General features: G+C 37.2%; 4 protein-coding genes, 1 long non-coding RNA gene and 1 other non-coding gene across 16 annotated transcripts in view; 1 reads left to right on the top strand and 5 right to left on the bottom strand.

Annotated features, from left to right (window-relative positions):
• Positions 1-7818, bottom strand: part of LOC117414670 (storkhead-box protein 1-like) — a 31383-nt gene extending 23565 nt beyond the window's left edge. Inside the window, exon 1 of the mRNA XM_034024436.3 lies at positions 7265-7818. Within this exon, the coding sequence (XP_033880327.3) occupies positions 7265-7592 (328 nt within the window). The 5' untranslated portion in view covers positions 7593-7818. The remainder of the gene's footprint in view (positions 1-7264) is intronic.
• Positions 7819-43706: 35888 nt separating this feature from the next.
• On the bottom strand, positions 43707-81327 carry LOC117415737 (cell division cycle and apoptosis regulator protein 1-like). Of its 7 annotated transcripts, none has more exons than XM_034026466.2 (25): positions 81057-81323; positions 80246-80401; positions 78530-78708; positions 76900-76971; positions 76621-76653; positions 75911-76104; positions 75481-75607; positions 75177-75369; positions 71877-72021; positions 71021-71176; positions 68824-69049; positions 65783-65896; positions 61219-61385; positions 60377-60587; positions 59328-59411; positions 58080-58268; positions 54855-55046; positions 53158-53457; positions 52197-52380; positions 51394-51479; positions 50839-50985; positions 50350-50470; positions 49272-49457; positions 48787-48992; positions 43707-44171 (listed from the first exon to the last, which is right to left on the bottom strand). In XM_034026466.2, exons 2-25 carry the CDS (start codon positions 80346-80348, stop codon positions 44112-44114), a joined length of 3675 nt encoding a protein of 1224 aa, XP_033882357.2. In that variant the 5' UTR covers positions 80349-80401; positions 81057-81323; the 3' UTR covers positions 43707-44111. The 7 variants fall into 7 exon arrangements, with proteins under 7 accessions (XP_033882357.2, XP_033882358.2, XP_033882354.2 ...); XM_034026467.2 differs by having other exon boundaries at positions 52197-52326; positions 81057-81320; XM_034026463.2 differs by having other exon boundaries at positions 75177-75607; positions 76900-76968; positions 81057-81327.
• On the bottom strand, positions 61543-61607 carry LOC117416293 (small nucleolar RNA SNORD98). The gene has a single exon (XR_004546535.1). It is a non-coding gene; the product is annotated as a small nucleolar RNA SNORD98 (small nucleolar RNA).
• Positions 81328-84125: 2798 nt separating the features above from the next.
• LOC131737452 (uncharacterized) lies at positions 84126-93053 on the bottom strand. Its single transcript, XR_009329062.1, has 3 exons — positions 92782-93053; positions 86334-86407; positions 84126-84702 (listed from the first exon to the last, which is right to left on the bottom strand). It is a non-coding gene; the product is annotated as an uncharacterized LOC131737452 (long non-coding RNA).
• A 92-nt stretch (positions 93054-93145) lies between these two features.
• Positions 93146-112471, top strand: LOC131737451 (transmembrane protein 150A-like). 2 transcript variants are annotated; one of them, XM_059026539.1, is made up of 7 exons: positions 93146-93506; positions 103004-103051; positions 104312-104383; positions 105717-105799; positions 106915-107045; positions 107731-107908; positions 109139-112471. In XM_059026539.1, exons 1-7 carry the CDS (start codon positions 93442-93444, stop codon positions 109324-109326), a joined length of 765 nt encoding a protein of 254 aa, XP_058882522.1. In that variant the 5' UTR covers positions 93146-93441; the 3' UTR covers positions 109327-112471. The 2 variants fall into 2 exon arrangements, with proteins under 2 accessions (XP_058882522.1, XP_058882523.1); XM_059026540.1 differs by having other exon boundaries at positions 93147-93506; positions 105732-105799.
• Positions 112472-122286: 9815 nt separating this feature from the next.
• Positions 122287-137672, bottom strand: LOC117415912 (eukaryotic translation initiation factor 4E-like). Of its 4 annotated transcripts, none has more exons than XM_034026834.3 (7): positions 137480-137672; positions 136396-136487; positions 132433-132528; positions 131172-131235; positions 130039-130152; positions 125458-125597; positions 122287-122771 (listed from the first exon to the last, which is right to left on the bottom strand). In XM_034026834.3, exons 1-7 carry the CDS (start codon positions 137495-137497, stop codon positions 122657-122659), a joined length of 639 nt encoding a protein of 212 aa, XP_033882725.1. In that variant the 5' UTR covers positions 137498-137672; the 3' UTR covers positions 122287-122656. The 4 variants fall into 4 exon arrangements, with proteins under 4 accessions (XP_033882725.1, XP_033882724.1, XP_033882723.1 ...); XM_034026833.2 differs by having other exon boundaries at positions 136396-136490; positions 137480-137671; XM_034026832.2 differs by having other exon boundaries at positions 137391-137488.
• Positions 137673-144179: the final 6507 nt, after the last annotated feature.

Below are 144179 nucleotides of genomic sequence, written 5' to 3'. Positions count from 1 at the left end.
CACGTCAATGTGACTTGCACTGGTGTAGTAATGTTGATCTCCGCATATGATAATATTCCCCACTGTGTACCGACAAACGAGAGCCACAGATGGTAGCTCCTGATAATGGAGACCCACTGTGAAAATACTAAGCTGGTACCAAAAGGACTTTGCTGGCTGCAAACATCATTACTTACAAATTATAGTTTGGGGAAAACGTTTATAATATGTAATTTATATTGTAGCCAGCAACTTGTACCAAAACATTTTCTTTGTGGTTCTCTTTGTCACCAGTATGAATATTCACTCAGTCTCAGGAAGGATACCTCTATGTTTTGTTCTTTATGATACAACTGAAGTAATTGTTGTCTATAATGACACAGGATACCTCATTACAACATGCTGCAGTTAGCCATAAATGTTTTAACATCTGCACTCTTAAACCTCATTTAAAATACAGCCTGAAGACGTTTATTGGAAAAGACAGAATAGGCAACCAATGAGATGTGTGAAGAACTTTCCAATATGAAACATGTTATTCGGCAGACTTAATAACATGGCTGTGATCCAGCATAGACTTTTATTTGAAGTCATTTTTGGTGTTAAAGCATTACAAGCATGTCTAATTCGACACATCTATTTAGATTCACAGCCATTTTGACAAACTGAACGCCAGGTTCTTTAGATTCCACAAGTAAAAACTGAACTTCATATATCCCCAGATTCTGATACTCTCAATAATTTGGATAAACGGTTCTCTAGATGCATGTAAGAATGTAAGCAATAAATCAGATACCAGCAACCGGACTAGCTCAGGTGAATGGCTTCCTCTTCTTTGTAAATGTTCTTAAGTATGAACTTAAAGACATCCCTAGATTCTCATTAAGTTGTGCCAAAGAATGCCATTAGCTAGCTTTGATGAGCAGGCCTCTAGATGTAAAACACAAATGTGTGATCTAGATCTTCCACTATATTCCTGGGGATAATAAATAATTCACAAAAGCAGTTTTATTTTAAAATGAAAAAACACTGATAAACTGGACAGCATAAAGAAGAAACAGAAGAACAATGGATTTGTTTATTATAAATGTTTTAAGGTCCTTTCTTTATCCACAAGGCAAGTGCTTTTAAATGTCTGCACTGAGCGAGTCATTGAGGCCTTTTCAATTGGGCCCCAGGGAACTGTAGTTGAACAAAAGGATCAGGAATCAAGTGCAACGTTTGCTAAAGGTCAATTTAAATGAATGTTCTAGTAATGTTCAGTGAAGAGCACTGCCAGGCAGAAGGACATTTCATCTCTGTTCTACAGAATGCAGCAGTCAGTACTTGAAATCAAATATGCAGCTCCGCTTTTAGCTGAGGTTTTCCCAGCTGAGTCAACGAAAGGGGGAGGCTGGAACATGTACTAATCATAAGCGGATAAGACACCATTCCAATTCCCAATTAGATTAATCATGGCAACTTCTAAGCTCGTCCAGTTCTACTAGGAACCAGACAAGCTTAGATGGGTCGAATGGCCTCCTCTTATGTAGTTGTTTCCAAGTAACACAATACCATTATGCAGTGTAAGAATATATTGTTATTTATTGTACTTTTAATCATCTACAGTTTTTATTAATGTATACATTTCAGTCCAGTTTTCTGTCAGTCAGTATTAAAGACTGATAAGGTAAAAGGCACTGTCCAAATTCTTTATATGTTTCAAAAGGTCTTAAATATGTATTCACACAGGGGCTGTTACTTAAACAACAGAAAATAGTCAAAACAAATAAATCATTAGTATTGCATGCCATGGTGCAATATTCCATCAAAGCTGTAAACTAAAATGACATTGTTCAAACTTATTTCCTTGTTCACTACAATGGTTCCGGATCTGGTGGGGAGATTAAAGATTGTTATCATGCCGTCTACTCGAGTAACAAGAAACACACAGAACCTCCTACTGTGTTGTCACCCTCATTAGGTTTATGTGTTCCTGTGTAACGTTGCCCCTCTGAATAGAGAAACAGCCAGACCAAATGGCAGCCCGACAAAAAGTCCAACCGCTGTGGAAACGAACATTGTTGGCTAAAATGACCACTTTTAAAGATAGAAATGAAATTTCCATAAGAAAAAAAGAACATAGTTATAATGAATCTGGCTACTTTGTAACTCCTTCATCTAATACACAATTCACATGTTAATGCAAGATTTTAGGAAACATATAAAATCAACTAGCTTAAAAGGTAAAAACATAAAATACAAAAGAGTAATTTCCATGTCCTTGATTCTTATCATTAAAATTATTAAGCATCTGCCTTCTGGAAATACAATGTTTGCAACAAATTAGTTTTTTATTTAATTTCTACTAGAATTCAGAAATGAACTGGACAGTGCTTCGGAGGAGGTTCTGCAATCCATATTCCTGACTAATTATCTTCACAGTTTAACTTGGGGCAAGTTTAAACTATTTAGCCAGTTGCTATGGGTTTCACGCTGAGCCAATAAGACCCAACGTGGCAAAGTTCTGAGATCAATCAACTACTAGGAACCAGATGAGCTAAGATAGGCCAAAAGGCCTCCTCTCGTTCGTAAATTATGAACATTATGTATGTGCTGGTATAATTCACTTTTGACCTAATGAATGAATGAAATATTGAAACAGATATATTTAAGTGAGAAAAGAGCAACACTCTTGCACCATTGCACCTTCTTTGGAGAGAGCTTTGAAGACAGTAATGTTAGTTTTGTGTGAGCCATGAAGTGACGTGATTTAAAAACGTTTATTTAACCAGTTGCAATGTGTTTACACTCTCACACTCTCCAGAGGGCCGGAGATGCTTTTCCTTTTTTGCAAAAGAAAACATCTGCTAAAAAAATGGCCTGCTGACATGCAGTCTTTTCAAGGCAAGCCAAATGGATTGGCTTCTCTACGACAAGCCCTGGATGAATAAAAGGCAGGGTGAATAAAGTTGGTAGTAAATTTGTGACCAAGTGTTGCAAGCCTGCTACCTTTGAAGGATTAACAATCCCCACGATAGCAATATACATAACAGAGAGCTTTGAAAAAGGCATCTTAACTCAGCGGACCTTTGACTTTGAGCAAACATTAGCCTCCTGATTCTGGAAGCTGAGAGGAAATGGCTTCCCAGCAGGTACTCGTGATACCTTATTAAAAACAAGGGTGTGCCTGGCAAACAGATGGCAAGTTCTGAACTCCTTAAAACAGAGCAGAGAAGATGACAGGGTTAACGGAACCTCAAAGATCATCGCAGTCAGGCATTATTGTATGAAACTCAACTAAAATCCAGAGAATTAGTGCTGGCATGTCACCTGTTTTTTTTTTTTTTTTTTTTTTAATTCATGAAGAATGGTATCATTGGGAAATGGAAAAATCAAGTTTCTCTCTCGGCCCAACATTTTACAAGATACAAATTTTTGTTTTTACGGAGATTAGCTCTTTGTGGTGTCTCATGAACCATCTGAGCCTTCAAATCAAAGGCGTCAAAGATTAGATTGAATAAAACTCTTATTGAACTGTATATAAAATGTCATTTATTTGTGGATTTTTTTTAAATAATCCAAAATTGCCTAGTTTGTTAACTCCCTACCCCCTCCCTTTTAGAGGAAAGCTAGGAACAGAACCTTTGACCACCTTAACTATGCAAAGGGTTTTATTATGTTACTTTCTGAAAAAAACCCAACTTATATTAATGGCCTCAGCTTTTAGCAAGGATGATTTTGAGATGGTTTCCAAGTGGGTGGGCTTGTGTGCTTTTTCCCCCTCCAAACACCACTTAATCACTAACTGCTGTAGTCACACAACTGAAAAAAGTCAAGATTGTCTTTCTCCCATTGCTCAACAAAGAAAAGAAAAATGTAATTATGCACTGCTTGGTCTGATATTTGCATTGAAGTCCTCTTTCTCCAGTGTCTAAATATGCATCTATGGGTGGCCACTATCTTTCACCAACCTTGTGGAATGACCTCCCAAAAGACATCAGGGATGCAAATTCTTTATCACAGCTTAAATAATTTTTAGATATTTATTTATTTTACTAGGTTTTTGTACTGTAAATCTGGAAACTTTTAATTCAGGTTTATTGGCATTGACAATGTGTAAATGAGATTCCATCGCCTTTTCTGATTCTTGACTTACAATACAAACTGTTTTGTTTTCATCATTTTTATTTTACTGTGTAGTAATGCAAATCCAATACTCTGCCCCTTCCTTAAAAGAAGAGCAATATTATTATTGCCATTCTGTGTGGGTTTCCAAGAACTTGTAGCTCCATGACCTGTCATACAGACAAACTGCACACACACCCTGTCCTACCTGCTTACGTTGTGTGAACCAACCAGCATCAGGACCATTGATCCAACTGGAATGCAGGGTGAATTTTCCTGTATCTGTGAAGAAAGTACTGCAGAAAGCCTGTACTGGTGTTTTGCATGTTGTGTCCTCATAACTGGAGATTATTGATAACAGCTTGAATAATTTATAGTGGATATGCATTGTGTATTTTCCATTGTGAGTATTTTAAAGGTTTCCTTCTTCATGTCATAGTTAGCAAAAAAAATGTTATGCATGTTATTAAAAAAAATCAAATTTTACAGACTGGCGCTGCATTATAGCCAACGGGCTCTTAGCAGAAGGCTGGGGTTATTTGTTCTTTATTTTAACATCTTGAATAGGTTTCAGCAATTGCAGCAACAGTACTGGTATTTAAATGTGGCACCTTTGCAGAAGCCCATGTTTGAAGGTCAAATCATGAACGGAAACCAGTTATTTTATATTGGTACCATCTCATACTCTCAGTGGAGAACATAAATAATGCTAAATATTTCTGTTGATTTTTCTATCCTCATCTGCAGTAGTAAACTACGGTCTGGCCTTGACTTTCAATACAAAAGACCTCTGTCTCTTCTCTTGAATTTAGATTTCTCCTTTTTTTACTTGCATTAACCTTTCACCTTTCATGTTAAACTATGCAAAGGACCCCATTATGAAAAGTAACTAGAGAAAGAAACTTCAGACACATTCAGTTTGCTGCCAATGTCTTGTGGGACCAAAGTACAATCAGAAAACAATCAAGACTTTACACTTGCTGATGGTTAACAAGTAATGGTTTTTAACACCTCGATCAACACTTGAAAACAAAGGTGGTTCAATGGCTTGTGATCAGTCAGTGTGCCAAATAGCAAACTAATCCCCTTTCAGTTTTATATGCTACTAGTTAGTTATTTTGGTAAGCTCTTGTGGTCAACACATGACCCATTTAATATAAAAATGTTGCACTTGGGGGGGTAGGCAAATATGCATTAAAAGCCCAACTTAAGAAAACTGCATAGAAAAAAACAAAATGGCATAATAAAATATTTAGCAGTCAGAATGTTCAATAAAAACAAGTAAAACATGTGTCATTACATAATTTGAGCTCTATTTAATTGATCTAAACAGTGGTGGATCGAATGAGAAAATATAGACTAAAGTTCATCGAGCTTCTAACAGTACATGCGTGCCCCTTTAGTGCATTTCTGAAAATACTGAAAACCCTTGTGTTCTATGTGTATCTGTTACTAAGAAACAAAAAATTGTGTACCTAAAAAAAATTCACTGACTTTTATCAACATTAATTACACTGTGACCGCCCCCCCCCTCCCTCCCCCCTCCCCCCCCCCTCCCTATTTGTGATGGATGAATAGAAACCACAATACATTGTTTACAAAACACAGAAGGGACATCAAATGGGGACTGTGTGTAAATAAAGACCAAAAACACGAACACAGATGTAAAAACAGAAAGAGCTGGTCTGTTTACATTCTACAAGTCTGGTTAGAAACGTGATGAAAGTATAGAACAGGGAAGAAGGAGAATTTGGGAACCTGGAGAATTGCTTTCCATGTGTGCCAGTTATAGCACAGTTATTTCAGTAAGGCTTTATTTGAATTGGATACTGTAGCATTCATACTAAAAGCTACATAAAGAGCTATGGACTTATGTTTCCTAAGATAAAACCGACATGATATGCATAGGTCTAACTGAGATAAATATCATCTTGTAGCATGATAGTAAAAATGTCATGACAATGTGAATATGCAAGTCATGTCAATGTTCAAAGTGATTAAGACAGGATATGCATGGAATTACACAAGACATGTTTAGGGCTGTTCAAGGCTCCTCCCTTGTTAGCACACCAAATGTCCCCTACTAGAGGGATCTAATTTAATAGGACAGAATCTAGACGTTTTATAAATGTGCCCAGTGTTTTAGATCCTGCTACTTCATCTGGTAGGATATTCAATTTATAACTGTTGAGAAAACACGACTTATTTCATTGTAAACTACTTAGCTTCCATTTATGCCCTCTCTTTTACACTCTCTGCTAAATTTGAAGTAGTGACTTGGGTTAACTTTACATCATTTATGATTCTAAAACTGCAAGTTCCCACTTCCCCCCCCTTCTGCTACACAATGTACAATTCAAATAAAGTGTTACAATAATACATAATTGATGTTCTTTAAACAGCTCTATAAAGCACCTTGAATCATTATTGTAAAATAATGTAAACACTTCCATAATGTCAGATATGTTTAGGGTGACCAAAGACATAGAGCTTTTTGTTTGTTTACGATTATTTGTTCTGTTCTGGATTGCCTTCACTATAGACAGAGCAGGGAACGCACACACAGTGCTAACGTGAGATGGCCTAATCTGTCTTGCACCTCAGTGTGTGGCGGACTAGTTCATTTTCCATGCCCTTCCAAATCTTATCCTTTTTGGTCCCCAGTTTTTTATTAATAGCAAATATCTAGCGATGCTCTTGACTTTACTCACAATCGCATGTAACAACTATTCGATTTAACATGCAAAGTGTATACTGTAGCTAAACGTTTGCTTGATTTTCTAAGAGTTTTGAAAGAAACATGAGTGGACTGACAGGATGCCATCTATCCATGGTTTGGTTTACATTTAACATACTGTATTACTATGAAAAAATAATGCAATTCACTCGTTTTGAATGTGCTAGAATGTGCTAGAATGTGCCTAGTAATAGTATACAGAACAGAAAAACATATTTAAAGCCCACTCTGCTGTTTATCCAAACCTACTGGAGTGCACCTTTTACAACACAGTAAGGGAGATTCTGAAATTACTTGTGTTACTCTTTATAACACTGTATATTTTAATCTGTCTACTACATACCCATGGGTAAAACGCACTAAAGTCTAAACAATAAAAAGCTTCTTTTTCACATGATGAACGTAATGCCACACGAGATCGTGTATTTCGTGTTGACTTACCCATTGCTCGGATGATGAATCTTTTCGGGGACCTCAGTGCCCTTCTCATCCAAGATTCTCTCAGTACTTCCAGACTGTTGCTTTTCCCGTGGACCAGAAGCACAAAATTCTCCATCCATCCCTGGAAATAAACCTCAGACACGGCTTTTACTAGCCTTTTATTCCAAAAACTCTTCAGATTCTGCGATTTAAAATCCGCGAATACATCATAGCCGTTCGGGTTAGAAAATTTGCCAACGCCGCTGCTCAAACTCTCTTCATCCCTGCACAGGACGATCGCAAGAGACGCTGTAGAAAGCTGAACCCGTTGCAGCTGCTGCTGGGACATCTTTTTCACTTATTTAATTATTGAATTATATTAACATTATTGGATGAATATTGCAGGCAAGTTAAACCTCTGTTTCAGCTACACAAACATGTTCGGTCTATTCGATCTCCGTTTATATTATAACTTGGACCATATAACAATTCACATGCAGACCACCCCGCACAGACTAACCTGCATTAAAGAGCTTTCTTTGCTTCCAAGGTAACGAGGCGCTGCTGTCGCAAGAAAGGCGGTGTCTCATTCAGGAAGCCAATACCCTAGCCGTCCATGGGCGTGCTCATTTCGTGAATATTAACATAATCTGCAGGTGTAAAAGTGTGTGTCTTGTATTACATGTTTGACTTGCCACGCGTCACTTACTGAACAAAAACAACGTTTTTAAAATACATTTTGCAGGGAAGGTTGTGTATCATTATTGACGGGAGTTTCGTGCATCAAAATACGGTAATTTACAATTTAGAAAAAGGCTCCCTTTATTTGTTTTTCTTCCTACAGTAAAAAGAGTTGTACCTATAACCTCCAACTTCTGAAGCGACAGTAACATTTAGTTCTATGCGATACACTGGTTTCAAGGAAGAAGTAAGCGTCCCTTATAATAGTTTACTGTAGTGAATTGCATGGTAATTATGCAGTGTATTTGACATAGTTTACCGTGGGTTGCCGTTTGTTTTTAATATCTCCCCGGGCTTAACTATGCGTGCCCTATGTTTTATTACCCTTTGCTATGCTTTTTTATTATTATTATTATTATTTATTTCTTAGCAGACGCCCTTATCCAGGGCGACTTACAATCGCAAGCAAATACAAATACATTCAAGTGTTACAATATAAGTCATACAATAAGAACAAGAAATACAATAATTCTCAAGTGTGACAAACCACAATTCAATAATACAGCAGATAATAGTGAAAGTTACATCAGGATATGATTAAGTAGTGATAGTTACATCAGGATATGATTAAGTACAAAATACTACAGATTAAACACTTGGGAGATTACAATATTCTGAGGTACAGGATTAAATGCAGTAAAATAGGGGGCAGATAAGAGCAAAATAAAGCATATTTAAATGAAGGGTGATAGTGTCCCAGGATACAACAGAGGAGTTCTACAGGTGCTGTTTGAAGAGGTGAGTCTTAAGGAGGCGCCGGAATGTGGTCAGGGACTGGGCAGTCCTGACATCTGTAGGAAGGTCGTTCCTTTACTATTGGAAACTTGTATAAGGGTTATCCATACAGCTTGAACTACTGGATGATGTAAACAAACTGGATTGTAAACCAGAGCTTGGCTTGCACAGAGGCTGGGGGAAACAGAATGGTAAACTGTATAAGAATGTAAACAGAATGTTATTACACTTATTGTGACTTCACAATATGGTTATTGGTTAACTATATCTAGGAAAACTGTTCAATTTTAATGAAAACAGCATTTGCACCTATAAGAATTGTGTGGTTAATCTGTCTGTTATATCATTGCAGAATCTCTAAGGAACCCCTAAGCTGTCCCTGCTTGATTCCTGAACTGTAGCAAGCTGAGAGCAAGCTGTTTGGCTCACGTAGTGACACAATGGCAAATCCTAAAAATATTTGCGCGGAATGAAAACAAACTGCACTGTCAACAAAGTTGTCTTTTTGTGGCGTGCACTAAAGACTAAATGAAAGATTGTGGTAAACAGACACCAAATACTTGAATTATTATTATGTGGTATAGGTCAAATTAGTTTTGGTCACAGTAAAAAGGCCATGAGGAGTGAGACAGACTCATTCTCACTGGGGTTTACATCAAAGAAGCCATGAGCATTCCATAATTATCAAATGCTCTTCCGCGTGGCCAGCACGAAGTGAAGCTGCTAACCAAGTTAGAATGATGTAAATGCAATTCACAGCCAAAAGTTTGAAGATTAAGTTGTATATGTTTGTGTTTGATGCCAGCTCTGTGACACATATGGAAGGATGCTTAATGGATGAAACCATATAACCACAGGGGGCAAGAGGGCTACCACTACAAGGCAATCTGTAGTGCAGCACAGACCTACGAAAGATGCGGTTAACAGACTGAGGTATATTTGTGTACTAGTAGATTATTTTACCCTTCTATAAAACTAGAGTGTTGAACTATGCATCAGCAGCAGAGTCACTTACAACTACGTCTCACCCGAAAGACGGAGCACAAGGAGGTTAAGTAACTTGCTCAGGGTCACACAATGAGTCAGTGGCCATCTTTTAAACATTTGTCTAAATCTGATGATATGTTCCATGGACATTCCTTGAAGTTGTTATTCCACATACTGGAAATGTAAGCCATGCTGACCATTTCTGGGTGCTTCCAAGGTATCTCCCTGTAAGGGATACAAATAACTCCTACGGAAAGATGGTTCCATCTTAAAGTTCCATCAAATCATGACTTTTCATGGGACAGCGGCTCTGTGGGACATAGTGGTTTCAGAGTGAATTTCACAGCTTCTGACCAGTCTAAAAACAGCATGCAGAAAGAGCTGCAGACAGGAGGGGATAGATGCCAAAGCAGCTTTGTGGTCTTTCACCCTGCTGGAAATTCCAGCTTAAACTGGCCACGCTTGTTCAAAAGAATAGATGCTGTTTAAGAAATGCTTTTGCAAGTGTAAAAGTCAGTTACAGTTGTCTATAATTGTCCTACTTTCCATCCATTTTTTAATGTGAGCGTCATCTTTAAACAGCTGATTGATCTCAGAACTTTGTCAAGCTGGGTCTGAAAGAATCCAAATGATTCTGTCTCAGCAACATGACTAGGTAGCCCATTCCACACCCTCACCATTCTCTCTGTGAAGAAGGGTCTCGTTCCCTCTGTCCTACTCTGCTTAATGTCCAACTGTGTCCTCTGGTCCTGGTTTCTATACTGCATTTAAAGTATTGGTTAGAGATAACTATGTCAACTCCTTCTAATATTTTAAAGACTTCAATCACGCCCCCCTGTGGCAAAGTGGTAACAGTATGCAGGTGCATGTGATCAATAAACAGACAGACAATTATAATCCAGGTGCAATGTTGTTTAATGGTTGTATTTTGTAATCCAAATGCCTGATGGCGAACAACAGTAAATAATAACAATGTCAATGAGAAGAAATACAGCGGCGTGTATTGCTTATCTGTAATCCACAGGTTGGCCCCGAAATAATAACAGTCCCGTTTTAATTCACCCACACGTAACACATAAACAAAGACAAACACCAGTCCACAGTGCGTGCTCTAGTGCTCGTGGTGAAAATACAGTACTTTAGTGTAAACAAAGTGATGTCCAGCTTCGTGCTGGCCTTTAGCGACAGCTCCTGGATCATGTTTAGCCGTCTAAATAATCACACAAGTAGAATTCAGACATGACAATAAACAAACAAAACACTCACGATTTTCTCCACACAAAACACAGGTCTTTCCAGTTTGTTCTCTAACCAAAACAAAGGAACAGATTACGTTGCTTCTGCCCCTTTTTGTACCGTCATATATGACCCCTTGGTAAACGATTCTAGCTGCTCCATCGTTTCCCTTCCGGGGCGATGCATTAGTGCACCGAAACTCCGCCTCCTTTCTAGATGACGACTTCCTTTTAACCCGGGGAATAAATTGTAAGGCCAAACAGTCCAGGGTACTCTGTTCCCGTTACTTAGCACCCTCACAGGTCGGGAGGGAGATTTACCACCATGAATCATTGTCTTTCTGTCACCCCTCCCTAATTCTTCTTTGTTCTAGGCTAAATAGATGCAGTTCTTTCAGCCTATTTTCACAGATCATTCCTTTAAACCCCAGAGATAAAGCTATTTGTTAAATCTGTATTTTAATTCATTTAATTTTGGAAGTCACTGTAGTTAAATGTCAGGAGAGAAAAATGATCCTGCCCTTGACATTATGAATAATACACACATGTGCCTGTGGTTTAAATATGCTGACGAGCACTACTCTAAATGCTCTGTTTGTGGTAGAAGTGTTGATTTCCATTTCATTTTCTATATGCTTAAAGTTTAGATTAAATACTGGAATGCACTGGAATGTTTATCCATTCTGAATCCAAGCTATATAAATTACTATATTTCTGTGTATGGAAAACACACTGAAATAATTATATATATATATATATATATATATATATATATATATATATATATATATATACATACACCATTATGCTATATATAAATACAAACAAATGATGTTTATTCACTGTTAGGCCATGTTAACAGTAAATTACTAGACATTATAGTATAGGTGCCTGAAACATTTTTCTGATTTCTTTTTATTGTAATTCACATTTTTGATTCAGCTGGTTGACCATAACTTTCTTTAACTCTTTTTAATGAATGAGAAATACAAATTATACCTAAAATAATGTGATGCACTGTATTGAATTTCTTAAACTGTAATTTATTACCTAAAATAACCAATTTAACCACTAATTTAATTAAATAAATGAACAAGATAAGTTTATTTATTTGACAGGAAGTATGTTTAGGCCTCACCTGTTAAAGAAGGTGAGGGGCTCCTGAGTGGCGCATCCAGTAAAGGCGCTCTGTGTGGAGTGCAGGATGCGCCCTATAGCCTGGAGATCTCAGGTTCGAATCCAGGCTATGTCATTGCCGACCGTGACCGGGGTTCCTAGGGGGCGGCGCACAATTGGCCAAGCACCGCCCAGGTATCGAGGGATTAGGTCGGCAGGGGAATCCACGGTTCACCATGCACCAGTGACCCCTGTGTCTGATAGGTCGCTTGCGGGTCTGCAGTGGAGCCATCCAGATCTGTGTTGTCCTCCAGCACTATAGGTCTGGTGGCTTCACTATGGATCCGCAGTGTGAAAAATGACGGATTGGCAGGAACACGTTTCGGAGGATGCATGTATCAGCCTCCATTTCCAGAGTCGCCGGGGGGTTGCAGTGGTGAACCGGGATAAAAACAATAGTTGGGCATTCCAAATTGGGGAGAAAACCGGCGTAAAAACCATTGGTGATGACTAAATTTTTTTTAGAGAAATGACATACTCTTAATATACAATATACAATAGTAACCCAAAAATCCCTTAACGACCTACTAAGTACTCTGTTTGAAAGGCACACGTGTTGCACTTCGTGTTTTCTAACTATTGTCTTGAAAAGGATATCAATGTGTTCATTTCAAGCAGTTTCTCTGGGTGGTGGACAAAGAGGCTAGGTGGGAAGTAATTATGCTGTCATGAAACCCAGCCTACACAAACCATGCTAACTTAAAACATTCTTCATTTAGAAAACCTCTCAAGTTTCTGCAAAATGCAAAACAACCTTAATCCCTGTGATTACACAATAATGGACAGGGACATGCTAGTTTTTTTGGTAAATCAAATCAGCATTGTTCCAGGGTTTCGCTAAAGTTTAATTTGAACCCGCGAACAGACTATTGAATAAAATAAGTTTACTGTAAATGTAAGTGTAGTAGGACGTGAAGTTGGTTATTGTCTCTAAAGCAGATCTCAAAAGGTGCATATGTAACGGACAGTGTTGTATGATGCACTGCAGTCACAGACCCCAGTTGATGAGATTAGTTTCAAAACTCTATAACCACACTTGCAGAAGAGTCTGGTCCTTTTGCATAGTGGTAAAGACTGAGTGTACATGGTCACCATTTGGAGCCCATTCTCCACCCTAATATGCCTACAGATTATTAGTATGACATCAAAAGGAGACAGTGCCCTAGATAGATCCTTCCACCGTTGTATTACTATTTAATATTCTCACCCCAAAACCCTGCAATATCGAATCTAAATGTTTTACCATGCTTTCACTATGCTTTGTTACACTCTGACATGTTTTTACTATGGGAAACTTTTATAAGGGAGGGCGGTGGCTGGGTGCTATTCTGCGACACACACAGCACATGTGTTTTACCGCTATGCAAAAGAGCTAGGCTCATTTGCAGTAGCGGTTATAGAGCTTTTAATCTTGTCTCACCGACAGGTGTCAGAATCAGAAGGTGCCTCAACTAAAAGTCAACTTTACCTAAATGATATGGCAATAGAGCATTATTAGATTAGTAATGACTATCTTCTTTCTCTTAGTCATTTGCCTAGACCACAAAATCATACTGCTTTCCAACAAGCCATTTATGACATCCATAGGTATGTTACTTCAAGCCACTTATCTACAATGTACCTAACCCTAACCCTAACCCTAACCCACTCTTATCTAAAATGTACCTAACCCTAACTCTATCCCTAACCAACTCTTATCTACAATGTACCTGGCTTGCATATTATTTACTCTGGCCTGACCTTACTACACTGCTGTAACTGTATGTAATAGTGACAAAGCAAAGCTGTCTGAACTAAAGAACTTATGTGTAAAAAGCGTATTGTATACTCCAACAAATTATTTTATTATTTTTTATATTTTTTATTTTGTGGCAGATGACAAACAAATATTGCAGCTCACATGGTTGGGTAAAATTAAGTCTTTTTTTAAAACTGATATTAAAGGATTTATATTTATTTTATATTTCAAGGGATCAACGGATACTGTTACCATTTATCTAGTGCTCTGGTATAATCAACCTTAGAAACACATGGGTTTGGGATTTTAGAAACGTCAAACAAAGACGTCTTGTTATTCCAAAAATCAATACCGTATGTGGAATCAATTACATAGAATTCCTTGCCACTCATTTTGAAAAGCATACATAAGGGTTTTTAAAAGCTGGGCTCTTAATGTTTGTGAGGTCCATTAAAGGTTAATTCCTCCTATTTCTGACTCATGTAGCCTTACTTTAACGTAGCTTTCCAAGAAACAATTTTAGCCATATGATGCCATGTTTCCATTTGCACTATTAAACCAGTCTGTAAAATTCAAACTTGCCGGCACCTGGTGTGTACAAGCCAATACTCTACTTGATGTTATGCAAAGGTCACTGATTGCTTGAACTCTGCACTCTAACAATTAAATCCCAATATAGCCAAATACTTGATGGAGGGTAGAGTATGCATTCTCATTTGTAAACTCACATTTTTCTAACAGTATAAATAGGCTCGCTACTTTTCGATATTAATCGGTAAAGCTCGTTAAACGTCGAATTCCCTAAAAATTCGACTGAAATAAATGTATATATGATAAATGTATATATGATAAATGTATATATGATAAATGTATATATGATAAATGTCGGTAAAACCACTCGCAATTTTTTTATTTTCTTACCAGAAATAATCATTTAGAAATCATCTGTAGTCTATGTAGTTTTTATACTTGCTGTCTGTCCCATCTCCGTTCCGATCTGAATGGCTAGGGGTCGCTGTCAGTCATCTCAGTGGTCAGTTAGTACTGTAGTTTCACCCTGTTCTGACAGATCTTGTTGACTGAAGGCAGCGTAAAGGAATATCCTCTAGAAAGTGTCCTGAGGACATCAGATGATTCTAGGGCATTTGCGAAGCACTCCCACCTTTCATTTCCAGAGTTCGGCAACTCTACTAAATTAACCCACTCTGACCCTAACACTAAGCAGCCCCAGCCCTAAAACCTAACCCTAAACGAATACCTAACCCTAAACCTAACTATTAAAAATCATCTGATGCCCTCAGGACACTTTCTAGCAGATATTCCTTTGTGCTGCTGACTGAAGTAGTCCTAGAATGCTCTCATTTACAGCTACATCGACTGTCAGCCTACTTTGAAATTAGCGGGTTAAGGTGTACGTAAGCTTTTGCTTTAGGTATACAGTGAAAGTTACTAGTTTGATTTGAAAATGGGGCACAAGAGAAAAACACTTAATGAATATTGTGCACAATACCCTGGCCGATGGCTGAAGTCTCCGTGGCAGGATGAGTCCTTGCCTTCCAGGGACTCTGAGTCCGGCTGTGATGAAGTAGGAGAGGGGTGGAGCTCAGAATAATAAGTGCAAGTTAGTTCTATTCAACTATCTAATGTTTTGTTCTGTACATATTATTTTTACTCGTAAATGTATGCTATAAAGATCTGTGTAATACTCTTTTATATGCTGCATTTACTATGGTTTATTTGAGACAATTTTTAAATGTATAGCTCAGCTGTGACCAAACGTTATTTGAATGATAAAGGGGTTTCGCTAAATGAGCCATTTTTTAATGGCATAAAAAGTCTTTTTTTTTTTAAAGCATAAAGGTCGATTTCACCCATTCTCTGCTTGAATTGAATTTAATTGAAAAAAAAATAAACTGTACATTTTTTCTAAAATTTCCGTTGATTTGGCAAAAAAAATGAAATCGAATAGTAGTATAAATAAATAATTTGTGTTTATTCTTTCTAGTCTATCACCCATAACTATAAAACACTAAATGGTATAATATGTAATAATCAAGGTTCTTTATTCTCAGTTTTTTCAGATTTGAACCCAAAATGTGGCCCAATCAAGCATGTGAAAATAATGATTTACACCAAGAAAATGTATTACTCGGTCCCAGAGTGGCTCACCTGTTAAAAACACGGGTGTTTCATGCGGTCATGGGAGCACAGGTTTGTGTCCTGGCTAAGCAAAGTCAGTGGTCTTTGCTATTTATTTCAGACTGAGCATCTCTTTGAGTCTAGTGCTCTTAGGTTCTGTTATGTGACGTGTTTCGGAAGGTAGATGGTCATAACCACTACCTAGTTTTTTAGGGGGTAATTGCATTTTAGAACTATGGAAGAACAGTTGCCTTTAGTGCTACCACATTGAAGTGGACCAGTAAGCAGCCTTATATTCCTCAAAAATTTATATTTTGTGTTGTCTTTTGGATTTTGAAAAACAAAAATGGAAATAACAAGTTCAGTTCAAGGCAGTTCAACTTTAAACTACTTGGATATTATTGAATGGCCACTACACTAAAAACTCATTCACTACCTGGTTTCAGACTGTTCAGCAGTCAAGCAGATGCAGTAGTGCTTAGAATAAGTGCCTAATGAACTTTAAATGGCTACTGGCTTTAAAATTACAGTAATTATATAGCAGTGATACCATGCTTGACTGTGCCTTAGTATCCTTTTAGCATGTTTTAGTACACTTTGTTATGCTTTTGCCTTGGCATACTGCTGTAAACTTTTAAAAGGGGTGGCACCCATTCTTCCCCTTTGGAGTTGTTCTTTTTCAATCTATTGTTTGTTTACATTCTGAAAAGGTAGTGTTAGATGTTGGGGCACAATCTTGCACCCTGTTTTAAACGGCTTGCCTTGATTGCTATGCTATTGAAACTACTTGCATTAGTGAAAGAGTATGTCATTCTCATGTATAAATAACCTGTGGCATTTCCTGTCTTTTCCAGTCCGTGACCTTGTTCCAATCAGTTTCTGAATTACTCTCCCCCACTCGAGACGGTCATATGTACATATATCTCACTTCACACATTTTTCCATATATCTGGACAACCGCTTATCCAATTTAAATTAAACTAGGTATTAACATTAATTATCATAGGTTATTGAGAATAGCATATACTGGGGGTATATGGGAATGTCTGTCTGTCCATACATCTGTCCAACTTTATGTCACACTTTTGCATATACAGTCAAACCTGCTCATGTGACCACCTTTATTTAGCGACCACCTGGTCTAAGTGACCACTTTAAATTCCTACCAATGACATCTGTGCTTTTATTTAACTGTCTAATGCGACCAGTGACCACAATTCTCTTACCCAACAACGGAGTCAAACCTGTATTAAGTAACCATTTTAGCTGGCTTTTATCTGTAACCAATAAACATACTGTAGCGTTTTAGGCAGGAGGCAGAAAACACAGAGACACGCTTGGTTCTTGGTTCCAGTAATCGTTTATGTTGAACGCTCTCTCGCACCCGCCAGAGATGACCGCTCTGCCAGCTTCATAGCTTACGCACACAGGATGCAGCAATACAGGAACACAAGAACCATGGCAACCAGGACAGCAACAACAACAGTGTTATGCTAACAGCAATGAAACTTAGAAAGTGATTCTAGCAGATATACAGTATGTACATTTTGTCATATGCCTTCAACAAGTGTGCTAGTTTAATGATGCAGAAAATTATTTTTGGTTATTTAATATGTTGTTATTTATTCATTTGTTTCTGTAGTGTTTATCTTTTTGTTCATAATTACTGTATGTTGTAACTGGAAACAGATAAGGGGACGTTGGGTTAATTGTGAGCTCAGTTATATAACTTAACTTATTTTTTATGTGGAATTACATTTTGAACTTTCATTTGAAACTTTTTGTGTGACATGTGGACAGGCAAGCATATTCATTGCTTTCACAAAATAATTTGCTTTGTAAATGCATTATCTAAATGAATGTAATTACATTACAGTACTTCCTTTTGCTTCTTATTCCATCTTCTAGTCTTTTATAGTGTATTTAAAACAGTCACACATACATAATTACAGGAAGGCATGTCAGAGACAAATAGAACATTCGTAAGTTATGGGCCCTCTTTTAAGAGACCACCTGTGCTAAGAGGCCACTATTAGACTGTCCCTTCAGTGGTCTCTTAATACAGGTTTGACTGTATATGAAGAACCGCTTATCCATTTGTCATGGAATTGGTATTAACAATATTTAGCATACGTTATTGAGAGTGTCAGATTCGTGAGATATACAGGAGTGTCTGTATGTCCGTCAATCCATCCATCTATGCCACACTTTTTGCATCTATCTGGAGAATTGGTTATCAAATTGGGATTAAACATTTCATTGATAGTTCTTAATCTATGCTATTCTGTATATACTATTGATAATTCTCATTGTCATTAACTATTTCATCATAATGAGAGCTCTAATTCAGAATTTACAGCTGTGGCAGGGGATGTATGTTATTGACGTACTTGTTTAATTTTACTTTAAAAGTTCCATTCAATAATCAGTTGGAACAAGATAAAAAGCAGAAATAGTAAAGCAATTATCAAAACAAGAAATGTTGTGAGAACATAAAGGTTTCCAAGGGAACAGTACACAAATCCCTGCGACTGTTTGGTGTATTGACTTTAAACTTGGAAGGTAACAACCACCAATTTATTGTGTGCACTATTTCATTTTTTTTTTAGCACCTTTATTGCTCCAAAATGGCTGCATGCATTTATTTTAAATTGTGTACAGAGATGTAAATGTCTATTGAATAGATTTTGTAGATAATGTAACCAAAAGTGCCTGGCTTGTGGTCATCTTTGGCTTATTTTAAAGTATTGGGACAGTATTGGGACACTTGTCCACTTTTCCAATATAGGGTACACATTTTGAGTTACACTATAGTTCAAATACAGGCTAAAGATTTTAATGAATAGACTTCTTACTCGTTCAAAATGTTATCATATTACTCCTGTCTTGCACGCCTTACAATAACTTCCTATTACATTTTAGCACTGCTGTGTAAGTGTCTCCTCTTTTGGTGCTTACAGTACAAACCCATTCCAGCTGGGATTGCTGGCTGTTCCTCTCTCTATATTGGGTCTTTAGGTGACCAAGCACCTAAACTGTGGAATGTACTTCCAAAGCCCATCAAGGAATTAGGGTCCCTACTGGTGTTCAGGGAGCTGTGATGAAAATGGAAAGGCAACAGCTTGACGTGAACCACAAACCATGTGGTCCAAAGACAAACCATATGTGCCTCACAACACATACAATTCTTGAACTGCTTCCCGTAATTTTAAATATATATATTTTTTTACTATTTCTGTTGTTGTTTTTATCTTAAATGTTTGAAGTGCTTTAAGATGCATTGGCATACAGTAATATATACAGTAATCCGTTGTGTATCCGCCCTAACGGTTTATCCGTCATAATCAATCTCTTCGGCAACATTAGTTTATTATTGAACAGAGAAGATTAGTTCAAAGATTGTAGATCCTACCAAAGTTTTCGTACACGGTGTTGTACGTGCTCCGTGCGGAACCATTTCTTGTAGTTTCATGTGAGCTGTCAATGTGTTGATATGTAAATAAATCATGTTTGCTTTATTTGTGGGCGTATCAACTTCAACCTCCGTCTCGATCTCCTGCCTGTCACTCAGCAGCGAATGCACGCACCCACAAGGGATTTAGGGGAGCTCCCTAATAAAAGCTGAATGTCAAAACAGTCATTGTGTGAATATAGTAATTGCAACAGCTGTGTATAATGGTATTTAAAACAGGATTCATTTATCCACCTTTTTACATTTCCACCCTTACTCTGGTTCCACCGCAGTTGGATATGCGACAGATTACTGTATATATATATATATATATATATATATATATATATATATATATATATATATGGACTGGATGTGACATTTGTTCTTCATTCTGTCCTCAGCAATTTGTTTCTGATGGCTGCCAAGACTGCAACAACACCTCCATCCACATCCGTCCACCCCACCCCCACCTCCACCCCCAATCATTCTGCCATTACTCACTTTTCAATCTGTCAATACCATTTTTGCATATATTGTATTTTTAGGCCTCCCACATAGTTAGTCTAATTATTTAAATAAGTACTGGTATTTTTAGCAATAATAACCAACTGCAAACACAACATCACATTCAATCAGTTCAAAACTAATACAATTCAGTTAAAATTCAGAAGAATGCTGCAAGACCAGTCAAAAATGATTGCAGTATTATGATAATTTTAAGGGCACAGAGGTAACATGGTGCTGTTGTTGAAACTTCCTTCATCACAGTTCATTCAGTACTGTCAAACAACAAAAAAAGATAAATGAATTTGGCATATTGCACATGCCATGTTTGAAAGCATAGTTCATGACCAAACAGCTATGGAATGCCATTTATTTAAAATGTTTTTTTTATTGTATTTATTTTTTTTAAAACTCATTCTAAGATTTCCTGGCTTAAATTTCAGGGAAGGAAGGGAGGTTGAATTTTGTATCTGTATTTTCTTGTATTTTAGAGTTAAGACAACTTCCATCAGAGAGGAGTTTGAAAACACTATTGGGATATAAGAACATAAGAACATTTATGAACGAGAGGAGGCCATTCAACCCATTTATGCGAGCCTAGTTCCTAGTAGCTGATTGATCTCAAATCTTTGTCAAGTGATTCAGCCTTAACAATATGATTAGGTAACCCCATTTTATGCCCTCACCGCTCTCTGTGTGAAGAAGTGTCTTCTTCCCTCTTTCCACTTAAATCCACTTAATCTCCATTTAATTTCCAACTGTGTCCTCTGGTCCTGGTTTCTGTATTGCACTTAAAGTATGGGTTAGGCCTGCAATCCTTCACTCACCTGAATCTACAGCAGCTCTGCTCCAGGCAGCAGGAAAGTTCCAGGCTCTCAAAGGCCTGCAACTTAGTGGCTCTGCAACTGGATTACCTGACAGTCCAGTTTGTTTTTATTTTAGTAAATAGCTTTTTTGCCCTGTAATAAAATGGGATGTGAAATGCGCTATGGCCTGCTGTCCTGTCCTGTGAAATGTTTTCAGTAGTTAATGCTTGCTTCTTAAGGAATTTAATGTATCTGTATTTCTATTCAGACTTTAACAGGAAAAACATTTCCTCTCTGAAAAAAAAAATTGACACACTTAGAAGCATAAATATAAATAAGCGGGTTAATGATAATAGTTTCAGTCAGTGTAATAATGCATAGTTAGTTGTGGATTCAGTCGGGGAAACTACTAGTGAGAATACTATCTCATACTATGAGAATGTTATGCATAAAGAAGAGGTTGGCCTTGTTCACCCAGGGGAGAGGACGCGATCGACAATAAACAGGTGTAATGGAACCGGGTAACTGTTAGCAGGGTGCGATTTGATGGGGGGGGGGGGGGGGGTGTGAGGGATTTCCCAGACTCTGCACTTTCAGTTGTCATCCCGGGGGGGGGATAAATTTATCTCCCCTGATAAAAGATTTTGAATTAACAATGATTTCTTCGGGATATTTTAAACATATTTAAAATGATAAATGTATGCTGCATCATTTTTACGCAAACTGACTTAAAAAAAATGTCGGTTTTAGCACTTCAGACCGCAAGATCAGTAGAAAATTGTATTAACTTTAAAAAAAAAAAAAAAAAGGAATGGAGTTTAGTTTCACTGGAGCATAAAGTTTGGCTGTATAAAGTGGATCAGGCTCGGATTCCGTCATTGTTATCCAACAGTAGTACTGTATGCATCATAGCAAGGCAAATTGACCAATGAAAATCAACTACGTCAACGTCATTCAGCTGCTGTATTTCAAACTGTTATTTTTTATTATCATTGGAAGTGTATACTATACTAAAGAAAAAAGAAATGAAGACAGGACACTAAAAATCCATAGTAGCTTTTTTTAAACAGCCCCAGAGGCAAAGACTGGAACTTTTACCTGCTGAGTCACCCGCTGAGCAGAGTGGAAAAAAGGCCAAGATTAACAACAATTAACTCCTGCAGATTAAGCTGTTAAACTTTATTGTTGTTACACTCTGTGTAGTTATCAGTGAGGTTATGTGCAACAATGCAAGTACTTGTCATGAATGCGTTTTAACATTATTTGAGTTGCTGTAACGTAGGTAGTTTTTGGTATTGCTATTTGATACCGTACATACATGCAAACAGTCCCTATATGTTCGGTACAGTCCCGATTTCCTAGCAGTCCTGATATTTACCCATAGAAAAAAAAAAAGAATTTATTCTGCACAACAGAGTTAGTGAAAACCACACGCTGTGCTCTTCGTGTGGCTGACACATCTGCTGATCACTAACTGATACAAAGGTAAGAATGCTTCATTATGTCTATTTTTATTGTCATGATGGTCGTGTGGTGTTGACTTGGGGGGATACGTCTATTATATGATAATATATATGATCAGCGTCCCGCTGAACAGTTTCCAAATGTTGGCAGGTATGACCGTATCCATAAAAACAACTGCATTTATCCTGAATGATGGCAGATTTGGCAGATGTGTGATTCCTAAAGTTTATTTAGCAGTTGATTCGGTATAATAAATGAGTAGCTTAGTGATTTTCTTAACTGTTTAAATAGTGTTCTACAGATCTATCAAGGCTTGCCGTGATGTTTTGTTGTTAGTCTATTTTATCCTCCCCCCCCCCCCCCCCCCGGAAATTTGACAGACCGCACCCTGACTGTTAGGAGCAATATGAAGGCAAGAACAAATCAAAATGGTACTGCAGAAATTAGCTATTTAAAACATTTGTAGGTGACTCCATTGTGCGCTTTGTAGACAGGGGGTTTAGTCGCTTAAACCCTCTTAACAGGACAGTTACCTATCTCCCTGGTGTGTCTGTCAAGTCACTACCTCTTATTGGCAAGGGGATGAAACCTTCAGCAGAATAAGAGCCATAAACAAGTGTTTAGCTGGCTGATGTGTGCAAGAAGATCTTGAGTTTATAAACAACTGTGATATTTTTTTGTGAAACCCTGGATTCTGTTCAAAAGACAGGCTGCCCCTAAATAAGATGGGGGCAAGTAAGCTTGCAGAACATATTGCAAATCATCTAGTTAATAATTTAAACTTGTAGTGGGGGAGGGAGGGGATAATGAGGTGTAGACTAGCTTGTTTAGGAAAAACATAGAAGTTACTGAATCAAATCTTTCCCAACGCTCTGTGGAAGGTAGTAAACATCTTGGGGTCTGCTTTAACAATCTTATAAATATTCCCATCAACGCTGTTCAACCTTTTTCAGATGATTGTGCTAACTTATGTCTAGCTTTATTCAATATTAGGTCCCTGCGACAAGCTGGCTTTAGTGGTAACGTCAGGCCAGAAAGAATCACACAGACAGGCAGTGAAACTGAGATGCTGCGGTGCTCAGTGTTTTATTAAACAAACACAAATAAAAGGTTGAACAAAAAACAGGACACGGCACTTGAGGCCAAAATAAATAGACAAACAAAATGGATTAACACTAAACAAAAAGTGGACGAACAGACAAACAAACAAGGTGAGTCTAAACAACTTATATTTACTTTATTTTACTTTTAATTTCTCCTTCTCCACACCCATTCTCCATTCACAACCTGAGTGAGTAAAACGTGCATTTGTATATACTGTTGTGCCGGGATTCAATTACTAATTAATTATTCACTTGAATCCTAGCACGTGAACTAATTCTGTGCAACTCCGTGCTCACATATTATTACATACTTTAAATGCACGTGATGTGAAGTGCAATCCCCGTGCCTAAATACAGTGGCTCTCAAAAGTATTCACCCTCTTTGGACTTTTCCACATTTTATTGTGTTACAACATGGAATCAAAATGGATTTAATTAGGAGTTTTTGCCACTGATCAACACAAAAAAAGTCCATAATGTCAAAGTGAAAAATAAAATCTACAAATTGTTCGAAATTAATTACAAATATAAAACATAAAATAATTGATTAAGGTGTTTCACATGATTTCAGGTTAAATACACCTGTCTCTGGGAGGTCCCACAGTTGGTTAGTACATTTCCTAACAAAAACTACATCATGAAGATAAAGGAACATTCAAAGCAAATCTGGAATAAGGTTCTTCAAAAGCACCAATCAGGGGTAGGATACAAGAACATTTCCAAGGCATTGAATATCCCCCGGAGCACAGTAAAGTCCATTATAAAGAAATGGAGCGGCACATATGGCACAACTGTGAATCTGTCTAGAACAGGCCATCCTCAAAAACGGAGTATCCAGGCGAGAATGGCACTAGTCAGGGAAGCCACCAAAAGGCCTATGGCAACTCTAAAGGAGTTACAGTCTTCCACGGCTGAGCTGGGAGACACTGTGCATACGGCAACAATAGCCCGGGTGCTTCACAAAACTGGCCTTTATGGGAGAGTGGCAAAAAGAAAACCATTGTTGAAAAAAACTCACATCAAATCTCGCATAGAGTTTGCCAGAAGGCATGTGGGAGACTCTGAGACCAAGTGGAAGAAGATTCTATGGTCTGATGAGACCAAAATAGAGCTTTTTGGCCTCAACGCTAAGCGCTATGTTTGGCGCAAGCCTAACACCGCACATCATCCTGAGAACACCATCCCTACCGTGAAGCATGGTGGTGGCAGCATCATGCTATGGGGATGCTTCTCTGCGTCAGGGCCTGGAAAGCTCGTGACGATAGAGGGCAAAATGGATGCAGCAAAGTACAGAGAAATCCTGGAGGAAAACCTGCTGAAGTCTGCAAGAGACCTGGGACTTGGGAGAAGATTCATCTTCCAGCAGGACAATGACCCCAAACATACAGCCAAAGTCACACTGGAGTGGCTTAAAAACAAAAAGGTCAATGCCCTGGAGTGGCCCAGTCAAAGCCCGGACCTCAATCCAATTGAGAATATGTGGAAAGAGTTGAAAATTGCTGTTCACCAAAGGCCCCCATCCAACTTGACGGAGCTTGAGCAATTTTGCAAAGAAGAATGGGCAAAAATTGCAGTGTCCAGATGTGCAAAGCTGGTAGAGACTTATCCAAATAGACTCATGGCTGTAATTGCTGCCAAAGGTGCCTCTACCAAATATTGACTCAAGGGGGTGAATACTTATGCAATCAATTATTTTCTGTTTTATATTTGTAATTAATTTCGAACAATTTGTAGATTTTATTTTTCACTTTGACATTATGGACTTTTTTTGTGTTGATCAGTGGCAAAAACTCCTAATTAAATCCATTTTGATTCCATGTTGTAACACAATAAAATGTGGAAAAGTCCAAGGGGGGTGAATACTTTTGAGAGCCACTGTACAATTATACATTTTAAACACTTGTGCTCATTACCCGCATTATATCCCATGTACCAACTTCAATACACCAACAATAACACACTACATGCAACATATAACACACAAAGGCACACAGGGGCGGAGCACATCCCCTATCAAATAAAGCTTTTTAATTAGTGATTTTATTGTAGAAAGCAGCCTTGATTTTGTGTTCTTATTTGAAACCTAGCTCAATGTTGATGATAATATTTCTCTGATTGACGCGTCTCCCTCCAAATATACTTTTTTTCGGATAGCATGCCCGCTACTATTTTTTCTGCAAATAACATTTGTAAACATGGAATTGTTGACAAGTACTCTTCATTTGAATCCTAATCTTTAATGTTTAATAATCAACTAGCTGTTCTTATTGTAGTTACTTATTGCCCGTCCAAATACAGTCTTTCTTTTCTGTCAGAATTGGCTGATTTCCGGTCTACATTATCTGCTAAACAGGATACCATTCTATTACTTGGAGGTTTTAATATATATGTTGACATTGAATCTGATCCAAAGACTAGAATTTTTAATGGTTTTAGATTCTCTTGATTATATTCAGAATGTTACACTGACTTACTCATAATCATGGTCATACTTAGAACATTTTGTTTTAGCATATGTCAACTCCTTTTAAGATTTTACGTCCCCCCTTAATTATTTTTTGTTCTAGGTTAAATCTTCGTAGCTCATTCCTTTAAGCTCTGTGATTAGTCTGGTTGCTCTTCAATGGACTCTCTCCAGGACCACAATGTCCCTTTGGTGCTGTGGTGACCGGTATTGGTCCAGAGCTGTACTCTACACATTGGTTATATACCCAAGCATTCTGTTTGTCTTTTTGATTGCTTTCCTACACTGTCTAGTTCCTGACAATGATAAGTTATAAAGGGTAATAGCAGTGTATTACCCTGACGGAATTAGACAGCGGAATCAATCCCAACAACAGCAACACAAATATTTTGCACATATATTGTGCACTGGAACTGGCATGGCACCATGAGACCAGTGGAAAAACCCAGTGTGTATCTGTTCATACTATGGTGATAGAATATGAAAATATTAGCATTGTGCTGTCATTGCATACAGGTCATAATCCCAATGATGTGCTGATTGATCACCTCTGGTGTTTAGAGAGAGGTGGGTGATTGAGAAGGCAGTGATTAATTAGTGTTTTATCCTGGGTTGAGCCTGGGAATGGCACTGTACTCACCAGGGCACAGCAGTTGTGCTCATATGTTTCAGTTGAACAGACACTTCACAGCGACCCTAGAATGGCAATGACTTTCCCAGCAGACTGGTAAATGAATCTGGCTACATATTAAACGTGGGTTTAAAGTGAGCAACAGAAATTTTGCCAGCTGGCGTTAGACAAGAGCTTCACCTGTTCTACTACAATCGTCAGCCAGTCGCTAAACTCAACATAGCAAAGTGTAGTAAAGCATAGCGAAAGCATGATAAAGTACAAAGTAGAGAATTAAGGTAAATGTACAGTATAACCATGGTAGAAGCATGGGAAAACTGACCAAAAAAAATAGAGTGGTTCTGCACTAAGGGGTATTGGAAAAACAACAGATACTGCAATGTACAATGGTATGAGTGATTGGTTAATGCTACCATTTAGAAACATTTTAATATTTTTACATATCAGTAACAATAGTATCACAGTAGTATATATTCCTATTTCAAATACAGCCATCACCATTAGTACAAATGAGCATCTTTACAGGCAAGTTTAATTCTGCGATATCAAGGACACTAACCTCCCCCTAGCCCTTCTTCACAAATGACCATATTCAACCATTCCAACAGTTCTGTAATTGACAGCAATTTAATCTTTCTCAACTGGCCTAAAAATTGTGCCGGGACACTATTGAACACTGTTTTTCAAATAAAAGTACATACATTAGTATTCATTTATTGAAAGAAAAAGTTAAATACATCTGTGTGTTTTCTTTCAGTTCAATATGAAAGCTCACTGTTGTTAGTGCCTATCAGTGCAAACAGAAACCCCCTCCCCACAGCGGCCTATCGGTTTGGATGGCTGGTTTGCCTTGAGGCATCACCGAGGAGAGTGCCCACCTCCCTTAAACAAATGAGGCCCAGAAACTCTGCATGACTGAACTTGACAAGTACAAAGTCTGAATTGCTTCTCCAGGCTATGGGGCAAACACTGACATCTTGACACTGGTAAAAATTAAATATCAAAACTTTTCCTGGGGTCTTCTGTAGATTAAGCATTGGGCACAGTGTACATGGTAGCGCATATAAATAAGAATGGGAATGCAATGTATGTTATATAATTAGGTCTGTTATTTATTATGAATTGTTAAATATAATATTTGATTTGAATTCAGGATGAAAGACATGTTTATGTGGAATTATATTGTGCTGAAGATATTTGGGTTCTAGCCTTGTTTTAAAATAAACTATTTCTCAAATTTACAAAGCTAGAGATACAACTTTATATTGCTGCTTCCTGGTACTTAATCAGTAACTACAAGCTGAAAGTATCATTTTGGTTTCTTTCTAATCATTTTCGTTGGCAATTCTCTCAAAACAATAAGCTTCTTTGTGTAAAAATCTGGAAGTAATTTGTGGTATCAAATAAAATGAAAGTTATTCAGCTCCAGAGTTATTTTAACTACCTTTGCAAGCTTGAATGACATTGACCTATGAGGTCATACAGGTGTATTTATTTAAGCACATTTGAAATACTCACCACAGAAAAAATAAACCAATACTTGACTCATTATTTTTTAAAATATATTCTTAAAGGTGGAATTGCTTGTATATTCAGCTTTAGCTCTTCTGTGAAATGTATTTAAATTGTTGCATATGGGGTACAATAGTGGCTCTTCTGGCAAAGGGATGACCATGTGGTGTGCAGGGTCAGTCATACAGTCAGCAGAGTGCAGGTTTGCGTTCTGGCTGTGAGAATTTGCTGGTCTTCACTGGGGATTCCATAGGGAACGTTGCAATCATGCTGACGTTCCCGCGGTAGGAAGGACTTCAGGAGCTGTTTCTCCTCATCGCTACAGCAGACGACCAGTGAACTCAAGTGGACACCTGCAGGGCCTCCAGAGGCTGGTAGCTCACCATCATCCGCTCTGTAGTTCCTGGTTGTAAAGTGACAATTGGCTTGGTCGCTGGATCGGAGGACACCCACTACCTTCAGTCCTGCTCAACTGTTGTGGGGAATTGCTGCAGTGAGGGAGTACAATTGCACATTCTAAACTGGAGAAAATCTGGGTTAAAGTAATTAGGCACATGAAGACATGAAGTCCTCACAATGCTCGTAACTATTAATAAAACAGTATTCCTCGGTTTGAAAACTACTGATACAGAATTATTTAACTTTGCTCCAATGTTAAGATTGTGATTGAAATAGTAAATCTACACCCATCAGAATCATTAAGACCCCACAAAGGATGGGCTACAGACATGTGCTTACACCTCAGAAACAGCAGACCAGCCTGCTCTTTGTTATGTACAGTGTTGGCAGTACAATAGGTACTGTAAATAATGGTGTTAAACCATCAACATAAAAATGGAAACTTCAGTTCCACAGTGATGAGGGTCTACCTTTCAGAAAATGTTCACTGTGGCAAAGGCAATAGTCAGCCCCTGTTACAAAAGGTCTGTACAAACAAGTGTGTAATGAAATGAACAAATGTTATTAGAGAAAATAAAAACTAACCTTTACTCTCACCTAAGTCACCCTTTGCCTTTTTGTAGAAGTATATGTGGAGTAGAGTTTCAAATTCAGTGAGTAGCAAAGTTTCAAAAAAATTAGTTGAGCGGACCATTTAATGACACCAGTAGCTTAAACATCAAAGAAACGAAGGGCACTGCTGAAACGTCTGAACGCACTTTCTTCATTTTCTAACGCACTATTCATACACATATGCAATAAGGTACACATGTCCACCACTCCCACTTCTTTATCTGCTAAAGAAAGTGAACATGGAGATGTCTAGAAAACACTGCTAATTGGGGGAAACAGTGATTTCAGTGTTACAAGACTAATGGAAACAGTAACATTTTAAAAATTAACACATTCTTAAAGATTAGCGGACTGGTTTATTGTGTTTAAAGCAAATCAGCCATGGACATTTCTTTCAGCATCGGCCCTCTGCTATGGTTTAACTACTTTTATAAGCTATTTTACTTGAAGTAAGAGAACCACAATAGACGCATTGCATGTGAGAGCTATAGAAAGCTACATGGCATTCCTTGTCCACGGATTTGGGCAAAGTGCATTCCAGGTGAGCTGAAATAATACATAATAGTGTTAATTTATATAATCCACTCACAGCATATATTTACCTTATCCTTGCAGTCTGTTTTATTTGAGTTGTTTCTTAAAAACTGTATTTGGTGTCTACAGTATTTACTGTGCTGCAGCAGTAGCCACAGCATTTACCGGCAGTGACTTTAGTATGATTTATATAAAAGGACTGAGCTACGAAGATAGGTTTAAAGAACTGGATTTATATTGCCTGGAACACAGAAGAATTAGGAGGGACATGATTGAAGTCTTTAAAATTGTAGAAGGAGTTACTTTAAACACAGCACAAAACCAGCTCCACGGGAGACAGCTAGAAATCAAGTGAAGATAGATTTAGGAAAGACAGGGACACACAGAGAGTGGTGATGGTATGGAATGAGTTACTTAATCATGCTGTTGATTTAAGACCCAACTTGACAAAGTTCTGAGATCAATCAGCTACTAGAAACTGGATGAGCTTCGATGAGCCAAATAGCCTCCTCTTGTTCATACATTTTCAGAAACACTCAATAACTTGTGCTAAAGAATGTCCAAATATAGTTTCATCATAAGTACATAAGCAGACAATCTAGACATAAAAAAGTGTGCAAAATGATGACTGGACAGACAGACACTCCCTGTTTACCAGCAGATTATTATATATTCAAGCAAAGCGTAATATAGCATAGTGAAAGAATGGTAAAGCATAGGCATACATTGTAAAACCCATAGTATAACCATGGGGAAAATCATGGGAAAACTGCAACATTTAAATGCAGATTTGCTGTGGTAAACTTTTATAGAGGTCCTTAGCAAGTTTCATTACAGTAGAACAAGTGATTCTCTAGATATGCAAGATATGTAATGTATAATGTAAAAGAAATTCGCAATGAAAAAAAAACTACACAAGGAAGTAACAATACAAAATAAGGCAGATTTATTAATTATACAGAACTAGTATCACACAATTAAGGTTTTAACTTCAAATGCTTGTACTAGTCTGAAAAGGGACTCAATACTAGACCATAACAAACTGGCCCAATGTTCAGGATAGCTTTAAACTCTAGTAAATTGAGTTTTAGATCTTACTTATCTTGTTGTAACAATGCTTAGTTATGGAAATTGGTAAACTGAACTGTTAGGTTTGTAAGGTAACAGCGAAACAAGATGGTTAGCAGCTTTGAGTTTGGGGGGCTGGGCACAGACAGGGGTCGTTTTGATTAACAAATAAGGGGAGAAAGGGGGATGGATTACACTGAAAGAAGATCTGATGGGAGGCCCAGGCTGCTGATAAATATAGACAAAGGACAGGCCTCAGAAATGGAAAGAGATTAACACCTCCCAATTGAAATGTATCCCCACTTACAGACCTGGGGGCATCCCAAGAACAAAAAGAATGTTTAAGAAAAAAATGAGAAAAGAAACAGGTTAATTAAAAGATTAAATCGTACAATGTGTTAATTTGGCGGAGAGCTGACTTAACATAAATCAGCAAATTCTTGTGAAAGTCAAGACGGGGTTATGTAAAAGTCAAAACCCTGAAGCTTTTAAGGCTTTAAATTTCATTCCTCTCTGAATACTATACTAGGAGTGGACATTCTACGTCAAGTATGTATTTCACTTTAAAGAGGCTGTAGCTAAAAAAAACAATTCCATACATTTTCTCCACCAAAAACATCCATTTACTATTTTAGCAAACATGTGTTTTGATTTTAAAACAGGAAATCTGATAAATACACTAGCTTAAAGAAATCTGTTTCAAAACCATTTCAAACCAACTGTCTTGCACTTCCTGGGCTTTCACTTGGAGGATGACATTGTCCCCGCCCCTTCACCGGCGCCTTTCCTGTCAATAACCAATTAGCTATTTCCCCTATTGACTGACATGCTCTTAGCCAGTAACACTCATTGACCCAGAAGACACTACTGAGATGAAATGACCCAGGACGTAAAGCAGTTACAGACTTCCTGTATGGCAAGGCAAGCAAACTGGGATTTTTCTTTAACACAAACTGGGTAAGATTTATGGAATTCTTTTGTAAGTTACAAGATAAAAACCCTATTGGAATCAATAGTGGTAAACAAACATCACCATAAAGGGGGATTGATTTTAACATTTAGAAGCTCAGCATTTACTCTAGTCCTTATATGGGACAATTTATATAAAAAAAGAATGTGTGTGTATATATATATATATATATATATATATATATATATATATATATATATATACACTACCAGTCAAAAGTTTTAGAACACCCCCATTTTTCCAGTTTTTATTGAAATTTAAGCAGTTCAAGTCCAGTGAATAACCTGAAATGGTACAAAGGTAAGCGGTAAACTGCCAGAGGTTAAAAAAAAAAGTTTAGGTTACCAAAAACTGAAAAATAATGTACATTTCAGAGTTATACAAAAAGGCCTTTTTCAGGGAACAAGTAATGGGTTAACAACTTACAGCTGTTCTGCAGCAATGGAAGTAAATTAAGCCTTGAAAGTTGATGCTAACAATTCCTACAGGTGTCCCAACTTTTGTTGATTACTTACAAACCCTCTGTCTGTATAAAAGCAGTGTTGGAACAGACTGTGTTACTACACCCTCTTAAGCATTATTTGGACAGTATTGTACTGCAGGAAGTAGTATATTGCTCTCATAATGGTGAGAAAAAGGCAATTAACAAAGGAAGACAGACAGACCATTATAACCCTTAAAAGTGTAGGTCTTTCCTTTAGAGAAATTGCAAAGAAAGCCAAGGTGTCAGTGAGTACCGTTTCCTACACCATCAAAAGGCACTTGGAAACTGGAGGAAACTCTGACAGGAAGAGGTCTGGCAGACCCAAAGCCACAACAGAATCAGAAGACAAGTTTCTGAGAGTCAACAGCTTGCGTGATAGGCGGCTCACAGGACAACAGCTTCAAGCACAGCTTAACACTGGTCGAAGTAAGCAAGTCTCAGTTTCAACTGTGAAGAGAAGACTTCGAGCTGCAGGTTTGACAGGTCGAGTGGCAGTAAGAAAGCCATTGCTAAGATGGCAAAATAAGAAAAAGAGGCTTGCCTGGGCCATGAAGCACCGCCAGTGGACCACTGAAGACTGGAAGAAGGTCTTATGGACCGATGACTCAAAATTTGAAATCTTCGGTTCATCACGCAGGGTTTTTGTACGCCGTCGAGTAGGCGAAAGGATGGTTCCTCGGTGTGTGACACCAACTGTCAAACATGGAGGAGGAAGCGTGATGGTCTGGGGCTCTTTTGCTGGATCCAGAGTCGGCGACTTGCACAGAGTGAGTGGCACCCTGAACCAAAACTGCTACCACAGCATTTTGCAGCGCCATGCAATACCCTCTGGTATACGCCTAGTTGGTCAGGGGTTCATCCTACAGCAAGATAATGACCCAAAACATACCTCCAGGCTATGTCAGAACTACCTTAGAAGAAAAGAACAAGACGGTAGGCTTCAAATCATGGAATGGCCAGCACAGTCTCCAGACTTAAACCCCATCGAGCTGGTTTGGGATGAACTGGACAGAAGGGTGAAAGCAAAGCAACCTACAAGTGCAACACATTTGTAGGAACTTCTGCAACAGTGTTGGGAAGAACTTTCCAAACAATATTTGATTTCCATTGTAGAAAGAATGCCACGAGTGTGTTCGGCTGTTATATCTGCATAAGGTGGCTACTTTGATGAGTCAAAAATTTAGATTAAATTTTGTTAAACAAAACGATTCCATGATTTCTTTTTTATCTCCAATTGTTTATTTGTTCTATGCTTTAATTTCAGAGTACATTGAGACATTAAACTGCGTAAATTTCAATAAAAACTGGAAAAATTGAGGTGTTCTAAAACTTTTGACCGGCAGTGTGTGTGTATGAGACATAATGTAAAAAAATTAAAAATAAAATATGAACATAATTTAGATATTTCATTCACAAGTGTTATTTAATCTGTAGTATTTTGTATTTAATTATATCCTGATTTAACTATCACTGACACTGTTATCTGCTCCGTTATTGAATCATATTTTGTCATACTTGTACTTGCTAGAACCGAAGTCATTGTATTTTATCTTACTCTTAATTGTATTAATACTTGTACTGTGATTCTTGAAATGTATTTTTGTTTACGACTGTAAGTCGCCCTGGATAAGGGCATCTGCTAAGAAATAAATAATAATAATAATAATAATAATAATAATAATAATAATGTGTAGTAAGGGAAATGTTATGAAGTCATGAAAAGTATGTCATAAATTCATGCTTGTGACTTTTGAATTCAATAGGAAATTAATTTGAAATCAGTAGGAAATCATGTGTTAGTTACATTGGAATTACAGACACTTAAAATGTTACCCATTGTACCATATGAGTCTCAGGCTTCCAAATCAGCGACTATTGTGCTTGTATTTGTTCCAACTCTATTGTGTTACTGTTTGTCTGCTAATTACATGGTAATCTGTGGTTTAATGGTATCCTCATGGTATATTTTGCACTTGTATTATTTCAGTATTAAAGCTGTATTGATGTTCAGTTTTTTATTCCTGGGTGACCGTTGACTGTATTATGCCACTGCTGGCTTTCCAATTTAGTTCTTTCCGCCTGGAAGCTGTTTGCCAGTCAGGTTAGCAAAACAAAAATGTAAATGAAAGGACAAAAGAGATCTCCTTTTCTAAACAGGGTCTTTGTCATACAGATACACCTGCAACGGATAACTGATTATTCTGACATTGGCTGTAAGTTTAAAACCTTAGTGTATACCCTTATAAAGGTTTCCCGCTTCATACTGGGGTAAAAGGGTAGTAAAGTGTAGTCACACATGGTCAAAATGTATTGGAGGCAGGGTGATATACAGGTAACTATAGAAAAGCTGGGTAAAAAAACAATTAATATACAGTGTCTCTTAGTAGTTCATTATTAGGGGCAGCAGTGTGGAGTAGTGGTTAGGGCTCTGGACTTTTGATCGGAGGGTTGTGTGTTCAATCCCCAGTGGGGGACACTGCTGTTGTACCCTTGAACAAGGTACTTTACCTACATTGCTCCAGTAAAAACCCAACTGTATAAATGGGTAATTTTATGTAAAAATAATGTGATATCTGAATAATGTATAATGTGATATCTTGTAACAATTGTAAGTCGCCCTGGATAAGGGCGTCTGCTAAGAAATAAATAATAATAATTAGGTCATTCACAGATTTTGTTCATTCACTGTTAAGCCAGGTTGACAATAAATTGTACAAGTAGTACAGTATATTAAGAGATGATGTTATTGCTGTAACGCGTTGCAAAGTAATATGGAACTCAGTTTTACTGGAACCAGTTGCATTACCAGTGAGGAGCACACCTCAGCAATGCCATTATCATTATTATTCTATCTGTTTGTCTGAAATAATCACTGTAGTGCACGGAAAGATTTTTTAAGAGCAGGGCTCGAGAGCGTCCCTGTTAAGCGTTGTGGTTAAGCCGTGGTTTTAGAGCAAGTGTCAGTAATTAGAGTCATCTTTTCCTTTATTGAGTTATATAACAAAACATGTGACTGACATAGGAAACAATGGGAGAACAGTGTCCGCTTGTATCATTTACTTTGCAAGGGCCTTGCACTAATTCATAGTTTTCAGTACATCATGTTTTTTTTGATTAATAGGAAATAAAGAGGAAGCACTGTTATATCGTTCAGTAGTTTAGAAAATCACTGCACTGGTACACCTTCTTTCAGGGGATACATTTCCCATTTTGTTTTCCTTTAAAAATACTAAGTCTGAACCAGTTATATGCAGAAACACATGATTTAAAAGGTTTAGGTGGCTAGTGGTCGCTAACAGCCCTAAAGACTGCCACCTGGGTTCTGTCAAGATATAAAATGAAACAGATGGAATACAAGGGAAAAAGTTACTTCATTACCTGTAGCCATGTACATACTGATTTAAACCACCAGACTATATCTATAACATGCAAAAGAATACAATAATGCTCTGTTGAGCATTTCTGGTAGTAAGAAAGCAAATGTCATTCAATCTGTCTATTATATGAAATGCAACCCAACTCCCCTCAATAGCAACTTCAGTATATGCAATCAATGGGAATAGCTAACATTACTCAAACTACATTTTCTGTTCTAATTTCTTGAAAGGGGGAACAAAGGCCTTCTGTTTTAAAAGGGAATCAGATTTACCTGCAGAGCTTGTTTTGGTTGTGTCACTGCTTTGCTTTTCCCATAATAAGTGAGCTGGCTGGTTTAGTATTTACAGCTCTGAGTAATTCCTTTGCACCCCGTTTTTTTTTTCTTTGATCAATGCAGGAGTTTTCTTAATCTGATCTAAGTAATCAGGAGGTAAGAACATATAAAAAAGTTAGACATCCAGTTCCAAGTACCTGATTGAAGACACAGACTATGTAATCTGTTACCAATTAAACAATTATCCATAACTATTAAACAAACTACAGTATTAAACAAACGAGATATACTGTATATTATCAGGTAAAGTAGGTTGTAATTTGTGGATATCCCCAATATTAGTTTTGCTAAATCTCTGGATCACAATTCAATTATTATTTCAAGGTGTAGATCCACTGAGATGCAACATGTCATTTACATGGGGGAAGGGGAAGAGAAGTCTTATTTGAGAGATGTAGCCATGATATGATGAATTTAGCCAGGAGAGCATATTGACCTGGGATACCTTAATCTATTTAGCCTGGAACACAGAAGAATTAGAGGGGACATGATTGAAGTCTTTAAAATATTAAAATTAGTTGATATAGTTAACCCTAACCAATACTTTAAGCGCAGTACAGAAACCATTACCAGAGGACACGGTAGGAAAGTGGAGCTAGACTTAGGGCAGAGGGAAGGAGACACCTTCACACAGAGTATGGTGAGTTTGTTGAATGGCCTACTGTGGCAAAGTGGTTTGCAGTGCGCAGGTGTAGAGGTGATGCGGTGCACAAGTAACGACAAACAAGTGATTTCAATGTCCAACAATGTTTTATTTGGAGTGAACATGATAGCAAATAATAATCCCAGGCAAGTATTGCACTGTTTAACTTCGGGTTAGTCCCGAAATAATAAACACAGTCATTAAACGCACACATGATCACAAGTCCACATTGAGTGCTAACGTGCAAGTGGTGAATATACAATGAATCTGTGAACAATGGTGCAGTGTTGTCCGGGTTTGTGCTGGCCTTAAGTGACAGCTCCGGATCGTGTTAGCCATCTAATAAATAACAAACAGTACAATTAGACTCGACAAAACAAACAAACACTAAGCACTCACGATTATATTTCGCTCGTCCTTTAGCATTCTCTTAACCATAAACAAAGGAACAGATCACCTAGCCACGTCCCCTATTTGTACTTTCAATCACACCCCCTTGGTTAGCAACTGTAATCATTTTTCCTCCAGTCTGCAGTTCCCACATCGCTTTCCCTCTGTAGCGATGACTTAATGTACCGCAGCTGTGCCCCCTTTCTAGATGGCTGACTTCCACCTAACCCTGGGAATTCATTGTCAGGCCATCCAGTCCAGAGCACTCTGTTCCCTTTACACTGCAACTTCACAGGTCGGGAGGGAGATTTATCACTAAGAATCATTCTGTCTCTGTCACAGCTCCCTAGTCATGTTGTTGAGGCAGAATCACGTAGATCCTCTGATCTCAGAACTTTGTCAAGTTGGTTCTTAATCAGCTACTGGGAACCGGACGAGCACTGATGGGCTGAATGGCCTCCACTTGTACATAAATTGTCCTATGTTCATATAAGGTGACCAGACGTCCCGATAAAATCGGGATCGTCCCGATATTAGGGGCTTTGTCCCGCGTCCCGATCGAGGTACTGCCGGGACGCCACTTGTCCCGATTTTTAGAGTAAACGTTGAAAACCCAGGCGTAAAACGTGACATTTTTATTTTCTCGTTAGGAAATTTCATATATGTGGCTGCTGTACTGTCTCGCAGTGCAACAGCATATTCTACTGGTTTAGGGCGTGTTGTTTGAATGAGTTGTATGCATTGCATCTATGAGTCTATCCAACCACGTTAACCTGCAGTCATATGATGCGGTATACGTCATGTGTTTTACTTGGTGCGTGCGCCTGTGCGTCCGGTTTTACTGGCGAAGTGTCATGATGGCTGGTGGTGTTGACGAGCCTGTCACTAAAAAGCAAAAAAGAAAGTATTAGTACCGAACGCAGTGGGAAAAAAATGGATTCAATCATATGCCCATGGTGAAGTCATCCAATTACGATTAGGATTATAATTAGGATTTCACTGACATTTCGCAGACCTGTTTAAACATTAAATACATCTAATATTTCAGAGGACTATAAAAGCCTAAAAATGGTGTACTTGCTTCCTTACTAAAACAGAGTGCTGTCATTTGTTAAAAGGCAAGCATGCAACATCTCCCAACAGTTGCTGCCGACATTCTCTGTCTGGTGTGGATTTGCCCATACATTGAGACTGCACGTCTGAATCCACTGAATTGGTTGGAAGTGTAAGGCAAAGCTTTGCCAAGTTATACAGATGTGGAAATCGATTAGAAACAGTCCCAAAACTTGGTTACCCAAAGATATCTGGCATTCTTTCATAAAGTCCATATATGCAGCACATTTGCTGTCATGTTACTTGTGCCATCCAGGAATTTATTTTATCAGTACCGAGTCAAAACAAAGAAAACGTGCTTGTTTGGGTCTACAATTCTAACTGCGTTCAAAAAGTAAACAGCAGGTTGTTTGAACCGAGGTAGCTGTGCTTGATTGTACCTGTTGTGCTGATTTAACTTGGGTACAACCAACACAGGAATACTTTTTTTGTCTGCGCTGACTTTCCAGTTTATTTTCTGAAAGCTGCTGTTTGTTTTACGTTCTGTTCAGCAGCCTCTGTAGTAGCCTTTTGTTTAATGTGTGATTCTGAAGTTATAGCGATCGATTGTATTTTCTTTAAGTCACGTTACAAGATGTGCAAAACAATTACCTCCATCTGCATGTACAGTTTCTTTGGGAAATGTCTTTACATGATCCTCAGCCGAAATATACTTTGCTTGTTTTGCTATGTCGTCTATTTTTGGTATTTTACGGCTAATGCTGAAAACTAGATTTCAGCAACCTAAATCAAAACAATGCAGCACTGACTTTGTCCCACCTGCTACGCACAGTACAGCAGGTCACAGAAAAGCCAGTACAGATGCACTGATAGGCTGATTAAAACATCGTTGTCATCTGAACAGTAAACAAGAAAGTTAACCGCTTTGGAGTATTTTTTTATTATTATATTTCTATAAGTTTTTATTTTTGCCTAAGTGAAATGCTCACAAGGCGGCGAAGGAATAAAAAAAGCCTGTCTACAGAAGAAAGATACGTAGTTTGCGTCGTTGCGTTGTGCAGTAAGTAGTTCACAAGGTTTCTTTCCTCCCCTCACCAACTGAAAGTGTCCCGATTTTTCACTCTTGCTATCTGGTCACCCTATGTTCATATGATTTGGAAATCCAGGACCTTCTTTGAAAGTCTGCCCTGGACAGGACCGTGATTAAACATTCAAATACAGGCACCTCCTACAGTAGCACTGCAAACTTTCTGCTGGTGCTGTTGGTTGAGTTCATGGGCATTGAGATGTGTCCTTTTGTTGAGCTGTCAGCACAACCTCTAACACCACACCACCACTGACCAGGTCAAAGCATGCGTAGTTTCTGAGAGAACCCAAGTTTGCTGTGTTTTACGGGCAGAATGCAGAATGACCCAAATCCATTTTGTGTGAAGGATACAATAATAAGCACCCACCCTGCAGTATTTGTGTGGATAGAGCCATTAAAATGTCACGACAGGAAATCCCTTTAAGGGAAGCAACAAAAAAATAAATAAAGTCCTTTCAAAATTTAAAAACAGCAATTCAGAGTGTGGCATCTGTGCAGGATGAGCAAGCTAGCAGGAAGAGTTGGGCTTCCTTTGAAGGCCTGGATTATAAAACCCACCCTCTATGTGTGAGAGCTTCCGTACTGAGTGTTATCCTGATGCTGTTGGCCGTCCCAAGACAAAAAGACATTCAGCGTCAAGACCCCCAACTATGGAATTCTCTGGAATGCAGAAACATACACCATTGAGGCAACTGAACAAGCATTTGACTTATTTAATGATAACAATGGAGAGCGACTGTGAATTTTTAGATTTTTTTTTTTTAACTATCGTGCTCAGAATCTAGCACCGAATTTGATCAGACATTAGCATCTGACAACCAGGAATCTGAGGCAGGTGTTTTGCAGCCCTATAGAATCGAGCATTACCAAACATCTGGTGAGGAAAGTTCAGGCTCCGATTCATTTGACAACCAAGACAGAAATGTCCCCAGAGTCATTGAGTGGTTGCAAAATAAGGAATGGTTGGTCCTTTTTAGGAAAATGTTTATTAAAGGAAATGAGGCTGGTTTCGTTCAAATTATTAAAATAGTTAATGTGCAGATGCAAGTTTGACTGTCACTGACAGTGTCAGTGGGAAAACACATACTATCTGCAGCTCTAAACCTTGGCATGTGATCAGAAATTAGGGGTGAAAGCTTGTAAAGGGACTATGCGGGACATTTACTGTTAAAATTATTATTTTTGATAAAGATGATACTTACTGCTTTTACTGTTCATTTTAAAACAACATTTTTGAAGTTATTATTATTATTATTATTATATTAACAATTCTCCGTAAAATGTGCACTACAAAGTACCGAGTGCTGAGTTGAATTTATAAAATTATAGCAAGTTCGCCTTACTTGCTCTTAACCAATTCAGCCCGAAATTTCACGCCTGGTGGAAATTTGAAGAGGCTTATACCGTCAGTGGCTATATTAGAACACCCTGCCGCAATACAACGTTTAGGCACAGCTGAACTTGACTTTTAAATCTTTTAAAATTGTACAGTGAGATTCCACTACCTCCGATGACGTCACGCGTTCGACGGTCATATAGTTTCTTACATAGCTTCTTATAGTTTTACCAAAGCCACGTTATTTGCTGTGATTAGTTGTTTGCTTGAGTCTCGGGATGTTTTTTTTAAAAAATGTATATGGTATGGTATGGTATTATAAACAAACTCTGCAGGCAGGTACTGGTACAATCATTCATACAGTCTGGGTAACTCTATGGAATACATATTTCTTTACCATTAGGCAAAATAGTTCTAATGTGGGCAGCTGCAACTCTGACACAGCAAAGCCGAACAGACCAAACAGCAGTCACTACCCTACAAATAACTAATTCAAGACAGCTGGAAAACACAGGCATAAAACATCAACTTTGCCTTTGAATTGAGGTATGCGTCAACATAAATTTAAAACAAGTTAAATTACATTCTCAGCTAAATTGATTTGGTAGCTTGACTGCAGTGTTGTGGACAGGTCACTTCAAAACACAGTAAAAATGATGGAACATTATAAAATGTAACGATCACTTCTAAACCAATCACTGTTAAGTATTTGTCAAAACTCCAGTATATCATGTCACCTTATGCCACCTTGTGGCACCCAAGTGCTGAATTACTAAAAGCATCAGTGCAGGAGTTCCCAAACTGTTTTAACTGAAGCCTGGGACAATCAATGTAAAAACAACTTTATTTTTTTACACAATAAAGTGTTAAAACATGTATTTGGGGAAAGAAAAGCAGAATGTGAAGTGTTCATTAAATAGAGCTTTTTTTTTCTGTGCCCATCCATCTGAAGTATGTCAGTGCCACACATTCACAGCAACAGCTTTCAATACAAAGTTGGGAGTTATCACTATTATGAAAAATGAGATCACCGTGTCCTAAAAATATAAGTGTGCAGACAGACATTTATCCCAGCCCAAGGGCAAGAGCACCTAACAACCCCCCAGGGGTGTAAGGTTCCCTTATAAAAGTTTACCATAGTAAAACAATAGCAAAGTGTAATACAGAAGAGTGAAAGCAGGGTAAAGCATAGGAAAGTATTACAAAGCATAGACAGGTATGGCACTTGGCTTAGTAAAGGCATTTTATAACCATGGGAAAAGCATGAGAAAAATGCAAATTTACAGTGGGAAACATTTATAAGGGATACCTGCAAGATTCTGAAACAAATAATCCATTGTGCACACGATGCAACTTGTCATTTTAAATATAAACTTCATACAGAGACATACAGTGCCTTGCATAAGTATTCACCCCCCTTGGACTTTTCCACATTTTGTAGTGTTACAACCTGGAATTAAAACGGATTTAATTGGGATTTTTACCATTTGATTTACACAACATACTTAACACTTTGAAGGTGCAAAATATTTTTTTATAGTGACACAAAAGTTAATAAAACAAAAAAAAAAAAAGACATTTGTTGGTTGCATAAGTATTCACCCCCGAGTCAATACTTGTTAGAAGCACCTTTGGCAGCAATTACAGCTGTGAGTCTTTTTGGGTAAGTCTCTACCAGCTTTGCACATCTGGATCCTGCAATTTTTGCCCATTCTTCTTGGCAAAATTGCTCAAGCTCTGTCAAGTTAGATGGGGACCATTGGTAAACAGCAATTTTCAAGTCTTGCCACAGATTCTCAATCGGATTGAGGTCTGGGCATTGACTGGGCCATTCTAAGACATTCAGGTTCTTGTTTTTAAACCACTCCAGTGTAGCTTTGGCTGTGTGCTTAGGGTCATTGTCCTGCTGGAAGGTGAACCTCCGCCCCAGTCCCAGGTCTCTTGCAGACAAACAGGTTTTCCTCTAGAATTTCCCTGGATTTGGCTCCATCCATCTTGCCCTCAATCCTGACCAGTTTCCCAGTCCCTGCCGATGAAAAGCATCCCCATAACATGATGCTGCCACCACCATGCTTCACCGTGGGTATGGTGTTCTCAGGGTGATGAGCAGTGTTGGCTTTGCGCTAAGGCCAAAAAGTTCAATTTTGGTCTCATCAGACCAGAGAACCTTTTTCCACGTTTGCTGTGTCTCCCATATGCCTTTTGGCAAAATCCAAACAGAACATGGTTTTTTTTCAGCAATGGCTTTCTTCTCGCCACTCTTCCATAAAGCCCAGCCTTGTGGAGTGTCCGGGTTATAGTTGTCCCATGGACGGTTTTTCCCATCTCAACTGTGGATCTCTCCAGCTCCTTCAGTTACCATTGGCCTTTTGGTTGCTTCTCTGACTAATGACCTCCTGACCTGGTCACTGCGTTTTGGTGGACAGCCTTCTCTAGGCAGTGTCACGGTTGTGCCATATTCTTTTCATTTTTTAATAATGGATTTAACGGTGCTCCGGGGGATGTTCAAAGTTTGGGATATTTTTTTTATAACCCAACCCTGATTGGTGCTTTATCCCGGAATTGTTTTGATAGCTCCTTGGTCTTCATGATGCTGTTTGTTTAGATATTCTCTCTAACATACTCTGTGGCCTTCCCGAAACAGGTGTATTTAATCTGAGATCATGTGACACTAATTGCACACAGGTGGACTCCATTCAACTAATTATGTGACTTCTGAAGGCAATTGGTTGCACCAGAGCTTATTTAGGGGTGTCACAGCAAAGGGGGTGAATACTTATGCAATCAAGACTTTTCAGTTTTTCATTTGTAAATAATTTTGAAAAATATGTAGATTTTTTTTCCCCACTTCAACATTATGGACTATTTTGTGTAGATCAGTGACAAAAAATCCTATTTAAATCCATTTTAATTCCAGGTTGTAACACTACAAAATGTGGAAGTCCAAGGGGGGTGCATACTTATGCAAGGCACTGTATCATAAGGGTCTGTCCAAAATTATCAAACATGTACAGTGAGAAACACAAAATCAAATCCAAGAGATAGAAAGGTCCAGTATGACCTATGAGGTCAAGGAAACTGAACCTTAAATCAGCCTAGAAAAAAAGAAGGGATAGGTGAGACTTCAATGAAGTCTAAAAGGACACAGTGAGTAGCGAGTGTATGGGATGGTTCATTGGGATACTACTAGATAAAGTACTAGGATCAATCAGCTACTAAAAGCTATTAACCTCCTCCCCCTAGATGGAACACAACAACTTTTAATGTGAATTCTGAATTTGAAATACCTCAATGAAATGAGGTAACAAATTGAATTCTAGTAGTTCATTAAACATATTTTACATTTCATATAAAACCAACACATTAAAAACAGTTTTGGTTATGCAATACAAACATGTGTAAGTGTATACTTTGCCTTCCCCACTTCACACATTAAATTGTAATAAATCAATGTTGATGCCACAAAGAAAACAGTTTAGAAGGAGATCATCACTGCACTACTTTTTATTTTTGTTTGGTGAAAACTGGAGATTTAGTTTCAGAAATTCAATGATATTGTTGTTGGCACACAATTAAAACAGGTTTCAAATTAGACAAAACTATTGAATTACACCTTCGTAATAAAAACTTAGATTCAAATTAGTTTTAATAACATTAAAATATTACAGCTGAACCTTAAACCTTCTGCAACGAAAATTATTTAATGGTATTAGCAATTCAATTGGCATGAATCTCAAGCAGTTTTCTGTGTTAACATTCGTCCCTAAAATTCTGTACACAGCAACAACAGAAAAGCACTAAAAATAAAACATGTTGATTCACTTTCAGATCTTTAGTTTTCTTATTTACAGCATTATCTAGCACAATCTTTCCAAAGAAAAGGCAGCAACATCATTCGTCAGATCCATTCTCTTTTGATTTTTGGTCATTCTCTTCAGATTGAGAATTATCCTGGGAAAACAAAACAAAATCACATTTTATGCTCATCCTGTTCTGGTGGGTGATTGATCCCTTCATCAGTAACATGACCCATGCCATACCCACACCTCTGTAAGGAAGTATGTCCTACCCTGTCCTGTATATCTCCACTTCATTTCTAACTGCGCTTCAAGTACTTGTTAGGGTTAACTTTGTCAACACCTTTTAGGATTTTAAAGACTTCTATCAAGTCCCCAATAATTATTCTCTGCTGTAGGCTAAATAAATGCAGTTCCTGTAACCTATCTTCACTGCTCATTCCTTAAAGGCTAATATTATGGTAACATGGGTGAAAGTGCACCGTCTATTTCTTAGCAGAGGCGACTTACAATTGTTACAAGATATCATTATTTTAACATACAATTACATTATTTTTTTTACACGTTATTTTTACATACAATTACCCATTTATACAGTTGGGTTTTTACTGGAGCAATCTAGGTAAAATACCTTGCTCAAGGGTACAGCAGCAGTGTCCCCCACCTGGGATTGAGCCCACGACCCTCCAGTCAGAGTCCAGAGCCTTAACCACTACTCCACACTGCTGCCCCTAGATGGAATTCTGTTAAAATGGCCTCTCCCAGGTCCATTCCTATGATTCATGTAGAAATGCCAAGAAAAAATCTGTGTGGGGGGGGGGGGTTGTAAAACTAATGTTTTCACATGTACTTGATGACTTGTGACCTTTTAGTATATTTTTCTCCTGTCACACCTAACCCATAGAGCACAGGGGAGGCAAAATAAATATTTTGCCACTCTACTTTTTTTGCTCCATGTAAACACACTATAATTCTATGTTTTGTTATTGTTTTGCCTATGAAAAAAAAAAAAAGAGGTCATAAGACACCATAAGTCCAACATTAAAAATTAATAAATAACCCACAATAAAACGACCCCTACAGAACATTGGTTTGACCCACCATACACTGCTCTGCATTCTTTACAAAAGCTAACGTTAACAGCAGTGTGACTGCAACAGAAGATGCTGGGCAGTTTGGAGAATACAAAAAATGATTAATTAAATATAGGCTAGGTAACTGTTAGTTTAGTTTGTTTTATTCTCTATTAAATTATATTCAGACAGTTATTTGTGTATTTTTTTTTTAAATAAGGAAGTTAGTAGGTTTGTGTTGCTACGGGGCCATGAACTCTAAATAAAATGTTACTGCTATTAAGCACTGGTAATAATCTGAAGCAGTGGTATTGCAAAATAACAGAATCACGTTTTTTTTTTTTTCCATTAAAAACTTGTCGTTCTTTATTAAAATTAATTTTCAGCTTTCATATTGAAGCTTGTTGCGTACTACTCATTCAAGCAAACCAAGTAGGAATTTGCTTAAGATGTTTCTCAGGTCAAGTAATCTTATTTGTGCATAAATAATGACAATAGTTTAATCTTACTTTAGAGGCATACACCTGAATCGTAAGGTAATTAAACTGTTTGCTTATACTCTCCCCGCCATTCTGCTCACTGTCAGCCCTGGTTACAGATATAAATAACGTACCAGATCCGAAGCAAGTGCAAAACTTGCCTGAATATTAAAGTAAAAAAATATGAATATTTTGAAACTAGCAAGAAATGATTTGTTGCACTAGCAGCAGTTACATTATTGTTTTGCCTTTTTAATGGTATGAAACAAGAAACAACTCTTGTCTGTCCTTCCTGCAACAAAGTTTATACTGTTGAATTTTTTTTTTTTTTTTTTTTTGCTGAGTGAAGTTTTTTTTTTTTTTTTTATATAGTAACTGCCTTACTTGGGGAATAATTACTTTCTAAAGAACAGTACTTGCTTTTCTTTGTTTGTTTAACACTTTCCTTTAATAAACTACATGTGGGAATTCTAGGTGCAGCATTGTGCAAAGACTTGCACGTATTTGTATTTAATGCGTGCTCAGTAAGTACATATTGTACATTTTATGTGGAAACATCTGCCCAATTTTGTAGGTTTACAATTACTGAAACCATAACTTCACAACAGCAATGTTTGCTTGGTTTCTTAGAGCTTATTTGTAAAAAAAAATAAAACAAAAACATTTGCTTCTCTACGCTCAGCAGTTAGTCCTTCAGTTTGCCCCCTGCTGTTTAACAAAGTTAGGCGCCTATGATCGAGACACAAAATTATTTGACCATTGCTTCTGACATTACTTAACTTCCTACTAACTTCCACTGAATTGTTGTACAGCTTTTAGAATGAAACACTCACCTATAGATAACAAAACTGACTCGTGTTACTGAATAAGAAAGGTTACTGGTCCAGAGCTTATCTACAAAAGCGAGTATATTTAGATTTGTTATTATACAGTTAAACTGTTAATGCAAAAAACTATTTTTTACATTTAGTTATTAGTTATCAACATAGAAAATTATGAAACTCAGAAAAACTGTATGAACCCTGCATTTATGATATCTGATTGAGTTAAGCATAGATTGTATATGATTTCTGAGGCTGAGGTTTTATAAAAATTATTATGTGAACTGGGCATACATGTACAAGGTTTGATCAGTAACATTTCAAAAACTGTTTGTTAACTAGCCTCATGTGAGATTTATCAGGTTGATCCATCTGGTAAAATGACAAGTTTAAGTGAAGTCATTTCTGAATTTTTCTACAAAAGTTCAAATTTGCTTCTGAAAGTGGTCCAAAATGGCTGAGAATGCATCTGAGAGCATGTGGTTTTGCCCCAGGAGTTTCAGTCAAAATGATCATTGGGCACTTTCACCCATGTGGTAATGTGGTGACCCGAATTTAATGCAATATTCCTGTGGTCTCACCAGTGTGTTATACAGCCCCACCATAACCTCTTTTGATTTGTATTCTACACTTCTGACTATATAACCAAGCATGAAATACAGTGCCTTGAAAAAGTCTTCACACCCTTGAACATTTTTCACATTCTACTGCCTAAAAAATAAAATTCAAAATGCATTAAAGTAGGAGCCTGTTTCACTGATCTACACAACATCATCTACACTTTCAACATGAAAGAACAATTATAGAAATATTCAAAAAGTAATTAAATAAAAACAAACAAAAAGTCTTGATTGCATAAGTCTTCACACCCCTTGAGTCAATACTTGGTGCAAGCCCCTTTTGCAGCAATAACAGCCATGAGTCGTTTTGGTTAAGTGTATACCAACTTAGCACAGCGGGATGGTGCAGTTTTTGCCCATTCTTCTTGGCAGAATAGCTCAAGCTCTTTCAAGTTGGCTGGGGATCGTCTATAGACTGCAGTCTTCAAGTCTTGCCACAGATTTTCTATAGGATTTAGGTCTGGGCTTTGACTAAGCCACTCCATGACATTCACTTTCTTCTTGCTGAGCCACTCCATTGTTGCTTTTGCTTTGTGCTCAGGATCATTGTCCTGCTGAAAGGTGAATCTTCTCCCCAGTCCCAGGTCTCTGGCAGACTGGAACAGGTTTTCCTCCAGGATCTGCCTGTACTTTGCACCATCCATCTTTCCCTCGATCTTCACAAGCCTCCCTGTCCCCGCTGCTGCAAAGCATCCCCAAAACATAATGCTGCCACCACCATGCTTTACTGTAGGGATGGTGTTAGCAGGGTGATGTGCCGTGTTTGGTTTACACCACACATATCGCTTAGCATTGAGACCAAAAAGTTCCACTTTGGTCTCATCAGCCCACAAAACCTTCTCCCACATGCGTGCAGTGCCCCCAAATGTTTCTTTGCAAAAGTTATGCAGCACATCATATTTTTTTCTGCAGTGGCTTCCTTCTTGCCACCCTCTCATACAGGCCATCTTTGTGGAGTACTATTGAAATTGCTGAACAGTCAATATTTTCCCCCAATCTCAGCCAGAGACCTCTCTTTTTCTTTTATAGTAATCTTAGGCCTCACAGTGACATCCCTCAGCAGTTTCCTTAAGCCACGGCTACTGACTTTGGAGGGACGGCCTGATCGAGGCAGTGTCTTGGTGTTGCCAAACTGTTTCCACTTTACAATGATTTGCCCCAAGGGATATTCAAAGACACTGAAAGTTTCTTATAGCCTTCCCCCAATCTGTACATTTCAATAACTTTATTCTAGAGTTCTTTTGGCAGCTCCTTGTTCGGCATGTTTTGCCATTTGCTTCAAATTCACTTCATACAACAGAAACAGCTTGATTCTTCATCCAGGAGGATTCAAATCAGTTGAACTACTGTGATTGGACACAGGTGGGCTCTACTTAACTCATTATGTGCCTTGTTAAGGCAATTAATTGTACCTGAGCTAATTTGGGTTTGCTATGACAAAGTGTGTGAAGACTTATGCAATCAAGACTTTTCGGTTTTTTATTTGTAATTACTTTTTGAATATTTTTATAATTGTTCTTTCACGTTGAGTGTAGATAATGTTGTGTAGAAAGTGAAACAAACTCCTACTTTAATGCATTTTGAATTGTATTTTTTAAGCAGTAGAATATGAAAAATGTTCAAGGGTGTGAAGACTTTTTCAAGGCACTGTATGAGTGAATAAATACAGCATGTTCTTGCAGATACAATTTCCAAGTTTTTTAGATAATGTAACTATATCTGAGGCATACAAGGAAAAAAAAATGCTGCTGCAGAACAGTCTCAAAAGTTACTAACCTTTCTTAAAACACTTTCCAGTTCATTCAGAACTATACTCAAACTTGTGGCAGTTTTATGTAGATGCTCTTCAAAACAGGATCTCTTCTCTTTTGAATCTTTCAAATTCTCTTCTGTTTGGCCAAGGCAATTTTTGACATCTTCAAGCTCTGTAGAGAAGCTCTTCTTGGCAGTCTCCAGTTGCAATATGCTATTTGCATCTTCCTCTGCAATTAAAAAATAAATGTACTCCTAACAAATTAAAATGTAAACACACAAATGCAGCATGATTGTCTCTCCCATTAAGGCTGTTCCACTGACACAAATTGCTCCAGACTACAGCGTTATGAAGGGGAGCACTGCAATTGTTTAGCCATTCCCTTAACATTTAAACTATTGACAAAAGTCACTACAACCATGAAATCAAGTTATTTGCTATTTTGTCAGTCAAGTTTGATGTTATTACAATAGGCATGTAATGCTTCAGCTGCTTGCTGCTTGCATACCTATCTTTGCCTCCTGAGACTGAAGCTTCTGCTCAATCCCTTCCCTGTCCTTCTCACTCTTCTCCAGTTTCTGAATCAGGCTCCCCACATCCACCATGGCACCATTGTAAACTATGAGACTGCCTGCTTCTTGCGACTCATATTGTTCCTGTTGTACATTATGGCAGGGCAGTAGGGCTTTGTTTCCTGAAACAAGTTATTGATCAATGCAGGGTTTCAGCAGCATAATAAAAATGACACACACATTATTTTGTATTCAGTAAGAGACTAACAAAGATTTATAAATATTTTTCTGCAGACCAACTTCATGTTATTCCTGACTAGGGGTGTTTGTAATCCACACAGATAAACCATAACCAACAGAGTTTAAAATAAAGGACTAAAATATTAAATGTGCATAAGACTACATGTGCAGAACACTAATGTGTATGTAGACTAGACTATGAATAAAGATGCAGAAGTCTGCAGAGGGTGTCAGTTTGCTATACCAACCAGCTGTAATAAAGACTATAGTATAATGTATTAGGATTCAAAAATGCTCTAAGGAAATTTTGCATAGAAGGTCATTTAATTTTTTTTACTCGTCCCTCACAAATGTTGAGCTACCTCGAAGAAGTTTTGAAAACGCACTAAAAAAGAGATGAGGAATTAAAACAATCAATAAGCCAGGTTTTTTAAAAAGTATGGGATCAATGGAAATAAGGAAATCTCCAACCTTTTAAAACAAAGCTGTGAATATTATTATTATTATTTATTTCTTAGCAGACGCCCTTATCCAGGTCGACTTACAGTCGTAAACAAAAGTACATTTCAAGAATCACAGTACAAGTATTAATACAATTAAGAGCAAGATAAAATACAATTACTTCGGTTCTAGCAAGAATACATTAATAAGTATAATACATAACAATCAACTGACACATTAATAAGTATAATTGATAACAATCAAATAGGTAAAGGCCATACAACCTAGGAAAAATATGTAAAGTTCTTGTACAGAATATACTTTACTTTGACACAATGAAGCAGTTTGCACCTGCATGTTTGATCAATCAAACCGAATTATAGTAGTGCTTACCAAGAAGCAACTCCTGTGGTGCTTCAGGTATTTCTGGGATTGCTTCATCTTTCGCACGATCAGTCAGCTTCCGGTAAAAGCAGGATTCCCGTACAGCGGTTTTATTTAGCAATTTCTTAACCTGATGAACAGAAAATAAGGTTTAAATCCCAGCTCCCAGCACTTTAAAATATCTTGGTGGAAAACCCAACCTGTACGTTAAGAATCTTAATTATGTAAACAAAACAGAAAAAAGTTAAATTTTATATTTTTTAGGCTGTTCTGTAAGCACATTTAACAGTACTGTTTTGTTTATTTTTTATTTATTGATCCTAGTGTTATACATGGCAAACCATTCCTATTTAACTGCTGACAATCTTCTATTCTAACTGCATTTGTGTTTTCTAGTTTAGCTCATCCGATTTACTGCTTTTACTGCATTCAAGTAGATCATGTTTATTTAAAACAGGGTATAGAGCAGGCATAACAAATTCCTAATCCATGTTCTACCTGGGCACGAGACAGATGCAGCCCAATAGTATACATTATTTCTTCCAGGTCTTTTTCAAGGAGATATCCACAGTGACTTTGATCAAAATAAACAAATGCCATCAGAAGATCTTTATTGTAAGTAGTCATCTGCTTCTTTTCTTTCTCCTGAAGAAACAAACAAACAAAAAAGATAAAATGTGTTTGTACTTTATACATGCAATTAATTAAGCTTACTGATTTTTGGTTAATTCAAAACTAGAAATATATCACCTTTGTAGAAACCAAATCAAGTTGTTGTACAATTTAAATATACAAAAGCAATTTCAAAACGGGCTCAACTTAATGAACAGAAAAACCTGACTATTAAGATGTATTATCAAAGATCCAGAATCGCTTGTAGTCCAGGGTTAAAAAAGGGAACATATAACAAAATATCCTGCAACACACACTAATGCTCTCTTACACAAACAGATTGAAATCCAGGAGGTTTGGTTACATGAGAATCACACCCCTTTGGGTTAACAAACATCCCGTAGTGATTAAATTATTTTAAATAATATGTACAATTCATACCTTGTCTTTCGAAGACCTCTCTTTTGACTTCTTTTCTTCTTTTTTCTCATCCTTTTTGTCCTTATCGCTCGTTTCTTCTTCTTTTTCTAAATACATAATGTAAACAAATAATTCAAGCCCAAAATAAAGATGAGAAACTGTTTTGCTTTTTATTTCATTCATAGCAAGTAGGCTTCTATTGCTGAATGTTCCAACAAAATAATCGATTGTCACAGGAACAGATAAACCTGCACCAACAAAAGTATTACACTCCTCCCTCCCCCATGGACATGACATTTTTTTTGTTTTTTTCATAGTGGTTGAGATGTAAGCATGTAAGACAGTGTACAAATAAATTCAGTATGAAAAGTTTTAAAATAGCCAGTTGTGTCAATGAAGAATGAAGGGGGGAAAGCAGATTCCAGATTCTGCAAAATATTCATAGTGACACTTTTCACACCATCTTGAGGATGTTGTAATTCATTTGAAATTGTAAGCATGACATACATAGACAGATGGACATATCCGCATATTCTGACACTTGGGATACCTAATGTGTACTAATCAAAACTCAATCAGTGAGGGGTCCCCATGGCTCACCTACTAAAAAGCACCAACGCGTGCAGTTCAGGGTAAGGCATGGGTCAAATCCTGTTTGTGATAAGATGTCGATGTTAGTTGGGGAAGTAGAATCAGCTGGGGCTTGCATCCAGTACAAGTAGCCTTGCAACTTTTGTTGCTTAGGTTCGACGGATGAAAAGAGAATTTGACTTTTCAACTGAAAGAACTGTGCAACTCCTCACAACCGCACATATATGCCATACCTTCTTCGTCATCATCTTCTGCCTCCTCAGCTTCCATGGGGTCGTACTCATCCAGATTAGGATTACTACTCCCCTCTTCATTTTCCTCATCCTCTTTAGATTCCTCTTTTTTCTCCTCCTTTTCCTTCTCCTGGAAAGAAGATTTGGTGAAAGACCTTGTTACTCTGCGAGTCAATGCTGAAACCTAAAAGCATGAAAGTGTTTTAGTTTTTAAACTTTTTTGTACAATCTAGGCTATTCTGCAAGTGAGGCTTTTCTCCATTTACAAAACCTTCCTCGTGGCTACTGTAAAACTAGAATTAGTGTTTTAAATAAATGGCTAGTGTCACTACCTGCCATGAATGTACAGTGTCAATTCTGGGTATTTTTTATTTTATATAATAAAGAAAAGTGCTCCCTGGTGGTTCTTCTGGGGAAATTTCACAAAATGTAGTTGATGCATTTCTATAAAGAAAATAAAAACTCAACTGTAACTTGCAGTTCAATGGGACCCATTCCAATTATAAAACAAAAAAAGTTGATCACTATGAAAGAAGTGAGAAGGTCAAAAAGTAAAGGCCATTGTGGGCAGGCAGAAACAGGGCTTAAGAAAATCAATGTACTCGACAGCTCCTGCAGAGTCTACATAAATCAGATTTGACCTGAAATAAGACAGAATAAGGAAAAATGCCTGCCCACAAATACGAAGGTAAATGGTAATGAAGGGGAACTTGTGCACTAGCACAGTCTAGCAAATATATAAAAGACAGAGCGATTCATAATTTGCACAACATTGTCGGAGCATTGCAAAATCTGGAGGGTAATCTGAAAAGAAAATGTCTGACAGACACCGACGCACCAGCCACCAGTTGTTCAATAATGTAAAATTTAAACAGAATTGAAAACAATGTTGCATGAATTATGAATTGCCCTGTATACTCACACACACACACACACACACACACACACACACACACACTACCTTTTTCTCTTCCTTTTCATCTGGGATCTTTATTTTTTTTGCAGCTGGCTCTCCACTGTCTTCCTCTTTTTCTTCCTTGACCCCCTTTATGGCTTCCTCCTTCTTAACAGCTTCCTTTTTATCACAATCTTTCTTCTCTGCTTCCTTTTTTTCTGCCTCTTTTTTCTCCACTTCCTTTTTTGCCTTTTCCTTCTTCTCCTTCTTTTCATCCTTCAGAGGAATAGCAGCCAGTGCTTTGTATATCCTGTAGCCAAAGTCTCTCTGAAGCATTTCATTGAACAACTCTGCAAACAAGGAGACCTGCAAAGAACAATGCATTATTTAAACACAGTAGTCAGCGGTTCCCAAACTTTTGCTTGTCACGTACCCCTTCCAGATCTATCAAGTGTCTGCATACCCTTAGCATACAGGTGTATATTTTAATGTTATTTTTAATATATGTTTTCATAACAAACGTATACACATACATATAATACATACCATTTAAATGACTATAATAATATAAGTGGGGCTGTTGCTTTTCGGTTTTAACTGACAAACTGATAAACGTGGATACCAAAAAGAAAAAAAATTTAAATCAGTGTAAATAGCCAATAAACACTGGAAAAACATTGTAAATGGTTACTCAATTCACGGTGACTTCAATCACTACTTTCCCATTAAAAAAAAAAACAAAAAAAAACACAAACAATATCAAAACTACCTTTCCCAGTGCTGCTGGGCAACGTCCCTCCTTCCTGACTTGTATTTATCATGGATTCGTTCTGAATACATTAAACCCAAATGGAGGCTTGTTCACAGGATTTAAAGCTGTATTACAGTTAAGATACGAAGGATTTAAAAAAATAATTGCGAAATTGTAAAAAATGCCTAGACACACAAAAACCCCAGGAGAATGTGCCTGTGACCATAAGGATGGCATTGTGGAAGACAGCAAAGGAAAGAAGGTACAAGTAACTTAAGTGTGCAAGTATTGTCGCGTTACTATAAGTTACTGACAGATAAACGCCCAAACATTTTGGAAAGTAACCGAAAACTATACAGTACATAAAAAGCAAAAGGCCCCGAAAATACTGATTTACACAAAACCCGAAAAAAAAAAAAAAAATGTAATTAATAAAAAAACGAAGTCCTAAATATAATCCATATAATTTGCGCTGTACAGTGATTGGTGGTGAGAGCTCTGTATGTCATTGTCTGTGTATCTTTGTTCTCATTGGCACCTCTTGGAGGTTTGCAACAAACGTACGCACCAGAGTGGTGAACCCAAGTGTCCCGCAGCTGCGCGATTACCTTGCACTGCACAGCCTGTCTGCTTCTGAAACAAGCTAGCGTCACGCGCCACTTCACGCCAGAAATTTAAAAGGAATTCCCATTGCGTTTTAAAGCTTTGTCTGAGTATGACAAAGTATTATGAAAATGCAAAAAAAAATAAAAATGTTTGCTACTTCCCCATTTTTTCCCCAATATAACCTGAAATGCACCTGCTTAAGCAAGTGACAATGCACAACATCATTAGAGACATTTACTTCTCAGCGCGGGTAACCTCAACTCTGATCCCCTCTTTAAAAACCTTTGGCATTGGCCACCAATTTAACTGCAACAATTTAAATTAATTTTCCGGTATGTAGATATGCATTCATCACCATTTTGTAAGACAAGTAGAAAATGAATGAACGGTTACAGCTAAAACTTACTTCAAAAGAGTGTTCTTTGTTGTCTTCTAGTCTGTAGTCCAGCAAGACACTTAGTGACATGACGCTGCAGTCGAATTTGCCGTTCTTGGCTGTCCAGTTGGGGTGTACGATGATGGTGGGTTCATCAGGAAGAATATAGTGTCTTTCTCGGCGCTGACGCTCTGCTTCCTCCTGACGCTTCCTCTCCTCTTCCTGAAACGATTAAAAAGAAAAAAAAAAAAAAGAGATTATATTATATATATATATATATATATATATATATATATATATATATATATATATATATATATATATATATATATATATATATATATATATACACACACACACACACATACACACACACACACACACACACATATGGTGGCAGCATCATGCTGTGGGGATGCTTCTCATCAGCAGGGACTTGGCATCTTGTTAAAATTGAAGGAAGAATGGATGGATGGAGCAAAATACAGGGAAATACTGCAAGAGAACCTGCTTCAGTCCGCTAAAAAACTGAAGCTTGGGAGGAAATTCACCTTTCAGCAGGACAATGATCCCAAGCACAAGGCCAAAGCAACATTGGAGTGGCTCAAGAACAAAAAGGTGAATGTCCTACAGTGGCCCAGTCAAAGTCCTGATCTCAATCCCATTGAGAATCTGTGGCACTATTTGAAAATTGCGGTCCACAAGCGTCGTCCAACCAACCTGAACAACCTGGAGCAAATCTGCCAAGAATGGGCCAAAATCACTCCAACACTGTGTGCAAAGCTGGTACATACTTACCCCAAAAGACTTAAAGCTGTTATTGCAGTGAAAGGTGGCTCTACCAAATATTAATGTGTGGGGGTCGAATACTTATGCAAGCAAGATATTTCAGTTTTTTATTTTTTTTCTTAAAAATATTTCCCAACATAAAACCAATGTCACCTTACAATAATTGATTTTGAGTTTTAGTGTTTTAAAATAAAATATCAAACAGAACGAAATTTCAATGTACCATTTGTAATTCAGTAATATGAGAGAATTGGTCAGGGGTCTGAATACTTTTGCAAGGCACTGTATATATATATATATATATATATATATATATATATATATATATATATATATATACACACACACACACACACACTGCCGGTCAAAAGTTTTAGAACACCTCCATTTTTCCAGTTTTTATTGAAATTTACGCAGTTTAATGTCTCAATGTACTCTGAAATTAAAACATAGAACAAATAAACAATTGGAGATAAAAAAAGAAATCATGGAATCGTTTTGTTTAACAAAATTTAATCTAAATTTTTGACTCATCAAAGTAGCCACCTTATGCAGATATAACAGCCGAACACACTCGTGGCATTCTTTCTACAATGGAAATCAAATATTGTTTGGAAAGTTCTTCCCAACACTGTTGCAGAAGTTCCTACAAATGTGTTGCACTTGTAGGTTGCTTTGCTTTCACCCTTCTGTCCAGTTCATCCCAAACCAGCTCGATGGGGTTTAAGTCTGGAGACTGTGCTGGCCATTCCATGATTTGAAGCCTACCGTCTTGTTCTTTTCTTCTAAGGTAGTTCTGACATAGCCTGGAGGTATGTTTTGGGTCATTATCTTGCTGTAGGATGAACCCCTGACCAACTAGGCGTATACCAGAGGGTATTGCATGGCGCTGCAAAATGCTGTGGTAGCAGTTTTGGTTCAGGGTGCCACTCACTCTGTGCAAGTTGCCGACTCTGGATCCAGCAAAAGAGCCCCAGACCATCACGCTTCCTCCTCCATGTTTGACAGTTGGTGTCACACACGAGGAACCATCCTTTCGCCTACTCGACGGCATACAAAAACCCTGCGTGATGAACCAAAGATTTCAAATTTTGAGTCATCGGTCCATAAGACCTTCTTCCAGTCTTCAGTAGTCCACTGGCGGTGCTTCATGGCCCAGGCAAGCCTCTTTCTTATTTTGCCATCTTAGCAATGGCTTTCTTACTGCCACTCGACCTGTCAAACCTGCAGCTCGAAGTCTTCTCTTCACAGTTGAAACTGAGACTTGCTTACTTCGACCAGTGTTAAGCTGTGCTTGAAGCTGTTGTCCTGTGAGCCGCCTATCACGCAAGCTGTTGACTCTCAGAAACGTGTCTTCTGATTCTGTTGTGGCTTTGGGTCTGCCAGACCTCTTCCTGTCAGAGTTTCCTCCAGTTTCCAAGTGCCTTTTGATGGTGTAGGAAACGGTACTCACTGACACCTTGGCTTTCTTTGCAATTTCTCTAAAGGAAAGACCTACACTTTTAAGGGTTATAATGGTCTGTCTGTCTTCCTTTGTTAATTGCCTTTTTCTCACCATTATGAGAGCAATATACTACTTCCTGCAGTACAATACTGTCCAAATAATGCTTAAGAGGGTGTAGTAACACAGTCTGTTCCAACACTGCTTTTATACAGACAGAGGGTTTGTAAGTAATCAACAAAAGTTGGGACACCTGTAGGAATTGTTAGCATCAACTTTCAAGGCTTAATTTACTTCCATTGCTGCAGAACAGCTGTAAGTTGTTAACCCATTACTTGTTCCCTGAAAAAGGCCTTTTTGTATAACTCTGAAATGTACATTATTTTTCAGTTTTTGGTAACCTAAACTTTTTTTTTTAACCTCTGGCAGTTTACTGCTTACCTTTGTACCATTTCAGGTTATTCACTGGACTTGAACTGCTTAAATTTCAATAAAAACTGGAAAAATGGGGGTGTTCTAAAACTTTTGACCGGTAGTATGTGTGTATGTATGTATATATATATATATATATATATATATATATATATATATATATATATATATATATATATATAATCACACACACTGCAAAATCCCCAAAAAGTAAGCACTCAACTTTGTTTAAAAAAATCCACAGGTGTAGGTCGAGTGGATTACGATGTGAATTAAATCAATACATTGTGTTGTTTATAAATAAGGAAAAATAATCTCCTGCAAAACAGGCTTTAATTTGTGACTTTTCCCATATATTGGTATTATGTATGTGTTTTTTTTCTGTAGTGAACTCCAAGGCCCCCCCCCCCCTTTTCTCTTTAATAACATACGTGACCCATAAGAATTCAAAGGGTTGTGAGATATTTATTTTCAACACATCTGGGTTAAGAAATGTAAAAACTCATTACGTGACTGGTTTAATAAGCCATTATTTCTATTATTATAGCAAGCCCATGCAGAGACCAATTTATTTTTTCTAAAACACAACCTACCTCTTTGTCTTCTTCGACCTTCAGCTGTTCTTCCTCTTCCTCCTCCACCTTCACTGGTTTCTCAGGCTCTTTAATTTCATCCGTTTGTTCCTCCACTTTCAGCTGTTTTGTCAGCCTGGCTATCAGCTGTGACTTTAAGCCCTTGGAACTAAGACTCCGACTTTCCAGTTCCTTACGAAGGTCATTTACCTAAGAAAGGAGACTTTTTTCATCTTTGTGATGATACTACCAGTTATACTTGCATCATTTATTTTATCGTCAAAGGATGTATAAGTTTCCTACATCAATCAAGCACACAACAAGTGACTACTGTGATCTGAGATGCAAATAAAATATCCATGCTAGAAAAAAAAAAGATACAACATTGTGACAAGCAGGCTGTAGTGGTGACGTCAGACCTGGAAGAAACACACAGTACTGCGAGGTGAAATATTAATTGCACTGTTGCGCGTTTAATAAAGACCAAAATAAAAGGTTTTAAACAAAAAAACAGCACACGGCACTTTGGGCCAAAATAAATAGACGAACAAAACGACAAAACAGTAAACAGACAGTGAAAGAACAGACAAACAAACAGCGAGTCAAAGAAACTTTTCTTTTCTTGTCTTTACTTTTTCTCCTTCCTCACACCCGGTCTCCACTTAACAAACACACAACCCTGAGTGAGTGCTTTGTGCATCTATACTGTTGTACCGGGATTCAATTACTAATTAATTATTCACTTGAATCCCAGCACGTGAACTAATTCTGTGCAACCCCGTGCTCACATATTATTAAATACTTTATATGCACGTGAAGTGAAGTGCAATCCCTGTGCTTAAATACAATTATACATTTTAAATAACTTGTGCTACACACACCCATTTATATCCCGTGCAGCAATTTCTATACACCAACATTAACACACCACACGCAACATATTACACAGAAATGCACACAGGGGCAGGGCACATTGCCAAACATTTACAAAAAGGGTCTGCCAAAATAGAAGATTGATTATAAAAATGCCAAATTAAACAAGACACAATTGAAGCAGCATGCACTTCATCACCAACATAAAAATAACATGATTCCAAAAACTAGAATGTCAGTTGTCTAGTTATTCTGTAAGCTTTGGTCTTGAACACCTGTATAATTACAGTAGTATTTCTCCACTACCTATATTATTATTATTTCTATTTGTAACTGTTGTCAAATAAAATTAACTTTATTTCAAAATTCAGTGTGTAGGGAAGGATGAAAATGTACCTTCATGGACTTCGGATCAAGTTTTGACCAGTGTGTAGGAGTGGAGATCTCTTTCAATTCCCCTTCATCTTTTTCTTCCTCCTCCTAAATAAAAGAAAAGTAACAAAAAAATCACAGTCATACATCAAGAGATGTCAGACTGTCAGATCATGTGTTCAATCAGAAACAAAGTGGATCCGTGCAAGTAGCAAGGTCACAACTGTCTCTCAGATTGATTAGGGACAATCCACTGCTATGTAAAATAGAAATTCTAATCCGTTTAAAAAAAAAAAAAAACTGATCAAATGCCACTCATCAGCCAATCAAAGCCATATCTGTGGAACACAAGAGAGTGATCAATGACAATAACTCCAGGAGATGCATGACAGGTACACGCACTGCTGGCATCCATCAGCCAAAAAAGTGTGTGTTCCCCCTTTCTTAGATGCACTGCACCAAAAGCTTTATTTGACCCTATTTCACACCTTTCATTTAAACAAAATAAATAAATAAATAAATAAATAAATAAATAAATAAATAAATAAACACACAACACTGTCGCTCAACCAACTGGCCTGGAAATCAAATCCTTTAAAATGATCTATACAGTATTCAGGAGTACCATAACTAGAGTGAAAGGGACAGACAAGAGACAGAATTTAGGAAGATGGCAGGTGTTTGTATAGTAAATGGCTAAACAGGATTTTCCCCAACTCAACAACTGGTTCCCAGATTCCAGCAGTTTTGGGCTCGGATTTTCTCTTAAAACAGCTTAAAAGATAGCATTCAACCCCCCCTCCTCCTCCCCTCCTCCTCCTCCCCTCCTTGATAAAATGTACTAAACAAAGAGGAATAGAAGCCATTTTTATGTTTAAAAAAAGGACAGAGATTAAAAGCTGTGGCACCAGAAGGCTGGAAGCTGTTTAACCAGTCGCTGTAGTTTAGTATGTTAACTATGTTCCTCCCAATGCATATAGTTTTGCTGTGTAGTGTGTGGGTGTGCATTTTGTGCCTGTGTTTCCTGTGCCTGCGAGAAGCGGAAATAAGAAAAAGGGATTAGCGTTCAGTGCCTGTTCTCCATCAGCCTCCTTTCGTTCAGCCTGAAGCGTCTCGGACAGCTGCTGCTTGTATCCACGGGAGAGGGTCTCCCACTCTGAGCGGGTAGGAAGACAATGCCAAACATCCGGGAGAAATAAAACCACTGTCTCCACATGAGCTGGAACTGTACGCCCCTTGTGGGTCTCCTCGGGGCGGTGATAGCGAATCTCTGCAAAACGGTACCTGTCGCAAGGGAAGAAGCGTATTGGAAAGAAAAATTCTATCAGACATCTTACAGAGCCTACTATATATTTACAGTTAACTAAACCTTTTCTTCTAAACATTTGACAACTTCTACTCTCCAAAAATAAAAATCCCTAAAGATGTGCTTCCAGACCGCAAATACTAACAAGTTCACCATCAAGATAAAACAACCAAGCTAACAAAAACCTTGTGTTAAAGTCCCTTCTGTAAGATAACAGACTTATTCACCCATAATCAAAGACTTCTCAAAAAGGACAGTGTGAATCAAAGACGTAGTAAATGAATGTTATACAAACAAAACAAAAAAAAGAAACAAATGATGATGCCATGGACGATTTCTTCTTCAGCACAGTTCTTCGAGCAACACAGTTGATGCATTCACCATATTCAAATTAGAAGTCAAGTTTTCTATTGCTTAGTATATCCAGCAAATAGATTTTAGACACAATCAGAATATACAAATAAAAATATAAAACATGCAATATCTTTCATACAACATTTCAAATTTATTCTTGTGGATTTTACCTAGTCTCCAAATAAAACAATGCAACAACAAAAAACATGCCTTAATAAAATATGAAATAATCTACCATTCATGGCAAGTACTTACCACTGTGTGCATAAACTCAGATCAATGCCTGTGAGAGCCTTACAAGAACGGATAGCAGTCTTTATCAGCACAGAAGGGTCTTTCTCTGGGTTGGCTCCATCAAGAGATGGGGACCAGTGTCCACCAATAGCCATGGCCTCATCCTTTCCTTTCATGCCGACTAAGAACTAAAAGGAAACAAATTTGTATGTTTTGAGTTAGAGATTGCGCACATCTGTACAAAGAAATTCTTCACCACTTCATATTTAGAAATATTTACCAGGAAAACATAAGTCCCTATTTGCCATAACAAATGAGATTCAGATATACTACGATTAAAGAACTGTGTCAGTATAGTTTATTCCACATTTTAGTTTCAGAAATGGAATAGGATTTTTAACATCATCCACAGTTTTCCTTCTGTATGGCTTTTTATATTGCATGTACTTGATAGATGCCAGTGTAAAAGCAAGAACTAATATATATATATATATATATATATATATAATTATATATATATATATATATATATATACACACACACACACACACACACACAGTGCCTTGCAAAAGTATTCAGACCCCTGACCAATTCTCTCATATTACTTAATTACAAATCGTACATTGAAATTTCATTCTGTTTGATATTTTATTTTAAAACACTGAAACTCAAAATCAATTATTGTAAGGTGACATTGGTTTTATGTTGGGAAATATTTAAGAAATAAAAAACTGAAATATCTTGCTTGCATAAGTATTCAACCCCTGTGCTGTGGAAGCTCCCAGTTTACACCGATGAAAGAAATTGCCCTAACGAGGACACAATTACCTTACCATTGGCCTCCACCTGTGAACCATTAAAGTTGCTGTCACATTTTCTGGATAAAAACCCCACTGTTGAAGGATCATTGGTCAGGCTGTGAATCTGAAGGAAAATGAAGACCAAAGAGCATTCTACAGAAGTTAGAGATAAAGTAATACAAATGCATAGATTAGGGAAAAGGTACAAAATAATACCCAAGTGTTTGGATATCCCAGTGAGCAAAGTTGGATCAATAATCAGGAAGTGGAAGCTGCATCACACCACCCAGGCACTGCCAAGAAAACGCCGTCCCTCAAAACTCAAACAAGAAGGAGACTTGTGAGAGAAGCCAAAAATCACTTTGAAGGAGCTACAGAGTTCAGTGGCTGGGAGTGGAGTAATGGTGCACCAGTCAACCATATCAAGAGCTCTGCATAACACTGGCCTGTATGTGAGGGTGGCAAGAAAAGAAGCCGTTACTCAAAAAGCACCATCTGAAAGCACGTCTGGAGTTTGCCAGAAAGCATGAGAGTGACCCAGCTGCGATGTGGGAAAAGGTTTTGTGGTCAGATGAGACCAAGATAGAGCTTTTTGGCCAAAACTCAAAGCCCTATGTGTGGCGCAAACCTAACACTGCCCATGCCTCAAGACACACCATCCCTACAGTGAAGTATGGTGGTGGCAGCATCATGCTGTGGGGATGCTTCTCATCAGCAGGGACTTGGCATCTTGTTAAAATTGAAGGAAGAATGGATGGAGCAAAATACAGGGAAATACTGCAAGAGAACCTGCTTCAGTCCGCTAAAAAACTGAAGCTTGGGAGGAAATTCACCTTTCAGCAGGACAATGATCCCAAGCACAAGACCAAAGCAACATTGGAGTGGCTCAAGAACAAAAAGGTGAATGTCCTACAGTGGCCCAGTCAAAGTCCTGATCTCAATCCCATTGAGAATCTGAAGCACTATTTGAAAATTGCGGTCCACAAGTGTCGTCCAACCAACCTGAACAACCTGGAGCAAATCTGCCAAGAAGAATGGGCCAAAATCACTCCGACACTGTGTGCAAAGCTGGTACATACTTACCCCAAAAGACTTAAAGCTGTTATTGCAGTGAAAGGTGGCTCTACCAAATATTAATGTGTGGGGGTCGAATACTTATGCAAGCAAGATATTTCAGTTTTTTATTTTTCTTAAAAATATTTCCCAACATAAAACCAATGTCACCTTACAATAATTGATTTTGAGTTTTAGTGTTTTAAAATAAAATATCAAACAGAACGAAATTTCAATGTACCATTTGTAATTCAGTAATATGAGAGAATTGGTCAGGGGTCTGAATACTTTTGCAAGGCAATATACAGTATATATATGAAATGTTGTAAATCGAACCCTGATGTTGACATTAATTATTGTCCAAATTCTAACAGATTATCGAGTTAAAATGCTTTTAAAAAAAAAAAAAAAATAAATATCCTTCAAGTAACAGTTTAAAGTAACAATAACTCCTCATTCATTCAAACAAATCCCGATGTTTTAAGTCACATTTGATAAATATATTGGCATTTAAACAAAGCACTTTTTCATATTCCTGCCGTCACTAGCCTTTGCCTTGTTTTGTGTAAAATCTGATAAATTTCCAGTGTAACATAACAGTAAATTAAGAAGGGAAAAAAAAAGGTTTGAGAACTACATTAATATTATGGCCTATTCACATTGAAACAATTCAATCTTTTTTTGTTTTTAATTTGCTGTTGGTTACAACTTATGAATTATGTGGTGCAGGTTCTGGTAGCGGAAGCAGCAGTCCCTTCCAGTGTGCTGCGGCTGCAGAGATGCATTTCACTTTTTGTTGTGATATTTTAATCAAAACTTTACAAGACTTTGCATAGCCACTTAGATTTGCATTATCTTCAGCGAATACAACTATATCATCATTTTTCCAAACAATACATTAGAGGTAGCCTACTCTTTACTGCAACGGAAACTGTCTATTGTGTACTTTCACCCTGCACTTAAATCCAATTAAGTTATGTGTATCGGTCCAGGTTCCTGATGTGATTATAAGCGTGTTTCAATTTGAAAAAGAAAACTGGACCACTGTCCAGGGGCGGGTTAAGTACGCTAGGAGATCAACTGATATTGTTAAGTGAGTGAACAATTTTGCAAGTGTCCAAACTGAATTAAAAAACAAACAAAAAAAAAACCTACAGTAATTACTGCAGCAGATCATACACAATAATTTTGCATTCTACTGGTGGCAAACTATTTTGTACAACCTGCAATGTTTAATTCTATCACATACATCAAGCTACGATCCAGGGGCATTTAGACTGAGACAGCAATCAAAAACGAAAAAGGTTGCAAATAGTGCATTGCACTTGTCGGTATCACATCTTGCTCAAAGGCATCTCCCAAACCTTTCATCCAGCACTTTGATTGATTCTGCTCTTAAACGACCCCAGCATTCAGCAGCAATGTACACAAGATCCTTTACTGTTAGCAATTTGATGGCTTCTTGCAGAGTAACCCATTCATCGACAAGAAGTTCGCAAAGCAGTTCACGGCGGTAGTGTGCTTTAAAAATTGAAATTACCCCTTGGTCCATTGGCTGGATCTTACTGGTTGTGTTTTTTGGCAAGTACACAACCTTGATTTTGCTATCATTTGTAGTAAGTGCACTTGTACAAGGATGTGCAGAACAGTTATCCAACAGAAGAATAGCTTTTTCTTCGAGATTTCTACGTTGCAAAAGCAAATTAATTAAAAAACCCATGACTTGAATATTTGGCTGGTCAACCAGGCATTCTTACTTGCTTCGTATACCACACGCAGATTAAGCATATTCACATGGTGAAAGCATCGTGGTTTTTTACTCTTTCCAATGAGAAGTGGCAATTTGTGCTCCCGTTTTATTAGCTGTAAACAGCAGGGTGACACAGTCTGCCCGTTGTTTGTAGCCTTCTTTTTGAGAACCTTCCCTTTCACACTGTGACTTGCTGGGCAGCAATTTCTAATAAACACCACCTTCATCTGCGTTATAGATCAGTTGTTCATTGTATCCAGCAGCTTGTATGATCTCCTTCAATTCTGCTGGATAATTCACAGCCGCTTGCTCATCTGCAGATCGTTGCTCACCTTTTAGAGTGCCTTCGCGGATGTCATGTCTTTTTTGCACCTAAAAATGGCGTTGTAAAACGAAGGGAAAAAACCTCACCGTTGTGGTTCTCGTTTATTACATTCCACATAAAAGAAAGTTGCATAATGTGGTTTGTTAACTTTTGCTGTCTAAAACTTTGAAATAGAGGCTCAAGCTGCTGTGTTGATCCTGTGTGCTTTTTTTATTATATATTAAACAGCGCGTCTAAAATAAACTGTGCGTGTGAAAATAAATTGGACCTGACGTGCCTAAGACGCGCTGAATAAATGGACCGCTAAGGGTTAAATCTTACATATCACACAGAGCTCTTTTTCATTTGCCATTTTTTAAACTGTAGCACATCTTCCGGTGAGGCGGTAAGTGCAAGGTATTTTTGTCATTTCTAGCGAATATGAACGTCTGATTTTTGTATCAGAATACATGTCAAAAAAATAAATATTCATTATAACATTTGTCCCAGCACCAAAATGAGTGTTCATGATAAGAGCAGTCCCAGTAATGCAGCACTTCCTTGTACAGAGGAATGGACTAAACTAAATAATATAAACTGCCATTAAAGTCTTGATCACTTGACAGAGCTTCCAAAATGCTAGTTTTCCAGTATTATATAACTGTACTGTACTGTACCTTGATTAGTCTAGCAGGATGCTGGAATGCCTCGCGAAGCTCCTGAGGATCATCAGCAAGAGCACATGACTTGTGGTAGAGCTCTTCCAAACTGGGGTTTGCTAGAAGCATCACCTGGGTTACAACAGATGCTATTGCAGTTAGAAGGCTAACTCCATACAACAGGGCAGGCCAAAGCCATATAACACAAGAAGCCAGATTTACCAGGCTGCGATATCGTTTTAAGAAATGAAACTCAAACAAACAGTTAAATCTTCTGGTTTCACAGACCTCGATTAGGACTAATTGAGGACCACCTTCCAGGATTATTGCTGAACAGGATCTGTGAATGTTTAAAAACTAGCAAACAATAGAAGCATTGTTCTGAGTAATTTGCTTGTTGGTTAATTTAAATGTTACAGAATCCTCTGCAGTGTTGTATGTCCAAACCATGTTCCTTCCCGCAGCAATGCTGGTGAACAGAAAACCAGCTCAGGGACCAATCTATAAAATAACCGGTATATGTGTAGATTTACCAGCTCAGCTGTCATGTATAAAATAACTGAGGAGATGGTAGTAAATTATATCTTTTACTTACATCCATGATCACTGTCTGGCAACAACAATTCACAATACAAAATAATGTTTTGCCGGCAAAATGACGTAGCATACTGAATGATTCTCACTGAAATGCAAAACACGTGTGCACTTAGGTTATGCTTTTTTCTAAATTAGTTCAACTGAATAATACTAAATCACATTTAGCAGAGGCATGAGTTTTGCTTAAGAGATGTCATTATTACCATACCTAATATATGCATTTATTATTATTATTATTATTTTTTTTTTACATAATGCGAAAGACAAGGGGGATAAAATTGTTAGAAATAAAACCAGAAATCTGTCTCTAATCATGTCTGTTTATAGGACAAAACTTTATTCCATGGTCACTGATAAATACATACAGTGCTGTGAAAAAGTATTTGCCCCCTGTCTGATTTTCAGCATTTTTGCACATTTTTCACATTATATTTGGTCAGATTTTTTTGTGGGTTGTAGTAGTACATAGAGGGAGTCTGAGAGAAAAAATGACACCAAAGTTTGGTGCTTCTTTCATTTGTTTGGTCTGCAAGGTAATCAAACATGCAATCTTCAGGTGTGAAAAAGTTATTGCCCCCCCCCTAGTTAACTCAACCCAATTAAAAGGATCATTAGGGTCAGCTGTTTGAGTACTTTGGTTAACAACCAGGCCTGATTTGGGCCAGCCCAATATAAATCTGACTAACTTTGACCCTTACCATCAGAGTGAAGTTGTCAGCACACAGGTTCTAGAGGCACATCATGTCACGAACAAAAGAAATTCCTGAAGACCTCCAGAAAAAAGTTGTTGATGCCTATCAGTCTGGAAAGGCTTACAAAGCCATTTCTATGGCTCTGTGGCTCCACCGAACCACAGTCAGAGCCATATTGTCCAAATGGAGAAAGTTTGGGACAGTAGTGAATCTTCCCAGGAGTGGCCATCCTGCCAAAATCTCTCCAAGAGCAAGGCGTAAAATCGTCCATGAAGTCACAAAGAACCCTAGAAAAACATCCAGGGATCTGCAGGCCTCTCTCGCCTCGTCTAAGGTCAGTGTTCATGACTCCACCATCAGAAAGACACTGGGCAAAAATGGGATTCATGGCAGAGTAGCAAGGCAGAAACCATTGCCTTGCTACTCTGCCATGAATGCTCATCTCAAGTTTGCCAAAAAACACCTGGATGATCCTCAAGAGTTCTGGAACAATGTTCTATGGACAGATGAGTCAAAAGTGGAACTTTTTGGCCGACATGGGCCCCGTTATGTCTGGCGAAAACCAAACACTGCATTCCACAGCAAGAACCTCATACCAACAGTCAAGCATGGTGGTGGTAGTGTCATGGTTTGGGGATGCTTTGCTGCATTAGGACGCCTTGCCATCATTAAAGGAACCATGAATTCTGCTCTGTATCAGAGAATTCTACAGGAGAATGTCAGGCCATCCGTCCGTGAGCTGAAGCTGAAGCGCAGCTGGGTCATGCAGCAAGACAATGATCCGAAACACACAAGCAAGTCTACATCAGAATGGTTGAAGAACAAGAAATGTAAAGTTTTGGAATGGCCTAGTCAAAATCCAGACCTAAACCCCATTGAGATGTTGTGGCAGGACCTGAAACGAGCAGTTCATGCTCGAAAACCCACAAATGTCACTGAGCTGAAGCAGTTCTGTATGGAGGAGTGGGCACTGTGAGAGACTAATCAATAACTACAGTAAGCGTTTGGTTGCAGTTATTGCTGCTAAAAGGAGGCGTAACCAGTTATTGAGTCTAAGGGGGCGATTACTTTTTAGCGCAGGGGCATTGGGTGTTGCATAACTTTCTTTAATAAATAAATGAAATATGTATCAAATGTTTGTGTTATTTGTTCACTCAGGGTCCCTTTTATCTAATATTAGGTTTTGGTTGAAGATCTGATAACATTCAGTGTCAAAAATATGCAAAAGTGCAGAAAATCAGACAGGGGGCAAATACTTTCACGGCACTGTACTTTATAATTGATTATTATTTTTTTATTATTATTATTGTTATTAATAAATAATAATAATAATAATAATAATAATAATAATAATAATAATAATAATAATAATGCAAGAGAGATGCAATAAAGTTTAGAATTCATATATTCACTGTATTCACCTCAAATGCTGTAGCATTATAATTACCATCTCCTCAGTTATTTTATACCTTTACTGGTTAATCTATAGAGTTACCGATTTTACACATGAACCATAACATATAAATATTGTGACCACAGAAGTTAAGTTTAAATTGGACGTTACTCAAAGGGACAGAGAATCATAGCCGTGTCCCAAATATGCGGAAGAGACCTTTAAGTCACTCGTCTATCAATGAAGTATGAACAAAGATTTAAATAATCTGTTAATCTTTAAAATAGTTCATTTTAATTTAAGTTTAACAAGAACATGGACAAGATATATATCAACCATATATTTGTTGAATTAATACAAGTCACACGGTAGCTTACCTTTGCACTATACAAGTGGTTTGCATCTGGAGGGTCCAGAACAGATGTGTTCTTTACCAATGAATCTACCTCTCTGTGCATTATGTGGAAATTGCAATAGTTTCCAAACTGAAAGGGTCGAGATGCCGGGAAAGCATCTACCCAAGTGAACTCAGCGTCAAAAAAATCACTAGGGATGTAGAGATTCTGGTAACGCCTTCTGAGCTCCATCATGTCACAATTAAAGCTGTAAAATAAAAAGTAGATCATACATCCTTAATAAATGTATTTATATATATATATATATATATATATATATACACACATACACATACACACACACACACACATACAGTGCCTTGCAAAAGTATTCAGACCCCTGACCAATTCTCTCATATTACTGAATTACAAATGGTACACTGAAATTTCGTTCTGTTTAATATTTTATTTTAAAACACTGAAACTCAAAATCAATTATTGTAAGGTGACATTGGTTTTATGTTGGGAAATATTGAAATATCTTGCTTGCATAAGTATTCAACCCCTGTGCTGTGGAAGCTCCCAGTTTACATCAATGAAAGAAATTGCCCTAACGAGGACACAATTACCTTACCATTGGCCTCCACCTGTGAACCATTAAAGTTGCTGTCACATTTTCTGGATAAAAACCCCACTGTTGAAGGATCATTGGTCAGGCTGTGAATCTGAAGGAAAATGAAGACCAAAGAGCATTCTACAGAAGTTAGAGATAAAGTAATACAAATGCATAGATTAGGGAAAGGGTACAAAATAATACCCAAGTGTTTGGATATCCCAGTGAGCAAAGTTGGATCAATAATCAGGAAGTGGAAGCTGCATCACACCACCCAGGCACTGCCAAGAAAAGGCCGTCCCTCAAAACTCAGCGCTCAAACAAGAAGGAGACTTGTGAGAGAAGCCAAAAATCACTTTGAAGGAGCTACAGAGTTCAGTGGCTGGGAGTGGAGTAATGGTGCACCAGTCAACCATATCAAGAGCTCTGCATAACACTGGCCTGTATGGGAGGGTGGCAAGAAAAGAAGCCGTTACTCAAAAAGTACCATCTGAAAGCACGTCTGGAGTTTGCCAGAAAGCATGAGAGTGACCCAGCTGCGATGTGGGAAAAGGTTTTGTGGTCAGATGAGACCAAGATAGAGCTTTTTGGCCAAAACTCAAAGCCCTATGTGTGGTGCAAACCGAACACTGCCCATGCCTCAAGACACACCATCCCTACAGTGAAGTATGGTGGTGGCAGCATCATGCTGTGGGGATGCTTCTCATCAGCAGGGACTGGGCATCTTGTTAAAATTGAAGGAAGAATGGATGGAGCAAAATACAGGGAAATACTGCAAAAGAACCAGCTTCAGTCCGCTAAAAAACTGAGGCTTGGGAGAAAATTCACTTTTCAGCAGGACAATGATCCCAAGCACAAGGCCAAAGCAACATTGGAGTGGCTCAAGAACAAAAATGTGAATGTCCTACAGTGGCCCAGTCAAAGTCCTGATCTCAATCCCATTGGGAAACTGTGGCACTATTTGAAAATTGCGGTCCACAAGCGTCGTCCAACCAACCTGAACAACCTGGAGCAAATCTGCCAAGAAGAATGGGCCAAAATCACTACGACACTGTGTGCAAAGCTGGTACATACTTACCCCAAAAGACTTAAAGCTGTTATTGCAGCGAAAGGTGGCTCTACCAAATATTAATGTGTGGGGGTTGAATACTTATGCAAGCAAGATATTTCAGTTTTTTATTTTTCTTAAAAATATTTCCCAACATAAAACCAGTGTCACCTTACAATAATTGATTTTGAGTTTCAGTGTTTTAAAATAAAATATCAAACAGAACAAAATTTCAATGTACCATTTGTAATTCAGTAATATGAGAGAATTGGTCAGGGGTCTGAATACTTTTGCAAGGCACTGTATATAAAATGGTTTGCACAGTTAAAATCAAACTAATATGGCCCACTGTACTGTTCATAATTATGAAAAAAGGGACATCTCTTTAGGGTATTTGTATTTTCATATGAGTTGCAGGTAACCAAATAAATACTGCTTTAATTTTCACATTTGCTAGCACATTCCCACCCAAGACATATTAACAAGCTTATTAATATCTATTTGCTCCCAAATAATTTAATAAAATAAATACAAACAAATAAATACACATTTTAAAAAAGCACCCGATTATTGCTCACCAGTCCAGGGAGAATTTTGAGAACTGTACAGTGTATCGAGGGACGACTCTACGAGTTCTCCTGGGGGACCTCTCTCTGCGGGGGGACCTGTCTCGAGAGCGTTTCCGCTGGGGAGAGCGCTCCCGGGACCGCCTCCTCTCCCGCTCCCGTTCACGGCTAACAGCAGAGAAAAAAATAACTATTTACAACACTGCATGCAGATTAACATTCCCTGCAAACAAGCTGAAGTTATTGCAGTCAACAGAACTTCTGAACAGGGGAAGATAAGAGTACCAGAGAACATGCTGGATATTACACAATAGACTGCTGGGTCATTCCATGCATTTTGTGTTACATTCTAAACATGTCTAAGTAATAAGGTTGTACAGCATCTAGTTTAAACAAATATTTAATCAACTGTACAACTGTAGACATTATTATTGAATCCTGTTATCAAGCAAAGTGGATGAACACATTTTAATCAATCTTTGAATTCCTAAAACAGGCCTACGTCTTAAACTTGAGTATACTGATGCGTGGAATAAAAGTCACCAACAAAAGACGTTACTGCCCAAGTACACAAACAGGAATGTGAATGACTGCCTGTGAAAAGACTAACAAAAACTTTACTGCCTGATCTCGAATCATCCATAGCATACAGGCAGCCATTTTCAAAGCAGAAGTCATTGCCTGGGAGATGTCAAGTAATAAAAGAGGACTCCTCCATCTCAGAGGATGACTAGGAAAGATTCAGATATGTCGGTCTTCAAAAATGGTGTCCTTGCTATTATTAGTACAAGAATATAACAGGCTTGGTGCTATTTTAAAAGCATCAATAATGTGTTCATCAGAACACTATATTGCCAAACAGACACACCTTCTGTCGTCCTTCCTGTTGACCATTAGATCGACTCTGTCATTTCGAACTGGAAACCTTGGTACTGGGTCTAACCTCCGTGCTGGCTGGGGCTGAGGCATCATTCGCACAGGAGGCTGGAGCAGGCCTCCTGAAAAGACACAATCTACAAAAAACACACTGGAGTTACACAGAAGTTAAATATATTATGCTTCTCCTACTGCAACAGATACTAATATACTCTTAAGATAACTCTTAATATAAGCACAATGACAGACATCTGCTTTCCATGAATAGTGCCCTACTTTGCTGGCTACACACGTTGGGTTTGGACAATATTTACATTTTCAGTTATTGATTATCAGCTGAAAATTATCACGATAATTAGGTTATCCGCTGAATAAATAAAATGTCTTGGAATTGATCAAATTTAAAGCTATATATACTTCAGCAACATGAAAACTGCTTCTACAAGTCACCGAGTAGAAGAAATGAAACTAGTTTTCAAAGACAAGTACTCTTAATAAAAGCTAGGAAACAATGGTTTGTTACAAGAAAGCAAAAATAATACAACCAAATGTGCGGTAGCTTTTTAGATTTCAAAATGTAGGCTACCGATTAAAAAACAGTGTTTCAAAAAAATGCTTTCCAGTTTATACAAATTCTAAATTGCAATTTAAAAATATCAGCTGTTGCACACCAAGCACAGTAGATTACTTTGAGGGGTCACTATCAATCCACATCCACTGAACAGCCTTAAGTTTAGACGGTAACGATACTGGGAAGCTAAAAGTGTTTCTATTTTTGATAATTATCTAATTAGAGATTACAGAAAAAAAGTAAGTTTAGGCTAATATTAAACGTTTGCCATGTTTTTTTTGTTTTTTTTTCTGTGATGTGTTAGTATGTACACTGAAATAAACGTAAAACACAATGGTTTAAAAGTTTTAAAATGTAAACACACGTATTGCATACAAGTAGCATTGACTAGACTACACTTCCCATGAGTCATGTAAACACATTCAGCTTGTTTCCAGCAGAGGGAAAAGCCAGTTTCAAAAGGAAGAGAAGGATAGTCAGCGGAGGGGAGGGTGTATGAGAGGAGTAAACGAGTTATGCGAGTGTGTCTATGGAGACTTGCTGCATTGGTAAAGCTGTGTGCTGAACCCTGTGTGGATACGGAGATCCAATTCAGAAACCAAAGGAAGTACAAAGCTGTGTGAGGTACTTTCTACTTGACAGTCTAATGCAAGAGGAAAATAAACAAACCCTCTTTGGAACCTGAATTAACTGATGGACATTTTGAGTACAAATTACCTGCGACTGTGTGTCTGACCCAGCTTACTTCTTAAAATGTGTTGAGATTAGAGGGACTCTCTGTACTCCAGAGGATTTTATATTAAGTAGTCTGTGTGACCACACCAAACATAACGTTTATTTTATCTTATGGGACTCTTGTTGTGTGTGGTGAGCTGTGTGCCGACAAGAGAATTAAAAATCACGAACAGTGTGTAAAAGAAAGAAACAAAAAAGACTGCACATACAAGATTTTAAAAGGAAGAGTTTATTGTCACTGCTGGACAAAGCAAGGTGGAGACGCAATACCGGAATCAGCCAGCAGGAACCGCCAAATCCTACACAGAAAAAAATTACTTGCCTGCAAAATCCTGTTGACAGAGAAACAAAGATTATTATAAACGGTTGCAAAGACTAAAGCAATGTAAAGACAATATTGGAATAGCAGAACTTACCTGCTCTTGCTCTTCTATGTGAAGAATAAAAACTGGAAATGTTCTTCGTTTTCATATTTCTTTAACTTTGGATTCTTTGTTTTTGAACTTTGTTAATTTTTTATTGTGTTTGGTTTAGCCAAACAATTGGTTAGTCAGGGAAATAAAGTAAGTCAGTGCCCTGAAACACGGGTTAGTCTTTTTTATTTTCATTTAATTGTAAATCAAATAAATACGCTCTCTGCTGCCGAACTACAATTACTGCTTGGAATTGGTCTTGATACTGTCAGCCAAACATCCTGTTACATAAAAATAGTAAAAAACTATCAAAATGATATAGGCAAAAGGTCCACTTTTCTACAGCAATTTACAGTGAGCTACATACTTTTATTTTACAAGTACCAATAATTGTTTGTTAGAAAACCAATCATGCTTTGCCAGTACAAAATTTAGGATAAAAATTAAGCCATGATGTAAAGTTAAGCCGGCATACAGTTTAAAATCTATAATTACATACAAACTTACATTATCAACTTATGGCTACATATCCTTGCACATAAAACAAGCAATGGCATTTGTAATTTCATGATGTTTCGGGTGATCCTTGCTAGATTTTGATTTACGTTTCAGAAACTCTGTTAATGTTATGTTAACGGATCAACTTCTCTGCTCAGACTTAGATTTTCCTCTGCCTCTGTCATATTCTGGTCTCGCAGAAACACATGAATATGAATCTGGATGGTGATCTTTAGATGGGTGAAGAGATTAGTGGCATTCCCTTTGCATGGTATTGTCTCCAAAAAAAAAAAGAAAAAAACTCCCTACACTGGACACTTTTTTATAATCTTTTCAGCTGGTTCAGGGTTTTCTGCAGTTGCCATCGCCAACTCAGTTACAAATTCCCACTACACAGTGCGCACAGATCACGTTACGCCTCACGCAGGCAGTGCAGTGTAGCTTACTGCTTCAATGCAGAGTTACTGATACACACAAGCGTATCATATTGGGCAACGCAATAAAATTATCGATAGTATCACAATTGATTATTGTTCCAACCCTAACACAAGTATGTATTTATATCTGGCCCATCTAATTTAGGGTGACTGGGGATGGGACATTTGCAATCCCACTTGCTTACCAAGAATGTAGTTATTGTAGAGTATATAATCATCCCCTCTTCAAAAAAATAGCCAGAAGACTGATGTGCAAGACTTCTCTCAAGTGCAGTACCTTATTTTATACATTTACTACCAATGCAGAACAGTTGGATGGGAGGTTTGTTCTTCATGTTAACACAAAAGAGTTTCTGAAAGTGTGACTGGCAAGTCTGGCAATGTTGAACCATGCTTTCCAGTTGTTCTGCATTGGTACTTCTGCTTATTAATATCAAATTGGAAAATGTATTCCAGGAATACCAAGATATTGGTTTGATTGTGATGGTTAATTGGGAATTAAATGCTCTACCCCATGTCTTTTGTATTTTTTTGAAAATGGATACATTTCGGTTTACTACTGGACTGACTTATCAGATGGTTAGAACAGTGTGCTAATGAAACAATATTGTGTAAGGATCAAGTGAAGAGATCCTTACCTTTCTGAGGTGGCTGGGGCAGAAGAGGCTGTGGTGGGTTCTGCAGCAGAGGGGCCAGGGAGGCAGCCGATAACTGAGCCTGTAATAGACAGGGGGGCGGAGCCTGGGCCTGGAGGCTGAAGGAAGGCGGTGGAGGAAGGGACTGCATCATAGCAGGGTTGGCCTTAAGCAGAGGTGGACCTTGTGGCTGGTTCTGTAAATAGAATACATTGTAACAACTGGAAAAACAACAACAAAAATAGCGATTATCTACGACACTACTAAAGATTAGAAAGAAGTTGACGACACCAGAAATTATACTTGCCATTTGTGGAGACATATGAGGCAGGGTCTGTATCCTCTGTGCATTCCATTTGAACGGCATATTTGGGTTATATGCAGCTTCTACCAGCACCCGGTCTCCTACTTGTGGTGTCTTGCCTTTAACGGCACTAGAAAAAAATAAGGGGTCAACACTTAGTTTTACCCCAAAGCAAAAAGAACCCTTTCCTAAAAATCTTCAATTTTTGATAATGCACATCTTCTGATCTTGTCATATTTTGCAAATAAGCTAGAAATTATACTTCTGCATCCAGTTAAAGAAAAACAAAGGTTTTTAAAAGATACCAAAATGTTATGCTCGCAGATTCACAGAGACAATGTATTACACTTTAATTTTACATTCTGGGATAAAGCCATGGTGAGCTGGGTTTACCCCTTTGTTTTCACATTGGGCCAAAATGGGTTAAACAAACCTTATCTGGAAGAAGACATCTTCATCTACAAATCCAAATGTGTCGTGCAGCTTGGTAACTACCCCAGTAAACACTCGCTGTTTCTGTGGCTGGGTTTGCTGCTGGCTTGACCTCGGTGCTGGGTAGGAGACAGTGATCTGTGCTGTTTGCTGGGGGTTAGTGAGGCTAAGGCTGGTAGGCAAGGCGACAGATGGCTGCAAAATTTTGAACTAGCCAGTTAGACATTTCTGAATACACAGTACATGCATTGAAAAAAGAGCAATCCTTGAACAAGATGTTTCATAACACTGTCGAATCAAAACACAGTCATTACATCATATCAGCCTTGCAAAACAAATGTTGACTAAGGGCTAGAAATCCCCACTAGTCCTGAACCTAGAACTACACTCAAATAACTATTTTTTATATGATCAGGACCCAGAAGTTTGAGCAATCAGGCTCCTGTTAACAGATGGTTTCTCCTCTATAGCTGGATGAATAACTCCTGATACACAAGTACGTGACTGATGGCCAATAGTCCTGACACCTGGTCATTTTAATAATATACCTAAGCAGAGGGAGCTCTTAAAGCCAGGAGTGACTGCAGGACAAGTGTAAGTTTCTGACCTTGGTATTAAACTAAACTATTGTATTTCAGGTTATACATTTCTAAAAAATCATTACACCAATAATGTATTAAAAAAAAGAGGAACTTGGGAGTGAAACATTACCTGAGAAAGCAAGGCTTGATGGGGCGGCTGTAACTAAATTAAAAATACAATCATCAGTTAGGCCATGTTCATGGTACATGTATAGTGTATAAGGGTTCTTCACAAATTCAAGACCATACAGCAAAATAACAAAGGATCACGAAATTTAAATGTTATATACAATATATTTTACATCATTTGAAGCGACCCTAAATAAGGGAATTTGAAGCTACTCAAAATAATTTACAATTCACATGAAGGCAAAATTATACAAACCAGGCCTTGAAGTGTTAGACATACCTGCTGTTGGACGCTGTACATGGTCTGCTGTGGCGGCGGCTGCTGTTGCTGCTGCTGTTGTTGCTGATACTGCTGCAATAAACAAATGATACATGGATTCAACTGTAAAACAGCAAGCATCAATAAAATGTTTGCATCTGTTAACTTTGCCCAATATATTTTTATAGTTGAATTATAATGCTATTTATGTCGTTTAATTAGGACGTCACTTTAAGAACATAAGAAAGTTTACAAACGAGAGGAGGCCATTCAGCCCATCTTGCTCGTATGGTTGTTAGTAGCTTATTGATCCCAGAATCTCATCAAGCAGCTTCTTGAAGGATCCCAGCGTGTTAGCTTCAACAACATTACTGGGGAGTTGGTTCCAGACCCTCAATTCTCTGTGTAAAAAAGAGCCTCCTATTTTCTGTTCTGAATGCCCTTTTATCTAATCTCCATTTGTGACCCCTGGTCCTTGTTTCTTTTTTCAGGTCAAAAAAGTCCCCTGGGTCGACATTGTCTATAACTTTTTGAATCAGATCACCGCGTAGTCTTCTTTATTCAAGACTGAATAGATTCAATTCTTTTAGCCTGTCTGCATACGACATGCCTTTTAAACCCAGGATAATTCTGGTTCCTCTTCTTTGCACTCTTTCTAGAGCAGCAATATCCTTTTTTTAATCGGGATGCAGTATTTTCAAATCATGATCGAAGACAGGTTGTGTAGCAGAGTACAGGGAGTACGTGACTGTGCTGTTACTTGCATAAATTGCGTAAACCACGTTGAACTCAAAGTAGGAGTCTCCTGTGGATACTCAGGCTGCTGTTGCAAAGAAATTTGCCATGTCAGCATCACAGGTGCCTCACCTTGTGATAAGATACGATTTCATTCTTTCATTTCATGTAGAAATAAAATAACAGCGATTAATTTTGTTTATGAATAAAAAAAACAAACTTTTGACTCGTATTTTAAATGATGTATTTAACATTTAATCATAATAGGACATGATTTCATTATTTTTCTTTTCATTAAGAATCAAAAAAGTGTGACTACGGTCATCTCAACTACCCTCTCGTTTAATTGGGACAGCTGCTTATCCGGGATATTTTTCCTTCTCCTGAGGCGTCCCAATAAAGCGGCACTGACTGTACACTTTAAAATTCTGCATATTTATCAATTAATATCATCAACCTTATCCACAGATTTTACTTTGCCCACATTGAATGAGGTGTTAACACTGTGATACACTGGGGGACTGGTGCACACTTGACATTTTTCCTCAACCATTCCTCATTTGGTTTGCATATGCTAGAAGAACAAGAAACAACTCCAGGATTGGTTGAGAAATGGGGTATGACCCTGTTGTCATGGTAGCTGCTCTACTCCAGAAGATGTTAGAAGTCAAATATTTTCAGACTTAGTTATCACTATAGAGAACCAACTTCTCTTACTTTCTTCTTGTAGTACTCGACTAAGAATTTGATCAACTCTGTCTTGTTTTCATTCTTACATTAGAAAGCATCTTTAAAGTTATTTAATACAATCTACAAAATGTATTAAACAATGAACAACACTTCAAAACAGTTACCCCAGTTCTGTGACTGCCATAGGGTAAGATATGAAGATCATATTTTGCTTGGAATGGCTCACCTGTTGCAGGGCTGCGGCAGCTGCAGCGGCAGCTTGCTGCTGCAGGGCAGCTGTTTGTTGGGACAGCTGGTAGTTTGCTGCAGCAGACTGGGAGTTGAGGCTGGCTGCTGCCATGGCAGACTGCTGGGAGTACATTGCTGGGGAGGCTCCAAGCAGAGAGGGCGGCTGAACCCCTAATGCTACCAGGAAACAACACCAGTTATAAAATCTACACAAAGATGATTACTTACTAGTGTAAATAGATCAAAGGCAGATACATACACTACAAGGGTTTGACAAACAGGAACACCTGCCACATTAGCCACCATAGGTTGCACCGATACAAAATGGAGAGCCTGCCTACAGTATTACTTAAATTGTTCTGGAGGGACATTCCTCAAGGGAAGCCTATCAGCTCTCACGCAATGGAAAACAGAGTCCCTGCTTTTGACATTTTCCTTTGAGAAGCATCAGTAATTTGTGCAGCTTTGAACACAGCATACCTTCAGTCAAACACCTATCTGCCCTCTACAATCAGCTCTCTTGCTCACTGTTACCAAAACTAATTTAAAAAAAAAAGGAGATGCAACATTCATTACTGAAATGCATTTAACAAAGATTTTCTGTGGTACTTATTTGGGGTGCAATGATATACTCATGTCACAATACAGCCCCTTTCACACTAGCATGATCTATCTGGGTCAGAACCTACCCGGGCAGGACACGGTGTCACACGGGTCGGGTATGTGATTCACGCTGCTTTTGAGAAAGCAGGGTTGACCTTGTTGACGGATGCAAGTAAACAATGCCCTGGAAGCAGCTGGACTGAACCGTCGGCCCAAATGCCGATTAGAGCAAATGTTTCTACATCCCTGCTGCAATCTGGCTCATGCTGTGTCTCAAGCAACCAAAATATGGCTAAACAGAAACATTCCTTGCGGAAGTGAAACTTTCACCACAGGTGTGGCTGTTTGTTATTAAGTCGGCTCATCAACGGCTATCAAGCATTTTGTCTCGTGTCTCGGTCAAGCCGGGTCAAAGCATGTCAACCCACATCCTGAGGTGGAACCAGATACGTGGTTTCACACCACGCAGGATTGTGACCCGGGTAGGAGTGCCAGTGTGAAAGGGGCTTACGATACACCTCATGACATGCAGGTTGTGATACGATATGTATCAGGATACATGCGATGGTCCTGATGAGCCACTTGTGTGATGCAGAATAACATCAAATGGTAATTTAATGACAGACTATTTTGTTAAAAGACAAACATTAAACAAGTTAGTAAGTTTATGTATTAATATATAAAAACACTCACTGTTCATTCAATAATCTCCTGGTGAACTACAATAAACTATGTTGTGCTTTTGGTCATTGAGCATGATACAAACTATCATGTAAAGAACACATCACTATTAAATTGATACATGGTGAATTGTTACACCTGACATATTTAACTTTTACAAGTAAAACTGACTCACTACTTCAGTTACAGGCAGAATCAGGTTAATGTTGCAATTACTTGCAGTAACATCATCAACCCAGCGTTACAGCTCAAGCAAAATTAATGTAAGTTACAATTTACAGTGAGCACCAACAGAAAGTTGGTTCTCAACATGGACGAATAGGGCAACAATCCTCTTAAATATGTAAAAGAAATATTTCTGGTTGAAAACTTTGTTTTTTTATATGTCATTTAAAAACAGAACAAAACAAAAAAACAGTAGTCTACTCACAGTGCAGGCTGTTCATGTCAAGAGACTGACCCTGCTGGGAGACTGCCGAGCCTGCAAACTGAGCAGCCCACGGCGGATTCTTCTGTCCCCCAAACTGAGCCATAATGGACAGGCCCCGGTTTGTCTAAATAACCCTTCAAGTTGTGCTAAAACCTGCTGAAATGTACAAGAACCACATAATGCCCAGTAAATCAGGGGTCAACGGAACAAGTCACACATTTTAATTTTTAACATAAAAAATAAAAGACATGCAATAAGTACAAATAATATACACAAGCCATGATGAACACCAAACACTAACGTGTGCTATATTTTAAATATTATTAATTTACATACAAGATATTTAAAACCATCACAAAAACACTATTTTTGACAGCCTACGCATTGTCGTCTGCGCTTGGTACACACTTTGCTCAACAACTAAAAGTTATACGGTGCAATACAAATATTAGTTTCGCAGAACTAAACGTTTTCGTCATAATATACACATTTCTGCCCTAAATCTATTACAAACAATGTTTGTCTGTAAATCTTAGAAAATAAGACTTAATGGGTGTCCTGGGAGATGCTCAGCAAGCTCACCACGGCAATGATGTTTTGTTTCCCAGCGTATGCAAACAGAATGGTTTTTGGGCCTGTATGTGTCATACAAACTGCACTTGGATAACGATAGAAATGATCTACTCGCACATAAAATGCAAAATCATGCGTTTTAAAATATACAAATGAAGCAATCGCTTACAACAATTCTATTGCAACCTTTGTGTTTTTACTTTAATGTTATACATTTTAAAACTCTTTTGTTGCTTACCCCGTCCTCTGTGTACATTCACGCTGCACCGGTTTAGGATCGATGCAGTTCTTTGCGGATACAAATCAACACAGCGCATGCGCACTAGTATACTGTTGCGCAGTCGCATTGGTCATCTCACTGCCCCTCAGTTCTAAAATAATACCATAATTTGAATTAAATTGTACGACTTGCAAGGTAACTCGAGAATTCTGCAAGGAGATAACTCTCCCTGCTTGAGGAGTGCAACGTCGTCACTGACTCGAGAAAGGGCGCCATTGGGTCAGAGTAGATGGTACAGAAGCACTGGGTAAGCGTTTTAGAGTGCAACAACCAGGATGAAGTTGTTGGTATTGGGCATTAGCAGTCCGTCGTACTACAATTACAGTGCCAGCTTCAACCGCTCCTACCCAAAAAAACTAAATGCAGGAATGGTTTGTCATTTACAGGCTATGCAAGGTAAATTGCCAGGGTGCAATTAACACTTTAGCCTCTGTGTGGCTCACAGTGATATACTCCATACTGTATAATTGTATAAGACTACAATTACAGTGCCAACTTCAACTGCTCCTACCGAAAAAACTAAACGCAGGACTTCGTTCACATTTCAAATCCACATTTGTTCAATGAAACAAGTTTCAGCACGTGGTGTTGCTGGGAAGGAGGGTCAGAAATGTATTTTATAATAGAAGCGCGGACTGGCAGCCAGTGTTCTATGAAGTAGAGTGTTGTTTAGTGAGCTTGTGTGTAATTATTATTATTATTATTATTATTATTATTATTATTATTATTATTATTATTATTTCTTTCTTTCTTTCTTTCTTTCTTTCTTTCTTAGCAGACGCCCTTATCCAGGGCGACTTACATCGTAAACAAAAATACATTTAAAAAATCCAAGTTGAATACAAGTGCACGTCTGGTGCTTTATTCTAATTTGCAAACCAGCTAGTTGAGCCTTGGAAGGAACCGCATTTGCTAGATCTGAGGGCTGCCTTTTCAAAGGTGGCAAATAGAATTAATAAACCGGCATTGTTCGATTCCCGAACGTCCATTCCATTTTAAAAGTCAATTACAGTATGCTTTCTATAGTTTATTTATTTATTTATTATTTAAGTTTGAAAAAAAAATGTCAAAACAAAAGTTTCATGAAATAAAAAAAATCATTAAATTAATACGTACTTGTTTAAGTCTGAAAAAACATTTGTCATAAGTATTTATTGTATAACGTGACATGCATTGCAAAACCTTCAAGAAAATGCAGGTGAGTATCTAGATATGTTAAGAGTTTAATGTTAATCAAAGGAACGTGTAAGGTTTATAAGAATGTGTTAATACTGTGATGGACTTATTTTTAATGGTAAGCCCTACCTTCAACACTACTTAAAACAAAATACACAGGTGCTGAGGGTGTGCAGCTGGTCTACCTCATTAGTGCTGATTGATTGATTGATTGATTGATGGAGACTATAAAGGAGGTTTATATAAAGGAGGTGTTGTGTTGGAGCTGAGCTGTGTGCTATCATTGTGTGCCACCCAGAGGCTAAAAGGTTAATTGTACCATGGCAATTTGTTCCTTATTTTGTTTAGCAAGGTACAAAGCGTATACCTTGTAAATGACAAACCATTCCTGCATTTATTTTTTTTGGGTAGGAGCCGTTGAAGCCGGCACTGTAATTGTAGTATTATATGCTGTACTGTGAATGTCCAATATCAAAGCAACTTCAGCTTGGTAGTGCACCATTTACATTTTTGTTTCTTCTTACGGGGAAAAAAAAAACCAAAAAAACGTGGAAAATAAGGGTAACCAATGAGTTTTTATGAACCGGCTCTTCAGCTGTTATATATCATAAATAAGTGTGTAACACTGGTACATTTCACCATCACTTGACCCGTGATCTGCCAGCAGGTGCTTCACAATGAGTGTGTGTTGGACATGGAGAGAAGACCAATAAGTACATTTAGATCAGGATCTCGGTATACGAAGACTCTGTCTTTAATTTACCATAGGTAACTTATGTTTCAATGATCAATACATATAGATCTGGGGTCTCCAATCCTGGTCCTGGAGGGCTGGTGTCCCTCCTATTTTTGTTCCAGCTGTACCCTAATTACTTAATTGGACCAATTAAGCTTCTAATAAGCACTTGATTCATCCAATTAAGTAATTATGGTACAGTTGGAACAAAAACCAGGAAGGACACCGCCCCTCTAGGACCAGGATTGGAAACCCCCGATATAGATGATTTTAAAATATGTTTAGGGTTTTAAAAGCTAAAAAAGGGGCAACACTAAAGAAATAACATTTCAGTGCCCTGTTAAATCCCTGTCCTTATTTTTAGACTCTGCACAATGCAAATTAATTTAGAAAACAGGTAATAGAGTACTGGCTCTAACAAGTATTTAGCAATTCCATTTTTACAATGTTGGGATATCACAGGGAAAAATTACCTACAAACATATAACTTAATCAGTTATCTGAAAAAGCACACAAGTCAACAATTTACTGATTCAATTGACAGACAGTCCATGGTTTGCAGCATAATACCAAGCTCTTGAAAGAATGGTTTAAGGTTAAGCAACAACAAGCAAGGTTCTGTAAGTTTTTAGATAATTGGTTGGCGTGGTTACAATCCATTTCCTGTTAGCCAAGGCAAGTATGCTCATAATATACGCATACAGATATTCCGTACCACAGCTGTAAAAAACAACACTGAAAAAGCAAAGCACCATGTCCTTTAGCTACTGTACAGTATGTATGTGTGTGTATATATATATATATATATATATATATATATATATATATATATATATATATATATATATATATATATAATATATGTGTGTGTTTGTGGCATACTTATAGATATATGGCAAAGCATGCCCTTACCAAGTTTCATTGGAAAGCTGGATCAAGTGTGACAACGCAAATGCAGGAACGGATTACCCCTTTTTTGTTTAGTTTTAATGTGGGCATTTCATTTAGAAAGTACGCAAAAAACTGCAATTGTTTGAATGATTTATTGTGCACATATATATTACACACAATGTATGTTTTTTTTAATACACACAGTTAAGTTGGCATATATTTAATATGGTAAAACTTAAGAAACTAAGAGGTTGATTTGATCAACCTAATAACCGCTTGGGATAATGCGGCTTATCCTGGCTGGGTGCCAGTTGGTCAAATGAACCCTTAGTCAAGTAGACAGACTATTACAGACAATATAAATTTTTGATATAAATGTTTTGATATGTTCAATTATATTTTGACCTTTCTAAATACAAAATACATCTCTGACACCAGGCAACATATTTCTTTGAAGGCTCTGACTGGTAGAAATGCTGCCGTAAGGTTATATTTGTTTGAGTCAAGAAGGGCAAGTTGAGAACTGTTACAAATGCTTTTTTAAATTAACAGTAGAATGAAATACATTAAAACCAAGGTCTGGTGACAGAAAAAACAGCAACAGACACTCACAAATGCTATAGATAAGTTACACCTGTTCTTTAATAAAATAAAGGCCACACATTATACCTAGTATCTATATTGTCATCAGGTAAAAGGGAGATGTATTGCTCATGGGTGAAATATATTTCTACTGGTCCTTTAGTTTTTTTCAAGATCTAAATACACTTGCAGGTTAATTTCATTCACCTCATCTTGCACCTGTACAAAAAAAAAAAAAAAAATTGTTTAGTGGACTCCTGATTCTCTGTGTTCCCTTAACATAGCATCTCCCCACAACAGCTCAGGAGAACTGAAGGTCAGTGGGTGTCCTCCAAATCCACCAGTAAGACAATCGCCAATGCGACACTCTCTGTGGGATCCCCAGCCAAGATGGACAACTCAAAGTATTCTGTCTCTATACCTCAGAAACTTCAGTCACATTAACTTAATATGGCAAACATAGTAAGTCTGAAGTCAGTGTTATGGTCACTAATACATTTAGCACACAGTATTTCTATTTATTATTATTATTATTTATTTCTTAGCAGACGCCCTTATCCAGGGCGACTTACAATTGTTACAAGATATCACATTATACATTATTTCACATTATACAGATATCACATTATACATTATTTTTACATACAATTACCCATTTATACAGTTGGGTTTTTACTGGAGCAATCTAGGTAAAGTACCTTGCTCAAGGGTACAACAGCAGTGTCCCCCATCCTGGGATTGAACCCACAACCCTCCGGTCAAGAGTCCAAAGCCCTAACCACTACTCCACACTGCTGCCCTCTATAACCTTGCAAATATGACGTCACTACTTGAAATGGTCTCAGATACGAGGCTTCGGCAGCTGAATATTTGTTTTACTAAATGAAAGTCTATAGTTTTTTAAAATACTGTATATATACAACCATTAACACAAAAGGTTTAAAACAAATATTTTCAGTGTAGATTTACAGCTTTAGTTCTGATAAAAGGGAGTTTAACCACCAGAATTTAAGTTTATTTAAGTTACATTTGACAGTTTTCACTTGCATGCACAGCTTTAAAAAAAAAAGTAAACCCCAGTAATGTTATTACTTCATGAAAATGTGTCATTTGCCACTTTGTTTATTGCGAAGAAACTACAATAGCAGGGGTAAAAAAAATAAAGAAAAAAAGCGATATCTGTACTGTTTCTGCTTGAAATACACACATGAAAAGTGTATCATTTTAAGTTTGAGATCCTCTACTTTATAGTTAATTCAGTGGCGCAAAGTAAAGCCTTCACAACCTATTCTGGAATATTACAGTTTTACATATTATTTTAGGATAAATAGTATTGGAAATTGCTTTAATTGTGTAAGATTTTGTGCAGCATGTGATTGGAACAGGAAAGTGAAAGTAGTTTTGAATTAATTTAACTTAAATATGTTAGTAATGTACTTTAGCTTAGGTATTGTATTAAGTTATATGATTGATTAACCTGTTACGTTTGACCTGTTGTCAAAGCAATAACATTTTTTTCTTTAATCTTCCAAAACACCAGATGTTTGTCTCCAGTTTATTGTAGAAAGTCTTGGGAAGTTGAGTGGGGCTGCTGTATGTTTTAAAATGAGAAACAGTTTGGTTGTATTATAGAAATACATGAAAAAAACTGCAGTGCAGTGTTGCAACATTTTGTTACTGTATGTAAAGTCTGATTGGATAGTCAGATTTTCATGACCATTTAAACAACCCCCCACCACTACACACATCTTAAGCACCCTGTGGCACCCCCAAGGTTTGGAAATTTTCTTATCTGGCCCGCCAGAGAATGTAATTGAGTATCACTGGTCTCGATAATGTATTGGTATTACCTAATTTTTGTGTCCAGTAGTTCTTTAATCGTTGCTAACTATTTCATCATCCTCTTCATCACCTCCGTAATGGTCTGAAACAAACACAAAACAAAACAAACACAAACACAAACACTAATACTAATATATATATATATATATATATATATATATATATATATATATATATATATATATATATATATATATAATTTTTGTTTGTTTTCTGTTTGTTTGTATATATATATACACTTAAATCGAAAGATTCCATGCATTCTAAATACTGTTGAGCTAGAGGGATATAATCCCTGATGGGGATTGGTTTGTGTTTCCTGATCCGTGATGTCACCGCAGCATCCACTCTGCCACAAAGTACAATAAGTTTTATAATTTTGAATTAAGTGCTTATTTGTTTCGTGGAGACAATGGCATTTAGTAAACCCTCCACGAGTAATAAGCGAAAGTATGAGGATGAAAACCGAGGCTTTAGCCAGAATGGGAGGAAGAGTTTGCTTTCGCAGAAAACAGAGGTAAACCTCGTCTCCTCTGCAAAAAATCGCTTACACATTACAAGGCGAGCAACCTGAAACGTCATTATGAAACAAACCACCAAAAAATTTCATTTGAATATCCTTCTGGATCAGACTTGAGGAGAAACGAGCTGGCCTCTTTAAAAGCATGTCTCAGCAGTCAGCAGATGCTCTTTTCAGCATTAAGTAAAGAAGCGGATGTAATGAATGAAGCCAGTTTTGTTGTGGCATCGAATATCGCTCGTGCCAAGTGTCCTTATTCAGATAGAGAATTTGTTAAAAAAGACCATTGCAAAAGTGGTGACAATTTTGAATCCAGATATCAAGAAACTTCAATGACTAGTAAGCCCGATTCCATCTTCAAGGCACACTACGGAGAGGTGCATCTTCGAGATCAGTGCTGATGTTGCAACGAAGATGCAAAATGGTTAAAAAACCAAGCTGGTGTTCAGCTTAGCACTTTACGAGTCTACAGACATCCAAGACAAACCACAACTAGCAATATTTGCTCGCTATGTTTCAGCCGATATGAATGTGAAAGAAGAAATGCTGGACTTTGGAAGAAACAACCCACGATGTTGGCATTAAGAACGCACTGGATAGCGCACTGGAGAATGCTGGTGTACCCCTGGACAAACTTGTCAGTGTTGCAACAGACAGAGCTCCGGCAATGTTGGGAATGCATCATACATTGTGAACCGCTCACGGGCAAATATTTCAAATATGAAAATGTCATGACGACGATCCTGCACATTGTCAATTTCATCGTGACGAACGGGAAGACTCACAAACAGTTCAAAAATGTCATCAAAGAGCTTGATCTTGAAGATAAATCCGACGACGTCTCCTTCTTCTGTGTTGTCACGAGTGACCCTAAAACCCATCTTCCCTTGCACAAGGTGCAAGCACCTTTTTTAAGTGAAAGGTGTATGCGGCAGAGATGGATGGCTCTTTGATAGAAACAGCTTCATTTATTTGAAGTTTTCCCACTGATGATGGGAATGTGATGAGCCCAGCTAACAAGATTTAAGTTTTTTGCACGTATCAGGCTTTTAAAGACCATCACCCACACCTGTGAGCAGTAACTGACCCAAGACTGTCACAGCTACTGAATGCAGACTGATCTTTAGGATACAAATTGAACATTTGTTAAACGGCAACAAATATTGTAATGACTGTAATGTATTTTAAAGAATATAAAGTCAGCAGAAATATTAAACAAATTGTTAAAACACACTATTCAGAAAAAAATGTTATAATGTACTCTGTATTAGTCTATGAGAATATTGTAGGATCCTATATTCCTGTTTATTCTAGTATAACAGAAGACAAATGTTATTAGTGAATGTGTAATGTCAGGCCAACCTGCTGAAAGTTCCAAACCTCCCTTATCAGCCAAAAGCATATTTTTTAATCAGACACAGAGCCTTAAAACATTGTGATCCAGCGAGAACAGAATGGCACAGAACAGAACTCTGGAGCACAGTTAATATGCCAGGAACAATTGAACTAAAATAGGTTTGTGGTTCTACTATAGTAAGAAAAAATAAAAGTATTTAAATAAATAAGAAAACTGAGATTTTCAAAATAAGAAACCTAATATAATAACCTTAAGTAAATGCATGAAAATGCATGTATAGCAGTCCTAAGTTTTAATATTCAAGGTTACATTTGCTGCCAAGCAGGTGCCTAATTAAAAATTAACCTCTTGCCTTTTGTGTATAACAATGAAGTAAAATAAAATTGCAATTTATAAAAGAGACTGCTATATTGATCTGAATTAGAAATATATTCTATAAAATCATTTAAAGTTAAACTGTTATACAAATACAATAATTATTGTTGAAAGAACATACTACAGTTAAAAAAGAAGTTCAGTACTAACCGACACTGCCAGAATATTGTAATAATTGTACTGTGTTTAAAGAATATAAAACCAGCATAAACAATATTGCAGCAAATTATGAACAGGTTACAAGGATTTGAACTAAGAAAACTGAACAAGTGTTAATGTTAGAAAAAAAAGCTTTGTCTGTGTGCCGTTGTTATTAGCATGCATATAAACTCTTGGAAGCTGGTCAGACTTAAAAATAGGGCCTCCTCTATCTTTAAATTAATAAGCACTATCGTGCGAGGAAGCCTGTGTTAACCTGGCAGAAGCAGGCATCTGGTTTTTTTTAGCTTGAAAATTAAGTCATAGTTTTCGGGGAACTAAACACAGAGGCTAGGTATTGCAAATTAACAAAAAGAAAAAGTAACCCTTTCTAGACAACAATGTTTAAAACTAAAAAAGCTATATCTATTTGAGTTTTATTGTAACAAGTAAAAACTGAAGAAAGGAACCGAGTATCTACTTTGCTTGAGAGTGTATTCATAGTCAAGTTTCTTATTTAGAAAAGAAGTAAGCTTGAGTCTTTAAGCTAAACACAGGTATTCTATAATAATTCAAACAGACTATAAGTGTAAATGTTTTATTATAACAGAAGAACTGTTAAGTTTGAATATAAGACAATAAAGTGTAAACTGGACTTTAGTAACTTTATGTATACAGTACTGAAGAAAATATAATTAAATTGGTGACCTCGCCTTTACCTGCTTGTAGCAGAGCAGTGCTAGGCATAGTTAAAAATAGATTTTGACAGTTGAAGCAAGACTCGCTGGTCGTCAACAGTTTTGAATCCAAGGTCTTTCTATAATGAGCAAAATTAACTAACGAAATACCTTTTGGTACCGAATAAGAGTGTATTATGGTGTAATGTCCATTCTCTTCATTCTATTATAGAAATTAATGAAAACTTGGCAGCCAAAGCAAGCATTTCATTTAAATTAGAAAAGTTGTCTACAGTATCAGTTCTTGTCAGGAAGGTAGCGACACTAATGTTTGTGAGCCAATAATACAGAGGCTTTTGTATTACAAAAGAAAAAGCAACTGTTGGACAAAATTACATTTAAAACTAAAAAAAACATAGTGTTGCATTTATTTAAGTTTTACCTCAGTAATAAACAGAGGTATTTATTTACAGGGAAACTGTAGAGTTTAAAAGTGAAAGAATTAAAAGTCTGTCTCAGACGCACAGTAGAATTCTGTAAGGGCATTAGACCTTCAAAAGATAAGGCTTATTCTTTGGCACCTCAAGGCAGGGTTTTGCTGTTGGCTTTTAAAAGCGGGATTTGTCAACCCTGAATGATAACCAACAGAAGGTGCTTTAAGAAAGACAGGAGTATGTACCTCTTTATATTAAGAAAATAATGAGAGCTTAGTTATAAAAAATTAGGATGTAAGCTTTTTATTTTTTTCCGAAAAGATACTGTTTCGAGGCCCTCTTGAATCCGGCCAAAAAATGACTTCATGCGATGAATTTGGAAAGTAGAGTTTCATATTGACCCTTTGAGTAGTGAGTTCTAAAATGCACTGCTGGTCCTACGGGAGTGAGTTTTTTTTTCTGTCTTCTGCATGCGCTTGATATGAGTACAGCGTACAAACAAGCTGAAAGCTATATGCTTGTATGTATGTAATGAATACTGACGAAATACAGACAAATCATTTTGATCGTAAATAAATGGGGTGGAACAACCACAACGACACGTCCTAACAAAAAAAAGGATGAGAGAAAGAGAGCGACATGAATAAATCATATCCGGGTAAACAGGAGGTGGGGGCGGAGGGAGTGGGAGATTCTAATGCTTCAGTGTATGATACTCCTGAAGCGTGGAGCAACGCACAGAGCTTAGCTGTCACTTGATGTTGATGATAAATATTCTTTGCTTATGTCTTCACTGACACACTCGCTGACATCTGATTCAGTGGAAAAATTGTATGTATTTGAATTTAAATTGGAATCTGAATTCAGTATTATTACTAATACTTCTTTCTCACAGCGATTTTTGACGGTATACAAACACTGTTGACATTTTCGTGAATGGGTTTATTATATGCGCTTGGCCAATTGTGCGCCGCCCCCTGGGAGCTCCAGTCCACTGTCGGCAGTGGAATAGCCTGGACTCGAACCAGCAACCTCCAGGCTATAGGGCGCATCCTGCACTCCACGCGGAGCATCTTTACCGGATGCACCACTTGGGAGCCCCTAGGGTAAGTTAATTTCTGACCTTACTCAGACAGTCTTCAGTTTCCAGAACAAGCTGAAGCTTCTTCAGAGGGACTTAAAGTCGAGAGACTTCAACCACTTTCCTCGGCTCAACAATATGGAAAAAATATGCCCTGAAACCAAAGTAGAAGAGCAGAAACTTGAGGAATATAACAGCAAATTGCAAGGTCTGCTGGATGACTTTTGTTGCAGATTTGAAGACTTGCAGAAGTTGAAACCCTGCTTTGCCTTTCTAGTGAATCCATTCATGGTTGATGTGATCGACGACGGTTGTCTGATCCCCAAACCTTTGGTGACAAATAAATACATCTGCTGTGGAAATGGAACTACTGGAACTCCAGGAGGACGAGGGTCTAAAGATGGTGCGTAAATCAGAGTCTACAATCGAGTTGTGGAAACACTGTTCTGTCCTTACTGACCAGCACCTCACAGAACCCCTCCGTACCGCCCTGACAACATATCAGCCCGACTTCAAGCAGCTCACGTCCAGGATGGAGACCCACAAGGTGTCCAGCAGCAACTAGCAGTGTTACAGTGAGTAGTATGTTAATCTTTTTATAACATTGCAGTGTTTACACTAGACTGAAGAATGCATGTTTAAATGTTATATTGCAGGTCTAAAATTATTTTATTTATGTATCTTACGTCTCGTCATGAGCAGGTACTGTACTGCATTTGTCATCCACAAAGCTCTCAAAAGTATTTAATACACTTAGCAGTCATACAAAACAAAAAGCTTATTTTAAAAAAAAAAAAGCAATTATTTCAGGACAGTTATCGTATTTTGTTTCATAATAACTGAATATATTTTATATTAAAGTCGTAATTCATATAGTAAAAATGGAAACAATGGAAACACTGTAGTTTTTCTTTTTATATTAAAATTGAAAAATTACACAAAAACTGTTAGGCTCTCCAATGTTCTCCCTTGTTCTTGTGTGCTTTGCTGCCATCTAGTGTCAAGAGATACCACTACAGAGTAATGCAAAATTCCGTTGGAGAGAATTAAAAAAAATGTTTAAAACAATTGCTTGCAAACACATTTTACAGTATGTGTCGTGCGGCTCTCGCCAATATGAAGATTTTGGTTTGCGGCTTGTAGGGTCAGGAAGTTTGGCCATCCCTGGTATAATCACTCGTCAGTATAGAAGTCAATGGGAATAAAAATGGGATCGGATCCATGACCACTAGAGCCGGATCATGAAATGGTGTTTTACTACGAGGATTTTACTACGTAATGTTGATCCAATCCTGGAGCTGCACACACCTTAACTAGGGAAACTGACCAATGAGAAGTGACCATACGTGGCACATATTTTAATGGCCCCAGCTGACAAATTTGTATACAGCTTGAGATCACAGTAATGTTGGGGAAAATGGCAAACTGATGGAAAAAGACAGGAGGATGCACTACGTTGCTGTATCCAAAACACAGGAACATGCTTTAAGTTTGTAATTCACCATAGCTCGTGTTATTTACTAATGTTACCACACTGAGGTCTCTGTCTACTTACAGTTTAACTTTCCATTTTAAATTGAAACGGTAAACTTAAAACAGCAAAATGACCTTTGTTTCTTGTGCAAATAAATATAACTTAGACATCAATAAAAACTAAATGCATTACCAAATTATTTGCATGTTCAAATACATCGAACAGACTCTTGCATCTCCATTTAATAATGTTCCAAAAACTCACTCTTGGTCTCATTTTACTAAACATTTTTAAAACTAATAAATAAACAATTACCATAATGAACATTATTGTATTTATCATAGTCAAGTTGAGTTCTTTAAATAAAACAAAAATATGTTTTAAAGATAAGAACACTTACGAACAGCTTGTCCGGTTCCAAGTAGCTGATTGATCTCAAAACTTCAAGTTGGGTCTTAAAGGATCCTGAGGCTGCCCACTTCATACCCTCATCACTCTCTGTGTATAGAAGTGTCTCCCACCCTCTGTCTGAAGTCAATCCCCACTTAATGTCTAACTGTGTAGTCGAGTCCTGCTTTCACTTGAAGTATTGGTTTGGATTATTTTTGTCACCTACATTTTTAAAACTTCAGCCAGGTCCTACTTCTTTGTTCTAGGCCTCAGCCTAATGGAAACAAGTTTAAATCCAGTCCTGGTTTTCCTGTGCTTAATAAGCTGTGTGGCTTCGAGGAGGGTGTGGCTAAACATGTATGTTTTGGTGGAGGTTTACAGGAATTAATGTTGCAGCTGCAAGGTAGGAATACAGTGCACAGTGAAATGTCATCCTCCACCAGGAGAGTAGCTGTGAAATACAGGGCCACCAGGACTTTCAGTTACTGCTCAGAAACTATGTAGAGGTGTGGTTTGAAAGTGGTGTGAATCACCTCCATTTTTTGTCTTCTGTGTGGAAGAAACGTTCTTGAGACTTTTTCTTCTAGCTCAAACCCCTCTTTTTGGACAAATTGCCTTTTTTTTTTAAATACTCAAGGCTTCTCTGGAAGTTCCCTTGGATAATATAGAAATGAACTTTTGGTTTTTGCTTCCAGCAGTACTTTCCTTAATATCCTTCTTCGGAACATGGACAGTGTAAGTTATTTTATTTCTTGCTCTTGCTTTAATATAAGATTAGTGTTGGTAAAGTGTGTTTGGAGTGCATTCTGTGAGTTAAAAGTTTGTGAATAGTAAAATTAAGTTTATTAAACAATATTAAAATCTAGCAGAAATCCTACAGTTAAAGTTTTTACACTTTTTTTACCACAGTGGTTATTACACTTGGGTCTGCAGATGCTGCCAGTGTGTACCAAGCAAATTCTGCAGACTCCTCTTTTGTAAAAACAACGTATCTGGTTAATGTAGTAAAACTGGTCTCTCACAGTTGCGGTAAGCGTAAGACCTTGTACATGACACATTTACTTTCCCTTAAGTACAGCTTTTGCGATTAATCTTTCCCTCAGTTTCAGTTAGAACTTAAGAACAATTAGAAATGAAAGGAGGCCATTCTGCGCTCATCCGGTTCCTATTAGCTGATTGATCTAAAAACTTGGGAGCCCCTTCTTAAAACCATTTTAAAAACGGGTCCCCCAAACAAAGTGAACCCCTACTTTATCATACTTCCTTTATAGTTTCTGAATTTGTTTACCATGGTTTTACTATGCTTGATCTGGAGTTCTTGAAGATTAGATTTTTTGAGTATATGATTTTTTAATTCATCCAGAGGATATGAGAGAAAAGGGACAAAGTAACAGCAGAAAGGGGTAACCTCAGGGCATGACCCGGATAGAAACACACACAATCTGCTTTATTTCCACACACCTCCGCCAAGGTAGACAAGCATGCTATTTTGGTATTACTAAATTACCCATTATTATTTATTTATTTATTTATTTATTTATTTCTTAGCAGACGCCCTTATCCAGGGCGACTTAAAATTGTTACAAGATATCACTTTATTTTTATATACAATTACATTATTTTTTACACATTATTTTTACGTACAATTACCCATTTATACAGTTGGGTTTTTACTGGAGCAATCTAGGTAAAGTACCTTGCTGAAGGGTGCAGCAGCAGTGTCCCCCACCTGGGATTGAACCCATGACCCTCTGGTCAAGAGTCCAAAGCCCTAACCACTACTCCACACTGCTGCCCCTATTGATTGTTTATTAGTTATGGATAAAGAGTTACATACATACAGAGAGTTGGACAGATGTAGACAACCTCTACGCACCCTGAGATTATTCAGTAACATGTTTTGTGACAATTGGACAAAAGATTCTCTAGATACAGAATATGCAAAAGTGTGACATACATAGAGAACGCCCTTCTCCACTATAAAATCCAGTTGGACAATGCACCACCAACGGAGGGTAGTTAATGCACCTAGATCGACTGGATGGGGCATTTGCTGCCCCATCCAGTTTCCCAAATTGCTAAGCCTTTTTGAGGCTGCAAAATGAGAAGCAAAAGATAACTTGGGCAGGCTTGATGATGGCTCACAGCGCCATGTGGGGAAGCCAGCTTTTCAATGCTACCTTTTAAATAGACAGGACTTCAATTCCCAGTTCTGCGAATCCAGCCCTTACGTATACCCCCATGATTTACTCAACTATAAATGTTTCTGACTCCAATATGCCATTTGTCACCCTAAGCATAATACGACTTTTTAATTATTTCTTTAGAGTGTCCAGGTATTTTATTCCCCTGATTTGCTCCCCAATTTAAAATGTCCCGTTGCATTCCCTCACTGCAGCAATTCTCCACACAGAGAAGTGCAGGTCTGTGAGTGTCCTACGATCAGTAGGGCCAGTAGGGTCCACTGTAGCGTGACAAGGAGAAGCAGTCCTTGTCGGTTTTGCTTGCTTAACCTGTGACTTAGCACAGCCAGGATGCAAACCTACACTTCCCTGACTCACCCAGCACACCACGTGGCCATGCTTTTTCTAGGTAGGACCAATATCATGAATATAAAACTTAATTTAATTCATCTAAACAGATTTGAAATATAATTATGATTATGGGTTTTCTTAAATCGCGGAGAATTTACATATTTTTCCTGGGTAGGTTATATAATAAAATTAAGATTTCACTGACCTGTTTAAACATGAAATAAACCTAACTAGATAATATTTCAGAGCACTATAAAAGCCTAAAAACAGTGGTAGTAAAATGGAGTGCTGTGTCATTTGTTAAAGGCAAGCATGCAACATCCCACTGCAGTGGTGTGAAGACTTGCCCATATGAGGTTGCACGTTTGCATCCACTGAATTGGTTGGTATTGTGAGCAATACAGATGTGGAAATTGATTAAAACAGTCCCAAAACTCGGTTACCCAAGGGCATCAGTCGTTCTATATGCAGCATGTTGGTTGTACAGTCCTGGAATTTATTTTATTAGTCCAGGGTCAAAAGAAAGAAAACCCAGAGTCGGGTCTAAAATTCTAATTATGTTTAAAAAGTGAGCAGCCAGTTGTTTGAACCGAGGTGGCTGTGCTAGATCGTACTTTGTAGTACTGATTTAACTACAGCGGACAGGAATACTTTTTGTCTGCACTGATATTCAAGTTGGTTTTCTGAAAGCTGATGTCTGTTTTATGTTCTGTTTAGCAGCCTCTGTAGTAGCCTTTCATTTATGTGTGATTCTGGTATTTTTTCTCAAGAAAAAATCCAGTCACATTACAAGATGTGCAAAACAAATTAAATCATCTGCATTTAAAGTTTCTTTGTGAAATTTCTTGACATGATCCTCAGCTGACACGTAGTTTTCTTTTTTTGATTTGTCGTCCATTTTTGTTATTTTACCGCCAGTGCTGAAAACTAGATTTTAGCAACCTAAATCAAAATAACAATGTAACACTGACTTTGTCCCACCACCTAATGTAAAGTACAGGCCAGAGAAAAGCCGGTACAGATGCACTGGTAGGCTGATTTAAACATCGTTGTCATGTGAACAGTAAACAAGGAAGTTAACTGCTTTGGAATATTTTTTTTAATGTATTTGCCCGAGGGCCTTTTTTCTTTTTATTTGCCTAAGTGTAATACACACAGGACGGCGTAGCGATGTGCCTATTTATAGAATTAAGATATAGTTTGCATCGCTTGCAGTGTGCAGTAGTTAATTTCAATCAATAGTTTTTTTTTTGTTTTTTCTTTAATTTTATTTAGTATCTCCATACTAGTCTTATGAATTGGCCACCGTCGAGGTGAATCTCCCTATTTGTGATATCTGAATAGGGTTTTCATCGACACCGAACACCCAGTGAAGCTAGTTCCCATACCAGTTGGATACCTGATATTTAACTGTAAATACTAACTTGAAAATGAGAGTGGAGAGAATGTAGTTGCTTATCTGGTTTTTTTTTTTTTTTAGAAGCAGCTGTGTAAATTGAGTCAGCTTACTTGGCAACCAGGAAGATGAGAAAGTATCCTATAACACTGCAGCTGTGTTTCTGCAAATTTTGCTGAGCCGAAGAGTGCAATCATTTAGTTGAAAAGAGAGAGAAACTAACTGGGTCTGAAGCCAGTCATTAGTGGAAAGTGGTAGCATACCAGAGTGTAATGGGCAGTGTAGTTTATTTATGTAACTAGATTTCATTTCTTGTACAATAATGTACTGTATATGAAAAATTTAGGCTTATGAGGCTGGATTTAAAAAATAAAGCATTGTATCAATCACTTAATGCAATACAAAACTTTAGCATAAATATTAGTAGACAACAGCATTTGACAAAATGACAACAGAATGGATTTGGACCTATCTCGCACAGTGTACGTTATACAGTAGCACTGTGGCACTGATATAATAATAACAAAGGTGTTTAGTGTTAATTAGTTAAGCACTACCATCCTACCAAGGGACATGCCATTGTAACTGCCCTTGAGGTACTATAGCCTGTTTATACACAGCCCTTCATTGTTATTGCTTTTGAATTAATCTGATAAGAGCATATCCATACTCTGGATCTTAAATATGATTGGTATGTTTTTCAGCTGCATATGTGCATAACTTTATTTATGTTGTTTGTATAACCTGACCTTTGGGATTAGTAAAAGATTTTTTGTTATTTATTCGAATGGATATTGGAATTGTCCTTTTAAATCAATTTCCCCCATGAGGTTTAGGGGTAGAACGCCTACTGATTTGGTAAAAAATAGTCGACTAGTATTTGTAAAAAAAATATATATATTATAGAGTCAACAGTCATATTTTCAAGTGTCACACAGGTGACCATAGTACACAGTTGTAAATGGAGTGGAGACAGACTTACGACAGAGGGTAGGAGCCATTTTACACTGAAGTGAGGGTATGGAATGGGTTACAAAGTCAAGCTGTTGCTGCTGAAAACTTTTTTCCACAAATTGCTGTCTCAGTCTAAATGCCCCTGGATCGTAGCTTGACGTATGTGATAGAATTAAACATTGCAGGTTGTACAAAATAGTTTGCCACCAGTAGAATGCAAAATTATTGTGTATGATCTGCTGCAGTAATTACTGTAGGTTTTTTTTTTTGTTTGTTTTTTAATTCAGTTTGGACACTTGCAAAATTGTTCACTCGCTTAACAATATCAGTTGATCTCCTAGCGTACTTAACCCGCCCCTGGACAGTGGTCCAGTTTTCTTTTTCAAATTGAAACACGCTTATAATCACATCAGGAACCTGGACCGATACACATAACTTAATTGGATTTAAGTGCAGGGTGAAAGTACACAATAGACAGTTTCCGTTGCAGTAAAGAGTAGGCTACCTCTAATGTATTGTTTGGAAAAATGATGATATAGTTGTATTCGCTGAAGATAATGCAAATCTAAGTGGCTATGCAAAGTCTTGTAAAGTTTTGATTAAAATATCACAACAAAAAGTGAAATGCATCTCTGCAGCCGCGGCACACTGGAAGGGACTGCTGCTTCCGCTACCAGAACCTGGGCCACATAATTCATAAGTTGTAACCAACAGCAAATTAAAAACAAAAAAAGATTGAATTGTTTCAATGTGAATAGGCCATAATATTAATGTAGTTCTCAAACCTTTTTTTTCCCCTTCTTAATTTACACTGTTACACTGGAAATTTGTCAGATTTTACACAAAACAAGGCAAAGGCTAGTGACGGCAGGAATATGAAAAGTGCTTTGTTTAAATGCCAATATATTTATCAAATGTGACTTAAAACATCGGGATTTGTTTGAATGAATGAGGAGTTATTGTTACTTTAAACTGTTACTTGAGGGATTTTTTTTTTTTTTTTTTTTTTTTTTTAAAAAAGCATTTTAACTCGATAATCTGTTAGAATTTGGACAATAATCAATGTCAACGTCCGGGTTCGATTTACAACATTTCATATACAGTGCCTTGCGAAAGTATTCGGCCCCCTTGAACTTTGCGACCTTTTGCCACATTTCAGGCTTCAAACATAAAGATATGAAACTGTAATTTTTTGTGAAGAATCAACAACAAGTGAGACACAATCATGAAGTGGAACGAAATTTATTGGATATTTCAAACTTTTTTAACAAATAAAAAACTGAAAAATTGGGCGTGCAAAATTATTCAGCCCCCTTAAGTTAATACTTTGTAGCGCCACCTTTTGCTGCGATTACTGCTGTAAGTCGCTTGGGGTATGTCTCTATCAGTTTTGCACATCGAGAGACTGAAATTTTTGCCCATTCCTCCTTGCAAAACAGCTCAAGCTCAGTGAGGTTGGATGGAGAGCATTTGTGAACAGCAGTTTTCAGTTCTTTCCACAGATTCTCGATTGGATTCAGGTCTGGACTTTGACTTGGCCATTCTAACACCTGGATATGTTTATTTGTGAATCATTCCATTGTAGATTTTGCTTTATGTTTTGGATCATTGTCTTGTTGGAAGACAAATCTCCGTCCCAGTCTCAGGTCTTTTGCAGACTCCATCAGGTTTTCTTCCAGAATGGTCCTGTATTTGGCTCCATCCATCTTCCCATCAATTTTAACCATCTTCCCTGTCCCTGCTGAAGAAAAGCAGGCCCAAACCATGATGCTGCCACCACCATGTTTGACAGTGGGGATGGTGTGTTCAGGGTGATGAGCTGTGTTGCTTTTACGCCAAACATAACGTTTTGCATTGTTGCCAAAAAGTTCGATTTTGGTTTCATCTGACCAGAGCACCTTCTTCCACATGTTTGGTGTGTCTCCCAGGTGGCTTGTGGCAAACTGTAAACGACACTTTTTATGGATATCTTTAAGAAATGGCTTTCTTCTTGCCACTCTTCCATAAAGGCCAGATTTGTGCAGTATACGACTGATTGTTGTCCTATGGACAGAGTCTCCCACCTCAGCTGTAGATCTCTGCAGTTCATCCAGAGTGATCATGGGCCTCTTGGCTGCATCTCTGATCAGTCTTCTCCTTGTATGAGCTGAAAGTTTAGAGGGACGGCCAGGTCTTGGTAGATTTGCAGTGGTCTGATACTCCTTCCATTTCAATATTGTCGCTTGCACAGTGCTCCTTGGGATGTTTAAAGCTTGGGAAATCTTTTTGTATCCAAATCCGGCTTTAAACTTCTCCACAACAGTATCTCGGACCTGCCTGGTGTGTTCCTTGTTCTTCATGATGCTCTCTGCGCTTTAAACGGACCTCTGAGACTATCACAGTGCAGGTGCATTTATACGGAGACTTGATTACACACAGGTGGATTCTATTTATCATCATTAGTCATTTAGGTCAACATTGGATCATTCAGAGATCCTCACTGAACTTCTGGAGAGAGTTTGCTGCACTGAAAGTAAAGGGGCTGAATAATTTTGCACGTCCAATTTTTCAGTTTTTTATTTGTTAAAAAAGTTTGAAATATCCAATAAATTTCGTTCCACTTCATGATTGTGTCCCACTTGTTGTTGATTCTTCACAAAAAATTACAGTTTCGTATCTTTATGTTTGAAGCCTGAAATGTGGCAAAAGGTCGCAAAGTTCAAGGGGGCCGAATACTTTCGCAAGGCACTGTATATATATATAATTGTAAATGACCTTCACCACTCACGGTTCTTTGCCCCTTTAAAAGCACAGACCCAGGACACAGGAATGGAGTTTTTTAAAGCGCGGATGCGCTATTTTTAATTCACAAAATAAAACACAAAATAAATAAAACAAACACCTAGCTCTACTGAGCACTAACTGAACCCACAGGAACCTCAACTAAACGGCAGGATGGCTAAGCCGTTTACCTGCTAAACACCACGAAACACTCTCTTCTTCAAACTTACCTTTCGTCCTTTTCACGACTGCTAGGAAGCAGAGCACCCCTTCTGCCTCCTTCTCCTCAGCAGCCCTGAGCAGACTGACTGCTTCTCTTTTATACCCTGCACCTGGTCCTAATTTACAATTACTATCCAGATGCAGGGGATAATTAACAATCAAACAATTAACAAATTAAATTAAACAATAAAGCAAAACAATTAAATTAAAACAAATGTGCATTCGCACATGTTTTTTTTCACGCAGGGAGGATTAACCCCCTCCCTGCTGTGTTACACCCCCCCCCCCCCCCCCCCTTGTCTTTTCAAGACACCGGCCATTCGACGGCCACCCTCCACCCTTAAAAGACCACCCACACCCAAGTCCAAAGATGTCTATTTTCGCCCTCTTCCATGGGCGGGCTTGAGGGTGGGTTGGTCCCTCCGGCGTTTCCAGCAGTGTGGAGTAGTGGTTAGGGCTCTGGACTCTTGACCGGAGGGTCGTGGGTTCAATCCCTGGTAGGGGACACTGCTGCTGTACCCTTGAGCAAGGTACTTTACCTAGATTGCTCCAGTAAAAACCGAACTGTATAAATGGGTAATTGTATGTAAAAATAATGTGATATCTTGTAACAATTGTAAGTTGCCCTGGATAAGGGCGTCTGCTAAGAAATAAATAATAATAATAATAATAATAATAATATTGATCCTCTCAATTAAATCTTTAAAATCCATGTCTATTTTAAATTTCTGGGTCTTTAGGGGCACCTACTCTTGCTGCCACCATATGTAACAACTGCTTGGAAGCAGAGCACCCCTTCTGCCTCCTTCTCCTCAGGCCTAAGCATACCGACTGCTTCTCTTTTATACCCTAATTTACAATTACTATCCAGAGGCTCAATGAGAAATACTAGAGTGAAAAGGTTGTGCCAAAATGAAAAAGCGAAATAAATAAATAAATACATGAAATGTATTTCGATTTTTATTTATTTATTTATTTTGGCACAAATTATCCTCCATAAATTTAAAGCGCACAGACTGTAAACTGAAACTCTGCAATTGACTGCAGGTCCCAGAATAAATCAAACCCCAATCGCTCTTGTGAAAGAGTGCTTATGTGATAATATCGCTGGTTTCCATGTCGCATTTTCTTTATCCCGAAACCAAAACTAGCTATTTCCAATCCGTGAAAAGGGCGGAGAGGAGTTTCGCAGGAGTAGGAGGGACCACTGAAAGCAACATGAAAACAGCTGTTGACCAATCCCCAGCTGATGCACTGGGCAGGCAAAATAAGCTGATCCCTGGAGCCAGAATTACACTTCAGCCATCAACACCAGCTAGAAGGATATCTACATCATCAGATGGAAGGAAACACAAATGGATGGAGACGCAGACGGATCACATTAATTTACTGTAAAGCTACGTCTTAGTTGGTGCTTATCTTGGCAAGAGCCGAGTTCAAATCAGCATGAAGTTTTAACATTTACTCTCATGTAATGGAAATCACTTTCCATTAGCCTTTCATTTGTTACAACAGGGCACACTAAAGTCTTCCTTCGCCATCAGCCCGGGTGGCTGTGGGCAGTTGATGAACTGCCCGGGCAGATGCCGAAATGACATAAAATTCGAAGCTAATTCGGCATCTGCCCGCTGCAGCTGGGCACTTTGCCAACTGTCCAATTTCGGCAATGGTCCATAACACATACATATATAGGACAAAACTTTTAGGAATCTAGTGTATTGCCCTGGCAGAGAAAGTAAGAATTCCATCATTGTATCTGGCACATTAAAAATGGTTTAACGAATAAATGTTACCTTTGTTGAAATTGGGCATCTAAAATATCAAAAAAAAAGTTGGTAGAAGAAACTGACACTGGTAGAGTTCTTGTCTAAACATTTTGTTTAAAATTTGATTTATGTTTTTATTTTTTATTGTTGTATATGATTAGAATACATTTTCCATGATACTGATAACTAATGTGTTTTTGTTATCCCAGGTATGTATGTGTCAGACCCATAGCATTATTTCATATAAATGATGACAAGATATGGATCAGTTTCACCTGTGGAACAAATATTACAGCTTCCTGATTCTATCTGTAGGATTTTTATGATTATTGGATAAGAAGTTCACAGGGACCTACTTATACATGCTTTCTGACTTGTTATTGAGCTAAAGGCCATGTCTTTGGAATTTGATTAAACTTCACACGGACGTTTGTTGCAATCTGTTATTGAACACAGTATACATATGGAAGCAAATATAGTTTACTGTTTTTTTTTTTTTTTTAATAATCTAGGTGAGTGTTATTTATATATAAGTTGCAGGCAAGTCTGTAATTATTTGTACTGTATAAAGTAAGCATATGTATTTCTCTTGTTTTACAGGTATGGCCTAGCTCTGGCAAATCGCCATGTGTGCCCACTTGACAACTGGTATGTACATCTTAAAATGTCTTGAATGAGAAAATGGAGATAGACATAAACTGCAGATTCATTTTGGGTGATTTTTAAAGTAAAATGTAGTCTTCATGGTGAACCAAAACAAACAACAACAAAACATGCTGGTCTGCCTTTTCTAGTTCAAGACTACAACACCTAAAGTGTTTCAGATATATAAATAAAAATATTACCCAAAAAAACATATTCAGAGTTTTCATTGATATATAAGTGCATTAACACTACACCTTGATTTACTGGAGATTACAGACAGGCTTAGTATATGTTGGCTGTTCTTTATCAAACCACACTTTCTGTCTCTGGTAACTTCACAAGTTTTGAGGTTTTGTTGCATAAGTAATAACGTAATTGGAAAAACAAAAGTTAACAATCACTTTGACGTCAAACAAGTACTGACCAAGCAAAACCACAGGCAGAGCCCCACCTATGAAAAAGCATGTCACTGTAGGGCAGGTGCTGTCACAGAAGATTGCATTGTGTTGAACTGTGGGAGGAAAAATGTCAGACGTTTTGACATTTTGAATGTTTGAGTTTTTTTGGTTTTCTTAAGAGGAAGATTACAAAAATATTATTGTTTGCCAAGAATGTATTTTTACTATGGCAACACAGCAAGAGCTAGATAAACAAGATTTCTCAGTATGCTTGCCAGAAAATGTGTTGCGGCTTCTCTTCCTAGGTCATTTCACCTCAGCAGTGTTTTGTTGGCTGCAAAACATGGCAGTCAATAGGGCACACATGATACTGATACATATAATGCATTTATAGAAGTGCTTATGTAAAGAGGTCAGTCTTATTTCTGAAAGCAGCCAGGACTTGTAATGTATTAAAGCCCATTACTCGGTGACAGTAGTGTAACAGGAGGAACAGCAAGAGAAAGTGAGAGTGTGTAATAATCTGCAATTTCATGTTCTATAAATTTGACCTCTAAATACAGTGGTGTCTGCACCCTGGCTCACTTTTTCCAAAATGTTCGTCTTCATTTTCAATTACTGTGGTAAACATTTATAAGCAAAAGGTCCCTAAGAATGGGGGTTGCTTATTGGGGTTACCTGACAACTTCCTGTAATAGCAACTTTCTGCTTCCTGCTTCAGTGAAAATACGATTATTTCTGAAAGTGAACTAAAACACTTAAAACTCTATATGAATGGGAAATGAATAGCAGTTATGATGTATTATGGAATATTGTATATTATGCATGTTTCTTTTCAATTATAAATCATTTCTTGTCATTGTAGGCAATACACAAATTCCTGTTCTCTGAACAGTACAGAAAGATGCTGCACGATACGACATATTCCATTCATAAGGTATGAGCTGCTCTTAGCATTTTTCAGACAAGACACTTTGGTTATGTTTGTTAATGTATGGATTTATTTAGAGCATTTTACAGTACCTAGCAATCCCAAGCAATCCACTTGGATTGCATCAACCACTCATCTTTATGAATGGATCAAACTGCTATGCAATGTGAGTTATTTCCATCCCTGGATAACCACAGATAGGTGGTTGATGTAATCAACCTCCCAGTGCTGTAAAATGATGTAACAGTATGTGAATAACTAAAAAAATAAATGTTCTTTAGTAAACTTTTTGAAACTTCAGAGCTGCTTATGGTAGTTTGAGAGAATTCAGAATAAGTTTACCCAGCTCATTACCCTTCATTCAAGACCATTGATGTGTTCTTGATGAAGAGAAAACACTCACAATAAAGTTACTAAACCAGAAATAAACCAGCCAGATGTTTCATTTTGGAGATGGAAGGAGTCTCAATTTGTAGTAAAGTGGAGAAAATTGTTGACCCAATTCTGATGAAACTAGCCAAATACTTTCTCAAGTTATTAATTAATCAGAAAGAGGGGCTATGGAGGTTGTCTGATGGTATGTCTAACCACCTGTCTGAGGCAAAAGGGCATGCTATATTTTATCTATTTTCTTCAAAATAATAAATAAAATGGCATCAAAATACAAATGTATCAAATGGCCCAAAAGCAGAGATTGAGAGCAAGTATTGTGTCTTATGGGCCCAATGATGCCCATCCGCACAGCTGAGAGGATCACTGCTCTAGAGTTATGAAACGCCACAATTGTTGTTTTTCCCTTTTAGTAAAATAAAATGCAAGTAACAATTTGAAGTAAAAAAATCTTCACACAAAAAACTATCAGTATGTGAACCAGAGTAAAGAGTGTGCTCCTGGAAGGTTGATGAAAACAAATTGAACATTTGTGACCAGTGAGACAAATGGTAGAGTTTGGATCTTTGATTTGAAAGGGAATTGTGATGGAAAATAATGGTATAGTACCAGTATGGTATGAGGGTGAACAATTTTGAAACACACAGTTTATTCAGAAATTAATGATAGTCATGAGACTGTACAGTGAAGTTTCAGTCAAAAATATATTATTAATATGCAACAAAAAGAAGTGTGTATGTATGTGATCTATATTTTAAAATTGGTGTGAACTACATATACATTTTTGAGGAAACATTTGACAATTTTTCCAAAATTATGAAAAAGCTAAGATAATTTGATTACAATTGTTTAAGAACAACATTGCAAAAGGTAACAGAAATATAACTTTTACTAGTATATTTATTTAAACTCTATTAAATATAAAGTGCAACATATTACTCGGTAACAGTGTTTCTTTTTACAGCACCTGTGGAATGAATGCTCCTGAAAATGCCTTGTTCAGTGCAACTTTAAACTCTGGGGCAATTTTATGTACGTACATGATATATATATATATATATATATATATATATATATATATATATATATATATATATATTTTTTTTTACAGTTCTGAAGTATTATAGGCTAATGTAAATCCAAGCTATTTAACTAATGGGGGCTTGGTGGTCCAGTGGTTGGAGAAAGGGGCTTGTTACCAGGTCAGTTCAATCCCAGCTCAGCCACGGATTCACTGTGTGTGACCGTGAGGAAGTCACTTTACTTCCTTGTGCTCTGTCCTTCGGATGAGACATAAAACCAAGGTCCTATTGTAAGTGACTCTGCAGCAGCAGTTGTGATGCATAGTTCACCCCCTAGTCCTTTGGATAAAAGCATCTGCTAAATGACTAATTAATAATAATAATAATAATAATAATAATAATAATAATAATAATAATAATAATAATAATAATAATAATAATAATAATAGAACAGTCATTGTCATAAGTACTGGGCAGCAGTGTGGAGTAGTAGTTAGGGCTTAGGACTCTTGACCGAAGGGGTGTGGGTTCAATCCCAGGTGGGGTACACTGTTGCTGTACCCTTGAGCAAGGTACTTTACCTTGATTGCTCCAGTAAAAACCCAACTGTATAAATGGGTAATTGTATGTAAAAATAATGTGTAAAAAAATAATGTAATTGTATATAAAAAATAATGTGATATCTTGTAACAATTGTAAGTCGCCCTGGATAAGGGCGTCTGCTAAGAAATAAATACTAATAATACAATAATAATACTGCAATGCAAATGTTAACCAGTGCTTTAAAAAAATATTCTCTCATTAGCAAGTCTGAAAAACCAGAAGACAATAAAACCAGAAGTCATTAAAAATGACGTTCTAGTCATAACGTTTGTCATTCGGTTTATTAAGTTTCTTTTAGTATTTATACATTTGAGTGTTTAATAATTATGGATGATAACAAGAAGGGACTGTTATGCTTCTGAGAGGTAACAAAATGTTTAATGGCTTGGTTAAAACCTGCAGTAGCTAACATGAAACAGTGTATGCATGGCGATGTGTGTTAAGCCCTGGATTTTGATAACAGTCTTAACCGCATGGCAGTTCCAAAGCAGTTCTTGATGCGTGTCTGTCTTTCTGTTTCAGTACTTGTGTTCTGCATCTTTCAACACGCTCACATAATCAAGAAGAACAATGACAACGTCACGCTCAGCAGAATTGGACTGGCAGTCGGATGTCTGTCTTCGTTTGGAGCCTTTATTACTGGAAACTGCAATGTAAGACAGGAGTAGACATGTTTACATTGAAATGAAAGGCAGTTCAAGCATTTAATTACATATTTTTTATTCTTGTTTTGTTGTTGTAGTAGCTTTAAAATAAAATGATGTCTGATGGGCAGGCTCATACTTGCCTTTTATTCTTTTTAGCTCTGGAGGTCAATCAGAAAAATAGTTTGGTGGTATCTAGCTCCCTGTGGTAATTAAGGCACAGTACCAAATCTTAAAAGACGTTGACATAGTTAGCCCTTACCCTTTAAGCGCAGTACAGAAACCAGGACCAGAAGACACAGTTGGAAATTGAGTGGAGATAGACTTAGGACAGAGGGAAGGAGACTCATCTTCACAGAGAGAGTGGTGAGGTATGGAATGGGCTACCTAGTCATGTTGTTGAGGCAGAATCACTTGGATCCTTAAACCTAACTTGTCAAAGTTCTGAGATCAATCAGCTACTAGGAACCAGATGAGCTTAGATGGGTCTGAATGGCCTCCTCTCGTTCGTAAATGTTCTTATGTAAATACTTACTCCTATTAAATTAAACCCCCCTCATAAGGTAAAATGGTATGCTAACAAGTTATGAGCCTTGAACTTTTCTTCTGTTCTTATCAGACAGTTGTAGTGCAAGCACTGCACTGCACCCTCACATTTACTAATTTGATTTTTTATAGTCTTTGTGTTTTACAGCCTGGGACTCTCATGGTACTTCATTACGTGGGTGCTGCATTGTGCTTTGTGAGCACCTGTCTTTATACTCTAATCATGAGTATTTTGACATACCGCTGCTTTGTAACAGGACTGGAGTATATTCTTGCTCCAATAAGGACTATATCGACCGCCATTCAAATTACAGCCACCATCTTCTGTATCCTTGGACATATAAAGTTGGTTTTAATGCTTCTCTATGTATGTGTATATATATTTAACTATCTAGTATACAGTATATCATTACTAAAGTTATAATACATTTCAGATTGTGTTTAGGTATAGGTATATGAATCATTAAAAACTATAAAACGGCTACCAGGTAAAAGCATGGCTACGTGTTATGGAAGGTGAGTCATTATTATTATTATTTATTTCTTAGCAGACGCCCTTATCCAGGGCGACTTACAATTGTTACAAGATATCACATTATTTTTACATACAATTACATTATTTTTTAACACATTATTTTTTACATACAATTGCCCATTTATACAGTTGGGTTTTTACTGGAGCAATCTAGGCAAAGTACCTTGCTCAAGGGTAAAGCAACAGTGTCCCCAACCGGGGATTGAACCCACGACCCTACGGTCAAGAGTCCAGAGCCCTAACCACTACTCCACACTGCTGCCCCATACAGTCAGGGGAGCGCAGGTTCACATTCTAGCTGTGCAAAGTCTTCGCTGGTGATTCTGGAAGGAGCGTGGCATTGGCTCTGGCTTACCCTGCTTGGTAAAACATGGTCAGTGTCAAAGATATATTATATGCATTAAAAATAAATTGTGGGGCTCCCGAGTGGCGCATCCAGTAAATGCACTCGCATAGAGTACAGGATGCGCTCTATAGTCTGGACGTCGCCGGTTCGAGACCAGGCTATTCCTTTGCCGACCAAGGACGGGAGCTTCCTGGGGGCGGCGCACAATTGACCGAGCGCTGCCCAGGGTGAGGGAGGGTTAGGTCGGCCAGGGTGTCCTCGGCTCACCGCGCACCAGCGACCCCTGTGGTCTGGCCGTGCGCCTGCGGGCTTGCCTGTAAGCTGCCCAGAGCTGTGTTGTCCTCTGACGCTGTAGCTCTGAGGTGGCTGCACGGTGAGTCTGCAGTGTGTTAAAAAGCGGGCAGCTAATGGCACACGCTTCGGAGGACAGCATGTGTTTGTCTTCGTCCCTCCTGAGTCAGCACAGGGGTGGTAGCGGTGAGCTGAGCTAAACAAAATAATAGGACACTACTAAATTGGGGAGAAAATAACAAAATAAATAAATAAATAATTGGCTAAATTTAAAAAAAAAAAAATGTGTATGATTAAAAAAAAAAAACATTGTGCACGATACTATAACATAATAGGCAAATGAGGATAAGTATTCTCAAATTGTCCTTAACCGAAATGTCCCAGATATAGTTTTTTTCCCACAGGAAACCTATGACTACCAGCATATTTCTGCCATTTTTGAATGGATTTTGGCCACAAATATTCAACTATTTGAACTAAGCTTTGTGGTTGAATTTTATTATTTTTCTGCTTCCATGTTGTCTGTGTTAATATCCAAAGATGAGGAGGAAACATCATTAATAATGTCGTGATGTGGCAGGAGATTAGCTAGTTAATAAATTAATTATTATATAGTGTAATCAAATCTTAAGTCTATTGTTGATATTGTATATACTTTCATGTTGGTAAATGCTATGTTTTTGTTGTCTTGTTTTCACTGTTTAGTATTTTAGTATAATATTTTTCTGATACCACAAGTTATTTAGCTTTGCTTTGGGCATTTGCATGTTGTTTTTTAAATTTGTTCAACATTAAAAAATATATAATATAAAGCAAATAAAAGCATCCAAGAACCACCTCAAAATATGTAGATTAGTACTGCCAGGACTCTCTATGGGTAGCCATGGAACAACAAACATAACACAGAGGTAAATTAGTAGCTCGGAAAACTGTCCGGAGCATCTAATTCATTCAATAAAACATTACCTTTATATTCCATAAATGCACTGCATGAAAATATAAACCACATTCACACAGACAACAAGATTAGTAACAACAACAAATGCAAGCCAAGGAATTACAAATCATGCTGCCAAAATGAAAATATAAAAGGTCTTCTACCTTGTAACTGGTCATTTTATAAAAACGCTCCGACCTGATTCAGTGGAAACAATTTCAGCATCATATATAATATTAACCTGAAGAAATTGAAAAATACCAAATTTAGGAAGACTAGACTGTGCTTTTTATATGCTCTCTGCAAGTCAGCTACATGGTTAGTGGCCTGTGTTTTCAGGGTGTCACAGTTGGGGCTGGCTGTTAAAGACCCTAAACCTAAAATGTCACACCTAATTTCCCCTTTTGAAGGATTTCTGCTTGATAGGTCTGGACCTAACTACCAGTGGAAACGTTAATTGTTAACAAGAAAGGATGCACACACTTGAGCAGGGCACCACTGCACTGTGAATTTTAGGGTGTGCTTCACTGTGCCGTAAAGATTCTGTGAACCTATTCTAGGCAGTTAACTATTACAATGGTCAAGAGCCAGACTGTTCCTGTCTTGTGAACCCAGACCAGGGCAGATATCTGTTCAGTCATAGTACTCTGTTTTAGTGCTTTGCTTTTCATTCTTAGGTCTGATTAGGATTATATATGATTCTTGTTGCTTGGTAATCACTAAGTTGTGTACTGAAAGAGTAAAGCCCAGAGTTCTATTCAGACTGTTCTTTTGTGTACTGGCTGTGTGCAGTACAGGCCATGAAAAACATATCCGTGACATCAGCAGAAATCATGAAGAACAGAAACAGTCAAGCTTGCATTCAGGAAACATGCTGCATTTTCTTTTACCATCTTCATAATAAATATTTATGAATGTGTGTAAGTGACCAAAGTGTTATTTAATGTATTTTACAATATCATGAAATATGATCTTTCTAAAAAAAAAAAAAAAAAAAAAATGCTGTTTTGTGTGGGTCTCCAAATGAATGAAGACCCCAAAATGAGATCAAATAAAATAATGTATTAATTCTCTGCAGTGACACCGTAAACTGATAGCTGCTGATTTACTTCATACTGAATAGGGAGGGGAAAATATCTGAAATAAAAATACATTTATATTTTCTAGTTATACACGTTAAACACTTACTTCAATGTCATAATAAACTAACAACCTATCATATCTATTGTGCTTCCTGTTTCCTGTCAGCCGCTGGTATCCATGTACAGTAGGCATAGCAATTTAAACAAGATCTGGCCTTGCAGGGTGTGAGTCATTTCTATTGCATAACTGGGAGGATCCCAACCTGTGGTCTGAGAAAATTCCCTAAATTAGGCTGCAAATATCCACTCACACCCACAGGCAATCAATCCACTAAAACAAACTCTCTGGCTTAACCAACCTAGTTTCTATTAATGTATCTAATCCAAATATTATGAAATATTTCTCATGCTATAATTAACCAATCACTGCTAAAATTTAGCCACATTAAATTAAAAAAGGGAGTCAAATGTAAGTGGTCTTTGCTGTTTTCAGAAACCTGTACTGTATATTTCTTTTCATTCTGTGTCACTCCATATATTGTTGTTTGTCAATGCACTACAGTATATAAAATGATTGAATAACCTTGTCTGAGAAAATGTTATTTTTTTATTAGTTCAGTACTGTAATTAATAGCTTGTTTAAGTACACTGACAGATTTCAGTTGTCAGAAATTGAGGGTCGACATTTAAACTGGAAAGGTGCAGATGCCCTCTTCTTGGGTAGAACTATCAAGTAGACAAATGTTTTGGCTAAATTATACTTCAAATATATTTTACGCATAGCTTCCAAAACACTGATGTAGTTTGTCTACTTACACTTTACCTCAGAATTATAATTGACACTAAGGATCGAGTTATAAGTACAACTAAGCTCCAAAGATGTCAATAAAAATATTTTAAAAATATGATGGGGAAGTGCAAATTATCTGTGAACTGTAAAGCATGTTAGCTGAATCTGAATTATTTGTAATATGGTCCCAGAGCTGGCTTGTTACTATCACAGCATTAATGATAGTGAAATGGCAAGAGTGACTTTCAATGGCTTCAGAAAGTAGCGGGGTTCTGAAAAATATAATTTGTACATCCCCACATGTTGCTACAACTGTTGAGATAACGCACCTGTAATTTTTCTTTTCATTGTTAACATCCTGACAACTTTGTACACTTATAACTTTAAAGTCTGTTTCAAAGCAGGAGGAGCAATTAAAAAAACAAACATAAGAAATACTCTGGCTTTTCTGTTCTGTACCACATCACGGATCATTATTGCTGTGTTACCTTTTTGATAATGTGGGCAAAATAATCCTTACACTATCAGTGCACTAGAGCGGCCATTTTGAAACAGACTTTAAAGTTATAAGTGTAAAAAGTTGTCAGGACGTTAACAATGAAAAGAAAAATTACAGGTACATTATTAAAACAGTTGTAACAATACATAGGGCCGTGTAACGCTATATTATTCTGAACCCTGCTACTTACTCTTTAAAGCTGGTAGCATTAGGTAGTCCAACATTAGTGCTAATAGGGGTCTGTGAAACCATTAATATATGAATGTCCATGTGAGATTCTTTTTTTAGTCTGCTTGGTGTATGAACTGTAGCCTGGTGTGAGCTGAAAAGAACAAAGGGATCAGGCAAGGCAACTAGAATACTACTGTTTGTTTTTGTGTTGTAAGAAAAATAAAATCTTGTGATCTTGCCCATGTTTACCTCCATACTGATCTTTGTATATTCTTTTCTGTGAATGAAGTTTTAAAAAAATAAAAATAAAAATCACTTCTAGGTAGACAAGCTGAGCAAGTAAGAAAGCCCTTTTCTACAGGTCATGAATGGAAACTTTTATCATGCAGCTACCTAGATAAAAACCTAAGTTGCTATGCAAACTGGTTTTACAGGACATTTATTTGAATATTTCTCAAGTAAGCTGGATTTTAAACAGGAGTCACATGTCAAGAGTTGCAAAACTGACTGCAACAAACTACAGTGATGCTCTTATGTAATGGAGGGCGCATAACAGATGGATATGTTTCTATCCAGTCAACAAGGAAAAGCCCTGAAAACAAATAAGGGCAATACTTTATAAAGGTCATTATCTACTCATGCAAGTTTATAACTGTTAAAGTTAAGTGACTTTGCCCGACTGGCTGGGGGTTGGAGTAGATTTAAAGGGACAAAGTTGCTAGCACTGTAAAATAACAGCTTATTACAAAGAACACGGTTGGGTCCCATGTGATTTGTTTAATTAATACAAAGAATTTCAATTGTAGCACTAAATATGATTTTGAGGTGTTTTACAGAGCTAGGTTCACCATCAGTACTAATGTGATCTCTTCAGTGTTGATCCTGCTCATCCAATCCGAAATAAATAGGACTTGTTCTCATAAAATGCTGCGAAAGTTTGTTGAAGAGGTTCTACCCAGTCCTGGTTTTCAGATCCACCATTTCAGACTTCTGGCCCCCTGCTTTGGCTGGGTTTTCTCAGATGACTCACAAATGGATTCTAATGTCAGTAAAGTCCCCTTCAATTTTTATTAAAACACCCAGAAGGCAAATATGTTATATTTGCATGTCCTTATCTTAGGTAATGCATGCATGCTTAGTGAGTATTCACTAATAACATTAGCTGCAAGATATTTTAGACTGATTATGAACATAATAGGTCAATTCATTTACTCTATTTATTATGCTCATATAAAAACCCAAGCACAGAGCATTTGAATGAAGGGTCAGAATATAAAAAAGGAATTAATTCTTATGTGCTGTTAGTCGGTTTCTTTCTGTTTTAATACAAGTTGAACTCTGTTATTATCATTCTTTTGTGTGCAATTGTGCATAGAAAAGTGGTAGCAGATCCACCAGTATTTACAAATTCACAGCACTTTTCCCTGCCCCTTTGACCTGGGACCATGCTTTGCACTATACTCACAGTTATTTCACAGTATAGAAAACACTGACTTATTATAGTAATACGAGCCAAATCCCTTTTTTAACAAAATCTTTGGAAATGTAGAAAGATTTCAACAGTAATAACAAGCTGTGTACTTTTATTGCAAAACTTTATAAGGTATATTTAAGAACCTGTAAACAAAACAGCTTAAGGGAGTGTCATCTCATCAGAGCTGTTAGTGGGATGATCTAATCCAGTGATGTTAGACGCTAGTAAAATATTCCTTTACATTTTGCATAAACTACCTCCCGGTGTGAATAATACAGTGTATCTCAAAAGTATTCAACCCCCTTGGGCTTTTCCACATTTTATTGTGTTACAACATGGAATCAAAAAAAAGTCCATAATGTCAAAGTGAAAAATAAAATCTACAAATTGTTCTAAATTAATTACAAATATAAAACAGAAAATAATTGATTGCATATGTATTCACCCCCTTTGCTATGACACACCTAAATAAGCTCTGGTGCAACCAAATGTCTTTAGAAGTCACATAATTAGTTGAATGGAGTCCACCTGTGTGCAATTAAGGTGTTTCACATGATTTCAGGTTAAATACACCTGTCTCTGGGAGGTCCCACAGTTGGTTAGTACATTTCCTAACAAAAACTACATAATGAAGACGAAGGAACATTCGAAGCAAATCCGGAATAAGGTTCTTCAAAAGCACCAATCAAGGGTAGGATATAAGAACATTTCCAAGTCCATTATTAAGAAATGGAGAGAATATGGCACAACTGTGAATCTGTCTAGAACAGGCCGTCCTCAAAAACTGAGTATCCAGGCGAGAAGGGCATTAGTCAGGGAGGCCACCAAGAGGCCTATGGCAACTCTAAAAGAGTTGCAGTCTTCCACGGCCGAGCTGGGTGCTTCACAAAACTGGCCTTTATGGGAGAGTGGCAAAAATTGTTGAAAAAAACTCCCATCAAATCTCACATAGAGTTTGCCAGAAGGCAAGTGGGAGACTCTGAGACCAAGTGGAAGAAGATTCTATGGTCTGATGAGACCAAAATAGAGCTTTTTGGCCTCAACGCTAAGCACTATGTTTGGTGCAAGCCTAACACCGCACATCATCCTGAGAACACCATCCCTACCATGAAGCATGGTGGTGGCAGCATCACGCTATGGGGATGCTTCTCTGCGTCAGGGCCTGGAAAGCTCGTGAAGATAGAGGGCAAAATGGATGAAGCAAAGTACAGAGAAATCCTGGAGGAAAACCTGCTGAAGTCTCCAAGAGACCTGGGACTTGGGAGAAGATTCATCTTCCAGCAGGACAATGACCCCAAACATATAGCCAAAGCCACACTGGAGTGGCTTAAAAACAAAAAGGTCAATGCCCTGGAGTGGCCCAGTCAAAGCCCAGACCTCAATCCAATTGAGAACATGTGGAAAGAGTTGCAAATTGCTGTTCACCAAAGGTCCCCATCCAACTTGACGGAGATTGAGCAATTTTGCAAAGAACAATGGGCAAAAATTGCAGTGTCCAGATGGTCAAAGCTGGTAGAGACTTATCCAAATAGACTCATGGCTGTAATTGCTGCCAAAGGTGCCTCTACCAAATATTGACTCAAGGGGGTGAATACTTATGCAATCAATTATTTTCTGTTTTTTATTTGTAATTAATTTAGAACAATTTTTCACTTTGACATTATGGACTTTTGTTGTTTTGATCAGTGGCAAAAACTCCTAATTAAATCAATTTTGATTCCATGTTGTAACACAATAAAATGTGGAAAAGTCCAAGGGGGGTGAATACTTTTGAGAGCCACTGTATATGTTACTGTGATAACCATTGTTTAAGGTAGGTCTCTAGAAACTATCAGTAATATTAGATCAGCACAGAGACACAGATCCAATTCCCTCTACTGCTGTGGTTCCCGTCAGGTGTGGCCAGAGGTTAGGATTGCAACCCAGACGAATTGGATTGTCTTGCCTTAGCGATCTCTGGAAATCAATAATAACAATTCCAGACAAAGTGGCTGTTAATAAGTATAGCTCTGTTAGTAAGGCTGCATTCACACTGGGTTTGTTTGGAGTGGTGTTGGGGGTAGTGTAGAATTTAGTATAGTTTGGTTCATTTGGAGATTAGTGTGAACAAAGTTTGCTGGGCAACTGACCACCTAAAGAGGTATTATGGCAAGTGAACTAAGCTAACTTGGTAAAATGCACTAGTACCCCAGCTATCATGTTTTGTAATGTTTGCTATAACATGTGTTTCTATTAAGACTGCACATTTGAGACCTATATAGCAAATGGAAGTTGACAACAAGTAAGATTTAGGGACTTACTATCCCTCACTGGGGATGAAATCGCCTGTGAATGGGGATATAGTGGAGGCAGTCATATATCCGTTTGTCACACTTCACACATTTCTTCATATATCTGGAAAACCACTTATCCAATTATCAAGGAAAATTGGTTTTAAGATAATTCAGCATAAATTACTAAGCATGTCCGTCTGTACATCCGTCTCTCTGTATGGCATTATTGCATATTTGGAGAACTGCTTATCCAATTTTCATTAAACTTATTCGTCAGGGTGATACATAGTTTGTGCAACATTGTTGTTGTTTTTTCTAACTCTATTTATAGATTTTCCAGCTTTCAGAAAAAACTGAATAGAAAAATATCATTACTATATCTGTATATACATTTACGAAACCATCAATGCATCAAATAATATAATTGACTGTGTTAATAAAATATAATTTTGCAAGGCCAAATTTACTGAACCTTTGTTCTACTGCATTGTATTTAAATATTTTGTATTGAATTTTCATTAATATATAACAATAACAATTGATAAGAAATGAAAAACAAGCTCTCAAGAGAAACAAAAAACACTGTTGAGAGTTCTTAAGCAGATACTAGAACGGAGCGAACCTGGGATAGGTCCAGTACATATGTATAAGCAAGGCAGGTGGCACAGGTGAGGTCCCTATCTGGGTAGATTTTAGCCAATCTGACTTTCGACATGTAGGCGATGTACAATTTTGAATTGTATTAGCCCATGTTGGGAGCAAATTGATGAGGAGTGTATTCTACAGAGAATTGGTTCCCACACTTCATCTGGAAACTCAAGGCCTATATTCTGCTCCCATGCACTTTTTATTGATGATGCTGTCAATTCTTTATTATGCCTCTACAACTGGGGTTGATATTAAGCAAAAGATCAATATGGGATTCAGGAGGGAGCTCGGGAAAAGTGTCAATCTTATTTTGTGCAAAGTCACAAATTTGAAGGTAACGAAAGAAATGAATTTGCGGCAGATCAAATTTTTGAGTTATTTAAATGAAGCAAAGATACCTTCAATATATAGGTGTTTGAGACAAATAACTACATTTTGATACCAGGTGTTAAAGGCCTCATCTTCAAGAGAAGGTGGAAATAAGTGATTGGCTTTGGTTGGCGCAGACATTAAAAGTGATCTTTATTACACTGCCTTTGAGCAGTGTTATGACACTGTGTCTGGTCTTTCCTATAAATGCAGTAAAATCAGAATTTGACCTTGAAACATGTGTGAACCTAAACCCTTTATTTACTTTGTGTGTTTTTAGTTTACTTTGTGCTCAGGCTTGTATTGATAGGAGAGGCTCATACTACTATTAGTTATCCTTTAATGGAAAACAAATGACTTTTTAGTCCAAACATTAGGGCCTCAAAAGCACATCTGAACATCAAATATTGATTTTATGTAAATAATGTACTTATTAAACAAGGAAATATTTTCCCAACACTACAGAAAAAAAACCACAAGACACGATTACATTACATCATGAGTAAATAACAGACTTTCATTCAAACAGAGTTTTCTTTCATAGTTAATGTTATAGAGCAGCACTCTAAAAGTAACTTTACTTGATCACTGTTGCCACATTCTGACATTTTAACAATGATAATGTTATTCTTTCAAAACTGTTACATGTTGGATTTCAAGTCCAACAACCAAGTTTGCAAGATGCTTTTTTGTAACCATTTTGTTTTTTTCCCAAACGTGCAATTGTAGATGGAAAGCGTATTGGAGCCTTCCAGGATATGAATCAGGATACCAAGCATCGTAAAAGGTATAAAACCACAAGAAGAGCTTATTAACACAGTTGCACACTTTTATTGTTGGCACAGCTCAGTAAAACAAGAAAACAAACACTATTTCAAGCGACCAAAACAAGCAGGGTAAACAAAAGAGCACACCTCCCTGTCTGCCCTTTAAGTGCACAGTTCTAGCAAAACTCAGTCACAACTGAAACAGGGCAGCTATTCTCCAATTATATTCTTATCCAGTGTACAGTTTTACCAGCATGATTGAGTGTTCCAGCCTTCTGAATATTCTTAAAACAGATTGACAATGACAAATGGACATGGACTCATTTTCATTTCAGCAGGGCCTTGATACTTACAAGGGGCTGCGCACTCTCCTACAACAATTAGCCTTTCTATTAAGCAGGGAATCACACACACAGTGCAGTACATTTGACAATATAAAAAAATCAACTTTGAATCAGAGTTGGTCTGGCTCCTGTCTAAGCCAACAGATTTGCACTCCAATTGCTGGCAATATACAGTAGGCATTCGCAGCACTTTGGCTGATCTAGCCTATTTACACGTGTCTATTTCTGGCAACTAGAACTGCAGAGCTACATCTGAACTCAGAAAAATGAGTTCAAATTATTCACAGTACTTGTAAAGTATTAGTATTAGTTTATAATTAGTGGGATGACCATGGATAATTAGTTGATGCAATCCAGGGTGATTCCCCAGTGCTGCAAAAGGCTCCAAAGAAAACCATCTGTGGCTTATCCACAGGTTGAGTAAATCAAATGTTGGTAAAATAAATAAATAAATAAATAAATAAATACCTTTCACAAAACATACATATCATTTAGAATATAAATGGCTATTAATCTGGCTGCTTTTCATTTTTTTCTGTTTTTACATTTTGTTTAGTTATTTTAATTACATACATATGAATTATTTACTGTACCATACCTCTTTAGTTGGAGAAAATGAGGCAGTCCAGTGGGGGGGAAAAAAGTCCAGTGTTTACAATTATAATGCAGTTGTAAGGGAGTGTTGGGTAGTAACACATTACATGCAACAAGTTACTGTAATATGGTTTGTAATGGTTTGTAATGGTTTATATTTCAGACAGATAGCAAAATGTGGTAATGAATGACATTTTATGTTGATAAATAAAAATAAACCTACAAAAATATTATATTCAAAATATTTTCAAATCCAGAACAATAAATAAATGAACCAAATATTCCCAGCACAATAAAAGGAGGACAAGTAATATTGTTAAATTGTAGCTAACAATATAATTCCATGATTCTACCCCATTTTGCATGTCCATTAGCTACACAGGTCTCAAATGTTCAGTTTCTAAAGAAACACGTTATAGAATACATATATGTTCATTTCAAAATAGACATCTGGTACTACACTAGGCTTGCCTTGCCCGTTACTGCCTTACCTTGTTGGTCATTTCACCCCAGCAGTGTCAAAGCATGTTACTGACTGAAAGCATGTCAGTCAATAGGAGAAGGAGCCGACTGGTTATTGACAGGGAAGAAGCCAGTGAAGGGTTGGGGACAATTTCAACCTCCAAATGACCCAGAAAGTGCAAGACAATCTTAACCCAGTGTAGTACCAACACATTTGAGACCTATTGGTTGTGAAAATGTATAGAATTAATTGACAAACAATGGACATAAATACACTATTTTGTGACATTAATGTGCTACACAATTGTTCATAATGTTTACTTTTATTTCAACAAAGGGTATGTTCGTTCTTATTTTTATAAATTAGTTAAAGAAATATATAACAAATATTGACCCTGAACTCCTCCCATCAATGAAAAGTCAGTTTATGGCCTTGATATGCCAGTACAAATGTCAGTGCCCCCTGAGAGGAAAATATTCTTCCAATCTCCTTTTAAAACACTCAGTGCTAAAGGTAATTGCCATTGAGGGGTACTTAATTGTAAACACGAGGGAAGGACAAGTTTTCTTGTTTTGAAAATCAACACATTAATCAATGGATTTATTGAATACTTGCCGATAAATACTTTTTAAAGGCAATTCTGAGTACAAGTTTCTGCACACCCCTACTAGAAAGAATGGTTTTGAGAATGCATCGTAAACACATTTGTGTCAAGTCTTTTCACATTTTGTGTGCAGGCTGCTTCAGCAATCTGTATTAGAAGTTTATGACATGTTTTTGTATTCTTATTATACAAAGTTACTGTGCTCAAAAATACAGCAGGATTTGTTCAGGATGAATTACTCATCACATCTACTGTCTTGCCCATATGATTTTTGCAGTGTCTTGCTCTGGATTGTAAACAATTAAAAACTTTGTAAAAGATGCAATTTTTTGCAATAGTTGCACAAGTTGTTTTTGTGTAACCTTGCTAAAAAACTTAATATAAACCAGTAGACTTAGAACCACAAAGATGCAAATCACCTGGGATTGTCCAGATATTTTCTTAATTTCAGATCTACCTATTTCCAAATAATAATAATAAAAATCATTATAAGCCTAATATACCCAATTGACTCTTGTTCTAAGTTTTCTCTGTGCAGTTGCTAAGTTTTCTGATTCAAGGAAGGTTCACTGATCAAGTTTCAACTGTATACTCACTTTCCTTTACTTATCATGTTACAACTCCATCACAGAGTGCTGAATGTTACAGTAATAGTGATTATATTTCAAATTTACTGAGCAATCTGTATGAACTCAATTACCTTTTGGTTACATGGTCAGTTGTTAGACATTTACTTCCTTTGTTATTTTTGTTTGTCTAATGGTGTTAAAGAAAATGATATGCAGTTTTTAATTACCATTCCAATTGTACCTCCTTTATTCATGGCCTGCTGTATATTAATCTGGATTGGTGGTGCAGCGGAGTAATCCCTTCTGGAAGCCTGAGCGGGATTTTAGTGGTCTCAACTCTCCTCAGTTAAAAGACAAAACACTGCTAATTCAGGTACAATTGTCTAGCTTCTAAAACTTTTACAGTTTAACAATAAACACAGAAATGTTTATAACTGAAACCCACTTATGCTTATTAAAGTTATTAAATACCAATGGAAATGTCAGCATTGGCAGCTGTATGAAACCCAACCCTTGAAAATGAATAGAATAGTTCATCAAACAAATCACTACAATAATAATTGTGCTGTGTTGGCTATTATTGCTGTTCAATTTATTGAAACATCTTGACTTATGGAAATGATAAATAACAAGAACCCATTCTGATCAATGTCTAAATCTAAAAGTTTCACCAGCATTTCCAAGTTAGCGATCTCATATAGCGTTCTTTATACTGCATTACAAAATAACTAAATCTATAATTTTACTATGTAAATTATGCTGTGTGAAACCTGTTTTATTTTATTGTAGGTGTCATCTTGTGCAGTTTGTGAGAGAAATAGGAAGAAAAGCTGAGCTACAGTAAGGTTTGACATCTGTACACAGTATAAGACCAAATTGATGCAGAGTCGATTCATAGCATTTAATCCACACAAGACAAGATCACATCCTCATTAGCATGTTTTGTTTTTAAGCCCCACAATTGTAGTAAAAGTCTACCCCAAAAACATTCAATAAAATCAGATTAAAACTACAGCAGTTTCAGTAAATGCATTTAAAACTGAATTTAGACTGGAGCATGACTGAAAACCCTCAAAGTTTTGCTTTAGTCATCTTATCCATTGTTAAATATTTTGAATTTCAATTATGGAGTGCAGCTACTTGTAATTCTGGACCTGTGTAAATGAACTACTGGTCCATTCTTATTAGGAACCAGTTAATATTTTGAAATAAAATCAGTTATTCACCATGTACAGAAAAATATATAAATTAACAGACCAATTGGAATGTATTTGCAAATAGATTACCTTTTACTTTAAGAATGTAATATACATCCTGCGAAAACAAGAATCAAAATCATGATACAATAAGAGCGATAATTAATAGAATTTACTTTTGCAATAACCTAGAAGTAGCGTATAGCACAGCGATAGCATAAGAGAAAACAATGGAGAAAGCATGAGTGTCCAGGGATGTATCTTGCACGTAATAAAACTTTTTTTTTTCTTTTTTAATGCTCAGAAGTTCATGGTTGCAAAATCTTTGAGAAAAAAAACACGGGACTTGAAAGCTTTATAGTTCTCCAACTAAAACAATTCACAGCAAAGCCTAATCCAAAAATATTTTGGAAGAATAAAAAAAGGAAACGTTATAGTACTACAAGCAAAACTACATTTCAAATAAAATAGTATTTTAGCTGAAAATTACTGAACTGAGTTTTAACCTAATAGAGAAAGACAGTGACTGTTTCCTGGAACATGTCAAATGTTTTCAGGCAGGTTTAGCTCAGATTACTTTTCATTATTAACACTATTTATAATACATGTGACATTCAAATGGTATGATGAAGGATTATTTGTGAAGATTGTTTATCAAGAGTACAGATCAATTACATTTACATTTCTGGATATTTGCTAGACATGTCAGAATGTTTAGCAGCAGTCTTATGTGTTCAAGAAAGCGAGAGAGCTTATCGAGAAAGGTTGTTTTATTCAAAACGTTAACTCCAACCTCCATAGTTTATCTAGATATTACTCATACACTATTAAAATCTGTGGTAGCACATTATATTTACTTCTCATTGTAATATCCTTTAAAAGTTCTACAGAAAATTGAAATTTGTTACTATAACAGATCAGTACATCTGCCCACTAGACTGTTGTATGACTGTTTAGTATTGAAAAATACTGCAGCTGTTCATTTTTATTGTGAAGGCAAATGATTATTGTACATATACAAACATGTTAAAAAAAGGACACTACTGTAGTTGACAATTCATAAATGACTTATGGTGCAGATGAATAATTTTATAAACCTACAGCAAATATAACTGGCTTTCTTCAAACTGTAAATATGTTCTTTGTTGTGGATCCACTTTTGCTAGATGTGTCATCATGTGACTGGTATCCAATAAGGGCTTTTGAAGGAACACTCAAACGTTCTTTGTATTGTTGCCTGAAAGAAAAAAAAAAAAAAAAAAGCAAACTGAGTGTGGTACAAAAAACTGTGTATTGCAATTGAGGTCTCCAAATCAAATATAGTTACAGAATAACGCTAGCCTAAGATCCAGAATCATGGTTTGAATTTGTCCAGCACGCAAACTGTACTGAGATTAAGGAAGACATATTAGAGGGCCCCACAATTAATTTGCACTGGATAATAACCGCATATGTAGTTCAGCGAGAGATAGGGCACTAGAGAAGCAAGCGAGCAAGCGAGAGATTTATCCATTGTGCCAGACAGGAACTGCTTTACAGAGTGGCACAGAAAGTAATGGGACATGGCCTGAGCATGTAAAATTGTAACTAGTTCTCTTCAGTGTTCCATATTCTGTTTTCTTCAAAACAAAGTTGTGATTATGCTTGGTTGGTAAAAGTGCTAATAAAACAGTTGTTTTTTCCCCCCACGTTCATTTCATATTGAAGTTCAATAGTCCAGTGTTTTTTTTTTGTTTTTTTTTTATTACAATATATATAGCAGTGACCAAACATGAGTTTTTTTAAACAAATTCTCATCCCTGCCACATATAGTATACCTGGTGGTGGGTCACCATAAAGGAGTACATTACCATTCTATATTCCTGTAACTGCTACGCAAACTCCAAACTCCCCCTTACTCCAAAGATAGAATTGCCTTGTCTCAAACTGACGGTTTGTCTACGCATGCCTTATGTTTCTGTACACAGCACGTCAAAGGGCTAAACACACTACAGTACTACAGTGTTTATTTCGCAGCGTTTTTTATGCCAGCCGATTCACAGCGATTTTTGTATTCACATGAGCGTTTTTCTCTTCTTCATTCATTGGAATGTCTGGTTCTAGCAGTGCATTGTTCTTTATAAGCAGCACAATACATCTCTCGATATGCTATACAAACAGAAAATAAGGGAAAATATGTGAGGAAATCGAATTACAGTTAATACTATTTTAATTTTAAAACAATATAAATTGCTTTGCCTGTGAAAATGCATTGTATTATTAAATACAAATGGGTTAAAGAGGGGCGGTTTGCGTAGCGGTAAAAACAAATAGCAGTGACGACATAGCATCAATAAAAACATTATATATATATACACATATATGTTTTACTGTTGAAGCAAAACACCTACTTGTATATTGTGTTTTCTATCAGCAGAATTACCACCAATGGGTTGAAGTAAATCCATCCGCTTTCAGTAAACACTGCAGCTCAGAAACGACAAACTGCAGTGTGAACTACTGTGGTTTAATGAAATTAGATATTTGGCTTGGCTACTGCTGCTTTAATTTTATTATTTATTATTTTACATACCAGTATTTTTTACGCAGGTCAGTGGTATTTTATTATAGTGATCCCGCATTCATCCCTTTTTCCTCTCCTTCATTGGAACAACAATGCCTGCACCAGATTCATATTGCCTCCAAATGTAGAAGGGCTCTGTGGAAATCGCAGCGTTTTTCGTCCAGAAATCGAACCTTTTCTATTTTTTTCACAGCGTTTCTCGCAGTGATTACGCTCAAGTGTGAAAGGCAGTATTCAATTCCATAGGTTTGATTTTTCAAAACGAAAAACGCTGCGAAAACGCTGTAGTGTGACTAGCCCTTTACTCGGGCAAAGTCGAAGGAGAGGCTGTCACTGTCTAGTTCACGCAGAAATTACCACAGAAATAAGAGAAATGGGATATCAATGGGAATGTAATTATTAAAGTCGAAAAATATAATGTTCTTTATGATGCCAGGGTCAGTGGTTATAAAGACAACGCAAAGAAAGATGCCATATGGTAAGAAATAACAGAACAATTGGAAATGGATGGTATGTCTATCACTTTATTTCACCTTAATTTTGGTCAAAGTGACAGGGAGCGCCACACACTTGTTTTGTATTTCTGTAAAATGACGCTTCTTTGTTTTAATAATGTTTACCAATAATAATAATAATAATAATAATAATAACAACAACATTCACACACTAACTGAAGATTTGATTAAAACTGAATCAATTAAAAAAAGGATATTAAACTAATTCTCAGTATTTACAAAGAAATGTGTAGATGTATTCTTGTAAGTATACATGTTAAACCAGATCACATATAAACATTCACTGTTAAATATAAGTTTTTTAGTGTGCGGTGTTCCCAGACTACTACTTTGTTTTATTCATTTTATTTTGTCTCCAGAAAAGGAGCAAAAGCAGACTGTATTTTCTTTTCATGACTAGAATTTTTTTTTTTTATGTACTCGTGCTGTATTAAGTCTAGGTCAGTGGCATAGGTGTTAGCAATGTGCAAAAATATTGATCTGTCACTAGCACCCCCCCCCCCCCCCAAGGGGTCTCACTGGTATGAACATTTAGGGCTTGACATGTATGTATCTAGTGGGGTATATGGGAATCATTTAAACTTCCAGTACACAAACACTATTTGAAATGTATCTTTCTAGGAGTTTGGTAATGTAAACTCAATTGGGCTTATTTTCCATTTCCATTTTTTTCTTCTTCATCTTTATCAGATTATGTAACAGGGTGTTACCAGTATGAGGATACAGAAGTTACTATTAAATAAATTCCATAAGGTACTACGATTCAGGTATTCTGTCACGGCAAGCTAATTGCATAATTTATTTGACTATTGTAGGTAGTTTGTTTAAATTTTAATATAACTTACCCGATAGTCATGATTGCTTCTTTATTTTCACAGTTACCTGTCCAGATGGCTAGTTTGTCACCTTTTGGTCTAACGTTGACAACTGCACCACAAACATCTTCACTGGCTTCATCAAAGGACTCTCCGATTAAACACAACAGCTAGCAAAAAGAAAAGAAAAAAAACTGATTAAAATAAAAAAAGGAAAAGTTTGTTGAGAAATCACCATCAATGAGTTACTGACTTTATAACAAGTATTTTCTTCCCCACCAGGGAAAGTTTATATTGAATTATTAGACCCTGTTCACCAGGGCGCGAAATAACCGACAGCAATTGCCGAAGTACCCAAGCTGCTTGCCGCAATGCTTCTCAAATTTTAAAAAACTTTGCCTGTAAGACCACCCATCATTGCCATCGGTGTCCGTCAGCAAAAGCACATCTGATCTACATCTCATTCACAAACTCACTCTGTGCCAGCTGGCCTGTTTGTCACAATTTAATTTAATTCTGTCTAATCTCATCCTGCAAGAAAATGAGTCTTCATCATAAAGTATTATTGTTGCCATTCTTTTTATTGTGCACCTCCCGGCACTAAGCCACGAGAAAGATCTACTGTACCATTGGTTAATGACGGGCAAACAGAGGGAGGGACGCTGTTAGACCGAGCTCAATATGACCGCGCTCCCAGGATTTTTCAATCTCACATGTTCACTGGCAGTGTCACTGATTTTTGGTCTGTGAACCCCGTACCAACTCAAAAACATTTAAAAAGAAAGAAGCTGTCTAAATTGGTATCAGTGTTCTAGGATTTACCTAATGTTCAGGTAAGCAATGGGTGCACAACAATTCGTCCCCGACAATAATATAATATTAATGTCAATTTACAGTTGTCAAGTCCTGCAGAAAGGACGAGATTAGACAGAATTCAATTGAACTGACAGAACGGGCTCAAAATTGCAATACTTTAAAATGCAACTGTGCAATACACATTCTAACCCTTTTCATGTCTTCAGTGTATATAAATTGCTATCTTATATAGACATTTCAATGACCGTCGCAGTTTTGTAATTCTGCGTCATTGCCCCCAAAACACCAATGCTAAAAATTCACACACAATAAAAAATTTACACCAAAAAAAAATAATTAATAAATAAATAAATAAATAAATAAATAAATAAATAAATAAATTAAATAAATAAACAAACAAACTGAGCAAGTAGCTCTGACATGGTTCAAGTAGCAGCTCCCTGTGTTATGAAACAAGTAGGAGAGATAACATAATAGTGAACAAAACACAATCTTGAGAAGGGCATCGATTTCTGTTTTCATTTTTTTTTGTGCAATACATTCTCACTACCTTATGTAGTTCTGCGTGCTTTCACGAAAGGGGTTAGAATGTGTTTGCTTAAAATCGCCATACTGTTTTTTTTTCCTGAATCAAGTGTCCAGCAATGCAGCCTAACAAAACTGCAAATTTCAACTGTAAATTTCAAGAACTGTGAAACTATATAAAGTCTCTCAAATGTAAACATGTAACATTATGTACATCCAGCTGTTCATCACTGTGATGCAGAGCACTCTCTATTGCCCGACAAAGTTTCTATTTCAATTTTTATATTTTTTTCAAAGCCGCGTTTGTTTGTACAGGATTTGTAACAGCGGTTAGCAAACTACACTGCAGACCGAACAACTCATTTGACCACTATCATTATTAAATTCCTGCCATGGGAAAATCGTCAGTCAGTTTGCCTGGAAATCTATCGTTTATTTATTTATTTATTTTAAACTTTCCCTTCACTGACATTGCTTATAATGTTGTTGTATCACTAAGGCTGTATCTAAGCCTCTAGTCTAATCTATATTTTAAAATACCCCGAGTATTTATTTTTGGCAAAATAACCCGTTGTATTTTTTTCATTATTAAAGTTTGTTTTTTAAAATTTGATTTTTTATACCACTTTATTTTTACAATGGAAAAGTAACCTATATTTTATTTTTGTAACAATTAGTGTGTGAATCACTCAGAAAACATTGATTTGTGTTTGTTTGAATTACTATTTCATCAACATAATAGGCTCTCTATTTCTTTTTTTGCTGTTTTATGAATGAGTATGAAAATCACCTTGGTGCCCTTGGGTTGGATTTATGTTTTGCCTTTTTGCCCCCTAGGACTGCCATGGTGCCCCTGAATTTTCGCACCCAACGAAGGGAACATTGCCTTGCCTTTCATGACCTTAACTTCATGCCCTGTCGTTCACACTTGCGAATTAAGGGGCCAGGGCCACCTTTTCTCATATGTATGAACACAAAGCAGACTAGGACCAATGTGGTTGCACTGCTCAGTAGACACTCCCATACTCTCCCACACGTGCGAAAGGTAAACAGAAAGCCAAGATGGCAGTGAATCAATATTTAATTACATAAATATTGAAATGTATTTTTGTTTACGATTGTAAGTCACCCTGGATAAGGGCGTCTGCTAAGAAATAAATAATAATAATAATACTAATAATAATACTAATAATAATAAAATTAAATTTAAATAAATCTAGCAGGTTAATGTTCAGGTTGTTTCTTTCACATAATATAGGAGCTGCAGTGCATTCATAATTATGCTTAACTTGTCACAATTACCTTTTCTTCCTGTTATTTAGTAATGATCAATAATGCTGGCAACTTGGCATATTCAGCTACCATTGTTTATTTTGCACACAACGATATGCATAGCTACAGAAGTGTGCGTCTTTACATTAAAATGCCGATCATTTCTTTAGCCGATTGCTTTTACACACACAAAAAAATACTGTTCTCATCCACAAATATTAAGATCATTGATGCACCATGCGAGGGCGAGACAAGCAATGTAATATTTCAATGCCTGTTATTGTGATTATTATTGATAACGTTATTCTTCTGGCGAAAGAGCAGTGGTTTATTATATTGTGCATGTTGTTGAGCAAAGTGTCTTTGATATATGACGATGTATTGCTGTATTTAGATTAGGGCGCTTCCCTCAATGAAGTGGTAATAGTTAGGGACTAGAGAATAATAATGACAATGATAATACTAACAAGTAAACAATAAATTAGTTTAACAATCGTGTTTGCAAACAAGATGGTATTCATGCAGGTTAAACAAATACGTATAAATGAGAAGAAACATGTGTAATGTATTAGGTGGTCTGTCGTGAGCTTGTCTTGTGAATGTCAGTCATTGTATGTACAACTTGAGTGAAGTATCCATTACGAAAATAAATATTTATACCTGTGAACACTAGCAAGTTGCTGTTTCCTGCCTTCTAGAATAATGTGATTGTAGGTGGGGGTAAGCTCAGACCGTCACCCCGTTACACACCATAACATTAAGTCAAAATAGTCAATAAAATGTTTTTTTTTTTTTTTTTTAATATATACCAAAAAATTGCTACTGTGCTGCGTTGAAGAAAAAAAAAAGATATATTTATAAGAAACATCTGCTACAAATCAAGGATTACTGTATATCCCGGTAGCGCTTCCATTTTGAGTGCATGTTATCGTTCCATAAAACAATAAATAATAAATTAATTTTAAAAAATAAAAAAATAAAAAAGCAATTCGCCACATTTTAGGCCTGCTTTTCAGTCACTTATGTGAACGCGCAAAGACGCCTTAAACCGCAAATGTAAACGGGGTTGCAGACCGGAATATACGGCAGCCCTGGGCCAGCACAGTAGTGTGAACGGGGTCTAAGTTATTTAACACTAGAAGCCCCGCGGTGGTCATTTTGGCGGTTTTTGGTTTTAAAAAGTAATTTTCTCCAGTCGTGTAACACATACGGGGCTGTGTGTTCGTGTGTATTAAATATTCTCACAAAGCATGAAACACGGGAGTGCAGAAATAAAGGAGATATATTACATTACACCTTAAAGCCCCGGGAGCAGTCACATTGACGGCCACACAGAAAATAACTGTATTTTGATTATACAGAATGGTATTCTACTTTATAAGAACATAATAAGAACATAAGAACATACGAAAGTTTACAAACGAGAGGAGGCCATTCAGCCCATCTTGCTCGTTTGGTTGTTAGTAGCTTATTGATCCCAGAATCTCATCAAGCAGCTTCTTGAAGGATCCCAGGGTGTCAGCTTCAACAACATTACTATAGTATTTCTATTTACCAGTCTGCAATGTGTTTAGCTGTAATTAGATTAGTCTCTACTCTCTGCCTGAGTGAATGACTGACAGTCTATTGTTTTTCAATCAGCCTTTTTTACAGTTAGCACAGGAACTTCGCAAGAAGCATTTAGAACAGAGAAAAACTGCCAAGCATGTACCCACAGCTGAAGCTGGCAACCCCGCTGAGAGCCGCAAGAGATGTCAATGCAAGTGCAATAAAAATAAAACATATATATGCATGCCTCGGTTTTTCAGATGTTTATGTAACGTACTCGCAAAAAAAAAAAAAAAAGAATTATTACATCCGACTGTTTCTCCGTTCGTTATACTATTTAGTGTTTTGAATACAGACGTCAGAAAGACTGCTGCAGGGCTTCTAGGTATGAGTGTATCTCCGGTCCTTCTAGTGTTAATTATTACATTTTAAAAAGAAAAAAAAACATACTGTCTCCATCCAATACCGATCCAAGTCATTATGTCTCTGCTGTTTGTTGAGTGTCATTAACCATCTTCCCCCAAGTTTATTTCTATCATCCTCCCACATCGGTTTGATTCCATCCTTTAAAAAAAAAAAAAAGAAAAAAACAACCTTTATTCAAATATAACACTTCTAAGATAAACAGTTTCACAGTTCCCAGACAGTAAACGTACCAATTGTCACACAGCTAATTTACAGGTTAAAATATGTAGCTGTAGATCACATGCACAAATACAAATATCTGCAAACTTAAATGAAAAGTGGCAGATGAATGCTTACCTACTAAATACGTAAGCAGTGTGTGTATGTGTTACCATAAGCTAACATCTCAACCAGGGAGCTACTGGCACTTTGTATCTCAACCACCCAAAGCATGGTTTTATCTCCCCAGAACACACACTCAGCATCTCTGAAATCTCATCAAGAATATTCTGAAACACATGTGCAGCCAAGAAATACATCTAAAAAAGGATTATCAGTTGTTTAACGTCAGGTGTGCTAGTATCACTACTCTACATGAAAAGTGGGTTATTTTTTTGTCTTGCATTTGGTTTCTTTTACTGGTTTTAGTATATCCTTCTTTAACAGTTTGATTGACCTTATAGCAAAAATAGCTATTGATTACATTTAAATGTAAAATGTTTATTGGTTGCAACAATAAGTGATTTTAAGTATCTTGAAAAAGATTAATGCTGGAAATAATGTACTTTTCATGAAACAGATGGTTCTGTGGGCAACTAAGCCTAAGCTACTAAACATGATGGTAATAATAAAATCAGTTGTTTTTTTAAATGTTCAGGGGCTCTGTGTAGAAACAGATTCAGAGTCGCAATAATAAGGTAGGTTTACAGCATATAAAAAACAGAACTAAAACACATAATTTAAGAGAAGCTGAGAGTGATGACAAATAAACTTTAAATTAAAAGTTAATGTTAAACAGAATGGGTTTAATTCTGACATTGAAGTAAAGAGAAGCTAATTATAGCAAAGGCAAGTATTGAGTTGGCTTACTGTATTAGCCATTAAGATGCAAACGGAGATGCATTAAGTAAAGGTAAAACATTTCTAAATGTTTTAATTACGATTGTACTGTATCTTACCTTAAATAAACAGTAGTCACATCCAAATCCAAGTTTACTTGGTTGCTGTATATGATTATATAACCTGAGGGGAAAAAAACAAAACTTGTTTATTTAACTGCACCATTTAAAATACTATGTTTAAGTTTTCTACCTTCAAGTTTTCGTTATGTAAAGCAATAGTTTGATAATTTCTCTCTCAGTTTGTGTCATATTGAAGTTGGCAACATTTTTGATTGATGCAAACAATCGCTTGTCATTTACTGTAATTGACACAAAAGAGTGTTTGAGATTACAATAGATGTGACAAATAAATGGATTATAATGAAACATGCATTGATGGATCAACCCCACTCAATCCACATTTAACTGTGATGGGTAGATGAAGTATAATTAAACTGTGAGGATTCATTTATGAAGTGACATGTTTTTACTGTAGTAGTTACAAAACTAGATGGATATAATACCCGATTCGCACAGGACAAAACAACACCACATAAACAGGTGGTTTCAGAATTTTTACCGACATCGGTGAAATTTAATCATTTCTTTTTATCCCAGAATTTTCAGGGGTCCTCTGATTTTTTTTTTAACCAAATTGGGTAAAGGCGAAAATACAAAACATAATTGGCGACTCTTTGAACAATGCATTTGAAGATGTGTATGGAAATACATATCATGCAAGGGACGAAATGGTTATTCTAGCCTTTGGAAAACAAGGTACAATGAAATGAAAAGGCGCTCAGTTGATATGCTTCGTTCTTGCCTTGAGCGCAGTACCTTGGGTCTAAGTTTTTCAGCATAGAACGCAGTGCTTTGCCATTTTTTGTTGCTGTCTTTTTTGCTTTCTTGTTCTCTACATGTTAACATAACTGGCAATATGATCTTTAATGAGGTATTGACTCATACATGATCAATCAAATGACAGCAAAATTTGCAGAATAGTATCCCTAGATAATCAGAAAATGTTTTAGCTCTGTCTTTTGCTGAAACATTGCTTTTTTTTTTTTCTTTCTTCATTGGTGCAGTCGCCATGTTGAGTTTCAGCAGAGACAAGTGAGTGAAGTCACATGATGAATTAACTCAACCTGGCTGGGTGTAGTGCAAAATTCCATTCCCAAAATGCCTAATTCCGTTCCTAATGCCACGTATAATAGAAGTTGTTGGGCTCGGGACTAAAAAGTGTGACTGAACAAGACACCTACCAGAAACACCACAAGTCCAAATGGTTTAAAATTGGAATCGTCTTGCCTATTTAGAATAAATTCCATAATATACTTACGCCCAGAAGTCTTCAACTGTATCAAATTTGGCAATAAGTCTCAGATTTTCCGTCCAACTTTTGCTCTTGTCATTTTTGAAATACCAAAGAGCCCATCTGTGAATTGAAGATGAACACATTTAGTAAAAACATGATGTGTTCATTAATATTGCTTTTGTCATTAAAGATATTATCTGGTTGTGACAGACTTTTCAGTTTATTTCCAGTTTCTTATTAAAATTATATTGGGTAAAATATTTACTGAATCAAAAAGCATGGTCAAGCTAGAGGCATTAGAATTTACCAAACATCCTTTTTTCCCTGTTCATACTTCATTTCTAGAACGTCTAGTCTGTGTACTATTTGTGCTTAGCTACACTGAAGCTGATGGAAATGCAGCCAGCTCTTTCAGGAGGAAACCATTGTTTTAAAAGCTTTATTCTTCAGAATGTCAGAATTGGGCTGAACATACAGGCCTATAATTTTGAACAACGCATTTCCAGATTTCACCCTTACATTACTCTGTTCACAGAAGGGCAATTTCATAAAAACGTAACATTTGCTAGACTGGACAAGTCATCCAGGAATGTGCAATAAAAGCAGGGATTAATATTCATTCTTCAGTTGATCTTCAGTTTTACTTTATCTTGTTCATGTATTAATTCTGTGATCAACTACAGCAGACTTCAGGCACAAATAGTTTGATAGGAGGTTTTGACACTGGCTGTGTAAAATAACTGTCACAATCAATTCATTTTTCTTGTGCAATACCTGCAATCAGACTTGACAGACAATCTGTCAATACAGTTGTGTAAAAAGTATGAAGCCAATATAAAAGTAACTTAAAAAACAAATACATAAATAAATAAAAAAGGACGCTGTCTAAGATCCCAACTTAAACAGAAGAATGTCCAAAACACTGACGATATATAGTTGCAATCTGAAATGTTTTTTGCAATATTAACAGTAGTGCCAGCAGATTTGCTAATTAGTGCAAGCTTCCCTCACTGGGATGCTTAATTAAGCGAGAATGGGGTCAGCATTTTCATTTGTTAATTTCTCACTCCTTTTAAAATGAGATTACATACAGTTTGTCCCTTATTGTGTCCCTCATTTGTTGAAAAGGCACACATGTACCACTCGAGTTTATTCTAGGTATACCTAAAAAAAAAAAAAAAAAACACAATAAAAGTGTTGATGTGTGTTTGTCTACTAAAAGCTTTTTTTCTTTCTTTCTTAGGTTAGTTTAACAGCACCTGTTCACAAACTGCCATACAGTTGTATTTTTAGGTCCATATAACTTTGGTATTTATTTGTGAGGAACACAAATACTGCAATTCACCTTTCAGCACAACACACTTTTGTGGAGCTGACTCGAGCATCTCATTGAAACATTAAAATATATTAATTGTGCAAGAGGTTGCAACGGCTGTGCTAATTTATGGGGAACTTTTAAATTCTGACAATGGCCTTGTATTACTTGGCTAACAAACCACAAAGTAGTATTGTCCACTTTTTCTTTTGCTGTTGAAGCTGCCCATTAGGTACTTATTGAACAGTTGTATGGCTTAAATTTGATAGGTGAAGATCATTTTTGTCTAACCCGTTCGACTGTGGTTAACTCTGATGGTTACTGCATTAAGTGCAAGTTTGCTCAACAAGTTTCATGATGTTTTTATGAAAATCCCCACTGAAAACAAGTGTGCCACACTAAAAGGGGTGTTTTTTGTTTATTTTAAAACAGCATTTTATGTGCTCCTGAAAAATAAACATAGAAAATGAAGTGCCCTAGATGTGTTACATGTATTACATACAGTTGAGTTAATGATTTAGTTGTATTATGTATTTCCATTCTCATACTACTGAATAAATGTCAATAAAGATTTAAAGAAATTCCACTGAAGACATTTTGGAGCATTTAATTAGATGAAATTGTATTGTCACTACACATGTTTATCAGTTACAGCAAGAAGGGTAACATTTTTTCTAATGACAATTATCACGTCGCAATAGTCACAAACGAATCGGAAGTCTAGAGTGAAATGTACTAAACATACGCAATGCTGTTAGTGACTTTTTAGGGAATGCTTTGCGGCAGCAGTTTTTCTTTGCGGTTCAACCTTAAATGAATATGTAATTATGGGCGTTCCTGCACACATTTGCAAAAAGAGGTCGGAGATAGTGGAAATGAGGGTTCTCAAATATTATAATGAGATGTACTAAAGCTGCCGACAACTGCATCAGTTTGTTAAGAACTTTTGAAAGCATGTTTTAAAGTCTGCTCAATGTATTTTTGAGACGAACACCCAAGTACCTAATTTTCACTAAAGTCAGGGTGTTACTTACAAGCTCTGAAAACAAATCTCTATGACATTTCTGTTTTTTCCAGCATATTGGGAGCAATAGACTGCACACATGTACCACTAACCCCTCCAGCTCATTCTGAACATCTGCAAAGGGCCATGATCTATTGTGTGTAAATTGTCTAGGCTACTAAGTAGGCCAAGTTAAAAATAATAATTAAAATAAATAAACACCCTAAAATCATTTAGTTTCAATTTAAAATAATGTTATCTGCATTGTACACCAATGTGTACAATGCAACAGCAGGATTTATTTTGTGTTACCAGTAGGCTAAAGTAAAATGAAAATGCACTAGGTATTCATTTGACTACTACTGTACTGTATAGGCCTACTGTACAGATTTATATTTTTACATAATGTCATGTGTAGCCTACCCAAAACACATTAGTGTTATTTCATCGATATGATTTATATTTAAAATACATTGAGAACAATACATGTATGTGTGTGCGATTTTATTGATTTTAAACCCGACACCTCCTTATTTCGGACACACATTCAGTTTAGCGAGGGGCTACTGTACGATTATGAAAAGCTTTTTGGGGGTGAAGATTGGGGCCCCACTATAGAATCTGATGGGATTAAACTGCCTTTCATTTTATATATATATATATATATATATATATATAACAGTATTAAAATAGGTCAAATGAATACAGAACAGAGAATGCATTGTATAAATGATGTTTACATTTAACAAAAACTAAGTTATTTTGATTCTTGCACCCGTGCATGTACAGACGTTATCCTTTGGGAACCCTCTGCTGCAGCAAACCACAACTCAACTCCTGCTATTCATTTGAACAATGTCGCACGACTCTGTATGCTAGAGATCTCGCTAAGAAGACGCAACAAATATTTAAATTAGTATATTGTGGCTCTTTTCATTAACATATTTTCTCTTGGTACATACCACAAAATGTATACTTTGCAAATTAGCGCAACAAAAATACGGTATGTTTGCGCTGCGACTGGTCCATCTTAGTACATCTACCCCTATGTGTGTGTTGCTATGAAAACATATGACTTTTACAAAAACCTGAAACAGTTTGAGGTGCCAATGTTTTAACCGTTGTATCCCTCTAAAAATGCTCAAATTCTGGGCTGTGATAGTCAAATTTTCATATATATAAATCCTTGGTGTCTCTTTAAGGCACTATTCCAGAGACTCAGCTAGCTGTATTAATAGACAAAATGCAGGGCCTCTGCTACCACTTAGTAGAATGGGATAATGACATCTTGTGCTTTTCTATCCAGTTCTATCCAGAAAACCACCTGTTTTACACTCTGTCTGGTACACTCCTGAACCTACAGATAGTGGAAGAGCTGGCTCTTCACTGAAAACTTAGCATTCTTGTTCTTTAAATATCTCAAGTTTTTATTCAGCAAAGACTGCTTGGTATACCTCTGGGTCTTGGTGGAACACTTGACACAAATAAAGTCTTACTTTATTACTGTGCACTATAAGTGTTGGTTTCGTTTCAATTATTTCTTGAGTTGTACTCTGATTTTTACGTTTCATCAAAAGCATTAACACCACATCTAATAACACATTTGATCAAATATGGATCGTACAGCTCATGCACAGGGGAAACCAAAAACAACTGAAAGAACACTGACTTATTTTGCAGAGGATGTTTCATGTACTCTTCTGGATTAGCAACTACAGTTGCGGTAGGCTCTGCTGTGCTTTCTTCAGATTCAGTTCCACACTGCTTCAAAAGAAACAAATATGGTTTAGTATGTTACATTAAAAGTGTGCAAAAGGTTGTTTTAAAAAAAAAAAAAAAACAGGTTGTCTTATGAAGATTCCGTTTTTCAACCACATTATACTGCAATACAATACAAGATTATCGTGGAAAGATATTTGACTAGTGATGCATCTGTACTTGTTTACTATTGTAAGCACCTTGAATTTCTTAATTGAATTGTTAGCAAACAGTACTGTAAATTACTGCAATACAGTACAAAGACGTTTTGCTCCCCATGACCTACGGTAATTCTCAATACAGTACTTAGCATAATTTTTAATCAATACAGTTATGATGAAAACCACCGCTGTGGCAGAAACGACTTATCAAGATTCCAAAACTCTATTCACTTTACATGCCCCATACTGAGTGAAACGTCAGGGTTTCTTCTTATGTGGAAATCATTTAGTTACTACTAGCTGGAGAGCCTGATTCAGCCAAAAACGCTAAATGAATGAACACACACACGAACACACACGAACACACACACACACACACACACACACACACACACACACACACACACACACACACACACACACACACACACAATATATATATATATATATATATATATATATATATATATATATATATAATGTTGTATTAGGAAAGAAAATGCAGTTGACAATTTGGTATTGTCTGCACCCCAACAACTATCGGTGTCCTTCTCCTCCTTCTTCTTCTTCTTCTTCTTCTTCTTCTTTTTCTTCTTCTTCTTCTTCCTCCTCCTCCTCTGCCGCCACCCCCCTTATTAGCATGCTGGGTATTTGAACATGTTGCAAACCAGACAGCAGCACAAAAACGCTACACTGAACCTACAGGACCGCCAAAAAGGTTTCCCTCTACCCACAATCACTCAACTCTTATATCCTTAACTCCCAAAATATTCTTTCGCCCCAGTATCTTTCCGCGAAACCCATTACAGGCCCAACACTCTGTCCCCCACATACCGGCTCCGACGTCGCCATCTTGACTGTAAAAAACGCTCCTCTCCGTTCAGCGTTGGTGCGTCACACAACTCACAGTTATACGGCAAGTGACTGAGGTCAAATCAATAGCAGTCGTAACAGGACATGGGCCTCTAGCAAAACGCTTACTACAGCGCGACACGTGAATGGTTTCATGTGTTGAATCATTCACTGTGTTAGCCAGTGGTTTGAGTTTAGAGTAGCAGTGAGTAATGCAGTATGCCTCACGTATCATGTGTTTGGGAAGTTTCTCGTTGCAGACTCGACTATTTAAGGGCAGTGTTTTTTTCTCTTGAGAATTATTAACAATACTGCCTGTTACTAACTAGCTGTGAAAATAATTACATAATTAATATAGTTGAATGGTTAATAACGTAGTACAGTAACTTATAGTGACGTTTATTATATTAGCATAAGCAGCTATAGTGTTTTTATGTTACAACAATAGGCATTAATATATCATTTTTCTAGGCCAACACAAAAACACACAAGCATTTTCCTCAATACAAATCCTTTTTTTCCCTTGTTTACTTTTGAGGGTAAATGTCAAAAGAAAAGTGAAATAGCAAACGCTTTTTTTTTTTATTATTATTATTATTATTATTTTTTTAATATATCGTCTCAATACCTTGCCACGTTTATTCTTTTTTATCAACTTTGGTTGATTTTTATTGAATTGTTAAAAAAAAAAAAAATACAAGTAAACTCCAATTTAACAAGAAAAGGAAATGTCGTTCAAATTGCCTATGCTTTAGTAATATTCCAATATGACACATTTGTGTAAGTGAAAGGCAATTCGACTTAAATAATGTATTGGGAATTTGCAAATGTGTGATTTGTGGTTTTTGTTCTTTAATTGTGTTAGATATGACCATATTTATTTGAGACTCATTGTGGCCCATGATTTTGTACAACAAAAATAAGATACAATTCCTTTTCATTTGAAAATGTCTGGAAATATGTTAGGATGTTTTTTGTTTGTTTGTTTTTTAATTTATTTTCACAAGTCGCAGTGATTACAGGATACTCTTGACAAACTGCATTTCCTAGAAGTCCTCCATGGTTGATAAAGGTGATTTATAGTAGGAGACAGAGCTGCTGAGAAGGTACCTTTGCATATATCAGTCATTGAATTAATAATGATGAATGCAGATACCTTACATTTATAGGCTTCTCTCAGAATAATTATACAAGAATTCAGTTTTAAAGGCAAATTCATCTTTTTATATTATTATTAAAGTATTTCTTGATCTAATAAAATGTAGTACTACTACCTTAGGCTCTTTATGTTTCTTTTTTTATTTATTTGTTGCTGTTATTTATTTCTTAGCAGATGCCCTTATCCAGGGTGACTTACAATTGTTATAAGATATCACATTATTTTTACATACCATTTGTACAGCTGGGTCACCCAGCTGGGATTGAACCCACGACCCTCTGGTTAAGAATCCAGAGCCCTAACCACTACTCCACACTGCTGCCCTATTTTAATGTTCAGCTACGATAACAAGACTGACCACACAAGAAAGTAACAGGACTCAAATTTAAAATAAATCATGACCAGCATTCATATTATGTATAGTAAAAATGTAAGGGTGCCATTCATACAGATATACATACATAGATACATACATACATACATACAGACACCTCTTATAAACTCAATAACTGTCTTCAGACAGTTTAACCACAATTGGTAAAGCATTTCTCGTGTGTCATATTTCATGCAGGCATACATTTGGGCACCTCCAGTATATCCACATTGCCAGTGGTTTGCATTCACCATTTGGGATAAAAATTAAGTGTTTCTCAAACAATCACATCACAGGGAAGCCTGTATTACAGTATATTGTTTGTAGTATCTACAATGCACTGCTGCTGTAGAGAAGACATTTAAATTTGAATACTACATTATGGGCTAGCTTCTCAAAGCTATTTACTCAAAATTGTCATTAACACAATTTTTTTTTTTTAATTGAAAAAACACCAATTAAACATATAAAGTGAATACGAAAAAAAATGTAATACTTCATTCAAGCCCCAGAATTAAATGACTGAGGGGTGGATGTACTAAAGTGTTGTGCCTGTCGCAAACCAGTTGCAAACAAGTCGGAAGTCTGGGGTGAAATGTACTAAACATGCCCGATGCTCTTACCGACTTTTTAGAGAACACTTTGCGCAGCAGTTTTTCTTTGCAGTTCAGCCTTAGTTGAATATGTAATTATGGGTGTTCCTGCATAAATTCACAAAAAGGGGGTGGAGATAGTGTAAACGAGGGTTCTCAAATATTATAATGAGATGTACTAAAGCTGCTGGCAATTGCAACACTTACAATTGTATCAATTAGTTTGAAAGCATGTTTTAAACAGTCACAATTGTTTCTGGCATTTCCCAGTCTGCTTTTTCTCATGCATTGCCAGTTGTGATATTTTTGAGGCAAACACCCAAATACCTATTTTTCTCTAAAAGCAGGGTTACAAGCCTTGAAAACAAATTTCTATGACATTTCTGGTTTCCCCAACGTGTTGTGCCGCTAAGCCCTCCATCTCATTCTGAACATCTGTATAGGAATAGGAAACACACCTATTTTATGAATGTGCAAGTGGTTTGTCAGTGTGCACAATTTAGCACTGCACCGCTGACTAACTTAAATAAAAACTGACAGTATACATTTGGCTTATAGGCTACTCATGATAATACGAATTAGTGGTATTATGCAAAATTTGTTGCTGGTCCTTTGAAATTCATATTAATGAGAATTGACTGTAAGTATCATACGGTCAATGCAGCACCATGATCTTTTCTGTGTTACCGTTAAAAAAAAAAAAATAATAATAATAAAAAAAAAAAAAAAAAAAAATAATAATAATAATAATAATAATAATAATAATAATAATAATATTTTGTGTTAACAGTTAAAAATAATAATAATAAAAAAATGCTAATAATGTAGTCTCAATTTAAAATAATCTTGTATTCACATTGTACACCAATGAGTTCAATGCAGCAGCATGATTTATTTTGTGTTACAGGTAAAGGGTTGAAATAAATTAGTTAAAAAAAGTAGTATGAAAATGCTTGAGTATGTCTGTGTAGGCTGTGTTGAAATATGGATAGGTAAGCCAGCGCTTTACAAGGACATCGCACTTTGGCTGTGTGCCGAGAACATCTTGTGATACTTTGTTTCCTTTTAAGATGAATATACGTTCTGCTGCAAGGACACACTGTTTTGTCTTGTTTGTTCATGTAAAAATAATGTGATATCTTATAACAATTTTTTGGCTCTCTGATGCCTGCATCGTCCTGCAAGAGGAGCTCGGGAGCCGTGAAGGGTCCGCCTGTCAATCATGGCAGTGACACGGAGAGGTTGGGTGAGGGCTCTCTCTCTCTCTCTCTCTCTCTCTCTCTCTCTCTCTCTCTCTCTCTCTCTCTCTCTCTCTCTCTCTCTCTCTCTCTCTCTCTCTCTCTCTCTCTCTCTCTCTCTCTCTCTCTCTCTCAATTCAATTCAATTCAATTCAAATTGGCTTTATTGGCATGACAATAAAAAAATAATTGTGTTGCCAAAGCACATACATGGCATAACCAACTCAAATATACAGACAAAGAATTTTTCTTAATACTAACAGTATCCCTCCTCCCTCTATATTAATACAGTAAACAGAATCCCTCCCTTCCCCTCTATATCAAACAGTACCCCCTTCCCCCCTCTATATTAAACAGAATCCCCCTCCCTCCCTCTATTAAACAGAATCCCCCTCCCTCCCTCTATTAAACAGAATCCCCCCTCCCTCAATTAAACAATATCCCCTCCCTCCCTCCCTCCCTCTCTCTATATTAAACAGAATCCCTCCCTCCCTCCTTCTCTCTTTTCCCTCTCTAGTGTGACGTGTTCACGGTCTGTCCCTCAGGCTATGACAGGTCTCCACGTATTGACCAGCCAGTCTGGCTGTGTGTTTGTCTTCCCCCAGCAGGATTGACAGCTTCTGGGTATCACACATTTTTGGGAATTCTGGGACTAAATCACAGAATTTGGGGAAGAAAATGTCCCTTATGTTTTTATATTTTTCACAGTGTGTCAGGAAGTGAATCTCTGTCTCGACCTCTCCTGTCTCACAGTGACCACAGTGCCTGTTCTCCCTGGCCAGCCAGGTTTGCCTCTGTCGGCCTTTTTCAATGGCCAGGTTGTGGTCACTGAGCCGGTATTTGGTCAGGATCTGCCTCTGCTTTGTGTTTCTGACAGTTACCAGGTATTCTGCCAGGGTGTAATTTCTATTTAGGGTCCGATAGCACTCTAGTTTGTTTTGTGTTTTAGTGTTTGTATCCCAATGGTCCAGATAGGAGTGTTTCAGGTGTTTTATAATTTGGTTGACACTAATTGGAATTGTTTTTGCAGTGCTGTCCTGAAGCTGACTGATGTCAGTGTTGCTCAGCTCAGTGAGCTTCAGGACCAGCTGGCTGAGGGGACTCTTTTCTGGGCTGAGCTCTTGGTATTGCAGGGCTTTATGATGAAGTGAGTTTGGGTCACTAGTTTTTAGATGAATCCAGTATTTTAATGCTCTTTTTTGGATGTTAATAATCAATGGATAAAGGCCTAATTCAGCCCTGCATGCATTGTTTGGTGTTTTTCTTTGTAATCTCATGATGTTTTTACAGAACTCTGCATGCAGGGTTTCTGTGGGGTGTTTGTCCCATTTTGTGTAGTCCTGGTTGGTGATTGGACCCCACACTTCACTGCCATAGAGAGCAATTGGCTGAATTACACTTTCAAAAATTTTGAGCCAAATTTTGACGGGGGGATTTATATTGTAGAGCCTCCTCTTTATGGCATAAAAAGCCCTGCGTGCTTTCTCCTTTAGTGCATTCACTGCCAGGTTAAAGCTCCCTGACGCACTGATGGTCAGACCCAGGTATGTGTAGCTGCTGGTGTGCTCTAGGGTGGTGTTACCTAGAGTGAAGTGGTACTTATTTCCCTGAGATCTGGCTTTCTTCTGGAATATCATGACTCTGGTCTTGTTCATGTTTACTGCCAGGGCCCAGGTCTGACAGTACTGCTCTAGCAGTGCCAGGCTCTGCTGCAGCCCCTGCTCTGTGGGTGACAGCAGGACCAGGTCATCTGCATAGAGCAGAAACTTGACTTCAGTGTCATGTAGAGTGAGGCCAGGGGCTGCAGACTGCTCCAACACTGTGGCCAGCTCATTGATATAGATGTTGAACAGTGTTGGGCTCAGACTGCAGCCCTGTCTCACCCCACGCCCTTGTGTGAAGAATTCTGTTCTTTTGTTGCCAATTTTCACACCACACTTATTTTCTGAGTACATCGATTTTATGATGTCATAGACTTTACCCCCTACACCACTTTGAAGAAGTTTAAGAAATAGTCCTTTATGCCAAATTGAATCAAATGCCTTTTTAAAGTCTATAAAGCAAGCGAATATTTTTCCTTTATTAGTTTGATGGACGTGTTTATTGATTAGGGTGTGTAGGGTGTAAACATGATCAGAAGTGCGGTGTTTTGGTAGAAATCCAATCTGACTCTTACTCAGGACACTGTGTTCGGTAAGGAAGGCCAGTATCCGGGCGTTAATGATACTGCAGAACACCTTCCCCAGATTACTGCTCACACAGATGCCCCGGTAGTTATTGGGGTCGAATTTGTCTCCACTTTTATATATGGGTGTTATAAGCCCTTGGTTCCAGGTCTCAGGGAAATACCCAGCTCTCAGTACAAGATTGAGGAGTTTGAGCAGGGCCTCCTGCAGCTTGGGGCTGCTGTGTTTGAGCATCTCAGCGTTGATGCTGTCAGGTCCACTTGCTTTTTTTGATTTGAGGGCCTTGAGTTTATCACTCAGCTCCTCCACCGTGATTGGGGTGTCGAGGGGGTTCTGATTGTCCTTAATACAGGATTCTAAATTTTTTAGTTTTTCACAAATGGCATTTTGAGTTTTTTGTTCTTTGTTTTGTATTTCTTTATAAAGGTTTTCAAAATGTTTTTTCCAAATGTTTCCATTTTGGATGGCCAATTCTTCTTTTTTTGTTGAATTTAGGTTGTTCCAGGTTTCCCAAAAATGATTTTGGTTTATTGACTCCTCAATTTCGCTGAGTTGTTTATTAATATGGTCTTGTTTTTTATTTCTTAGAGTTTGTTTGTATTGATTCAGTGCCTCACAGTATCTGAGACGTAAATCTGGGCTGTCTGGATCTTTATGTTTTTGATTGGATAGCTGTCTTAGTTTTTCCCTTCTAGTTTTACATTCTTCATCAAACCACTTTTCTTTGAATTTATTCTTTTGGTTGTTTTTCCGATTTACTATTTTTAATTTAGATTTTTCTGCTGCTTTTCTAAATATGTTATTCAAATCTTTTACAGCCAGAGTTACTCCTGTTTTTGTGTGTTGATACTGTGTGTTTTGAAATGTGTGTATTAGGGTTTCTATTTCATTGGTGCCAATTGCTTCTTTGTATATTTCTGTGCTGTTTGGAGCCCATCTGTAGGAATGGTTTAGATTGTACAGCTTACAGGGCTGTGTCTGTGTGTTGTTGATCTGCTCTGTTCTTTTTATGAACACAGTGATTTGGCTGTGATCTGACAGGGGGGTTTGTGGTCTGACAGTGAATGCATTAATAAAGGAGGGGTCCAGGTCAGTGATGGCATAGTCCACCACACTGTTACCAAGAGCTGAGC

Source organism: Acipenser ruthenus, chromosome 7 (assembly GCF_902713425.1).
Source record: "Acipenser ruthenus chromosome 7, fAciRut3.2 maternal haplotype, whole genome shotgun sequence".
NCBI lineage: Eukaryota > Metazoa > Chordata > Actinopteri > Acipenseriformes > Acipenseridae > Acipenser > Acipenser ruthenus.
Note: the sequence above shows the minus strand (reverse complement) of the source record. Positions and strands in the feature narration are given on the sequence as shown.

Excerpts from the sequence above, each read along its gene's own strand:
- LOC131737451 (XM_059026539.1), top strand. The coding sequence starts at position 93,442 with ATGAACTTTTGGTTTTTGCTTCCAGCAGTACTTTCCTTAATATCCTTC. Across the intron at positions 93,507-103,003 it reads TTCTTCGGAACATGGACAGT|GTATGGCCTAGCTCTGGCAA; the intron begins GTAAGTTATTTT and ends CTTGTTTTACAG. Across the intron at positions 103,052-104,311 it reads GTGTGCCCACTTGACAACTG|GCAATACACAAATTCCTGTT; the intron begins GTATGTACATCT and ends TTGTCATTGTAG.
- LOC117415912 (XM_034026832.2), bottom strand. The coding sequence starts at position 137,477 with ATGTGGGGGACAGAGTGTTGGGCCTGTAATGGGTTTCGCGGAAAGATA. Across the intron at positions 132,529-136,395 it reads AAACATCCTCTGCAAAATAA|ATGGGCTCTTTGGTATTTCA; the intron begins GTCAGTGTTCTT and ends TTCAATTCACAG. Across the intron at positions 125,598-130,038 it reads ATCGGTATTGGATGGAGACA|CTGTTGTGTTTAATCGGAGA; the intron begins GTATGTTTTTTT and ends TCTTTTTGCTAG.
- LOC117415737 (XM_034026461.2), bottom strand. The coding sequence starts at position 80,348 with ATGGCTCAGTTTGGGGGACAGAAGAATCCGCCGTGGGCTGCTCAGTTT. Across the intron at positions 53,458-54,854 it reads ACAAAGAACACTCTTTTGAA|GTCTCCTTGTTTGCAGAGTT; the intron begins GTAAGTTTTAGC and ends TGTTCTTTGCAG. Across the intron at positions 49,458-50,349 it reads ACCACAGGAGTTGCTTCTTG|GAAACAAAGCCCTACTGCCC; the intron begins GTAAGCACTACT and ends AACTTGTTTCAG.